The sequence below is a fragment of the Bos taurus genome, chromosome 11 (assembly GCF_002263795.3).
Source record: "Bos taurus isolate L1 Dominette 01449 registration number 42190680 breed Hereford chromosome 11, ARS-UCD2.0, whole genome shotgun sequence".
NCBI classification, from domain to species: domain Eukaryota; kingdom Metazoa; phylum Chordata; class Mammalia; order Artiodactyla; family Bovidae; genus Bos; species Bos taurus.
Window position 1 is genome coordinate 194,209 of NC_037338.1, and position 114,697 is coordinate 308,905.

The 114,697-nt window shown below is 45.6% G+C and overlaps 2 protein-coding genes and 1 long non-coding RNA gene across 4 annotated transcripts; 2 read left to right on the top strand and 1 right to left on the bottom strand.

Moving 5' to 3' along the window:
- Positions 1–9,277: 9,277 nt before the first annotated feature.
- On the top strand, positions 9,278–36,868 carry ZC3H8 (zinc finger CCCH-type containing 8). Of its 2 annotated transcripts, NM_001075291.3 has the most exons (9): positions 9,278–9,455; positions 13,636–13,732; positions 25,721–25,952; positions 27,165–27,295; positions 29,858–29,980; positions 30,482–30,593; positions 31,802–31,911; positions 32,823–32,872; positions 36,276–36,868. In NM_001075291.3, the coding sequence occupies exons 1-8, from the start codon at positions 9,379–9,381 to the stop codon at positions 32,850–32,852; spliced, it is 912 nt and encodes a 303-aa protein (NP_001068759.1). In that variant the 5' UTR covers positions 9,278–9,378; the 3' UTR covers positions 32,853–32,872; positions 36,276–36,868. The 2 variants fall into 2 exon arrangements, with proteins under 2 accessions (NP_001068759.1, NP_001415276.1); NM_001428347.1 differs by lacking the exon at positions 13,636–13,732 and having other exon boundaries at positions 25,726–25,952.
- Positions 36,869–51,323: 14,455 nt separating this feature from the next.
- FBLN7 (fibulin 7) lies at positions 51,324–108,367 on the bottom strand. The gene is made up of 8 exons (XM_002691125.6): positions 108,020–108,367; positions 84,445–84,604; positions 78,325–78,495; positions 60,787–60,912; positions 57,484–57,621; positions 56,380–56,517; positions 54,554–54,692; positions 51,324–52,360 (listed from the first exon to the last, which is right to left on the bottom strand). The coding sequence occupies exons 1-8, from the start codon at positions 108,092–108,094 to the stop codon at positions 51,988–51,990; spliced, it is 1,320 nt and encodes a 439-aa protein (XP_002691171.2). The 5' UTR covers positions 108,095–108,367; the 3' UTR covers positions 51,324–51,987.
- Positions 57,616–67,063, top strand: LOC132346533 (uncharacterized). Its single transcript, XR_009496346.1, has 3 exons — positions 57,616–57,872; positions 59,368–59,482; positions 66,280–67,063. It is a non-coding gene; the product is annotated as an uncharacterized lncRNA (long non-coding RNA).
- Positions 108,368–114,697: the final 6,330 nt, after the last annotated feature.

Below are 114,697 nucleotides of genomic sequence, written 5' to 3' on the forward strand. Positions count from 1 at the left end.
TCACGTCTTTGTTTTGCCCCAGGGCAGTAAGAACAAGCTCAGTAAACCATATTCCCAATTATGGCAAAATTTTCAGTGGTCTAATGTGACCTGGGCTTCCCAGGTGCTCAGTGGTAAAGAATCTGCCTGCCAATACAGGAGACCTGGGTTTGATCCCTAGGTTTGGAAGAGTCCCTAGAGGAGGAAATGGCAACCCACTCCAGTATTCTTGCCTTGAGAATCCCATGGATAGAGGACCCTGGCAGGCTACAATTCATGGGGTTGCGAAAGATTCAGATATGACTTAGATTCCATAACAAAAATGATGTGACTGAGAGAGACTGGTCAACCTTGGACAAAAACGATCTCCGAGGTGATCATTCTAAGTGGAGGATTTGGGGGCCTTTTCCTCAATCTTCCTGTGAGCTTGTCAAGTTCCTAACTGCTTGTGGGGCTCAAGGTAATGGTGGGGGGGACCCCAATACAATTATGATTTTTGCGTATCTCGCAGAATGGGGACATCAGGTTGGAGTTAATTTGGGGGTGGGGAGATTCCCTATATGGTACACTTTAAGGTTACAAATAAATACCTGTTTTATTCACACTCTTTGGAATTTTCCCAAAACCCCCCCAAGCACCTGGATATCAGCCCTGGCTTTGCAAAAGTGCTTTCAAAATGTTGCTTCCAAATGAGATGAAGATACTGACACGCATGGCAGGCTCCATCTTCTCTAGTTCATGCTCTCTGACAGCCTCAGATGGTAAAGGTTGGGATCGGTCCATAGTACACTTCAGGCGTATGTCTCAAAGGTAGAATTCAGAAGTCACTGAGTCATATTAGAGGAGTTCCCTGGTGGCCCAGTGATTAGGACTCTGTGCTTTCACTGCCAAGAACAAGGGTTCAACCCCTGGTCAGGGGACTGAGATCACCAAGCCCCACAGGGCGCCCCCCCGCCAAAAAAAAGGCATTTCAGAATATCAGATCTGCCTTACACCTGCTTCTTAACTATCTTTGTTTAGTCACTGAGTCATGTGACCCCCATGGCCTGTAGCCCACCAGGCTCTTCTGTCCATGGATTTCCCAGGCAAAAATACTGGAGAGGGTTGCCATTTCCTTCTGCAGGGTATCTTTCTGACCCAGGGATGGAACCCTCGTCCGATGCACTGGCAGGCAGATTCTTTACTACTGAGCCACCAGGGAAGCCTGTTTCTTAAATACCTTCCTCCAAATTCTTCATTATTATTCTGCAAAGATAATGAACTCGGTGGCAGCTCTCAGTAGTTGTGAAAGCATTTTCTGATGCAAAAAAAAACCAAAAATAGTCTTTATTTTAAGATATCACTTACATTCATCTGCAGTAGAAACGTGATGTTTATTTTTCCAGTAGTGAAAGTATGTACTGAGCTCTATCTATCCCACCCCCAGCATCTTAATCTTGGGAGCATTGATTCACTCATTTGTTTATTCAGGAAAGATTTATTGATCGTTATGCTTGACATATCATGCTATCTTCTGAGCAAAGTTACAGATATACTACCTGGGGTGTCTATTCTCATGGAGCTTAGAGTCTAATAATTTGTACTTGTGAAGCCTGCACTTATCAAAATGCTAAGTGGGGTCAAGGATACCTACTCAGTTGAAATTGAACTTGATTGCATGTAATGAAAACTCAGCTATACAGCTTAACTAAAAACAGGTTTTAAGTTTCTTTAATGATGAGATAGCTGTTGGTAGGGGTCCAAGACTAAACACAGGCTCTGGTTAGGTTCTTGCTCTGCGATTCAGTCTGAAGTTTTCATCCTTCACTTCTTGTTCAACTATCGTGTGACCTAGGCCATGGTCTGTATAATATCTATATTTAAAATTTGTTGATGCTTTATGTACATGATTAATTTTTATAAATACTCCATGTGTGCTTAAGAAAATAAAATTCTCTCATTGTTGGATGCAGAACTGTTAATACCTGTCCATTAGGTCTAGCCTATTAACTTCGAAACATTTATTAGCTATATCCTTGCCAATTTTTCTCTGTCCACTTAATAAATCAGTCAAGTAAAGGATGTTAAAAATCCCTCACTATGATGTTGGGGTTACCAGTTCTTCTCCTTCATATATTATAAGGATATTTTATTAGGTACACAGATGTTTAAAGTTGTTTTGTTTTCCTAGTTAATTATTGAGTAACATTCCATCAAGCCATCAAATTTACTTCTTTTTCTGTGGCTACTTTAAAACTTTTCTCTGGTTTTCTGCAGTTTTATTGAGATGTGCCCAGGTGTGAATTTCATTTAGTGATCTTGCTTGGTATTTGTTGAGTGATGTATACACATTTCTTTTTTTTTTTTTTTAACTTTTCTCTTAAATGTTTTAGTATATAGATACATAAGGACATTAATAACTTCTAAGTGTGGCCCAATATTAGCTCATCTTGGTAAACTATATTTATAAAGTATGGCAAAGCCCTATCTTTCCATCTTCCTAGAAAGAACAATTTCTAATTCAAACAACACTTACTGGTCTCTAATAAAGAGATTTTGCTTATATTCATGGAATTAACAAGACAGATCTGAATAAGTATTAAATTTATGTGAAGCTGAATACAGAAAACACATCCTGTGAAATTAGCTAACCATATATGAACAATGGTATACACATTTCTTGATGTGTAGATTGATGTGTTTCATCGGTTCTTAAAAATCCTAGCCTTTTCCCTTGAAATATTTCATCCACCTTTTTCTCTTTCTCTTCTCTTCTTGTGGTTAAAGTTAATTATATTTAGACATTTTGATTTATTATTGTTAAATCTAATAGTCTCTTTCGTAGATTCCTTTATTAAAGGGGGAGTATCTCTGAGTAATTTCTTCTGACTTGTCTTCCGGTTACCCACTTTCCCCTTCAGTCCTGTCTAGTTTTCTATGAAAGGCCATCTTATTAATCAAGTTTCTCTCAGAGAAGCAGAATCACTAGGAGACAGATTTACAGGCAATTGGCCCTATGCAATCGTAGGAACTGTTAAAAATAGTCTGTGTAAAGCTTTTCTCTGAGTCTAGAACTTAAGATCTTCAAGGCAAGGACTCAGGAAGGGGAGTTGGATGTAAAGAGGGAGAGTAGAAATGAGCTAGAATCCCTAGGAGACAAACCAGAACCTATCTTCATCTCTTACCACACCCAACTTTTGTGATGCGGGTGCTCTGAAGGAAAATCTTGTGCCCTTTATCTTGAAGTTAAACATACCTTGCCCAGAATTTGGAGAAGCTAAAGGCAGATCTGTGGGAAGGTGGGTCAGCTAAAGGTCTGGTTGTTGCCCCATAGCAAGAAGGTGAACTAGCAGATAAATGTGCATGTATTGCACCAACATCTGTCACCCCTTCACTGACCTTCTGAACGTAAAAACAATATGACTGCTATTTCACTTCCACCCTCCGAATTTTGTGCAAAATCTCTCTTATGGCCCACTCTAACTGGAAATATGCAAGAATAGGAATCCTGCACAACATAGAGCAGCCCAGCCAAGACGACACACTACAGAATCACCAACACACACTTCAACTAGGCACCCATATGTACCTCTTTCACTGGTACTTAACTTCCATCCAGATTAAAGACAGTAGTGGGGACCTCCTTGGTGGTCCAGTGGTTAAGAATCCACTGCCTCCAGTGCAACGAACGCAGGTTTGATCCCTGGTCGGGGAACTAGGAGCAGGGAATGGCAAGCCGCTCACTCACTGGCAGCCCGAAACATGGACAGAGGAGCCTGGTGGGCTACAGTCCATGGGGTTGAATAAAGTCTGACACAACTGAGCGACTGAACATGAATGGATAGGTGGGAAACTAAGATTCCCCCATGCCATGAGGCAACAAAGCCTGCCTGCCACAACCACTGAGCCCTCACATCACAACTAGAGAGACAGACGCCCAGGCACCACAGCAAAGGCCCAGGATGGCCAAAAAAAGAAAAGACAATAGCAAAATCATAGTTTGGCCTATTATGGTCCTACTACACCATGTTCAGCCAAAAACATGTTAACCCTCTTCCCTAAAAAAGATAAAAAGTCTCTTTTTCATCTTTGGGTTATGTTTATTCTTCTAACTTTTCTTTCACTCACACTCCTCCTTTCATATCAAATAACTTGAGTAAAGAGAAGTAAAGTTAACTACTATTAATACAGTATGTGTTAGTAGGGAAATGAGAGAAGGAAGATTTCATATTTTTTTTTATGTACACATAATTATATTTCACACACATTTATGTGTACATATACACAGTTATCCCTGGAGAAGGAACTAGCAACCACTCCAGTATTGTTGCCTGGAGAATCCCATGGACAGAGGAGCCTGGCAAGCTACATACAGTCCATGGTCACAAAGAGTCCAACACGACTGAGCGACTAACACTATACACATTTATATCAAATCGAGGATGAAATATTCATAACCGTTACAATCATTTTTGCTACTGGTCACACGGTTGTGTTTAATAACTGCCTCCTCCCTTTACTTTTTGTTACATTCCCTTTGCCCTGAGCTGTTCTTGACTCCTTCTTGGTGAATAACTCACATCTTCATCCCTAAAGGGTTTGGGCCATTAATAGTACTGCTTATGGGTTTTTGTTTTCTACTGACTTTAATAATAGGACATAGAATTAATTAGAATACCTCCAAGAATTCTCCTGAGTTTCTTTAACCTCATTGTACAAGCAGGATGACTTGATCATTACAATTAATCACCCCAGCCAGTATAATAAGCTCTTTCTTTATCTGTTGATTCACTGGCCTAAGAAGTTCTAAGTGGCCAAATGGCTGTCTCAACTTTAATTAAGCTATCTTCATGTCCCAAGCGTTCCTGCTTTGGGAATTAATCACTCTAGACCGGTGGTTCTCACTATGGGGATGATTTGCCTTCCAGAGGACATTGGTAATGTCTGGACACATATTTGGTTTCACAAGTGTGGAAGGAGTGCTACTGGCATCTAGTGGGGAGAGGCCAGGGATGTTGCTAAACATCTTATTATGCACAAGACTGTTCCTCACAACAAAGGATTTATTACCCAGTGCAAAATTCCCTATACAGTACATTATAAACCTGTGACTTACCTATTTTTGAACTGAAAGTTTGTACCTCTTAATCTCCTTCCCTTACTTCACTCCCATCTCCTCTGGCAACCACCGATTTGTTCCTTGTATCTATGAGTCTGTTTCTGTTTTGTTATGTTTGTTCATTTCTTTTGTTTTTCTAGATTCCACACATAAGTAAAACCATATGGTATTTGTCTATCTCTGTCTAACACTTCATTTAGTGTGATACTTTTAGGCCCATCTATGTTGCTGCAAATGACATTTCTTCTTTCTTTTTAATGACTGAGTAGTATTCCATTGTATATGTACCCCAACTTCTTTATCCATCCATCTGTCATTGGGCATTTAGGTTGCTTCCATGTCTTGGCTATTGTAAGTAGTGCCACCATGAATATAGGGGTGTGTGTATCTTTTCAAATTACAGCTTTCATCTTTTCCAAATATCTTCCCAGGAGTGGGATTTCTGGATCATAGGGTAACTCTAGTTTTAGTTTTTAAGGGACCTCTATCATGTTTTTCATAGTGTGGCATGCTATTTTCGCTGCACACTATTAGTTAGTCTTAAGTCCAACTCAGATTAAGGAGGATTAAACAGGAAATGAAATACAGTCCATCTCTGGATGGGAGGAGCGGCAAAGTCATATTGTAAAGGATGCAGATATAGGGAAAGGTGGAGAACGGGGGCCACTGGAGGAAATCAACCTACCACAAACATATATAGCCTTTTATAGTCTTTATATGAAAAATCTAGTATCTGATGCCTTTTCAGGTCAGTTTTTCCTGCTTCCTGATTTTGCTAATTTCTTTTTGGCCATGCCCTGAGGCATGTGGGATCTTAGTTCCCCTACCAGGGATCGAACCCACACCCCCTGCAGTGGAAGCTTGGAGTCTTAACCACTGGACTGCCAGAGAAGTCCCTTATATATCATTTTAATTTCCTTTTGCAGCCTGATTATCTTTTGCTATACGATGGACATTTTATGTCAAAAAGTATGCATGGTAATACTTTGAGTTTTGTAGTAACAGCCCTGTCCTCCAGTGAAAGGTTACTACCTTAATTCAATTTTTCCCCTAGTAATGCTTCATGTGTAAAAGCAGGTGACTGCCAACAGCATGAACAACAGGGGAAGGTACAACTTCCCTGGGGAAAATGTCTGGCTTCAGAGAACTTCCCTTGGCTTGTCTGTGAAGTAGACCCTGATTTGGGCCAGGAGTCAAACGGTCCTTCCCCAAAAAAGAAGCAAGTGAGGCTATCATAGGGTGGGCCAATCTACCTTTTGAGACTTCTTTTTCATGATTAACCTTATACTGGCATCATATTAAGCAAAACTAAAAAATTCCCAACTCCCTGTTTTTCAAATGTGTGATTTATTTTCCTGGTGTGATACATTTCTGTCTGCATATGATGCCCATTTACCTCTAACTTCATCTCTTCCAATGGAAATTACCTCAAGACAAAGCTCAAATAATATCCCTTTTCAGGAGTCTTCCCAACCAACGTGCTTTTTTCTCTTCTGTATCCTCTTAGCACTTAATACCCACCCTTTTTTTCCCCTCCAACTAATCCTGAGCATCTTCATTTCACAAAAGTCCCCTATCAACAGTCTTTTTTAAATAGACTTTGTTTTAGAGCAGTTTTAGATGTACACAAAAACTGGGAAGTACAAATTTCCCTTGCCCCCCCAACACGGTTTACCCCATTCTTTACATCTTAGGTTAGTGTGGTACATTTGTTACAACTGATGAACCAAGACCAATACATTAACATCCATAGTTCACATTGGATTCACTCTGTGTTGTATTCGGGACAAATATACAATAGCATGTGTCCCTCATCACTGTGTACAGAATAGTTTCACTACCCTAAAAATCTGCTGTGCTCTACCTAGTCATTCTTCCTTCCCTACCCCACCCCCAGCCCCACCCTTGACAACGGCTAATTCCAAATAATTGACCAAAAATCCTGGAACTAACAAGCAATTAAAGCAAAGTTGAAGCATACTAGTCATACATGACTAGTTCATACATACTAGTCATGAATAATTGAAATTTGAAATAAAAAAGTTACATGAAGACCAAAAAAAAACCCTAGGTATAAATCTAACAAAATATGTACATGAATCTGTATGAGGAAAGCTACAACCTCTGATGAATGAAAATTAAATAAATGGGCATTCTTTCATTTTTTTGAATTTTAAAAGCCAACTTTCCACGTGTTGAGAATCAGTGACCAGCAGAACAGAGGGGAAACCATTCATTCTAGCCTTTGATAGACTTGGGCTGGCTACACAGGACCCACCTTTCAAATCAGAGATTCAGAAACTCCTTCCTTCTCAATGACGGTTAACAAAAAATTCTTCAAAACAAAGGTAGCCCCACAGGTATGCAGTTACAAATGAAAAGCTCAGGGCCCCAACCCCTGTCTGCTGCAGCAAGAAAAGAGGCGCCGAGATAAAATATAAATAAGTGTTTAGTATATGTAAGTCCTAAATATTGCATGGGATGTGCTTGAGTGCGTGCTTAGTCGCTGAGTCGTGTCTGACTGACTCTCTGCGACCCTATTGACTGTAACCCCCCAGGCTCCTCTGTCCATGGGATTCTCCAGGCAAGAATAATGGAATGGGTTGCCATTCCCTTTCCAGAGGATCTTCCTGACCCAAGGATAGAACTCAGGTGGCCTACATTGCAGGGGGATTCTTTACTGTCTGAGCCACCAAGGAAGTCCGCTGTAGAGTCTACCAGTCACAAAATCTGTCCACAGCTCTGTTTACTCAAGTGTGGAAGGTATATTCCTTAGAGGGCTGTTTTGAGGATGAGGTGAGCGAAAATGTGAACTGAGGCTTGGTACAAAGTGAGCGCTCAAGCGATTTTGCCTCTCCTACCATCTTGCTGGGGCTTCTCCTTTGCCCTTGGACGTGGGGTATCTCCTTAAAGTCGCTCCAGCGCCTCACAGCCGCAGCTCCAGCTGGGAATACCAGACCACCTGACCTGCCTCCTGAGAAGTCTGTATGTGGGTCAAGAAGCAACAGTTAGAACTGGACATGGAACAACTGGTTCCTAAGTGGGAAAGGAGTACATCAAGGCTGTATATTGTCACCCTGCTTATTTAACTTATATGCAGAGTACATCATGAGAAACACTGGGCTGGAGGAAGCACAAGCTGGAATCAAGATTGCCAGGAGAAATATCAATAACCTCAGATATGCAGATGATGCCACCCTGCTGGCAGAAAGTGAAGACGAACTAAAGAGCCTTTTGATGAAAGTGAAAGAGGAGAGTGAAAAAATTGGCTTAAAACTCAACATGCAGAAAACTAAGATTATAGCATCTGTTCCCATCGCTTCATGGTAAACAGAACAATGGAAATAGTGACAGACTTTATTTTGGGGGGCTCCAAAATCACTGCAGATGGTGACTGCAGCCATGAAATTAAAAGACGTTTGCTCCTTGGAAGAAAAGTTATGACCAACCTAGATAGTATATTCAAAAGCAGAGACATTACTTTGCCAACAAAGGTCTGTCTAGTCAAAGCTATGGTTTTTCCAGTAGTCATGTACAGATGCGAGAGTTGAATTTTATTAAAGAAAGCCGAGTGCCAAAGAATTGACGCTTTTGAACTGTGGTGTTGGAGAAGACTCCTGAGAATCCCTTGGACTGCAAGGAGATCCAACCAGTCCATCCTAAAGAAACTCAATCCTGAATATTCATTGGAAGGACTGATGCTGAAGCTGAAGCTCCAATACTTTGGCCACCTGACGGGAAGAACTGACAGGTTTGAAAAGACCCTGAGGCTGGGAAAGATTGAAGGCGGGAGGAGAAGGGAACTACGGAGGATGAGATGGTTGGATGGCTTCACCGACTCAATGGACATGAGTTTGAGTAAACTCCGGGAGTTGGTGAGGGACAGGGAGGCCTGGCGCTGCAGTCCATGGAGTCGCAAAGAGTTGGACACAACTGAGCGACTGAACTGAGGAGCGCGCACGCATAATTGGTATCATTCCTTAGAAACACTGTGACTTCGGTCGAACAGTCTACACCAAAGTAGAGTCTCAAGGACTAAGTTTTAAAATTCTACTAACGATTTGGGATAAAGTATTCAAAAACTGTTGGTACATGTAACTGAACAGAATTAGCACAGCGCCTGCGCAGAGCGGCGGGGGCGGGGAGAGCGGCTGGGGCGGGGAGAGCGCCGGCTTGCGCAGCGCAGGGATTGAACAGCGCATGCGCGGTGTGACTTGCCGGCGGCGAGCAGCGTCGCGTGGGACCTCCTCGGGCCGGGCTTGTTTCTTGGTAGCTGCCGGGCGCCGGCGCCGAAGAGAATGATGGATTTTGAGAATCTTTTCTCCAAACCCCCAAACCCGGCTCTTGGCAAGAAGTCCACCACGAATTCTGACCAAAGGTGACCGCTACTCTTCATGCTTTTAACGCAGGGACTGCAGCCGGGTTCCGCCTCAGTTGCTCAGGGAGTCCGCGGGGGCGGCGCCGTGAGGTCCGGCGTCCAGAGGTCGTTCGGGGGCTGGAGTTAGAAGCCGGGGTTGGGTCCGGGTTCGTAGACCGCCGCGGCCAGAGGCCCGGGGAGTGGCGGGGTTCAGGCGGCGAGCGGGGTGGTGGGGGGGGAGGTTCAGTATGCTCCGTTTTCTCCGCGCCCAGGTCCCTCTGGCTGGGAGGGAGCCCGCCTGCAGCCCCCGTAGCATTTGCCTTCCAGACCGTCAGCTCAAGGAGGACAGAGAACATTTGTGGTTCTCACTACACGTGCTGGGCGCTTTTCGGTAGAAAAGATGAGTCGTGAAGGATGAACAGCGAGTAGTCTGCCTTTAGTCTCCCGATGTACATTGAAAAAGCCTAAAGACCATAATAAAGCAGCGAACTACATTGCGGTGCATTATTTCCTTTATGTTTAAAGAGGTACTGAGACTGCCGTGGAGAAAGTGAAAGCTGGATAGTGGGTAAGGGAGGATGGGATGGTAGGGAAGATGTAGATCTTTTAAAGAAGGTAGTTAAGGAACGTTTACTAGTAATATTGACGAGGAATATTTGAGTAGGGGCTCGAAGGAAGCGAGAGAGGTTGATTATCTAGTGGGAAGAATATTCCGCTGTGATGGGAGCAAAGTGGCCAGAAAGACAGCTGCAGTGGAGAGGAAGAATGATGGGACTGGAAGAGAAGAACCTGAGAGGTATTGGAATGGGGGGTGGAAGGGAAGGGGCAGATTGTGTAGGGACTTGCAGTTACCATAATAAGGACTTTGGCTTTTACCTTGAGTGAGGTGAGGGGTAAGTATTGGAGGGTTTTTAGCTGAGACTTAACACATTAGCAGGACCATCTGGTGGTTGAGAGTACTGTAGTGGCCGCTAGTAGTTAGGGTTAGTAGCAAGAAGTGGTCAAGTCTGGGGCTTCTGTGGTGATCCAGTGGTTAGGAGTCTGCCTTGTAATGTCTGGGAAACTGGTTCAATCCCTGGTCAGGGAAGATCCCACATGCCCCAGAGCAACTGTGTGCACCACAGTTACTGAAGCCTTTGTGTCCTGCAGCAAGAGAAGTCACTGCAGTGAGATCCCAGAGCTCCAAAACTGAAGTATATGCTGTAGCAAGGAAGACCCAGCAAAGCCAAAAATAATTAAAAATAAATACAATTTTTTTAAAGAGCGTGTTCAGTCCAACTCTTTGAAACCCCATGGACTGTAGCCCGCCAGGCTGCGCTGTCCATGGAACTTTCCAGGCAAGAATACTGGAGTGGGTTGCCATTTCCTCTTCCAGGATCTTCCTTGACCCAGGGATTGAACCTGGTGTCTCCTGCATTTGTCAGATTAATTCTTTACTACTGAGCAATTGGGGCGAAGCTCAATAAAAAGCACATGGCTAGATTTTTTTTAAAAGGTGATCAGGTAAGGCTGTATTTTGAAAACTGGTTGGGGAATATGAGAGAGGAGTTAAGGTCGACTTCAAGGTTTTTGGTTTGTGTCATTAGGTTAGAGTTGCTGTTTAAGATTGTAGGGTGATTGGATCAAGAGTTCAATTTTGGATATAAGATTTTGTCTAGTTTGGGGCTTTCTTGGTGGCTCACATGGTAAAAAATCTGCCTGCAATGCAGGAGACCTGTGTTCAGTCCCTGGGTCGGGAAGATCCGCTGGAGAAGGGAATGGCTACCCACTCTGGTATTTTTGCCTGGAGAACCCCATAGACAGAGAAGCCTGGCGAGCTACAGTCTCTGGGGTCGCAAAGAGCCGGGCCTGACTGAGTGACTAACACTACTACTGCTAGTAAATATTTTAATTGCCTTTTTTTTTTTTTCTTTCTTTTGGCCAAGTGACATTCGAGATCTTAATTCCTTGGCCAGAGATCTTAATTCCGGGCCAGGGATGGAACCCTTGCCCCCCACAGAGGCAGTGTGAAGTCTTAACCACTGGACTGCCAGCAAAGTCCCTAGTAGGTACTTTGAATAGGAAGTTGGCTCTGCCTGCCTGAACTCAAATCTCAGTTCTGCTCTGCTAGATTTCTGACATGTTTTGTAAACATTCTGTGTTCATTTTCTCATCTGTAAAATGGGCTTTTTAACAATAGCATGTACGTGGAGGGCTGTTGTGGTGTGTCTAATGTGCATGGAGCAGCACCTGGCACAGAGTAGGCGTAAAGCACGTCAGACGCTACTGTTACTGTTGCTGTTGTCATTATTGTTCTGCCTAAGGAGAGTGTGCTTCCTATATAAGACAGTTCATGACTGGAAACTAGACCAGTGCTAGTCCACAGTATTTGGTTTATTGGCTCTTGTAACAGTGGCCTTGGTCCCTCTTCTGATGGATGTGACGGAAGCTCTGACGCAGGACAGATGAGTGTAGTAACTGTTGGGTTGGATGAAACTAACGTCCCAGCTCCTGCCGTAACTCTGAAAGAAGTGCAGAATCACTGTTCACAGTCCTGTGCTGGCGGCACTTTCCACGTGCAGCATGTTCTGAAATTGTCTAGTCCTTGCCCTTGTCTGGCGTGTAACTCAGATCTTAAGCTTTTATCACGTAATCACTACCTGTCTTCAGCCCCCTGTGTCTGTCTGTGTGTGTGAGTCGCTGAGTCGTGTCTGATTCCTTGCAACCACTAGTCTCCTCTGTCCATGGAGTTCTCCAGGCAAGAATACTGGAATGGGTTGCCATTCCCTTCTCCACCCTGTGTCTACAGCATCTACCATTATTTAGGTTTAGCTGTATATTTTACTGGCCTCTTTGTTTCTTATAGTTCCCATTTTCATCTTTCTTAGGTTTGTTTTTAGTTTTGTTGGAATATCCTCTAGTAGTCATCTGAGACAGTCTCTGCTTGTTCAGCTTCTCAGTTCTAGTGACCTTGAGAACAACTTTTCTTTCTTTTTTTAAAAAATATATTCTTAGCCGCGCCATGCAGCATATGGGATCATAGTTCCCCAGCCAGGGATCGAACTGCATTGAAAGCAGAGTCTTAACCACCAGACCGCTGGGGAAGTCCCAACAACATTCCTTTTTGATCTTCCCACTTGAATGTAAGTTTGGCTCTCTTCTGACCTCAGAAGGCACCCTGAATTCTACCTGAAATATTTTTCTCCCTGACATTCCTCTTTGTTTTCAATTCTTACCTATCTTTTAGGTTCAGAAAACCTTTGGTCCCCATATCTTAGGTTTAAAATGTTCCTCATATATACACCAGTTCTTATCACCCCATACCGAAATTTCTTTCTTTCTTTCTCCCAAGTAGATAGAAAAGTTCTCAGAAAGTGCAAACAAGGTCTTTTTCATTGTTGTATCCCAGGATTTAAGACCCAGAGCCTGGTATATGGTGGATTCTCAGTATTTGTTGAATGAATAGATGATTTATATAGCTTCTAATAGTTGACTATTAAGGTTATGTAGAGACATTACTTTGCCAACAAAGGTCCATCTAGTCAAGGCTATGGTTTTTCCACTGGTCATGTATGGATGTGAGAGTTGGACTGTGAAGAAGGCTGAGCGCCGAAGAATTGATGCTTTTAAACTGTGGTGTTGGAGAAGACTCTTTTGAGAGTCCCTTGGACTGCAAGGAGATCCAACCAGTCCATTCTGAAGGAGATCAGCCCTGGGATTTCTTTGGAAGGAATGATGCTAAAGCTGAAACTCCAGTACTTTGGCCACCTCATGCGAAGAGTTGACATTGGAAAAGACTCTGATGCTGGGAGGGATTGGGGGCAGGAGGAGAAGGGGACGACAGAGGATGAGATGGCTGGACGGCATCACTGACTCAATGGACGTGAGTCTGAGTGAACTCCGGGAGTTGGTGCTGGACAGGGAGGCCTGGCGTGCTGGGATTCATGGGGTCGCAAAGAGTCGGACACGACTGAGCGACTGAACTGAACTGAAGGTTATGTAATTTAAAGTTTCAGCTTTGCAGTTTACTCATAAATGTATGTTGACATTTACTGCTTATCATAATTCTGTACATTTCCCTGAAATATTTGGAGTAGAATCTGATTTTGGAATTTCTTTGAGGGCAAGTTGAAGGTAAACCAAAGCAGTGGATATTAATGCTATGGTATGAACCCTTTTCAGGTTGAAAACCCTTTTGTGTTATTTGATATTTTTGCTACAGAATCGGTGGTGAAATAGATGATACAGAAGTTGAAGAAACACAAGAAGAGAAAATAAAATGGAAAGTAAAACTGGAATGTGAGCAAATGCCCAAAAAAGTAAGATTAAGTTGGTGTATTGAAAAAAACAGTCAGGAAAGGGTGTGAGAAATTAATTAGAGATTCTGTTTGTCTCACTTTAGGCAGCATTTGAGACCAGGTTACTTATATCAAAGGAAACCTGTTTATGCCTTTTAAAAAATTAATTAAGAAGTTTGTTGTCATTTAACATGAACTGATTATGAAGTGGTTGTAAACAATTTAAAAACTTCTTTCTTTTCAAATTAAAGTTTTGATTTGCTACCTTAGCTAGACTTAGTGACTAACAGCTTAAAGACTGTACTAGTTTGCTAGGACTGCCATCACAAAGTACCACATACTGAGTGGTGAATTAAACAACAGAAATTTATTGTCTTGTGGTTCTTGAGGCTGGAAGTCCAAGAGCAAGCTGTTAGGAGGGTTGGTTCCTTCATAAGGCTGTGAGGAAGAGTCGGTTCCATGCCTCTCCCCTAGCTTCTGGTTGGCTTGCTGGTGGTCTTTGATCCCCCTTGGCTTGGCTTCCAGAAGCATCATCTTGATTTTTACCTTCATGCTCCAAAAGGCATTCTCCCTGTGTGAATAGGTCTGTGTCTAAGTTCCCCCTTTTATAAAGACACTAGACATACTGGATTAAAGCCTATCCTAATGACCTCATCTTAACTGTGGTATGATCTTAAATGTGATATGTAATTATACATATAATGACCCCATTTCCAAATGTGGTCATGTTCTAAGGTACTGGGGGGTTATGCTAAGTCACTTCAGTCGTGTCTGACTCTGTGTGACCCCATAGACGGCAGCCCACCAGGCTCCCCCGTCCCTGGGATTCTCCAGGCAAGAACACTGGAGTGGGTTTGCCATTTCCTTCTCCAATGCATGAAAGTGAAAAGTGAAAGTGAAGTCGCTCAGTCATGTCTGACTCTTAGCGACCCCCTGGACTGCAGCTTGCCAGGATCCTCTGTCCATGGGATTTTCCAGGCAAGAGTACTGGAGTGGGGTGCCATTGCCTTCTCCGACTTGGGGGTTAGGACTTCAATTTGGGGAGGACACAGCCAACCCACAGCAAAGCCAATATCTGCTTCTGTCTTGCTTTTTCTCTTTTGGAACCTTTGTTATTGTGAACTTTAACACACTACAAAAGAATGAGTTCAAATTGGCAGTGAGATCTGCAAGACACACATGGCCTTTAATATGATACTGTTATACTCAGCTTTATAAAAGGATACAGGGCAGAAAGTACAGCATCTTCATCTCAGAAGGCCTCTCAGCTACCCAAGTACATAACTTCTTTTGCCCTTTGGGGCATATATGGCTGCTGTAGACGAGAGCCCTAGTTAAAACTGAGAAATGATAGCTTGAATTTCCCAGACATTTTTAATACTTAAAAAAATTTTTTAACTTCCTTGGTGGTGCTGTGGATAAGAATGCACCCACCAAGGCAGAGGATACAGGTTCGATCCCTCCTCAAGGAAGATTCCATATGCTGCAGAGCACCTAAGGTTGTGCTCCACAACTGTTGAGCCTGTGCTGTAGAGCCTGGGCGCTGCAGCTGCTGAGCCCATGGGCCACAACTGCCGGGGCCTCTGCTCCACAACAGAAGCCACTGCACTGAGAAGCCTGAAACTAGAGAAAGGCCCGTGCAGCAGCAAAGACACAGCACAGCAAAACAAACAGACACTAACTTGTGCACCACTGCTACTGCACCCACGCTCAGAGCCCACAAGCCGCTGCGTCTAGCACCTGTGCTCTGACAAGGGGAGCCCCTGAGGTGAGACGCGCGTGCGCTGCAGATAACCCCCCCTCGCTGCTAGGGAAAGCCTGAGCACAGTGGTGAAGACCCAGCACAGCCAAAATAAGTAAATAATATTACTTTAAAAAATTGTAATATTAATCGCATAAGCCCCAGTCCTTTGTGCCCACTTAAAGTTCCCCAGTACATATATAACCCCATACAGGATACAGGCAGATACAACCTTCTGTGGTTATCTTAAGGAGGTTCTCAGAAACAACACTGTGAGAATGTAGACACCTAGGTTACTTGTCAGTAGGCTTACTTCAGGCCAGGCTCTTTCCTTACAAGTGGATAAAACATAAGTGTATCACAGCTAATTAAAAAGTGAACTCAAGTAGACACTGTGCAGCTCTCCTTTTCTCAGTCGTGTTCCTTTTTCTCCTTCCAGAGGTGACTACTATCCCAACTTGTGCACGAATCACTTGCTTGTTCTTTGCAGTTTTCCTACTAATGCTGTCCTCCTTAGAGTGCCGTTTTCTCGTGGCTGTTTTTGCACTTGATAGAATAGTGTTGTATGTGTCCTTTTGTTTCCTTTCTCTTAACGTTATATTTTTAAGACTCATAGTATGCATAATGTATACTTATAGAATATGCATAGTGCACACAAGTGGTGTATTCTTATTTGTTCATTTTCTCAAACCGCATAGCATTCCATTATTTGAGTATACTAGGTGCTGGCATTGGTAGACATTTGGCCTCACTTCCAGCTTTGAAGGTTGTGATTAGTGCTGCTGCATCTCAGTTGTATCCTGCCGCACATCTCCTCTGCAGTTACCTTGGAGTAGAACCACCGGGTCTTAGCGGATAAGCATCTTTCCCTTTACCATGATGCCAAGCTGTATTCCAGAGTCATTCTACTGATTTTTATTCCCAAAGGCGGTGTAATGAGACTGTATTTCTACACAGGTATCTCCACACTTTCTTAAATTTTGCCATCTGGTGAGATACCTTCATTGTCATTTAGTTTGCATTTTATTGATTACTTTTAAGATGGAGCATCTTTTCATATTTGTCCAATTTAGATTTCCCTTTTTTGTGTGCCAGTTTTAAGTCTTTTTACCTTTTTTTTCTTTTTTCTTTATTCTGGATATAGGGGATTTTTTTCCCCCGTGTGGATTTATGTCTTGCAGGTATCAGCTCATTTTGTAGCTTTTTTCCCAATAGCAATTTTTGATAAAAGGTTAATGATTTTAATGTATTCAAGTTTATTAATATTTTTTTCATAGTTAATGCTTTATGTGGCACATAAAGAGTTAAGGACTATTATGCTGCTGGACGGAGAAGACGATGGCACCCAACTCCAGTACTCTTGCCTGGAAAACCCCATGGACAGAGGAGCCTGGAAGGCTGCAGTTCATGGGGTCTCCAAGAGTCGGACACGACTGAGTGATTTCACTTTCACTTTTCACTTTCATGCATTGGAGAAGGAAATGGCAACCCACTCCAGTATTCTTGCCTGGAGAATCCCAGGGACGGGGGAGCCTGGTGGGCTGCCATCTATGGGGTCACACAGAGTTGGACACAACTGAAGCGACTTAGCAGCAGCAGAGGGGACAAATTTTGGGTTACTTTTTTTTCGTTATCCTACCCAGTTGTTCCAACACCATTCATTGGGGGAAAAGGCTGTTGTTTTCCCCCATAAATCTTCAGTGTCACTATTGTCAAAAATCAAGTGTTTGGAAAAAAAGTGTTTGTGTTCTGATGGATCTGTTTCTAGAGTCTCTGTTCTCATCCACTGATTTATGTATCTACCCCTCCCCTCAAGACCACATTGTATTAATTAGTACAACTTAATTATAATGAGTTTGGATATCAAGCAAGTCAGTCATCTCACATTTTTCTTCTTTAACTGTCTTGGCTATTCTCAGCCCTTCGTATTTCCATATAAATTTTAGAAATAGTTTGTCAAGTTCCACAGAAAACCCTGCTGGGACTTTAACTTGGGAATGCATTGAAACTGTAGATCATTTGGGAGAGAATTGACATCTTTAGAATATTAGATTGTCCAGTCTTTAGGTTCTCTTTTAATTGTCTTAGCAGTGTTTTATAATTTTGTTTGTAGATACCTTACTTACCTTTTGTTAGATTTAATGCTGGGTGTCTGGTGAGGCTTTTGTGAATTACATCTTTTTTTTTTTTAAGCACTATTTGTAACTTATTTTCATTTAGCTGGCATGTTTGTTATATAGGAATGCATGGGATAAAGCTTTTGAGTTCTTGTAAACGTTTCTGAAAATACTGACTTTATCCTCACAGCTGATAGGTATTTTGGCTGAAGTAGACTTCAGCCTGAGGTTATTTGCCCCATTGTCTGCTGCTGTCCGTGTCGCTAGTGCAAGTCTTGCCAGTCTGGTTCTAGTCGCTTTGCAACCATCCTGTTCTGGGAGCTTTTAGATTCTTCTCTTTATTCTCAGTATTATTAGAGACTATGAATCTTCTCATTCATTGTGCTTAAGTATTTGGTGAGACTATTCATACCCTTCATGCACAAGGAATTTGTTTTATTTTTATTCTTTGTCTTTTATCTTTATATTCTGAGAAACTTACTCTTTCTGTTTATCTTCATTTCATGAGTCATAATTTAATGATTCAAGAGTTCTCTCTTGTTCTGCTGTCTTGTTACAACTTTCTTTTTTTTTTTTTGTTACAACTTTCTAGCATTAAAAAAAAAAACCCATCTTGCTACCTTTGTGTATTTGTTTAAAATTTTTGTGTTCTTTTCTTTTTCTTGATTGTTTTTCTTCTTCTCGGTCAGGTTTTCTCTTTTTCCTGCTTTTTTGTTTTATTCTCTAGATCTTTTTCGCTTTGTTCTCAGGTTTCTCATTGCAGAGGCTTCTGTTGCAGAGCGTGGGTTCTAGAACACAGGCTCAGCAGTTGTGGCTCCGGGCCTAGTTGCTCTGTAGCAGGTAGGATCTTCCCGGATCAGGGATTCATCCTGTGTCTTCTGCATTGTCTTTACCACCGAGCCACCAGCGAAGCCCTGCTTTTGTTTTTCTTTGCTGCTGGGTCACTTCAGTCGTGTCGGCCTCTGTGCGACCCCATAAATGGCAGCCCACCAGGCTCCCCCGTCCCTGGGATTCTCCAGGCAAGAACACTGGAGTGGGTTGCCATTTCCTTCTCCAGTGCCTGAAAGTGAAAAGTGAAAGTGGAATCACTCAGTCGTGTCCAACTCTTGGAGACCCCATGAACTGCAGCCTTCCAGGCTCCTCTGTCCATGGGATTTTCCAAGCAAGAGTACTGGAGTGGGGTGCCATCGCCTTCTCCGTCCAGCAGCATAATAGTTCTTAACTCTTTATGTGCCATGTATCCCCTTTGGCAGTCTGGCAAAGCTCTTGGACCCTTTCTCAGAATAATGTTTTTAAGTGAATAAAATAAAATATGTTGGGTTATAATGGAAGTTGATTATATTGAAACACAGTTATCATAATATTAAGAAATGAGGTAAGAGTAATTTCTTACACAATTATTTAGTGTATCAACAAAGATACACAATTATTTAGTATATCTTTGTTGATACACTAAATAATTAGATCCAACAGTAGGTCTCATTACTATGTTTTAGGTCTAAATATTATGTTGACAAAGTGATGACCATAAAACATAATATACTTTGAGATCTGCAGTAAGTATAATGTGTAAAAGTCCCTGTGATTTCTGTTCGTGACAGTTGCAGCTACTGCTGGTACTACTGTGGTTTGCAGCCAGTGTTCAAAACAGAAGAAAATGCTAAAATGTCAATTTAGAGGTTGATGAAAGTTAACATGTGATTTTTATTCTCATCCAAGTCCATTGAATTCTATCATTCTGTCCATAGACCCTTGGCCAGGGGCAGGCGGGAGGGGGGTGTACATCTCTGGACAGCAGGTTACGAACCCGTGATACAGAATAGAGAATGGAGTGTTTTTCTGATGGAAGTTGTTCCCACATGTCAGAATGTAAAGGATTTCATTCTGGGGTCTTAGTACTCGTACAAGAAGACTTGGCCTTTATCAGACATTTTAATAAATTTCTTTAGAGAATAACCCTCATTTTTGCATGGGGTAAATTTTTGTTTGATTATATTCTGGGTTGAGAGGGGGTGATCAGAGATAATTTGTTACAATGGCTTTGTTTTTGGTTTTTTTATATAGCATTTTAATTCATTCTCGTTTATAGCCCTGTTTCTCACACTGCAACCTAAGCCCAACCTCCAAATTATAGCTTGCTTTATGTTTGTCAAAAATTTGCCAGGAATCTGTTGAACCCTTCTTAATTCCTTCCTGACAAATTGTACTTCATTTCCCCCGCTCCTTATGCACACACTCTTTTGAGACTATTAATTTCTACATTTCTGTACTTTTATTTCTGTGGAATTTCAGGAGGCCATACTAGTTCTGTAAAGCATTCTGAATCAAGCACAAGAAAATCTTTCACTTAAAAGAGGAGATAAATACTTCAGACTTTCTTATGAAAGGGGGATAAGTTGTAATATTGTATTCTTATAGTTTCTAAGTTATATAGAGAACAACAGACATCAGAGCAATGAGTTTATAGCAGCTGCATGAGGACATATTTAAGCAATCATTGTGTTAATATCTTGTATATCTCAGTGCCCTCTGAAAAGAATGTCAATTAGAAATGCTTCTCTAACGTATGGGCTTCCCTGGTGGTTCGGATGGTAGAGAACCTGCCTGTGAATGCCAGAGATATATAAGAAATGTTGGTTCAATCCCTGGGTCAAGAAGACCCCCGAAGGAGGGCTTGGCAACCCACTCCAGTGTTCTTGCCTGGAGAATCCCACGGTCAGAGGAGCACATTGGGCTACAGTCCAGGGGGTGGCAAAGTCGAACACGACTGAGCGACAACACTTTCACTCTCTCTAATGTCTAATAAAGCATCATAGCTGATGATCATCCTGGTTTTATAATGTTACCAAGTCATCTCATCTCTTCATTTAATACAAGTAAGTCACTTTTGTTACTGCTTGTAGTGAAAAGGGTCAGCTTCAGGATTGCAGGCCTGTGGGTCGTGTGGGGTGGGGGTGAGGTGGGGGGACATGTGATATCACTCATCTGGATCCTTGTAATGTTTTGATTCAGGTGCACTGAATAGAATCCCATGGTTGTGCTTAAACTTCATGTGCACTGTTGCACTTAAATGATTTTTTTGGTTCTCCCTATGCCTGCTAAATAATGTGAAAGGCTGAAACGAACGTAAACGTAGTTATCCTCACAGCCCCACCCATCAACAGAAATTTGGATTAAAGATGTACTGAGCATGGCCCTGCCCATCAGAACAAGACCCAGATTCCCCCCCAGTCAGTCTCTCCCATCAGGAAGCTCCCACAAGCCTCTTGTCCTCCATCAGAGGGCAGACAGAAATGAAAACCACAGTCACAGAAAACTAACCAAACAGATCACATGGACCACATCCTTGTCTAACTCAGTGAAACTATAAGCCATGCCGTGTGGGGCCACCCAAGATGGACGGGTCACAGTGGAGAGTTCTGACAAAACATGGTCCACTGGAGAAGGGACTGGCATGCCACTTCAGTATTCTTGCCTTGAGAACCCCATGAACAGTATGAAAAGGCAAAAACACTGAAAGAGGAACTCCCCAAGTCGGTAGGTGCCCAATATGCTACTGGAGATGAGTGGAGAAATAACTCCAGAAAGAATGAAGAGACGGAGCCAAAGCAAAAACAATGTCCAGTTGTGGATGTACTGGTGAGAGAAGTAAAGTCTGATGCTTTAAAGAACAATATTGCATAGGAACCTGGAATGTTAGGTCCATGAATCAAAGTAAATTGGAAGTGGTCACATAGGAAATGGCAAGAGTGAATATCAACATTTTAGGAATTGGTGAATTTATTTCAGATGATCATTATAACTAGTACTGTGGGCAAGAATCCCTTAGAAGAAATGGAGTAGCCCTCATAGTCGACAGAAGAGTCCAAAATGCAGTTCAGTACGGTGGCTTAGTCATGTCTGACTCTGTGTGATCCCGTGGGCTGCAGCACACCAGGCTGCCCTGTCCATCACCAGCTCCTGGACTTTACTCAAATTCATGCCCCTTGAGTTGGTGATGCCATCCAACCATCTCATCCTCTGTCATCCCCTTCTCCTGCCTTCAATCTTTCCCAGTATCAGGGTCTTTTCAAATGAGTCAGCCCTTCCCATAAGGTGGCCAAAGTATTGGAGTTTCAGCTTCAACCTCAGTCCTTCCAATGAATTTTCAGGATTGATTTCCTTTAGGATGGACTAGTTGGATCTCCTTGCAGTCTCTAAAGAGTCTTCTCCAACTCCACAGTTCAAAAGTGTTAATTTTTCAGCACTCAGCTTTTTTTCTAGTCCAACTCTCACATCCATACATGACTACTGGAAAAACCATAGCTTTGACTAGATGGACCTTCATTGGCAGAGTAATGTCTCTGCTTTTTAATATGCTGTCTAGGTTTATCGTAACTTTTCTTCCAAGGAGTAAGTGTCTTTTAATTTCATGGCTGCAGTCACCATCTGCAGTGATTTTGAAGCCCCCCAAAATAAAGTCAGTCACTGTTTCCACTCTTTCCCCATCTGTTTGCTATGAAGTGATGGGACTGGATGCCGTGATCTTAGTTTTCTGAATGCTGAGTTTTAAACCAACTTTTTCACTCTCCTCTTTGACTTTCATCAAGAGATTCTTTAGTTCTTCTTCACTTTCTGCCATAAAGGTGGTGTCTGCATATCTGAGGTTGTTGATATTTCTCCTGGCAATCTTGATTCCAGCTTGTGCTTCCTCCAGCCCAGCGTTTCTCATGATGTACTCTGCATATAAGTTAAATAAGCAGGGTGACAGTATACAGCCTTGATGTACTCCTTTTCCTATTTGGAACCAGTCTGTTCCATGTCTAGTTCTAACTGTTGCTTCCTGACCTGCATACATATTTCTCAAGAGGCAGGTCAGGTGGTCTGATATTCCCATCTCTTTCAGAATTTTCCACAGTTTACTGTGATAAACTTAAAATCTCAAAAACAACAGAATGATATCTGTTAGTTTCCAAGGCAAACCATTCAGTATCACAGTAATCCAAGTCTATGTCCCAACCACTAATGCCAAAGAAGCTGAAGTTGAATGGCTCTGTGAAGACCTACAAGACCTTCTAGAACTAACACCCAAAAAGATGGCCTTTCATCACAGGGGACTGGAATGCAAAAGTAGAAGTCAAGACATACCTGGAGTAACAGGCAGGTTTGGCCTTGGAGTACAAAATGAAGCAGGGCAGAGGCTAACAGAGACTTGCTAAGACAATGCACTGGTCATGGCAAAAACCCTCTTCCAACAACACAAGAGACAACTCTACATATGGATATCACCACATGGTCAATACTGAAATCAGATTGATTATATTCTTTGCAGCCAAAGATGGAGACGCTCTATACAGTCAGCAAAAACAAAACCGGGAGCTGACTGTGGCTCAGATCATGAACTCCTTGCCAAATTCAGACTTTAATTGAAGAAAGTAAGGAAAACCACTAGACCATTCAGGTATGACCTAAATCAAACCCGTTATGATTACACAGTGGAAGTGAGGAATAGATTAAAGGGACTAGATCTGATAGAGTGCCTGATGAACTATGGATGGAGGTTTGTGACAAGTATAGGAGGCTGTGATCAAGACCATCTCCAAGTAGAAGAAATGCAAAAGGAAAATGGTTGCCTGAGACCTTAAAAATAGCTGAGAAAAAAAGAAAAGTAAAAGGCAAAGCAGAAAAGGAGAGATACACCCATCTGAATGCAGAGTTCCAAAGAATAGCAAAGAGAGATAAGAGCCTTCATCAATGATCAGTGCAAAGAGATAGAGGAAATCAATAGAATGGGAAAGACTAGAGATCTCTTCAAGAAAATTAGAGATATCAAGGGAACATTTCATGTAAAGATGGGCACAATAAAGGACAGAAATGGTATGGACCTAACAGAAGCAGAAGATATTAAGAAGAGGTGGCAAGAATACACAGAGAAACTATACAAAAAAGATCTTCATGACCCGGATAATCACGATGGTGTGATCACTCACCTAGAACCAGGCATCCTGGAATGTGAAGTCAAGTGGGCCTTAGGAAGCATCACTATGAACAAAGCTAGTGGAGGTGATGGAATTCCAGTTGAGCTATTTCAAATCCTAAAAGATAATGCTGTGAAAGTGTTGCCCTCAATATGCCAGCAAATTTGGAAAACTCAGCAGTGGCCACAGGACTGGAAAAGGTAAATTTTCTTTCCAATCCCAAAGAAAGGCAATGCCAAAGAATATTCAAACTACCAAGCAATTGTACTCATCTCACACTCTAGCAAAGTAATGCTCAAAATTCTCCAAGCCAGGCTTCAACAGTACGTGAACTGTGAATTTCCAGATGTTCAAGCTGGCTTGAGAAAAGGCAGGGGAATCAGAGATCAAATTGCCAACATCCATTGGAGCATAGAAAATGCAGGAGAATTTCAGAAAAAACATCTATTTCTGCTTTATTTACTATGCCACAGCCTTTGACTGTGTGGATCACAATAAACTGTGGAAAATTCTTAAAGAGATGGGAATACCAGAGCACTTGACCCATCTCCTGAGAAAAGTGTGTGCAGGTCAAGAAGCAACAGAACCGGACATGAAACAATGGACTGGTTCCAAATCGGGAAATGAGTATGTCAAGGCTGTATATCGTCACCCTGCTTGTTTAACTTATATGCAGACTAGTATGTCATTCGAAATGCTGGACCGGGTGAAACACAAGCTGGAATCAAGTTTCCTGGGAGAAATACCAATAACCTCAGATATGCAGATGACACCACCCTTATGGCAGAAAGAGAAGAGGAACTAAAGAAGCCTCCTGGTGAAAGTGAAAAAACTGGCTTAAAACTCAGCATTCAGAAAACAAAGATCATGGCATCCAGTCCCATCACTTCATGGCAAATAAACGGGGAAACAATGGAAACAGTGAGAGACTTTATTTTCTTGGGCTCTAAAATCAGTGCAGATGTTGACTGCAGCCATGAAATTAAGACACCTGCTCCTTTTAAGAAAAGTTACGACAAACCTAGACAGCATATTAAAAAGCAGAGTCATTACTTTGCCAACAAAGTTCCGTTTAGTCAAAGCTATGGGCTTTCCAATAATCATGTATGGATGTGAGTGTTAGACCATAAAGAAAGCTGAACGCTGAAGAATTGACGCTTTTATACTGTGGTGTTGGAGAAGACTTGAGAGTCCCTTGTGCTGCAAGATCCAAGCAGTCCATCCTACAGGAAATCAGTCCTGAATATTCATTGGAAGGACTGATCCTGAAGGTGAAAGTCCAGTACTCTGGCCACTTGATGCAGAGCTGACTCATTGAAAAACATGGTGATGCTGGGCAGGATTGAAGACAGAAGGAGAAGGGGACCACAGAGGATGAGATGCTTGGATGACATCGCCGATTCGACGGACATGAGTTTAAGCAAGCTCCCGGAGTTGGTGATGGACAGGAAAGCCTGGCGTGCTGCAGTCGTTGGTGTTGCAAAGAGTCAGACACGACTGAGCGACTGAACTAGACAAGTGGGCCTTTTACACATAAACCATTTAATTGAAATGTATCGTCTGTACCAGTTGTAATAATAAATCTTGATTAACCCTGGTGTCTCCAAGTATAGACACCCATAACCCATACTTGGGAATGTTTCTGCACCAAGTGCTGGAAGGTGTCTGCTGCTTGGACTGCTTGGCAGTTTCTTGTCATCATTGCTGCTACATCCCCCACCAACAATGCTTCGAGTTAAAGGGAGGAAGTAGACTTTGGTAGCTGGTGAGGTGGATTTCCAGTTGGGCCATTTTAGTTTACTTGCTCTCGATGACAAGTTAGTGAATTAAACCATGTGAAAGGATGATCCATGCAAAGGGAGAAATAAAATGTGGACTATATTACTGTAGTTCTTTTATAGCAAATAATTCAGTTGTGGGGCTTTAGTCTTTCAATCTAGTAAAGTACACACAGTGAACAGATTGAGTCTTCCCTCAAAGCATCTTTTAAGTATGGATGCATGTGTTTTTGTTTTTTAATTCCAGAAAATTTCATATACATACAAGTGGAAAGAACAGCATATGAAACCCTTGTGTTCTCATCAGTCAACTTCCAACAATGATCAGTTCACAGCCAGTCTTTATTTCTCCTTCATGACCAGATTGTTTCAAATCATGCTAGGTTTTTAAATTTGAAAATTTAATTTTTACTTAGTTTAGGCACTCTAGAAGCTCTACATCTCCGAAGAATTTGCAACATAGGAAATCAAGAAGTAAGGACTATGATGCATATACTGATGATGACATCTGCAATCAGGAGCCAGAGGATAATTTCGCTAAGGAGCTTCAGCAGTACATACAAGCTAAAGAGATGGCAAGTGTTACTCAGTCCTTACTGTGTCCTGAAGAATCTGTGAAGAAAGAGACAGCAAAGGGGACCAAGAAAGGTAAGAGTCAAGTTGTTAGATCATTTAAAGTTACCTGGAGGAGTAGTCACCATTGTCCATGGATGGAGTTGGGGGTGGGGTCTGCATTTTATCTCATGATAAGATCAGATTTTCTTGGATCTTGACATCAAATGTGAGCTGGCCACTTGGTGTACAAATGCTCAGTTTGCAGGAGGAGTGGAGCGTGCAGCAGAGTTTTCAAAGGATGGCTACTTTGGGACTCCCCTGGTGGTCCAGTAGCTAAGACTCTGAACTCCCAATACAGGGTGCCCAGGTTCGATCCCTGGTCAGGGAACTAGATCCTATACGCGGCATCTAAAACTCCTGTGTACACAGCTAAGGCCTAGTAAGGCCATATAAATAAATAAATAAATAAATTTAAAGGACATGACAACTTTGCAAGGGAGAATGCTAAATCCCTGGCTTCAGCGTATGTGAAGGACAGGAAATACCTTTTCTGGTTGCTTTCCTTTGAAGAAGAATAGACTGGGATAACAGTGTATGAGACTGAACTCAGGAATATATTCCTTTTTATAAATATTTGTTTGGCTGCATCAAGTGTCAGTTGCTTCGTGGCATGTGGGGTCTTAGTTCCATGACCAAGGGTCAAACCCGTGTTCCCCACATTGCAAGGCAGGCTGTTAACCATTGGATCACCAGGGGAGTCCCCCAGGAATATGTTCTTTTAGATTACTAAGATTAAGCCATAGATATGACAAGAAGGGCCAATTGTAAGTACAATTCTTAATCCTCTCATTTTTTTCCCTGTTGAAACGTTTTTCTATTTAAAATGGACCTGTAGATCAACTTAATCTATATAAAATGTTTTCAGTGAATAATCTGACAGCCATATTTGAGATCCTTTGAAGCTTTTACTATTGCAGGGCTATAGCAATTCCTAATGAGATCCATCGTACTTTGAACACTTAAAAAGAATCTGGGCTGGTGTCTTGCAAGAATGATTTCGTTAATTATCTTGCTTTTTTCCTGGCAGTGCCTTATATATTTTCACAAGGAATGAATTTGGGATCCAGAGTATGTTAATCCCAGAGCTGCTGGAAAGACAGGTCCACATCATCCCAGTTTTTGCTTTTTGAATAGTGGAGAACTTTTCTTACATTATTAAAGAATATCCCTCTTAAGAGTAAACTGCTGTTATTGTTTTATATTGTCTTTAAGTCAAATTTTTGTTGTTGTTGTTGTTGTTTTTAGCTATTAAGCAAAAAAATATAAACCTTAAAGCTGTTCACAAGAATGGTAAAAAGAAGAAAATGAAGCGAAAGTGTCCTGGCCCAGGAGACAAAGGAAATGCTTCCCTGAGGAGCAGTGGCTCACAGGACCAGGTATGAGAATCCACATGTGTCGGAAGGCACTGCATCTCACACTTCAGTGGGGCCTCCTTTACCCTCAGCGGGCTCCCCACATGCTTCCTTCTCACCGTTAGGCTCCCTTCCTCACGCTCAAACCTTAGTGTCGTACCTGCTGCCCCTGAATACATACGCACAAGCCCCCTGATTTCTGAGTGCTGTGCTGTCGATGACTGTGGAAAAACAGATGTGGGAAGCAAGGAAAAGAGAAGACAGCCATACGTGCATGTGTGCTCAGTCACGTCCAGCTCTTTGCAACCCCATGGACTGTAGCCCGCCAGGCTCCTCTGTCCATGGGATTTCCCAGGCAGAAATACTGGAGTGGGTGCCATTTCCTCCTCCAGGGGATCTTCCCGACCCAGGGATTGAACCCACATCTCTGTGTCTCCTACACTGACAGGTGGATTCTTTACCACCACGCCACTTGGGAAGCCCAAGCCACTGGACTGCCAGGAAAGTCCCTAGATAGCTGTGAGGGCATGCCAGCGGCCATTGGTCTATTGGTTTTTGACTCCCTCTGAAAATTAAAAATCAATATTTTTGAGACACCCCCTTCCAGACACCAGACCCCCCACCCCCTCTGGTATTTTGATTTTGCTTTCTAGAAGTTCTTCTTCTTCCTTGGTCTGCAGATGTAATCACAGTAGAGCAGTAAGTGACTCTTTTGGACTCTACTTTTCTGAGGGCTTCTGAGCTGGATGGCAGCCATTTGTTAGGCTTGGTTTAGGAGACAAGAATTAGGGCTTGGTAAAATATTAGAAACACCAAATATTATAGACTGAAATGTATTTACATAAAATTTATTTTACAAAAGACGAATATGAAGCCATAGGGTTTAGGTAACTGTCTATAGTCACCCAGGGCCAGGCAGGGCTGCACTCAGGCAGTGTTCCCTTTCCTTTGGTTTAGATTGACTCAAGTGATTATTCCACCATAACTGACAGCTCTTCTACATGAGAAACAAATTGTAAACATATTTGTCAGAATTCAATTACATGATCAAATAAAACCGGGAGTTAAAACTGGCATACTTGTTAGGCACATAATTTTGATAGTGCTGAGTGGAGTTTTGACATTATTACAGAGCAGGTCACATAAGTGTGCAGTCAGCTCCCTTCTTTGTACCTGTGGAATTCCTAAGACCGTATGTGGGAATACCATATGTAGATGCTGTAAGTTGTACCACAAGTTAACACGCTGAAAGTGATTTATGTTTCTAAAGACCTGTAATAAAATTCCCCTTTCATTTTTGTATGAAAGTCCCCTTTTGTTTTCATACCTTTATCACCATCTTTAAGGGTCTGTTTCTAATTATGTTCATTAATTTGAGCTCATCAGTATACTCAGCTCACACCTAGTGGGCCTTTCGTTGAAATGAAAGGTTACACTGCTTTTGGTTGCTTTACCTTTTTTTTTTTTTTTGATGGTTTTATAATTCATATTTACAGTAATTTATTATGCTTTTAAGTAGCATGACCTTTAATTGTTTTTTGTTTGTTTGTTTTTTTACTTTACAATATTGTATTGGTTTTGCCATACATCAACATGCATCTGCCACGAGTGTACACGTGTTCCCCATCCTGAGCCCCCCTCCCACCTCCTTCCCCATCCCATCCCTCTGGGTCATCCCAGTGCACCAACCCCAAGCTTCCTGTATCTAACCTGGACTGGAGATTGATTTCTTATATGATATTATACATGTTTTAGTGCCGTTCTCCCAAATCATCCCCCCCTCCCTCTCCCACAGAGTCCAAAAGACTGTCCTATACATCTGTGTCTCTTTTGCTGTCTCACATACAGGGTTGTCATTACCATCTTTCTAAATTCCATATATATGCATTAGTATACTGTATTGGTGTTTTTCTTTCTGGCTTACTTCACTCTGTATAATAGGCTCCAGTTTCATCCACCTCATTAGAACTGATTCAAATGTATTCTTTTTAATGGCTGAGTAATACTCCATTGTGTCCCTAGTGTTCTAAAGAGCCTGGTTCTTAGACTTCACTGTTTATCACAATGAGTGGAACTTACCTTTTAAAAATTTTTTAATTTTTTAAGTGAGGTCAAGTACAATAAAATCTCAGATGGTGCAATAAGAAAGAATTGGTAGGTAAAGAATCCACCTACCAATTCAGGAGCTGCAGGAAACTCAGGTTCGATCCCTGGGGTTGGGAAGATCCCCTGGAGGAAGAAATGGCAGCCCACTCCAGGATTCTTGCCTGAAGAATTCCATGGACAGAGAAGCCTGACGGGCTTCAGTCTATGGGGTCGCAAAGAGCCAGACAGTTAGCATACAGTGAAGATACAATAAAAATTCAGATTGAACAAACACTAATGTTCAGTGATGGAATGATACTGAAACTGACAGTCATTCATTTGTTTCAAATGATATACAAAAATCCAAGTCTTACCTGAAGGGCAATTCAGAAGAGTTACTTTTTAATGTTTTAAAAGGTAGTTTAAGATAACTTTGTACAATGGAATCAAATGTTTAATCTCTTATTTTTCACATTGAGTTTTTTGATTTTGTTTTCATAGAATGGGAAATCTAAAGAGCAGCAGCAGCCTGTGAGAATGAGTCAGGGGTTCATCAACCAACATACGGTGCAACGCCAGGGAAAGCAAATTTGTAAATACTTTCTTGAAAGGAAGTGTATTAAGGTATAGTGTAAGCAAAAATACATTAAGATGTAAGGTATAGCAAAAATGTTCTAAAACCAGTTTCTGTTAGACACTCCAAAAGCATACCTGTATAATTTTAGAACTGTTTTCTTTCTGGAAAGGTTTCAAGTAGAAAATTTTACTGAAATATTGTTTTGTATTTAAGAAAGTAGTAATGTAATTCCACAGTGATAAGAGAACAGACTCTGTATGATTTTAATACCATTAGACCATGAAATTCGTGTACCTTGTTTTATGTCTCTGAAAATAGATAATTTTTTTTAAATGCTTTGTGTTAAAAATGTTAAGGACTTGACAAATTGCAAGCCAATATGTGTAATACAATGCAGTTATAATAGCTCTTTAAAAATCAGACTATACTGCTTCTACCTAAGACTTTGTTTTCTTCTGGAATCATTTGCTTATCCAGAATTAAGTAGGAATTGTAATGGCTTAACTGTGAGAAATAATGGCTTTTCCTTGTTTCTTCCTTTGGCCCAGGGAGACCAATGTAAATTTGATCATGATGCAGAGATAGAGAAGAAAAAGGAAATGTGTAAGTTTTATGTACAAGGATATTGTACCAGAGGGGAAAACTGCCTATATTTGCATAATATCCTTTATCACAAGATACAGTAACTTTACTTTTCATAAATGTTTACATGAATGTAAAATTTTGAATGAAACCAGTGTTTTAACCATGACAAAATTATATATCTAAGCTCAACTCGGTATTGAAGTGATTATATTGTTCACAGATTCCCTCCCCCACCCCCTTGCCCCAAGAAAGAATCTTTAGAAATTCCCTCAAATGTACATCCTGTCTAACTGGGTAGTGAAACAGGGTCATGAGACCTTTCATTTTAGGTCCCAGGAAAACATTCTCAGAATTTCTGCTGTGACATCCATGAATTAAATCTGTATTCATGAAATCTACTTCGTAAAAGAGGCAGGAATTGCATAGTTTGGGAGTAATTCTTTTCTGTTATACTCTGTGCTGTATAGAGATTAATTGTCCCTTAATTGAAGAGTAACCTTAACTCTTGAGTATAAATGGTCTAGACACGCTATGAAAACATGGAACATAACATTTTAGGATAACTGCACATTTGATCACCACAAAAGTTGTTTTCCTTTAAGTCATTCAATATAAGGAATCTCAAACCCTAACTTGAGAAATTTTTCCTGGAAAGTAATATCAGAGTTGTATATATGGATCCCATTTTAAACAAGTCTAATATATGAAGGATCCAGATTTGCAAGACACATAATTTTATTGACTTTAATTCCCTCACCCCAAAAGAATGCTTTAAAAATAGTCAAATTTCTCAAAGTATTTAAAATGCACATCTCTTTTGTCTTATCAGTGAAACATACCTGTAGTTGAAGAATGATTATGAGGGAGAAATTTGTCCTGTGATAGCCAATAAACTTCATGTATATAATCATCCTAAAGTTAATTTTCTTGTAACCCAGTTAATAATTTATTGTCTTGTACTTAATTTTATTAAGAATGGATCTTTTTGTTTTTAATTCATTAATTTATTTGGCTGTCCTGGATCTTAGTTGCAGCACGTGGGATCTTTAGCATGTGGGCTTTAGTTCCCTGACCAGGGATTGAACCTGGGACCCCTGCATCGGGCGTGCTGAGTCTCGGCCACTGGACCACCAGGGAAGTCCTGTCGTCTCATATTTTACATAGAGAATTTAATGTTTCTACTAGTAGAAAAGAACTTCATATAGGAAAAATAAAGTTATTAGATTAATAATAAGTTATTTTAGCAGGATTAAAAATTTTTTCTTCCTTAACACTTGAGTTACATGAATATCCTTGCAAGTTTTACCATACAGGAGCAAAATGTTATCAGGGAGAACATTGCAAGTTTTCACATGCTCCACTGACTGATGAAACACAAGAACTGTTGGCTAAAGTAAGTACAATTTTAATTTTTGTTTTTCTTTTTTAAAGAATACGTTTGAACCTAAGGGTAGGAATTTAAAAAGACACTTATTTAAGCAGAGTGCTTCATGGGTTAGCATATGGGTTATATTAGGACTGATAATTTAACAACTTACTTCAGTATAGAAAATAATTATTCATTTGTATGTTTTTCCTTGTAGCTTAAAGGAAAATTTATACTTGTTGCTGGTATAAATTGGAATGTTCTTTAAAACTTTAGTGTATTTAGCGACCTCAGTAGCTAAGTCAGCCAATGGAAAACAAAGCAGATAGGAGAAATAGTACTCCTGATATACTCTTAGAAGGAAAGTTAAGGATCATTGGTTGATAAATATTTTAGAGTTACATCAAAGCATACTCAAGTGATTATTTCAAAGTTTTCTTCAAAAGCTCTTTCAGATTGTAAGAAAAGATAGTTGAAAAATAATAGTCGTTTATGTCCTTTCGTTTCCATGTATGAGTTGGAGCTAATCTCTTCAAAATTAAATTGAAATGTGAGCGAAAAGAAAAGATTCTTTTGAAACCAAACTGTTTAATCTTGTGGCAAAAACTCCCTTGAGCATATGCAAATATTGGAAAGTCAAAGGTCCTTATTTCTGGATGCTTTTAGTTTTGAAATAGGAAGAGTTATCCTGTAATTAGAAATTATACCAAATATTTGGTTGTTTATTACCATGAAGCATATATGGAAAAAATGATGTATGTAGAATTCTATTTCCAATTCCCCTTCTAGTAAATATTATTAGGTGATTACTAGGATTAATGGTTTAGGAGTCTTTAGAAAATTACAAGAAGAAAAAAAAGAAATTACAAGAGTATGATGATGTACCTGAATTAGATAGTACATGAAAATGATTGTGAATTTTTTTCCCTCTATATTAGATTTTGGATCCTGAAAGGAAGTCATCATGAAAATAAAATAGATGAAAAAGGTAAAATTAAAATTTAACACTTTTTTCCCCCCTCTGAAATGTCTCTAGAAATTGGCATGGGAATATATATTTTCTCAAATAGAAATCTTTTTCTCGCTCCTACCCCACTTAAAAATTATACAATATTTGATACATATAAATAGATATATATGTGGGTCTCTGTGGATCTACTTCCCAGTCTGGATTTGTCACTATCTTTTTGTATTTTTATTCTCTTGTTTTATTCTTTGTAGATTTACCAAATATGTAAGGTTAACTGAATATTATGCTTGGGTTTGGATATTATTTTAAACAGTATCATAGTCGATATTTATTGGTGACTTGCTATTCTTAGTCATCATTATGCTTCTAAATTCATTCATGTATATGTGTGCAGCTGTCATTCATTTGTACTCTTGTATAGAATTTTTTTCTATGAGTATATTACAATTTATTTAGACATTCTACTGCTGATGGACATTGAGGTTATTTTTAATTTTTAAAATACAAACTCTTATTATAAATAAGTGTTTTACCTGTCTTTTGAGGGAAATGTGTGTGAGTTGTCCTGAGTATGAATCAGGAAATAGAATTGTTCTATCATCTTAAAACTTAAGATAATGTGTATACTTATGCCTGATTTACTTTGTGGTACAGCAGAAACCAATAGAACATTATAAAGCAATTTTTTTCCAGTTAAAAAAAAAAACTTAGGATAATGCCAGTCTTTTCTAAAGTAGTTCTTACAGTTTTTATTCCCACCAACTGTGTAAAAGAAATTCCGTAGCTCCACCTTCAGAAATGGTATGGACCTAACAGAAGCAGAAGATATTAAGAAGAGATGGCGAGAATACACAGAAGAACTGTACGAAAAAGATCTTCACGACCCAGATAATCACTATGGTGTGATCACTCACCTAGAGCCAGACATCCTGGAATGTGAAGTCAAGTGGGCCTTAGGAAGCATCACTACAAACGAAGCTAGTGGAGGTAATAGAATTCCAGTTGAACTATTTCAAATCCTAAAAGATGATGCTGAGGAAGTGCTGCCCTCAATATGCCAGCAAATTTGGAAAACTCAGCAGTGGCCACAGGACTGGAAAGGTCAGTTTTCATTCCAATCCCAAAGAAAGGCAATGCCTAAGAATGTTCAAACTACCGCACAATTGCATTCATCTCACACTCTAGCAGAGTAATGCTCAAAATTCTCCAAGCCAGGCTTCAGCAATAGGTGAACCGTGAACTTCCAGATGTTCAAGCTGGTTTTAGAAAGCAGAAGAACCAGAGGTCAAATTGCCAACATCCGCTTGATCATCAAAAAAGCAAGAGTGTTCCAGAAAAACATCTATTTCTGCTTTATTGACTATGCCAAAACCTTTGACTGTGTGGATCACAATAAACTGGAAAATTCTGAAAGAGATGGGAATACTAGACCACCTGACCTGCCTCTTGAGAAATCTGTATGCAGGTCAGGAAGCAACAGTTAGAACTGGACTTGGAACAACAGACTGGGTCCAAATAGGAAAAGTAGTATGTCAAGGCTGTATATTGTCACTGTGCTAATTTAACTTCTATGCAGAGTACACCCTGAGAAACACTGGGCTGGAGGAAGCACAAGCTGGAATCAAGATTGCTGGGAGAAATATCAATAACCTCAGATATGCAGATGACACCACCCTTATGGCAGAAAGTAAAGAAGAACTAAAGAGCCTCTTGATGAAAGTGAAAGAGGAGAGTTAAAAAGTTGGCTTAAACCTCAACATTCAGAAAACTAAGATCATGGCATCTGGTCCCATCACTTCATAGCAAATAGATGGGAAACAGTGGCAGACTTTGTCTTTTGGAGCTCCAAAATCCCTTCAGATGGTGATTGCAACCGTGAAATTAAAAGACACTTACTCCTTGGAAGGAAAGTTATGACCAACCTAGACAGCATATTAAAAAGCAGAGACATTACTTTGCCAACAAAGGTCCATCTAGTCAAGGTTATGGTTTTTCCAGTAGTCGTGTATGGATGTGAGAGTTGGACTATAAAGAAAGCTGAGCGCCGAAGAATTGATGCTTTTGAACTGTGGTGCTGGAAGAGACTCTTGAGAGTCCCTTGGACTGCAAGGAGATCCAACCAGTCCATCCTAAAGGAGATCGGTCCTAGGTGTTCACTGGAAGGACTGATGCTGAAGCTGAAACTCCAGTACTTTGGCCACCTGATGCAGAGAGCTGACTAATTTGAAAAGACCCTGATGCTGGGAAAGATTGAGAGCAGGAGGAGACGGGGACGACAGAGGATGAGATGGTTGAATGGCATCACTGACTCAGTGGACATGAGTTTGGATGGTCGCCGGGAGTTGTTGATGGACAGGGAGGCCTGGCGTGCTGCAGTTCATGGGGTCACAAAGAGTCAGACATGACTGAGCGACTGAACTGAACTGACCTTCAGCAATGCTTTGATTGTCAGGATTTTAAATTTTTGACCAGTTTATTGGATGTAGAAATGGTATCACATAGCTTTATTTTCATAAAGTTGTACATCTTTGTTTATGCTTACTAGCTTTTGAGCTTCAGCTTTAGTGAAATGCTGTTAATCTCTTGCCTGTATTTGTATATTGGACTGATTTCAGGAAAAAGAGAGTGGCTATGGGTGTAGGGAAAATGGAAGAATTAAGACTAATTGATTTTTTTTTAACAGGGTGTGCGATAAAGACTTGATTTTCTTTTTTTTTCCCCATATGGAAAACGAGTCTCCCAGACCATTCAACTGAAAAGACTGCTTTCCCCACTGATGTGTAATAGCCCCTGTTGTATATTGGGTTTCTTCAAATGGAGGTGTATTTCTGGGATCTCTGTCTGCTCCTTTTGTCTGTTTCTCTGATACTCTACTGCTTTAATTACTGGAGCTTTACTGGATTTTGATATAGTTTGATAGAGAATCTGCTGTCAATGCAGGAGACGCGAGACGTGGGCTTGATCGCTGGTTGGGAGGATGCCCTGGAGTAGGAAATGGCAACCTGCTCCAGTATTCTTGCCTGGAAAATTCCATTTACAGAGAAGTCTGGTGGGCTACAGTCCATGGAGTCGCAATGAGTCCAACATGATTGAGCAGCACACCACACAGTTTGATAATTTTTCTAATGTTGTTCTTCAGGAGCATCTTGACTATTTTGGAGTCTTTTACTTTGTTAGTTTAGTTTAGCTTTTTTTTTTTTTTCCAGTAGTTTTAGAGGTGGGGTGTGTGGCTAAGCTGATAATTTTTACCAACTGATATTTTTTTTTTCTTGGTCTTTTTGGCCACACTGCATGGCATGTGGGATCTTAGTTCCCCAACCAGGGATCAAACCTTTGCCCCCTGCATTGGAAGCACAGGGTCTTAACCACTGGACCACGAGGGAAATCCCCAGCTAATGTGTTTTTGTTTTTTCTTCTGTAGCTTTGTATGGATGAAGAGTGCTTGTGTCTGTGCCTGTTGGAGACTAATTCAAGACTTGATTTGGAGTGGTTTACAAGATTCCTGATGTAGAGCGCCCCCTTGTGTCATTACAGTGAAGTGCAACTCTTCCGTGGACAGTGCAGAGGGACAGAACGTGGTGTCTAATTAGTGAAGGGTTGGTCTCCACCAAGATGGTTCCAGCCACTGAAACAGGAGGAGTGTATATGACAGAGATGCCAGCTGGTGGGCAGATGTTATGGTAGTAGGTTGCAGAGGTCTTTTCTGAGTGATTGCATGTTCTCAATAAAATAGGAAGCAAGGTTAGACTGAGTAAGGAGGGATGAAGAGGTATAGGAGTTTGAAGAGAGAAAACCATCAGGTTTCTCATAGAAGACATCCGGAGAGTAGACAGTAAATACACAGTTAACTCTTTTCATGTCATTAAATACATTCACAACATGTTGTTAATGGTTGCTCATAGCTTTGTTTTAAATTATGGTTTGATGTTTTAAAACCCATTTCCTGTTTTTGGACAAAAAAGTTGTTTCCATTTTCCTACCGTTATAAATAAAATGGAACAGTGTCTCTTGCTATACCGTTCTTTTTTTTTTTTTAATAGAAATTCCAGTGATGACATTTCGTTCCCTGGCTGCCTCACAGCCTCTCGCGCTCTGCTGCCCTGGCGCAAGGGCGGGACGGAGCTTGGCGGGCCGGGGGTGCGCGCCGACACCGTTCCCCAGCCAGCGACCGGCCGGGCGAGAGCAGAGCGGGCAGGGAGCACGCCACGGAGCGACGGCCGGGGCTTCTGCTATGCCATTCTTAAGCCTGGAGTTCCTAAATCTTTTGTCGATAAGATAGTAGAATGGTTATCTTTCTCATTAGTTCATAAACTGCAGTAGAATGTAAAGTTTAGGAGTGTGGTGATATCTTAATATAATATTCAAATACAGAATTTTCCAAGCACAAATAATAAGCTTCTAAGCATGTACTTTTGTTTAGTAGTACTGATTATTATTAGAAAAATACAGTGAAACTGAAACGATCATCATTATATGTAATAGGATCGCTAACGTGCTGTGTACAGTAGAGGCCAGCGTTAGTGACGCTTGTTAGCAAAGCCCTGTTTGAAAATATGAGTCAGAATTATTTTGGTTGTAACCTAATCCCATAAAAGCCAGAAAGGAAATTGAATATACTCAAGCAGAGGTGTATCAGACAAGACCTGAGAAAGGAGGAAACAAGGATGGGTCCTGGGCACTTAGCATGGGGAGTCTGTGAGCTGAGAGCAGGTCATCTCTCAGCTCCCACTGCTGTCTGCCAGGCTCACTCCATGGCTGTGATGGGGAGGAGGGAAAGAGAAAGCACTAGAATCACCCATAGGAAGCCACATGGGAGAAACGCTGAGTCGATGCTTTAACAAGGTTCGTTATAAGAACCTTCTGTAACTTAATGACATTGTTCAATAGAGTGGTTATGTTACCTGTAGAATTGACATTTTATATCTTCTTTAAAGCTCACACACAGTTGAATTCAAGATCTTGGCTTGGGCAGTGGTAGAAGCGACGTTTGGCCAACCTGTATGTAAGCTCACACTGGCTATTGTACAGTAAGCGAACATGAGCACATACTTAGCATGTGCAGGCGCTGGGCTATTTTATTCAGTACTGTTTGACTTTTTATAATTTAAGCCTCAAAACCTTTTGAGGTGGATAATGGGATCCATTGCTTAGAAAAGAAAGAAAAATATTTAGCTTATACTTTCTCTCTTTTCATGAGCCTTGAAAATACTTGTATTTAATCTTCTATGACAGTTTTTAACAATTTTTTCTTTATGTATTGTCTAGTTTAAATACACATATAAAGTTTATGTATAAGAAAAAAGTATTTGTTTTCAAAGAGGCAGTGCCCACCTCACCTCTGAACTTAGAAGCCCAAGCGGAGGTTGGAGGGACTGAGAGTCACAGGAATTTAAATAGCTACAACTATTATTATTATTTTGAAGAGGCAAGCATCTCTGTGTCAGGGGAATCTTAACTTGTGGCGTCAAGTCAACCTGAAGGAGAGACGTATTCGCAGATGTGCCCTGTGCACCTAGACCAGCCTCAGGCAGTGGGTCGCTTGCATGGGGGTTCCTAGAGCCATTTTCAGCTGGTCTCCAGCCTCCAGTTTCCACTTGCTTCTCTTTTCCCCAGTTAGAGCAGGTTTTCCAAGGCACTGCCGCAGTCAGGCCTCTGCTCTGTTGTACCTTGAATCAGGGTCTGTTTGCCCGGTTTTAAGCACTCTGAAGCCTGGGCATCAGCAGGCTGAAGTGCCCACAGCCACTGCTGCTCCGCTTGGCTTCCTCCTGTAAATTACTGATGAATCTCACTGACCCTTGAAGCACTTACAAGCAAGTACATGTATAATAAAACCATAGCTGTAGATCTTCATGACTCAGGTATCGAACCCAGGTCTGCTGCGTTGCAGGCAGATTCTTTACCATCTGAGCCACTAGGAAGGCTCATAAAAAAACCATAATTAAAAAATCAACCAGGGGAAATAATAAACAAAAAAGTTGTAATGGCGGAAACTGTACATGGATTAACACATCGTTTGGTCTGCATGGTTACAGCTGTGTTAAATGTATCTCTGATTTTTTTTTTTTTTTTTTTGGCCATGTTGCACAGCATGCAGAATTTTAGTTCCCTGAGCAGGAATCGAACTGGTGCCCCCTGCAGTAGGGGCATGAAATCTTACCCATTAGACCACCAGGACAACCCTATCACTGATCTTTTTTTAGAGCCCAAACAAAAACGATGAAGTGATTATCTGTTTACCTCTTATTTTCAGGAAGGAGAAAAGGTATAAAATCTAACTGTTTAATAATAGTTTCATAAAAAATTCTCACATAGGTCTTCATTATGGAAATTGCTGAGTGGAACGTGAACAGATTTCTCATTTCTAAGATCCTTTGTGATATTTCATAGAACTTTTTTGCAATCAGTTACTAAAAGACACACGACAGCAAAACTCAGGGTTTGTCAGTTGGTGAGACAATATAAGTAAAGTGTGTAGTCTTCCAGCCATGAAATTAAAAGACCCTTGCTCCTTGGAAGAAAAGCTATGACAAACCTAGACAGCATATTAAAAAGCAGCGACATCCCTTTGCTGATCAAGGTCTGTATAGTCCAAGCTGTGGTTTTTCCTGTAATCATGTACGTATGTGAGAGTTGAACCATAAAGAAGGCTAAGCGCCGAAGAACTGATGCTTTCGAACTGTGGTGCTGGCAAAGACTCTTAAGAGTCCCTTGGACAGCAAGGAGATCAAACCAGTCAGTTCTAAAGGAAATCAACCTGAATATTCATTGGAAGGGCTGATACTGAAGCTGAAGCTTCAATACTCTGGCCACCTGATGCGAAGAGCCGACTCATTGGAAAAGACCCTGATGCTGGGAAAGATTGAAGGCAGGAAGAGAAGGGGACGACAGAGGATGAGATGGTTGGATGGCATCACAGACTCCATGGACATGAGTTTCAACAAACTCAGGGAGATAGTAAAGGACAGGGAAACCTGACGTGCTGCAGTCTGCTGGGTCGCAAGAGTTGGACGTGGCTTAGTAACTGAATGACAGCGTAGTCTTCCAATGTGTTGACCCAATTGTAGAACTTCAGTAATTTCAGGGGCAAGAGTGTTGGATTACCTGTGCCCGGTCTTAATAGGATTCCTGACGTCCAGCACCGTTACCTCGGTTCACTGATAAACACGACCATTCAGGGGTTAAAAAAATACTGATGCGTGGGGCCCACTCCAGGCAGAAATTGTGATTTTGGAGTTTTGGAGGGAAGCCTGGGATGTGTGAACCTGAGGTTTTTTCAGTAGCTCTCAGATGACTCAACAGCACAACCAAGGTTGAATACTACTGGTGTCAACAACTAATGGAAAAGTCGTTCTTGCCATTAGTTGAATTAAGCTTGAAATACAAAGTCAGGTCCTCTGCTGCACTCCTGGAAAAGCTACCATTTCTTGAGATACTTGGTAAGGAACTAGATGTTGCCGTGTCGAAACAGACACCCAGAACAGATACAGCTGTCTTAGGATCTCAAGGGGAGCCAGCTAGCCAGTGGAAGATGACAGAGAAGAGAGTTGGGAGGAACCTGGGTCCTTGAGAACAACTGAGCCATGGAATTCACGACCCTTAAAAGCGGAGACAGCCAACATTGAGATTTCATGTCATGCCATGTGAAATCATATATTCTCTTTACTGTTTAGACCATTTTGATTTAGGCTTTATGTTACCTACAGTCAAAGACAAGCTAATCCACGTGACCCAAAAATAAACTATTTGTTGATCCAGAGGCCACGAGTCCTCACCCACCACTGTCCTCACCTAGACTGTTCACCACGTCAGCTCCTGTAGGCAGCACAGTGAGAAACAGTAAGAAACAAGCGTGCTTTCTTTCACAGCCAGCATCTCTGAAATCGGGATGTACTTTACAGCTGATGGAATATCACATTTTCATTGACTATTAGTTTTTCTTACTGGTACATTAAAAATGGTGGCTTTTATTAAGTTACCAACATTTCAGTTTGAAAATGGGGGAGGCGGTATTCTAAGGTGGCTCCCAAAATTTTTGACCCCAGTGTAAACACCCTGCATAACCCTCCATTAAGATCTCCGATCAGTTGGTTCTGAGTTCATCGAAAGGAAGATGATTCCAGGTGGGCTGTAACTAATGAGATGAATCCTTAAAACAGACTAGGACATTCCCAGGTGGCCCTAGTGGTAAAAGAACCCACCTGCTAATACAGGAGACATAAGAGGCGTGGGTTCAATCCCTGGGTCAGGAAGATCCCCTGGAGGAGGGCATGACAGCCCACTCCAGTATTCTTGCCTGGAGGATCCCATGGACACAGGAGTCTGGCGGGCTGCGGTCCATGGGTTCAAGAGCGGAATGTGACAGCATGCATCACCATCTCTGCCTGGTCTTGAGACTGCATACTGGATTTCAGTTGTTATTTTGGGAGCTCTCGATCTTCAAGGCTGCTGGGGAGAGAAGAGTGAGATTAGGGCGAGTCATTGCCACAAGACATTTTACCCAGATTCAGCTATTTTTTCTTTTTTTGGCTGTGCCACATGGCATGTGGGATCTTGGTTCCCCAACCAGCGATTGAACCTATATCCCCTGCATTGGAAGCACGGAGTCTCAACCACTGGACTCCAGGGAAGTCCTTTCAGCTGTTTTTCTCAAGTAAGATTCTCTTTGAATTGTGTAAGCCTTTAATTTCCAGAATTCTGAAAAAAAATTTAATTTTCACTGTTTTGGTCATTGTCCTCTCATACTTTTTATTAAGCAGTAGATTGCAGAGATCCTTTGTCTGTCCTTTCAGGAGTGATGACAACAGTTCACTATTAAGTATTGTTTGACATCTTTTTTCCCCCATGTCTGCACTTTAGAAATGCTTATCTTTGCCTGGTATGAAGACTGCAGGTGTCCCATCTTCTAGTCTTTTATTTCAGAATCGCCCTTTCCTGCCTGGCGGTCCAGGAACTCACCTTTCCAGCCTGATGTTCCTTATTTCTGAGTGGGTAAGGCCTTCACTCCTGCTCCAGATATTTAAACTGCCTTTTTCAGGGGTTCCACAGAAGTGGCCTTATTTACCATTCACACAAGTCTTAAGTAAATACAAGTTTTGAATCCCAGCTGTATCCTGCACAAAAATATTTTAAATTTATTTGCCTGGATGTGTTGCTTGGCAGGTAAGCTTGTTACATAATAATATAAACTGGACTTAATCTTGGACTTCCTGAACAAATTCGTGATTCAGCCCGTATCTGCTGACACACCAGCCTTTCTGTGTACCCAAGGACCGTAAGCCAATTTCAACTTCCTCATGTCGCGGAGCACAGTTTGGTGAATCCAGATTCAACAGAAATGCTCCTTTTTCAGCCAAAGACATATAAAACGGTCACTTCGGTGTGAAAAGAAGGAAAACCTAGTCCCAGTGAATTCCTGATTGTCTCGGGGGCTGAATGGCTGTCCTTGTGTGGCCGTGAAGGGTTCTATGTTCTCCCCAAGCTGCGGAGGTGATGTGAGCTGCCCCTCAGGAAACAGAAAGCTGCCCGGCCTCCTGCAAGACTGCCATCAGCTCTGCCGGGCTGAATTCTTGGGGATGCACCCTCCAGCTAAATCTGCACCAAAAAAAAAAAAAAGGTAGAAGTGACCTTGACTTTTGAATGGGATATGCAGGCCCCTCCAGGTGGGGGACTAGAGGGCAAGATGGGGAAGGGAGCACCCTGGAACAGATGGGGAGGTGGCTGCTCCCCATGGCCTTGGTTCTGGCAGATCTCAGCAAGAGGGCTTCCCTGGTGGCTCAGTGGTAAGGACTCTGCTTGCCAGTGCAGGAGACGTGGGTTCAATCCCTGATCCAGGAAGATCCCACATGCGCTGGAACAACGAAGCCCGTTCACCACCGCTACTGAGCCTGGGAACCACAACTACTGAAGCCCAAGTGCCCTACAGCCTGTGCTCTGCAACTAGAGAAGCCACCACGGTGAAAAATCTGCATGCCACAACTAGAGCGTGGCCCCCGCTCACTGCGTCTAGAGAAAAACTCGTGCAGCAGTGGAGACTGAGCACAGCCAAAAATGAATAAATTAAAAAAAAAAAATCTCACAAGGTACCGTGGCTGTAACAAGATTGAGCTGCACGAAGGACCCTCTCTTCTGAGGCCTCACCCAAATTTTCTCTGGTTTCAGGGGTGCCCTCCCTGATATTCTGAAATTGGCACATACTGACTTAGCTGCCCCAAGGCATGTGGGATCCTCCCAGACCAGGGATTGAACCTGTGTCCCCCATACTTGCAGGTGGATTCTTAACCACTGGAGCATCAGGGAAGCCCAACAAGAGTTTTTGAGTCAGTCCTGGGGTGGGGCAGATTTTGTCAAGCACAGAGTTGCTGGACAAACTGGTGGTCTGGTCTCTGGGAGTGAGCAGGTGTTGGAAGTTTATGCTTAGGCAGTTTGTGATGCTCACATCTGAATGGGTGCAGTTTCTGGGTGGTGTAAGTCCCGGAGCAGCATGTTTGGAAAAGCCACAGAAGCTCTTGCTTCTGTTTGCGTTCTTGGTTTCCCCGCGAGGCTGGCTGACAGCCAAGCAGTTTTTCCCTCTTAACCAAGGAGAAACTGTGGCAAATGAGAGGTGGAGCAATCCTAGGAAGTGACCTGTCTGCCTGTCAAGTAGCCAGTAGGTGCTGTGTACAGTGATGTCCGTGGGCTTGGCAAGGTTGTTTCTCAGATTCCAGGAAGGCCCTGACTTCCCAGGAACCCTCTGAAGAATTCCCGTCCATTTGTCTTTTGATTCACACACACACATATATATTGGCCATGCCCCACTTTATGGGGGATCTTAATTCTCCAACTAGGGCTCAAACCTGTCTCCCCCACACTGGAAGCATGGAGCTGCCGAGTCTTAACCACTGGCCCACTAGGGAAGTCCCTCTCACTTTGGTCAAGATTATGAATTGTGTTCCCCTTCTGTGTGTACCCGAGGAAAAGGAAATGCAGGCCTTGCAGTCGTTTTTAGGGCAGAACCCGACTTTATCTGGTCCTTCACTTGCCCCTGATGTGAGTGACAGCGGTTTCATTCACGAAGACCACAGAGAAGGGACTTCTGAGGCCTCACTGTAAGGGGAAGGGCTTCTTCGCCTTCTGCTGTAGGAATCTTTATATATATATATATATATATGATTTTATTTACTTAAAGCTGTGCCGGGTCTTCGTTGCTGCACAGGCTTTTCACTAGTTGTGGTGCACGGGCTTCTCTTGTTGAACATGAGCTCTAGGGCATGTGGGCTTCAGCAGCTGCAGCTCCTGGTCTCTAGAGCCCAGGCTCCGCAATTGTGGCCCCCAGGCTTAGTTGCTCTGCGACTTCGGATCTCCCCAGATCAAGGACTGAACCCATGTCTCCTGCATTGGCAGGCAGATTCTTTACCACTGAGCCACCAGAGAGGTCCTTCTGTAGGAATCTTGCTGGAGAGATGGTGGGGGCGGGGGGGGGCCAGGTAGGGACTGTGGGGAAGCGGGGGATGAGGGTTCAGAGAGGAAGTTTTTGGTCCTGCAGACCCTGAGGGGAGAATGGTTTTGATTCCGTGTCCAGTCTTCTAGCCTAGTAATTCAGGGTTGGGATTAAGAGTCCAAATTCCTTCCATATCCCTGGAGTCAATGAATTTATGAAATATTTATGAAATATGCTGATTGAGCTGCTTGTTTCAGCTCCGACTGCTGAAATAAGTAGAATTATGTCACTGCTAGTTATAAAATCAACCAACTTCTCTTTTGTAAAAAGAAAAAAGGCCACAGTGTTTGAAATTAGCCTCCTGAATGTCCCCAGCGTGACTCTGCATTCACTGCAAAATGGTTTTCTCTCAGTTTAGCAGGAATTTCATGAAGGAGGTGATTGTTTTTATCACTTTTTTTAAAAAATGGAATTTCATCTCGGTACATTGGACTCCAGACACCTGAGGGCTTTCTCTTTTTTTTAAGATTTTAAAATTTATTTTATTTTTGACTGTGGTGGGTCTTCACTGCTGCATGCAGGCTTTCTCTAATTGCAGCAATCAGGAGGCTACTATCTGTTATGGTGTGCAGACTTTCATTGCAGTTTCTTCCATGTTGCCAGGAAACCTACCCGAGACTTTGAGACCTACCATTGTAGCCCAGTTTTGCAATGTAAGATATCACTTGTGCGTGTGGTTTTTCTGTTTGGTATAAAGCAGGTATAAGGAGTTGAGTGCATGCCATCCTTCAACCCGTAGCATGATCTCATTGTTAGTGATGGAGGGATTCCTCCTTATTTTTTTCTCGCTCTGCGTTGTCAGGATAGTTATGCTGGAGTAACAACTCTAAAATCTCTGTGGGACTTCCCTGGGGGTACAATGGATAGGAATCCGCCGGCCAGTGCAGGGGACACGGGTTTGGTTCCGGGTCTGGGAAGACCCCACATGCAGTGGAGCAACTACTGAGCTCGCATGCCTAGAGCCTGTGATTGGCAGCAAGTGAAGCCACCGCTCGCCGCAACTAGAGAAAACTGGCATACAGCAACGAAGACCCAATGCGACCAAAAATAAATACATAAAATTTAAAATAAACTCTCTGTGGCTTGGGACCATATTTTGCTCATGCCGCGCACATTGTGTGCCAGCAGTTCACCTGCGCTGTCAGGGGGGCCTCCACCTGAGTGGAGATGCCAGCTTGGAGGGGAGAGAACTCTGTGATACTGCGACCCAGCCACAAGGGGGCAGAAGTGCACAGAGGTGGGAGAACAGGCGCCTGCCTGTGCCTGTTGCGTGTTCGCTCAGTCATGTCCGACTCTTTGCGACCCCAGGGACTGTGGGGCTCCTTTGTTCATGGGATTCTCCAGGCAAGAATACTGAGTGGGTTGCCATTTCCTTCTCCAGAGGATCTTCCCGACCCAGGGATCGAATCCGTGTCTCCTGCGTTGGCAGGTGGATTCTTTACCACTGTGCCACCAGGGAAACCGGCCCTAGAGATAAAAAGGCAAAAACGCACAGAGACAAGCGGGTATTGCTGCAGTGTTTAAATAGCAACAGACTAGACAGAAGCCAAATGTCAGTCAAGGGTGACTGGTTGAATAAATACGTCTTCATAAAGCAGCATTTTATAGAACATTCTATCTGGTTCTATGGATTCATATTCAATATATCATTAAGGGGGAAAAAACCAAGATCAGGGCAAGTGTTAAGTGAATTAGTATGCTATCATTTATCGTGTGTTTATATGTTTTTAAATGGAAGGGTAAAGTGGAAAAAACTTGATTATGATAGAAGGAGGACATAGGGGGAAGGGGACAATGTTAGGATATAGACAGCTTTGATTACAGCTCATTTTGTGGATTTGACTTTATAATCATGTAAATAGTTTACACAACTTTTAAAAATGAAAATGAAAAAAATCTAAAAATGGAAGCAAAAGCAAAGTGAATAACCCTAACCCTGATTCATGCTTGGGCCAAACCACAGAGAGAGGAGCTATTCCAAGTTATTTGATTGTTCATCCTCAATATCATAAACCCTAAGGACAAAAAAAAAACTGCAAAAGAAAAATCTTACCTTTTTCAGTAATTTTTTCGTGATAATTTTGGCATTGTTATCCTGAGGGTTTAAAAAGTCCCTGATGCTGGGAAAGACTAAGGGTAGAAGAAGAAGGGTGTGTCTGAGGATGAGATGGCTGGATGGCACCACCAATGCAATGGACATAAACCTGGGCAGACTCTGGGAGATGGTGAGGGACTGGGAAGCCTGCGGGCTGCAGTCCGTGAGTTGCAAAAAGTCGGACAGGACTGAGTGACTGAACAACAACGTAATTATTTTGGTCATTTTTGAGAAGGTCTTCCGAATGACAGAAAGAAGAGCAGATGTAAGATCAATGAAGTTACATTAAAAACCCTGTAGTCTTGAGTTGAATTGGGAGTATCAGTATAAACTAACGTAGAGTTTCTTTAAAAAAATGGATAGTACCTGTTTCCCAGCTGTACTCACTAAAACCAAGAAGCAATGACTAAACCACTACCAACGAGCTCTCCTTACGCTCAGATTTGGATCTAATGACCATGCTCCACTGGAAGAACATGGACGCATCCCGGGGTGGGATGGGGGGGTGGGGGGGGGAGGGGAGATGAATGACTTCAGGCTGGAGCATAAAACAAATGAGACAAGTGTGGAACATCTTGTCCTGCAAGATAACTACAAAATTACCAAAGACCAGTGTGTGTTAGTCCCTCAGTCGTGTCCGACTCTTTGACCCCACGGACTGTAGCCCACCAGGCTCCTCTGTCCATGGGATTCTCCAGGCAAGAATACTGGAGTGGATTAGACCAGTTGAGTCATGTCAAAAAGAATTAGTCAACTTGAAGTAGTTCCCAAAGGCCAAATGGGACAATTTGAGTGACAGTAAAGATAATAACATCTATGCTGCTGCTGCTGCTGCTGCTAAGTCGCTTCAGTCGTGTCTGACTCTGCGACCCCATAGACGGCAGCCCACCAGGCTCCGCCATCCCTGGGATTCTCCAGGCAAGAACACTGGAGTGAGTTGCCATTTCCTTCTCCAATGCATGAAAGTGAAAAGTGAAAGTGAAGTCGCTTAGTCATGTCCGACTCTTCGCGACCCCATGGACTGCAGCCTACCAGGCTCCTCCGACCATGGGATTTTCCAGGGAAGAGTACTGGAGTGGGGTGCCATTGCCTTCTCCAATAACGTCTATAGATTGAAGCATATGTCAAATATGTCTAAGCCACGAGTTCATAATATATCCAAGAAGAAAACAACACTCACTGGAAAGCTTAGAAAGATGCTAGGGAACCACTTTGGAAACTGACAAGGGGGAAAAAGTAAAAAATTCATCGTCTTGGGCTTCCCAATGGTCTACTGTTTAAGACTTTGCTTTCCAGTGTTTAAGACTCTGCTTCCACTGCAGGGGATGCAGGTTCGATTCCTGATTGGGGAAGTTCTGCATGCCTTGAAATGCAGCCAAATAAAAAAGGAAGAAAAAGAATAGGGGGGAAAAAAAACATTAAGAAAATCCTATCCAATCTTTCCTATACAAACCAAGCCGCAGGGTAGCCAAATAACCAAAGAAAGGAAATTTCTCCTTAGAAGATATGCCACTAATGAACAATAGCACTAGAATATTATTTGCAATATTATTTGCACTAAGGAAGTAGTGGATCTGTGCAATAATTATCAGGAGCTGCTGACATCAGGAAAAAGAGGCAACCAGGGATAATACGGCTCCCACTGGAAATACCTGTCAGCGCCAATAGAGCAGTCCTGTGAGAATTAACCTAACTGCACTCTAATTGAATTTCTAGCTATAACTACTGACATATAAAAATAGAGAGGACAGAAAAGTGAAAGTGTAAGTCACTCAGTCACGTCTAACCTTTTGCAACCCCATAGACTGTAGCCCGCCAGGCTCGTCTGTCCATGGAATTCTCCAGGCAAGAGTACTGGAGTCAGTAGCCATTCCCTTCTCCAGGGGATCTTCCCAACTCAGGGATTGAACCCAGGTCTCCTACATTGCAGGCAGATGCTTTACCACTGAGCCACCAGGGAAGAGAGGACAGAGGGCCATGTTAAAAGAAGCTACAGAGATGCACTCAAGAAAACCTAGACCCTGAGGAGTACTCAGGACAAAGGACCCAGTACTCGGGGTTTGTTTGGTTTTACTTAATAAAATGGATTTTTTTAGAGTTTTTGTTTATTTTTGGCGGTGCCGTGTCTCCGCTGCTGCACTGGCTTTTCTCTAGTTGCCGTGAGTGGGAGCTACTCTTCGTTGCAGTGTACGGGCTTCTCACCACAAGTGGCCCCTTGTGTGCAGCACGGGCTCGGGGTGAGCGGGCCTCAGTAGCTGTGGTTCCCGGGCTCTGGAGCACAGGCTCAGTAGTTGTGACTCATGGACTTACTTGGTCTGAGGCACATGGCATCTTCCTGGACCAGGGATCAAATCTGTGTCTTCTACACTGGCAGGTGGATTCTTTGCCACTGAGCCACCAGGGAAGCCCCAGTGCTCTCTTAACAAGCCTCCAAGTTATTCCAGTATATGCTAAAGTTTGAGAACCACTGCTATGGATTAGAGATTTAAGAAGTGAACCAGCAAATTATAGAGAATGGACCTAATTCAAACAAACAAACAAACAAAAAAGGATGAGCCACTCAGAAACATGAACAATGACTAAATATTTAAAGGTGTTATGGAATTATTGCTGATTTTTTAGATTGGATTGTTATCCAGGTCATAGTTTTTTTTTTTTTTAAGTTCTTATGGTTATACATAAGAACATTTAGATATACATGCTAAAATATTTACTGATGAAATGTGAAGTCCGGGATCTGCTTCAAAATTGTCATGGCATGGGATTAGAACAGAGATGAAACAAGATTGTCTGTGAGACTATTGCTGAAGCTGCTGATTTGCGCATGGAGTTCATTCTATTATCTGTACTTTTGTCTATGTTTGCAACGATGTCTAGTAAAAAGTTTTAGAAGCCCCCTGCCAAATAATATGAAACTATATTACGTGAAAAGGGCTGCAAATTAATATCTGTTGTTAGGTTAATCACTCAGTCATGTCCAACTCTTTGTGACCCCATGGACTGTAGCCCACCACACTCCTCTGTCCATAGAATTTCCCAGGCAAGAATACTGGAGTGGATTGCCATTTCCTTCTCCAGGGGGACCATCCCCACCCAGGGATCGAACCCAGGTCTCCTACATTGCAGGCAGATTCTTTGCCATCTGAGCCACCAGGGAAGCCTCCTAGCTATTCTGACCTAGCACAGATTGGAGCAATGAATGGGCAATAGAGAAATTGGTTTCCATAGGGGAAAGTTGAGAGAGGCGAAGAACAGGACGTCATCCAGAGAGGAAGGTCCAGGCATAATCCACAAGACAGTGGGTTCAGGCAGGCATTAATAGGTAGGCACTGGGGCTCAGCATGGCATTTCATAAATGGGAAATAGGTTTGATGATGGTGGATTGTGATGATGGAAATGTTGGGTTTTGATTTGGCCTATGTCGTCATCCTACACAAATTAGGGGGCATCTGCTCTGTAGCCCCCCAAATCACTCCTTACCTGCTGGGAGGTAAGGAGCTTGTCCTCTGGCACCACTCGCCCTCCCCCAGCAAGAAGGAAGGTCCACACACCTGTCACATTGCGCTTTCAGGAGCATGGCCACACCTTGGTCCCTCCCACCTGGCGTTCTCCTAGGGATCGGGTGACAGGTAGGCTTCTGACCTATTAAGCACTATTTGGAGACACAAGGCCATGGATGATAGTTTTCTTCTTTTTTTTTAATCTTTTTATTTTTTGGCCACATGGCACATGGAATCTTAGTTCCCCAACCAGAGATTGAACCTGTACCCCTCCCTTGGAAGCGTGGAGCCTTAACCACTGGACGACCAGAGAAGAACTCTTGTTTTTTTTCCTGGAATGATAGGGGTTTTTTTTCCTTCTGAACTTTTTATTTTGTATTGGGGTATAGCCAATTAACAATGTTGTGATAGTTTCAGATGAACAGCGAAGGCACTCAGCCATACGGATAACATGTATTCATTCTCCCACTAAGCCCTAAGCCCCCTCCCACCTGGATGACAGTTGTAACAATGACCTGTAACAACACGAGGAAGCAGATTTGCAGGCCCTAAGTTCTGTTGCTGGAGAAGTCACAGCTGATCCCAGAAGAATCAGAAGGAACTCTTGACTGTGTTTCACTCTTTGACGTAATACAAAGAGAGGTGTCCTAGGAACCACCTTGGTGTAGGGCTCGATCACTAAACTGGCAACACTCTCCCTCAGGCGCCACTTCACACCAAGGGCAATACAAAGAACTGTTCAACAGGACATCTGGGATGAAATCTCACCTGGATGAACGTGATTTCCCGATGACTCAGCTAGCATCTAAGTTGTCTTTTGAACCGTCACCCACCCCACCCCCAACTCCCAGCCCCAGAGAGAGTGTTCGAAACTCCGTCACTGGAGGGTGTCAGCACTGGGCTCCTCCATCAGGAGTGGAGGGCCCTGGAATCAATGGTTTGCAATGCATGCGTGCTCCGTTTTGTCCAGCTCTGTGACCCCATGGACTGTAGCCCACCAGTCTCCTCTGTCCATGAGATTGTCCAGGAGAGAATACTCTGGGCGGGGGGCGGGGGAGTGCCATTTCCTTCTCCAGGGGATCTTCCCAACCCAGGGATGGAACCCGTGTCTCTTTTGTCTCCTGCACTGGCCGGCAGATTTTTTCCCAGCTGGGCAACTGGGGAAGCCGGGACCCAATGGTGACGCAAGCGTTTTCGTAAACTCTCCGTGGGCAGATGTTGCCTTACCAGGCTCCCACACAGCCAAGCCAAGTTCCTATTGACAGAGCAATCCTACATCACCTCTGTGTTCCCTTTCTCATTTGTTTATCTCAGTTTATTCCAGCCTAGACGGGAGAGGACTGGGTACCCCCTCCTGGGAAGAACTGGGCTAGCTCACGGTCAGGGAGAAGCCAGATGGACAGGGACGAGCAACAGACTTTATTTTTTCAGTTATAATACCAGGTTATGTTTTGAGATATGGTTTCTCAAAAGGGAATTCATTCAGGCAGAATCTGCACATAAATTCTGGCTCCTTGGTCCGGAAGAATCTGCGTGGGGGTCCAGCCCTGCCGTGGCTCTCTGGTGAGAAGGCCAGCCGCGTGATACAAAGGGGAGTGCAGACAGAAGAACGGGCCAAGTCGTGGCAGGAACCTGCCCCCCACGCCACAAGCACGGGGCATGATTCACCCTCAGTGTGCCCGGAACCTCTGCAATAACAATACAGACGCTGGGCCACCATCTCAGACACAGGCCACAAGCTCCTCCCTCCCCAGCTGGTTCAAACTCGTAATGCTACTCGTGCAGCATTTTGACAAGCTGCCCGTTCCCCTGTTAAAAAGAAACAAAGATCTGAGAAAGTGCATCATCTAATGGGAGGCCGTAAAGCAGAAGAACATACGACGGCAATAGTTTGGGCTGTGGGTTTGCACTTCAGCACCATGGGATGGCGTGCGGCACTGTCCTGAGAGCCACAGGGACAGGTAGGCGGAGACAGATGTCTGCTGCGGCCCACGCCCACAGCTACGTCTCTGCGGAAGAGAAACGAGCCCAGGCTGCTGCACCCCGTGACCCCAGAACCCCCTCAGAAATCATAAGGGGACACAAAGATGGTGACCTTGGACACGTGGCTGGCCTGGAAAGACCGGTCCAGGTATTCAGACATGTCGACGTCTACCTCCAGCGTCTGAGGCCCCTCCAAGGTCTGGACCAGAATCAGCTCCCCAGTCTGGCGGTCTGAGCGCTGCATCACGAAGTGGCCACGGCTGTTCCCACCCACGATCCCGAAGCGCAGGCTGTTGGGCCCCGGCCGACCAGGGGCTGAGGCTGTGGCCATGCGGAAGAGTGTGATGGGCGTCTTCAGGTTGGAAGGCAGAGACAGGTAGTGGAAGGAGATTGTCTTGGGCATGTGGCGGCAGGGCCTGCTGTCCATGGGGCAGGGGTTCCGCTCACACTGGCTGGAACAGAGAGGCAAAACGTAGGGGACGCTCAGCCTTGGGGAAAGTCAGCAGGGGCTGCTCTGACCAGGCTGGTCTGTCCCACCTGCCTTCCTAAAGAGGCTCTGGAGTGACTCCTCCAGCCATGTGTTCTTTGACACGGGCACTCCAGAACCACAGGCCAGGGAGTGTGGCTGGTGTCAGGCCAGGAAAAGGTGCTTCCCTGACCCATCTGTCCATGTACATCTGGGTGTGCGTGTATGTTTATATATGCTATTACTACCATTTACATACTATGCTATTACTACTATAATATGCTATTACTACTGTTTCGGACTCTCTGCAACCCTCTGCACTATAGCCCACCAGGCTCCTCTGTCCATGGAATTCTCCAGGCCAGAACTGGAGTGGGTTGTCATTCCCTTCTCCAGGGGATCTTCCCAACCCAGGGATCAAACCCAGATCTCCTGCATTGCAGGTGGATTCTTTACCATCTGAGCCACCAGGGAAGCCCTTTTTCTTTCACTGTTTCTGTAGAAAAATAAAGCCTGGAAAGATTCAATAATGATGGTGCTAGCATTCAAACCAGGTGCCCCTTCTAGCGTACTGAGACCCCAGCAGTTAGCTGCTGACATCCTAAATTGTGGTTCTGCACATGTGGTGAGCTTACTAAACACCCAGTGTTCGTTCTTTCTTTTTGACAGTGTCTCATGGCTTAAGGTGGAGAAGGCAATGGCACCCCACTCCAGTACTCTTGCCTGGAAAATCCCATGGACGGAGGAGCCCGGTGGGCTGCAGTCCAAGGGGTCGCTAAGAGTCGGATACGACTGAGCGACTTCCACTTTCACTTTTCACTTTCATGCATTAGAGAAGGAAATGGCAACCCACTTCAGTGTTCTTGCCTGGACAATCCCAGGGACGGGGGAGCCTGGTGGGCTGCTGTCTGTGGGGTCGCACAGAGTCGGATACGACTGAAGTGACTTAGCAGCAGCAGCAGCATGGCTTAAGGGATCTTAGCTCTCCAACCAGGGCCTGAACCCGGGCCACAGCGGGGAAAGCATTGAGTCCACACTGCTGGGCCTACAGGGAATCCCCCAGTGTTCATTCATCCCCCAGTCTGCCTTCCTTAGGTATGTGGAGTCAACCTCCTGTGAAAGTGCTTTGATAGTTTTTTATTTTTTTCTTCACCTCATTCAACACAAGCGTGAGTGCTAAGTTGATTCAGTTGTGTCTGACTCTTTGCGACCCCAGGGACTGTGGCCTGCTGGGCTCCTCTGTCCATGGAATTCTCCAGGCAAGAATACTGGAGTGGGTTGCCATGCCCTGCTCCAGGGGATCTTCCTGACCCAGGGATCAAACCCACGTCTCTGAAGTCTCCTGCACTGGCAGGCGGGTTCTTTACCACTAGCGCCATCCAACACAAGAGACAGAGGCAATTTAGCGATTCTGGTGACTCAGATCATCCCCGTTACGGAGGTCAAGCAGACTTCTGGCTGTTCATCAGGGAGGCCTGCCGAGGCCTGACATACCGGCCCCTCCGTCCCTTCAAGGTGTGACACTGCAGGAAGACCCTGGTGTCTTCACTCTCAGTGAATAACTGCCACCAGCTTTCTGGCTGCTTCTAACCTGCTGTGGCCCCCACAGCCATTCAAGGGGCTGCTTCACTGGGTCAGTGCATTCTAAAGACAATGCCAAGGCTCTTGTGATCTCTATCTCTCAGAGGAAATATGTGTTGTTTGTGATAGTTGTAGTTATTCTCCTTAAAAGCCTGTCTTCACCTTTTGAAGAAAAAAAAAAGTCTGTGAGGGGCTGAGGTTACTAGAAATCAAAACTCCTAGTAGCAGCAGAAAAGAAGAGCGATATAATGCAAAGTGTACAGGTACCCTGTGAACACAGGAAGTGATCCTCTTCCGAATCTGTCCCGTACATACCTCCTGGCAGCCTCACCACTGCCCTCTTCCCCCCAGTGGCCTCCCTGTCCTCAGGGGAGCGCTCAGGAACATCATTCCTACTACCCAGGGCAGCAGCACATTCAATGCAAACCCTAAAAGGAAAGAGACGGAAACTCCAAGAAGCCAGACACAGCGCTGTGCGTTTCAACAGAAATACTTGTACCTTCTCCCGAGAACATCTAGGAAGAATGCAGCCCACCCCTGGGGAGGCCTGGGTGAAGGGTGAACGCGCTCAGCTGACGGTGGCCCTAGTCATACTCACAACGGAGATGTCTTCACATAGCTCACGTTGCTGCTGCCCTCAGGGCACTCGGGGCTGACGCACTGGAAGCCTCCGCCCGTGTTGATGCACACGGTCCCCCGGGGGCACACAGGCTGTGCGCTCACACATTCATCAACATCTGAAATACCAGGTGAGGGCAGGGTGCCAGTAAATGGAACTTGGGATGAACAAATGCACAATACTCTATATACAACAGACAACTAGTAAGAGCCTACTGTGCAGCACAGGGAGCTCTACTCAATACTTGGTCATGATCCATATGGGAAAAGAATCTAAAAAGAGCTTCTCTTCCATCACCAAGTCGTGTCTCTTTGTGACCCAAAGGACTGCAGCATGCCAGGCTTCCCTGTTCTTCACTATCTCCCTGAGTTTGCTCAAAGTCATGTCCATTGAGTTGGTGATGCCATCCAACCATCTCATCCTCTGTCACCCCCTTCTCCTCCTGCCCTCAGTCTTTCCCAGCTTCACGGTCTTTTCCAACAAGTCAGTTCTTCGCATCAGGTGCCCAAAGTATTGGAGCTCCAGCTTCAGCATCAGTCCTTCCAATGAATATTCAGGGTTGGTTTCCTTTAGGATGGACTGATTTGATCTCCTTGCAGTCCAAGGGACTCTCAAGTGTCTTCTCTAACACCACAGTTGGAAAACGTCAATTCTTTGGCACTCAGCCTTCTTTATGGTCCTACTCTCACATCTGTACATGACAACTGGAAAAACCATAGCTTTGACTACCTGAACCTTTGTCTGCAAAGTGATGTCTCTGTTTTTTAATATAGTGTCTAGGTTTGTCATAGCTTTTCTTCCAAGAAGCAAGCATCTTTTAATTTCATGGCTGTGGTCACCATCCGCAGTGATTTTGGAGCCCTAGAAAATAAATCTGCTATTGTTTCCCCTTTTTCTCCTTCTATTTGCCATGAAGTGATGCAACAGGAGGCTGTGATCCTAGTTTTTTGGATGTTGAGTTTATACGTGTATGTATAACTAAATCACTTTGCTGTACAGTAGACACTAACACAACATTGTAAAGCAACTAAACTCCAATAAAAGTTAAAATAAAATCCATGGAGGTAAAAAAAAGAAGAAATAGTGGGCACCCAATGAGGAAGAAGATCTCCTGCCACCCGTCCATCACTGATGGGCCCACATGAAGGGCACCAGCAGGCACTGCAAAAGGTGCTGCACACGCAGTGAACTTTGCAAAATGCCCAACGCTGATTCTGATAACTGGAAGCCCTGTCGCTCCTAACAGAAATCCAGGTCTGATGGCAGTCCTGGGGAGCTCCCCTCCCCAGGACCCCGTCCTCCCCCTCCGGACGTGACAGGTTACAGAGGTGCTGGAGGGCACGAACGAGTGCCACTGGTCACAACGCTTCTCTCGACCTGCCTCCCCCTCAGTCGGCGAGACCCGGGGTCTGCCCTCCGTGGCTAATATCATGCCCTTTATATGCCCTCTGTTCTTTGCATATTCTATGAGCTCCTGGCCTGGAGGCCAGGCTTCTTTTCAAACCCCACACAATCCTACACGGGCCTTTGTGAATCCTCGTAGGATAGAAGGAAAGGTGGATGGATGATGGATAGATGGACGGATGATGGGAGGATGATGGCTATCTGGATGCCTTCTTTCTCTAGTCCCAGGTTACCCACTCCTCTAAGCCCAGCCATGGGGCCCCACTAGGACGTCACTGGGCAGCTCCCTGTTCGCTTGGATTCCATGTCAGTTGGTAGAGGAGCCCTCCGCCCTCCTCTCCTCCCCCAGTAGTTCAGAGCCACAGTCTGGGACCACCTTCCTTTGCCGCAGCCTCACTCACCCTCACAACTCTTCCCGTCAGCCAGAGTCCGGTATCCACTGGGGCAGACACAGCGGTAGGAGCCGGGGGTGTTCACGCAGGCGTGCATGCAGAGCTGGGGGCGCCCCTCCTGTCCATAGAGCTCGCATTCGTTCACATCTGGGGACAGAAGTGCCCAGTATGACTCCAGGAGCCACCAGTGGGCGGCCACCAGCCGTGACCCAGGATGGCTGCTGCGTCACCATCGGTGGCAGCTGTGGCTAACGGGCCGGGTCGCAGTGGCTGCCAAGGCCGATCCCCTGCAGAGGACTCAGAAGAGAAGCAGGAGTACTCCCAAGCCAAGGACCTGGAGGCCCGAAGGGAGGAGGTGAGGGAGCTGATACGGGCGGGGACCCTGGGCCTCTCCTCTAAGGCTGATGACTACCTGGGCAGACCTTGCGAGGCTGCCAAGTCCAACCTGGCAAGTACCTTGCTCCCTAGGGAGCAAAGCGTGGGGCGGCGGACCCAGACTTCCGCCTTGGTTCCCCGCCCCGCCTTAATCCTTCTCATCTTTGGGAACGGGTGTAAGATGGTTTCTGTGGCTGTAAAATGAGGCCGTTAGCAACAACTATGCAATTCTTAGGTTGGAACCGCTGGTTTGAGTCGTTTTCAGATGGAAGTCTGATAATCCAGGAGGAGGTTTGCAAAAGTGGGCCAGTCAGTAAGACTAAGCAGAGAGGGGCCCAGAGAATGAGCCCAAGCCCCTGCACAGCTCTGCGGACAGGGATGGGGTATGGTGAGGGGCTGTCATTCTAGCTCCGCCCTGCCACCTGCCCTGCAATCCTAGCCGGGAGGGAGGGGCACTTCTACACAAGTGCGCATGACTAAGGGTAGACCCGGGACCCCCGGATGTTTTCTTAGAACCGCTCCCGACGTCTCCGCGCTAGCTGTGTCCTAGCAACCATCAGATCCACACCTACTTACCTAAGCAGCAAGGTGCGGGGCTTTCTGAGACCACGCGCAGGAAGCCACCCGCCCACTGGCACCTACACCTGGGCGCGGGCGCACCCCCCGGGAGGGCTGCAGGTAGGAGCCCCTCTCCCCACGACCTCCGCGTCCCCTCCCCCCGATGGAGCCCGCGCCTACCCTGGCAGACGCTATCGGCGGCGGCGCCGCTCAGGTGGAATCCGGCTTCGCAGCTGCAGTGCTGCGTCCGCTCCACCTGCGCGCATCGCGGCGCCCGGCTGAAGGCGGCGTCCCCTGCCTCGCTGCCCTCGGGGGCGGCTGCGGGGAGAAGACATCCTCAGGGCCGGGCCTGGCGCACCTGGGCCTGACCTTGGGGGAGTCCCGAGATCGGGGCGCGGCCCCTTCTCAGAGCTTACTCTGGAGTAGGGAGAGGAAAGACACGGAATTAACCGAAACTCAGCCGGTGATCCAGCGCCCACCCCAAACGGGCGGAAGACAAGGGGACGCGCCCGAAAAGAACGATGCGCGAAAAGCAGGCGACACAACTGCACCCAGAGGACCACAGTAAGGTGAGATCCGCGTTTCACTTTCAAAGGCTCAAAGCACCAGGACCCTAGCAGTGATCACTGGAGTTTAAAACTATGGAGTTTATCGAAATAAGGCAGCCACATGGATGGACCTAGAGATTGTCTTTCTGAGTGAAATCAAAGACAGATATCATATGATATCACTTATTTGTGGTATCTAAAACCAATGGTACAAATGAACCTATTTACAAAACAGAAATAGAGTCACAGCTGTAGAAAACAAACTTATGCTTACCAAGGGGAAAGGACGGGAGGGATAAGTTGGGAGATTGGGATTGACTATACACCCCACACTACTATATATAGTAGTGTATATGTGTGCATATATACATATATATGTTTCCCTGGTGGCTCAGTGGTAAAGAATCCACCTGCCAATGCAAGAGATGTGGGTTCAATCCCAGGGTCAGGAAAATCCCCTGGAGAAGGAAATGGTAACCCACTCCAGTATTCTCACCTGGAGAATTCCATAGACAGAGGAGCCTGGCGGGCTACAGTCCATGGGGTCACAGAGTCAGACACCACTGAGCAAACATGTCAATCCATATAATATATATATTTTAGAAAAGAATCTAAAAAAAGAGTGGATATATGTATAGGTATAACTGATTCACTTTGCTGTATAGCAGAAACTAAATCAACTATACCCCCAATGAAAATTAATTTTAAAATACTTTAAAAAAAAATCTATGGAGAGACTTCCCTGACAGTCCAGTGGTTAAGACTCTGTACTTCCCATGCAGAGGGTGCAGGTTCGAAACCACACTGCATGGCATGGCTAAAAAGTAAAAATTAAAAAAAAAAAATCTACATAGCTTAAAACACTACATTTTTTTCTGGGTTCTTTTTTTGTATTTTTAAAATATTTTCCTAAAGTATCGAAGGTTTTTGTTTGTTTCAACCAAGAATATAAATCAATGTTCTAATCAGTAAATTTTTTAAAAAGTGTTAATTTTTGAAAGCTTTCAAAGGATTTCGGACTCTCCATGGTTAGAGGGATTGGTGGTAAATGTTATCTGATGCACAAGAGGACACTTAGTCATCCCACTGGAGTCATCAAATTCATCCAGACAGAGAACAGAATGATTGCTGGGGAGATGGGAAGAAGTTGTTTCATGGGCACAGAGTTTCAATTTTGCAAGGTGAAAAAAGTTCTAGAGGTGTTGGTGATTGGTAGTTAATGCCTCTGAACCACACACTTAAAACGGTAAATCTTGTTATGTATATTTTACAATGTGAACAAAAATGGTGAATGTGTTTTGTTTTGTTTTTTTAAAGTAATCAAAGAGAGGCTCCCCTTGGGAGCCAGAAAGACAGGGGCAGAGCTGATGAGAAGGAAAGCTGTAGGCTGGGGGACCAGGTGACCAAAAAGCCAGGGGTGTGCCGGGCTGTTGTTCACATTGTTCATGGGGATCCTATAAGGCCATAAACTAGCTTCAGATGCGCCTGCTCATTCCCTCCTTCCACTTCCTTGCAGAGATTCCTGTCATGGGGATAATTTCTACATTAACTGTGCCCCGGACCTGAGGATCCAGGAGCCTGAGGATCTGTGCCCTGGAGCCTGAAGTTTCCAATAGTGGACGCCTAGACAGGTGGGGCTTAGATCCAGTGTCCAGGATCAACACAGTTGGGTAGCTATTTCTTTTTCTTTCCTGGTACTAAGTAGGAGGAGGAGTGGGGCTGTTTCCACGCAGGGCAACTCCAGGGGACACGCACTGTCGGGGGACCTCAGGTTCTCCCTGAGAAAGTACCCAGAAGACTGACTCAGCTGAACGGAATCAAGACACATTAAACAGCAAATCTCTGGGGACAAAACTTAAACTGGACCTTGAGCTGGCTCCAATGGATAGATATCAAGTACTGACAAAGCTTGGTCTCTGCTAACCACCAATTCCTTCCCCTATACTGAGATTCCACTCAGAAGGCAACCGCACAGACACCCCAGGCTTTTCTGGCAAAGGAACAGGACATCTTTAGGGTTTGACTTTCTTATATGAGAAATGTTGGCTCAGGGAAGCCCCTGGTGGTCCAGTGGTTAGGACTCAGCTTTCACTGCCGAGGGCATGGGTTCAATTCAATCTTTGGTCGGGGAAGTAAGATCCTACAAGCTACACATGGGGGAACCCAAAAACAAAAAGATGGTTGCAGCATAGCATGGCACCCCCAGCCCCCATCTCCCATAGACTCCTTGTCATCGGATTTTCTTGGCACCTGCAAAACCAGCCACCATGTGGCACCTAGACCTCTGGCTGAAGAAATGCTGGGGCTCAAATGTGGATCCTAACCTCATCACCAGTTGAACATCTAGCTTACCCAGCTCTGAAAATACTATATCAGTAACTATGAATTTTGCATGGCACATTTGCAGAAGAAGCTGTTCTACTCATGTGCAGAGGAAAGTCAGCCACATGAAGGTGGCAGCAAGGAAGCTTCTCAGGCCAAGTTCCAAATCTGCAGGGTTTTAGGGTGGGACTCAGTCCTTCCACTTGCATCTTTCCGTGTGTGTGTGTGTGTGTGTGTGCTCAGTCATGTCTGAGTCTTTGCAACACCATGGACTGTGGCCCACCAGGCTCTTCTGTCCATGGAATTCTCCAGGCGAAAACACTGGAGTGGGTTGTCATTTCCTACTCCAGGGGCTCTTCCCAACGCAGGGATTGAACCCACTTCTCCTGCATTGGCGGGTAGATTCTTTACCACTGAGCCACCTGGGAAGGACCAAAACTCTGGTTCCACAAGAGCACTAAGCGCCATCCCAAATACCCATCTCAGGGAACCAGAGGGATCTATGATGTAAACCAGAGAGAACATCCCACTGGTCTGCCTTTGGTGACCCGTGGCTAGGGTCCTCCCTTCTCGATAACAGGCTGTCCTCCCCGGCCCCATAGCTGCTACATACCAGTCTGGGCCTGATGCTGACAGCGGCTCCCAGTCCTTCCAGGAGGACAAATGCATTTGTACTGGTTGACACCTTCCACACATGTGCCACCATTCTGACAAGGCTGACTGGAGCATTCACTGATATCTAGGAAAACAAATAAATTTCAAATATAGGCATGAGTTCTCATTCCAAAACAAAACACAAAGGTGGGGTCACTTTCTTTTCATGACAGGATGACTCCAGCTTGTGACCACTCCCCACCCCACTCTGTCCTTGCCTCGCCCCCTTCCAGCAACAGCCAGAGCTGGGAGGGAGCCAGTGGGCTGAGATGTAGCCCACCATGCATGCAACAAGCCACTGACCCTGGCACACACTGTGCCCACCTGGAGCTCTGCCTGCAAGAGTTGCCCATCTTTCAGCCCAGTTCCACCCAGAGGTGCCATTTTCTAATTTGCAGTGTAGACACTGCAGCTGGGCAGAAGGAACCAACGTTGTCCTGGGCCCACACTGCCTTCAAGTAGTTTACTGCCTCAACTCCGCCCCTATCAGCCAGTGCCCAGGTAGAACCCTCTTTGAACAGGAACTCAATTCAAGGGGTTATAAGAGGGAGAGACGGCCCATAAGAGTGGTCAGAGATGGAGAACAATAACTCTTTCCAAATTCCCACCCTGTGTAGGGAGGAGTTAACCATGACCCTTAATTTTTCCTTTTCCTGAAAAGGAAAACGTTCCTTGTTTATACACAAAACAGTCCTGTGAAAAATGTATGAAAGTGAAAGTGAAACTCACTCGGTCATGTCCAGCTCTTTGCTATCCCAAGGACTATATAGTCCATGGCATTCTCCAGGCCAGAACACTGGCGTGGGTAACTTCCCTTCTCCAGGGGATCTTCCCAACCCAGGGATCAAACCCAGGTCTCCTGCATTGCAGGTGGGTGGATTCTTTACCAGCTGAGCCACAAGAGAAGCCCAAGAATATTGGAGTGGGTAGCCTATCCCTTCTCCAGCAGATCTTCCCGACCCAGGAAAAGAACTGGGGTCTCCCACCTTGCAGGCGGATTCTTTACCAACTGAGCTATTGGACAGATATATTAAACATGTTCAACGATTTAATAGGTTTAGTGAATTCCCTGGCAGTCCAGTGGTTAAGATTCTATGCTTTCACTGCTGAGGGTCCAGGTTCAATTCCTGATTAGGAAACTAAGATCCTGCAAGCCACATGGAGCAGTCATGAAATAAAATAAATATGTAATAGGTTTAATTGGCTTTAATAGATTTTTCTCTGTGTGGTAGATTATGGGTAATTTTTCTTTGTTTACTGACAATTATTTTATTTGTTGTTGTTCAGTCGATAAGTCATGTCCGACTCTTTGAGACCCCATAGACTGCAGAATGCCAAGCTTCCCTGTCGTTCACTATCTCCCAGAGTTTGCTCAGACTCATGTCCTTTGAGTCAGTGATGCCATCCAACCATCTCATTCTCTGTCACCCCCTTCTCCTCCTTTCCCAGCATCAGGGTCTTTTCCAATGAGTCAGCTCTTCCCACCAGGTTGCCAAAGCTTTGGAGCTCCAGCATCAGTCCTTCCAATGAATATTCAGGGTTGATTTCCTTAGGATTGACTGGTTTGAGCTCCTTGCTGTCCAAGGGACTCTCAAGAGTCTTCTCAAGAGTCTTTTGAACCACAGTTCAAAAGCACTTTTTTAACAATCTTCCATTTTTCCACAGTGAACATTTCTAAATTTTCTAATGAGGAGACAATGATTTTAAACCCTCAGGCCACATCTGCTTGCTATGAGTTCCTTAAGCCCAGATTCAGGGCACAGGCCATTTCCACCAAGAGGAGCGATTTGTCAGTTCACTGACCTGACCACAGCATCTTGGGAAAGAAATTGGAAGCACTTCCTTGTTGGCCTCAGAGCATCCTTTCCTGCTGTGTCTATCAGGAGGCAGAAAAAGGTGCTTTGCTCCTGATGAGAACAGCAGCCTTCCTGTGGGTGGGTTGGCAGGGACTCTGGCTTCCCTCAGCCTCCTTGTAATTGGGAAGTTATGCAGACAATTACATGGATTCTGTTCATTGCGAAAGGACCCAGACCATCTGAAATGCTGCTTCTCCCTGGGGAAGGAGCCATTCCAATTTCTCCGTAAACTTGGCCTGGGGAGGGAACCTCAGGTTCCTGCCCCCCGCCCACTCCCCGCCAACCCCTCCGACATGGTCTCTCTGCCAATGACGGGTTTTCAGGAATGTGTCTGAAACAACACAAATGCACCAGAGCATGGAATTCCTGTTCCTGCCATCTTGCTCCCCAGCATAGTCTGAAAGTCGGCCGGCTGGTCACTAGGCTGAGAGCCAAAGAGTATGAACCTGAGAATCTTTCAGTCTGGCTCTGCAGCGGGGTGGGGACCAGCATCAGTGTGGGTCCCCCGCAGGGCACTGAGCCTGGCTGTCCTTGGCTGGTGTGGGTGAGGATAGGGTAGGGTGGGATGGAGTTGTTGACGTGATAGAGAAATGAAGAGATGCCACATGACCCTGTGTGCTAGCACCTGTCTGGATCTTGTTACCCAGGATTTTCACTTCTTAGACGGGCTCCATTCAGACTCTCATTTCTTATCTTGATACACTGTCAGGCATTCCATGGCCCAGTGCTGGCACACTCTCTGTGCCCTGATTTAAGTACAGCTGTCATCACATTCAAGTCTGTCCAAGCTGTGGCATTTAGTTGAGTGCATGGCGACTTCAGAACTGTAAAGAGGACCGACCTAAGTAGACATTTCTCTGAAGAAGACACAGGTGGCCTACAGGAAAGTGAAAAGACGCTTGACATCACTAGTTATTAGAGAAACGCAAATTAAAACTACAGTGAGATACCACCTCACACAGGTCAGAATGGCTGTCATCAAGAAGTCTACAAACAGCCAGTGCTGGAGAGGGTGTGGAGAAAAGGGAACCCTCCTACACTGCTGGTAGGAATGTAAGCTGGTACAGCCACTATGGAGACCAGTACGGAGGCTCTTCAAAAAACTAAAAATAGAACTACCATATGATCCAACAAACCCACTCCTGAGCATATATCTAGAAAAGATGGAAACTCTAAATCAAAAAGATCCATACACTCCAGTGTTCATAGTGGCACTACAGCCTCCATCAACAGACGAATGGATAAAGAAGATGTGGAGCATGCATACAGTGGAATATTATTCAACTATAAAGAAGGATGAAATGGGGCCAATTGCAGCAACGTGGATGGACCCAGAGATCATCATGCTAAATGGAGTCAGACAGAGAAAAACACCATATGGTGTCACTTACATGTGGAACCTAACAAAATAATACAGATCAGCTCATTTACAAAACAGACACGGGCTCACAGACATAGAAAACAAAATTATGGTTACTAAAGGGGAAAGGAGGGATAAATTAGGAGCATGGGATTAACAGACATTAGTTAGTATATAGGGCTTCCCTGGTGGCTCAGACGGTAAAGAATCAGCCTGCAGTGCAGGAGACCTGGGTTCAATCCCTGGGTCAGGAAGATTCCCTGGAGAATGAAATGGCAACCCACTCCAGGATTCTTGCCTGGAGAATCCCATGGACAGAGGAGCCTGGAGGGCTGCAGTCCAGTTAGTGCATATAAAATAGATAAACAACAAGGTCCTATGGTATAGCACAGGGAACGCTACTCAGTATCTTATTATAACATAGAAAAGAATCTGAAAACTTTCAGATTCCAAAGTACTTTGCTGCACACCTGAAAGTAAAACAATATTATAAACCAACTACCCTTAATTTATAAAAGGAGGACACTAACAGAGGCTGTGGAGAGGCTGGCAAGCCAAAAGCATGGATTATGATTCTCTTTTAATCTGTTTACTGAGCACTTGCTATTTTCCCAGAACTGAGCTAAGTGTTCCACATGCATGATCTGATTTTTTCTTTTTTCTTTTTGTCTCCTGTGTTTTGTCATCTTGCTTCAAATTTTCCATTTCTTTAATCACCTAATTTCTAAGGCTTTCTGATTTTTACTTATGTTGTCCTTTCATCGTTTTTATATTTTTAAAACTTCTTTCCACTTGTCCGGAAGTACTAGGTCATGGTTTTCATCTTTTGTATGGGCATGTCTTTCTGGGATTTCTTCATTGACTGTAGAGAGTTTACTTTGTTTTCTTATAATAATTTGGACAGGATTTGGCAAGAGTCCTTTTCTGTCACTCGTATTTAGGGGAAATAAGTTTGCCCATATAGCTTTTCTAACTTTCTGACTATTCATTGGAAGGACTGATGCTGAAGCTGAAGCTCCAATATTTTGGCCACCTGATGCGAAGAACCAACTTATTGGGAAAGACTCTGATGCTGGAAAAACATTGAAGGCAGGAAAAGAAGGGGAAGACAGAGGATGAGATGGTTGGATGGCATCACTGACTCAATGGACATGAGTTTGAGCAAACTCAGGGAGATAGTAAAGGACAAGGAAGCCTGGTGTGCTGCAGTCCATGGGGTTGCAGAGCTGGATATGACTTAGCAACTGAACAACAAGAACTTCCTGACAGCCTCTCCCTTTAGTTGTTTTTTAAGGCAGCTCATGCCTTCTCTGCTCCACTCTGTCCTCTCCTCTCTCACTTTTATCTGGACTATCTCTTTCATTTGCACCAACTTTCCTTGTTGGACTTAATTGGATTCTCCATCCATTAGAGAATGGACCTTTAAAGGTCTTGAGAAGTTTGAGAGATCCTTGGGGCCAGACTTTTCGAGCCACTGAAACTTCCTGTTGCAAAGATAAAGCCCACATCCGAGACAACCAATCCAGAAATGCCGGTACTGATCCATGTCCCTGTACAATTATTGGATTTTCATGAAAAAGAAAAAACATTCTTTGGTCAGCCTTATGATAGCAATAACAGTTAAAACAGGAGATGTGAAAGAATATATTTAAGATATTCAAGAAAAGAAAATCTGAGACAGGTGTTTTATGTCCAACTGAACAGTCATTGTTGGTAATGCTGTGTAAGTTTTGAAAGTGTAAGAACTCAGGAACTGCCCTGTGAGTTCCTCTTGAGAAGTCTTCTGGACAGAGGTCAGGGTGAGGAGGGCGGTGATGCTCACCAAGGCTCAGCATCACAAAAGGAGAGATGGACCACAGGGGCTTCCTGGCAGAAGTGTGTACTTCCATGCTGCGCAAACGATAGAAACATCTCATCGGAATCCAGTCAAGCCTCTGGAGTAAGCTACCAGTTTATAAGAAATACATAGACCAAAAACTTATAAACTTCCAGTCATAAGTACTAGGCATGTAATGTACAATATGAAGATTATGGTTAACACTGCTATGTAGTATATTTGAAAGCTGTTAAGGGACTAAATCCCAAGAAAAAAAAAAACCTATTTTTTTTTAATATTTGTATGAGATGATGGACATTAACTGAACTTACTGTGGTCATCTTTTCACAGTATGTGAAAATCAAGTCATTATGCTGTACACCTTAAACTTACACAGTGCTATATGTCATTTTATTTCAGTGAAATTGGACCCCAAAAAAGAGAAATGCAGATCATGTTAAATAACCCCACAGGGATGCAGTGAGCAAAATCAAGGTTGTGGGAGGCTTCCCTGGTGGTCCAGTGGTTAAGAATCCACCCATCAACGCAGGGCACACGGGATTGATCCTAGTCCAGGAAGATCCTACATGCCACAAGGCAGCTAAGCCTGTGCACCTAGAGCCCACGCTCTACAACAGGAGAGGCCACCACAATGAGAAGCCTGCTCGCTGCAACTAGAGGAAAGTCTGAGTGCACCCACGAAGACCCAGTACAACTAAAAAATAAATAAATAATTTAAAAAAATTCAAGGTAGTGGGAAACAAGCCGTCTTCTTCAACAGATAAACGTCAAAGGAATGGCAGACAGAGAGGAGAAGCAGTCTTCTTCAAGACGACTATGGATTAAAAGGTGTAGGAGACACAGCAACCAACCGTAATATGCACAACTTATTTGCACCCTGGCTCAAAGTGTTAAAAATACAAGAGACAAGTGCAGAAACGTTTACCCTGACTAGAAATTTTAAGATATTAAAGGATTTGCTGTGTTGATAATTACTGGACTATGAGTACATGACGATCATTAAACTATTCTTTCTACTTCTGTGTATTTGAATTTTTCCATAATGGAAAAAGCATTAAGATTGCTTGTCTTAATGAATGGATAAAGAAGATATGGTATATGGTATGTATATATGCTGTACTGTGCTAAGCCACTCCAAATTGTGTCCGACTCTTTGTGACCCTATGGACTGTAGCCCACCAGGCTCCTCTGTCCATGGCATTCTCCAGGGAAGAATACTGGAATGGGTTGCCATGCCCTCCTCCAGGGGATCTTCCCGACCCAGGGATCGAACCTGAGTTTCCTGCATCTCCTGCATTGGCAACTGGGTTCTTTACCACTACCGCCACCTGGGAAGCCCATATATATATATGATATATGTATACACACATATACAGTGGAATACTGAAAGTAAGTGAAAAGTGTGTATCTGTATATATACAATGGAATATTGTGTGTGTGTGTTCAGTTCAGTTCAGTTCAGTCGCTCAGTCGTGTCTGACTCTTTGCAACCCATGAACTGCAGTATACCAGACCTCCCTGTCCATTACCAACTCCTAGAGTTTACTCAAACCCATGTCCATTGAGTCAGTGATGCCATCCAACCATCTCATCCTCTGTCGTCCCCTTCTCCTCCTGCCCTCAATCTTTCCCAGCATCAGGGTCTTTTCAAATGAGTCAGCTCTTCGCATCAGGTGGCCAAAGTATTGGAGTTTCAGCTTCAGAATCAGTCCTTCCAATGAACACCCAACACTGATCTCCTTTAGGATGGACTGGTTGGATCTCCTTTCAATCCAAGGGACTCTCAAGAGTCTTCTCCAACACCACAGTTCAAAAGCATCAATTCTGCAGTGCTCAGCTTTCTTTATAGTCCAACTCTTACATCCATACATGACTACTGGAAAAACCATAGCCTTGACTAGATGGACCTTTGTTGGCAAAGTAATGGCTCTGCTTTTGAATATGCTGTCTAGGTTGGTCAAAACTTTCCTTCCAAGGAGTCTTTTAATTTCACAGCTGCAGTCACCATCTGCAGTGATTTTGGAGCCCCAAAAAATAAAGTCAGCCACTGTTTCCGCTGTTTCCCCATCTATTTGCCATGAACTGATGGGACTGGATGCCATGATCTTAGTTTTCTGAATATTGAGCTTTAAGCCAACTTTTTCACTCTCCTCTTTCACTTTCATCAAGAGGCTCTTTAGTTCTTCCTCACTTTCTGCCATCTGTGGTGGTGTCATCTGCATATCTGAAGTTATTGATATTTCTTCCGGCAATCTTTATTTCAGCTTGTGCTTCCTCCAGCCCAGCGTTTCTCAGGATGTACTCTGCATAGAAGTTAAATAAGCAGGGTGACAATATACAGCCTTGACGTACTCCTTTTCTGATTTGGAACCGGTCTGTTGTTCCAAGTCCAGTTCTAACTATTGGTTCCTGATCTGCATACAGGTTTCTAAAGAGGCAGGTCAGGTGGTCTGGTATTTCCATCTCCTTCAGAATTTTCCACAGTTTATTGTGATCCACACAGTCAAAGGCTTTGGCATAGTCAATAAAGCAGAAATAGATGTTTTTCTGGAACTCTCTTGCTTTTTCGATGATCCACAGTCAAAGGCTTTGGCATAGTCAATAAAGCAGAAACAGATGTTTTTCTGGAACTCTCTTGCTTTTTTGATGATCCAGAAGATGTTGGCAACTTGATCTCTGGTTCCTCTGCCTTTTCTAAAACCAGCTTGAACATCTGGAAGTTCACGGTTCACATATTGCTGAAGCCTGGCTTGGAGAATTTTGAGCATTACTTTATTAGCATGTGAGATGAGTGCAATTGTGTGGTAGTTTGAGCATTCTTTGCCTTTCTTAGGGATTGGAATGAAAACTGACCTTTTCCAGTCCTGTGGCCACTGCTGAGTTTTCCAGATTTGAGTGTATGTGTGTATGTGTATATATATATATATATATATATTCTATTCAGATAAAAGTCAGAAGGAAATTGTTTTAAAATATAATCCCCCATTCATTCATTCAATCATTCAAACATTTGATAAATCAGCCAGCCAGTTGGTTTCACAGTAACCAAATATCAAGGGGCTACTCTATCAAAGGCAGCTCTTTCAGATGTTGTTTAAAGGTCTCTGAGGAAAGCCTCATGATCGAAAAGTAAGACAACCAAAGCTTTGCTCTATTCTGACTTCAAGATAACCTTCCAGATACCAAATCTGGTGCAACACCGCGATTTCTGCAGTCTCCCTGTGGTCTGCCTCTGCAGGCTCTGCCTGCCTCCTCCACCCTCCTTTGTCTGATTCTGAGCTACGTCTTTTCTCTCTCTGCCCTCTCCTCTGGGTGCTGTGATCACTGTCCTGGATTTAAGCACCACGCGGCAGTGCTCAATGGCTAAGTCATGTCTGATTGTTGTGTGACCCCTCAGGACTGTAATCCACCAGGCTCCAAGTCGATGGGATTTCCCAGGCAAGAATATGGGGGCTGGTTGCCATTTCCTTCTCCAGTGGATCTTCCTGGACCAGGGATCCAACCCACATCTCCTGCATTTGCCCGCGGATTCTTAACCACTGAGCCACCAGGGGAGCCCATTTAAGCACCATCATCACGCTAATATAATTACTCCGAACTGCATCTGTGCGACCCTCCTTTGCCCTTGACTCTAGACTTTACATCCAATTGTTCACTTGGCTCTATTGAGAAAGGCAGTCTCTGGCCCCCCATTGGGCCTGGCGCCTGCCCTCAACCTGAGATGAAGCATTCCTAGGGCCTGTGCTGGGTTTACCACCTCATGTGGCCGTATGTTTCCCTTCTTCCTGCTCCACAAGTGCTGTTCAGTTCTGCTGAGGTCGTATGCTGATGGCTCTCAGGCTCACCTGAAGCTCCAGTGTTTCAGATTCCTTGGTGAAGTGGGGAATCCTTCCATTGCACACGAGCAAGCTGCCCTGGGCAGTCGCTGCTGAGAGGCCTGCCCACCCTGGGGGATGGACGCCCTTGGCTGGAACTGATCTTGCACTGTCCAGAAGCATGAGGACAGTGCGGCTTCATCCAGGGCCCGACCGCCTTGTATCTTCCTGGGTGACTCCAGTATTAAGATGCAGTGGGCAGAGTGCTTAAAGCCTCCCTGGGACTGGTAACCAGGGCACGGTGCTGGGTGTGATGGTCCCTGTGGGTTGAATGAATGGATCTCCACTGCAACATCACACAGACACATTAATGTAACCAAAATGGTATTCTGATCAACGACCTACACACAGGTTTAAAAAAAAAAATCCCCACCATTTACATCCCCACCAACAGGAAAAAGAATGAAATAATGCCATTTGCAGCAACATGGATGCACCTAGAGATGATCATACTGAGTGAAGTCAGTCATACAAAGACAAATATTACATGATAACCCTTAAATGTGGAATCTAACTAAGTATTAATAATACAAGTCAACTCACCTACAAAACAGAAACTGACTCAGACGTCGAAAACAAAATTGTGGTTACAAAGGGGAGAGGTGTGCGGGTGGTGAATGAGTTTGGAATTAGCAGATACATACTACTAAATACGGGCGTCCCCAGTGGCTCAGTGATAAAGAACCACCTGCCAACGCAGGAGACGCAGGTTCAACCCCTGGGTCAAGAAGATCCCCTGGAGAAGGAAATGGCAACCCACTCCAGAATTCTTGTCTGGGAAATCCCATGGACAGAGGAGCCTGGCAGGCTACAGAGTCCATGAGGTCGCAAAGAGTCGGGCACGACTCTAGAGACTAAACAAGAACAACAACTACTATATATATATATATATATATATATATATATATATATATATATAAAATAAACAACAAAAATTTACTGTGTAGCACAGGGAACTCTATTCAGTATCTTGTAATAACCTACAATGGAAAAGAATCTGAAGCTGTACCTCTGAAACTAACATAAATCAACTATAATGAAATAAAAACAAAAACAACCAAAAATAAACCTACATCTGTCACTGGGTCTTCATGGTCTCTGTCCATGGCACCATGCAGCCTGTCACCCAAGATGGAGTCTGGGAACCTTGCCCTCTTTTCCTGCTCACATCCCTAGTGGGATAAGTTCCATGATGCTGTCTCCCTGTTCACTTTCAATCTTCCCTGTCCCCTGTTCAGTCTGGCCCCTGGACCTGCTAAGAGCCACCTAAGTGGTTTCCCAGCGTCCATCTCTTCCAGTCATCTCCAGTTCACATCTACACAGCAACAGTGTGCCCATCAAATTAGTACAGCCCTCTTCTGAAACCTGGCTTATTTTCTCAGAACTACAACCTCCACCACCCACCCGGTCCTCAGGACTATAAGAGCTGGCTCAGGAATCTCTCTACCCAACTTCACTCCTTCTCAGCTCACACGCTGCTCCAGCAACAAGGTTCTATGTTTTACCTTGTCATTTCCTCAAACATGCCAAATTCTTCCTTTCCTAAGCCTTTGCACATGTTCCTCCCTCTTTCTAGGAGGGCATCCTTCCCATGCCACCCACTAATAACCATCTTCACCTGGTTGGATCCTGCTCATCCTTTCAATCCCAGCATCACTGTCACTGCCTCAGAGAGGCCCTCAACTGTCCTCACCCCATGGGAGGTTTTATTCCCAGTCCCTTGTTGTTGTCGCGAAGTTGTGTCTCTTTGGCTCTTTGTAACCCCATGACCTGCAGCATGCCAGGCCTCCCTGTTCATCACTGACTCCCGGAGTCCACCCAAACCCAAACCCATGTCCATTGAGTCGGTGATGCCATCCAACCATCTCATCCTCTGTCATCCCCTTCTGCTCCTGCCTTCAGTCTTTCCCAGCATCAGGGTCTTTTCCAATGAGTCGGCTCTCTGCATCAGGTGGTATAGGAGCTTCGGCTTCAGCATCAGTCCCTCCAGTGAATATTCAGGGCTGATGTCAGTCCTTTCAAAGCACTGACCACAAATGCTGATTTGCTTACTTTTGTGCTCAGTGACCTGTCTTGCCTCCATCTTGGAGTGTGAGCCCTACTCACACTCCAAGTTGGGCAGCATCTGTTAGATTCAGCATTGAATCCCTAACATGATGCTTGGTGCACAGCCGGTACCCAGTGAAAACTGGTTGAATGAATGAAGGGTTTAAAAAGAGGAGGATGGGGATGAAAAAAGTAAACTTCTTTTCCCCACCATGGTGGACAAGGGTGTTTATTCCTCTCGTGCTGTTTTTTGGTTACCCATGTTGTCCAAGGGACAAGGTCTGTGGTTGTGATTTCCTCAGTTCAGGAAGCTTCAAATCTTAAAAATATGCTCTTCTGACTAAGAAGGGAAACAGGGAACTAATCCAGGAAGCTAAATGGCTGCTTTCCATTCTGGAGTTCCGGAGCCTACCTCTGCATTTTTAATGTGTAATTATGTGTCATCTGCTCTCATGCCAAGTTGGGTTCATCACCTTCCTTCAAGCGGTTGACTGGATGGGAGGCGGGGCAATTATTAAAGCACTCCCAAATTTTTCAGCGACACGGTTTGGCATCTTGAGTTCCCTGTAAACAAGAAGAGGATCTCCCCACTGTGGTCACACACAGAGTGACTACAAGACTCCTGAGAAGATAAATGAAGTGTATGAGCAGTGGCCACTCGTGGGATTCTAGGGCCACTCTGAGGTGGGGAGAAGGGGCCGTTGGATTGTTGAACTCCAGCCCGTGTCCTGTCCCCCCATCAACGCTGTCCCACCAAACAGCAGGTAGAAGCACTGTTTCTCCTTTTTGACAGGTTTGAGTGGCACCCTTTTGAGGCTTTTACTGGAAATAGCATCCTTTAGACAAACTCCTGCTGAGAACAGAAGTGTTGATCAGGCACCATCCACTCTCTTGGGAAAGGGTCCCGTCCAGCAGCTGATGGGGCACCTTGGTTGTGACACCAGTGTTTCTGTTCCATCACCACCCAAGGACTGGACTGGACTCCGTGTCCAGTTTACACTTAAACCATAAGGTGAAAGTGTTAGTTGCTCAGTTGTGTCCGACTTGTTGTGACCCCATGGATTGTAGCCCACCAGGCTCCTCTGTGTGTGGAATTCTCCAGGCAAGAATACTGAAGTGGGTAGCCATTCCTTTCTCCAAGGGATCTTCTTGACCCAGGGATTGAACCCAGGTCTCCTCCATTGCAGGTGGACTCTTTACCATCTAAACCACCAGGGAAGCACCTAAGATGAAAAACATCCCTCTAAAATCTCAGCATGGACTAGCTGCCACCTCATTCCCTGAGCCAGTTCTTCTCAGGCTTTTAGATAATAAAGGTAGCCCTCATAGAAGTCCAGGATGGGCTGCTGCAAGCCGTCCTCAGGCATGGAGGTCAGGGAAGAAGGACTGATGGTTGGGGAGGAGGCTGGGAGGACAGGAGAGACCAAGAACACACGGCGAGTCTGGAATGAGCTGGGACGTTCAAGGTGGAGAATGAGAAGCACCGTGTTGGACAATGGGAAAGGCCAGTAGACTTGCTGGCCATGCTGGGCAGTGGTCCTCCAAGGAGGATGAGCTCCACATCTCAGGAGAGGGGCCTTCTTGGTGGGACTGGGTGCCCTGATGTTTGTCAGGGCTGGCTCAGCCTTCCCAAAACATCAGTGCAGGTGGAGGTGAGCATGACTAGTATGTCCCACCTGGTCATACCCTACTGCTGGCTTACAGCTTGCAGTCCTGATTGGTGAGGGTTCAATTGCATCAGTGCCTCAAAATGTTCAATATCCTTCCCACTTCTGGCAGTGGCAAAAACCAGCGTTTTAGTGTTTCTTAAAATTCAGTTAACATCACAATCATATGAAAAATGCAGATTTCCCAAGGCCTATCCAACGATCTCACCCAACTCGGTAAACTTGTTGGGGCATCAGAACTTATGTTTTATAAGCTTTCTGGGTGATCCTGGAGCGCCTGAAAGTTTGGGATCCACAGAACACAGTAAGACTCCATTTTCCACTAAGAGGGTTGGTCCTGCTACAGGGAGGTGAGGTGCTATTATATAATTAATAGGTGTAAGCTCAGGAGGGCAGCTGGCACACATACCCAGGATCCTCTGAGAAGGCACTATTTACAACAGCCAGGCCATAGAAGCAACCTAGATGCCCATCGACAAATGAATGGATATTACTCAGGCATAAAAAATAATTTGAGTCAGTTCTAGTGAGGTGGATGAATCTAGAGCCTGTTATACAGATTGAAGTAAATCAGAAAACAAATTTCATGTATTAACGCATATATACATTAATATATATGCATAACACATGACACATATTTATGCTATGACATTGGGCTCCTATGGGTCCCAACTTTGTCAAGCAACAATGGACTCCTTTGCTCAAGCTACTTACGACTACGTTCCTGAGCCTCCAGTGTTTCTTATTTATCTGCCTAAATATGCATTTTTTCAGCTCTCTTCTCTTATGAACCCATCTTTTCATTCAAACCAGATGATGCTCACTGTAAATGTGTATCACAACTGAGGGCCAAATATGGATAAGACCTGAGCAAGAAAGAAAAATTCGCACAAGGGTAAAATGTGCTTCTGTCCACAGCATTACTGGGAGAACGGGAGCTGGTCTTGTTCTTGTGAAGAACAACACGACAGCACTTGGTCCAAAGGAAGTGAGCATACAACCAACTGCCCCCCAACTCCAGCCCAGAGACAAAGACGTGTGGAAAAGAAGACTTCATCAGCACTGTTGGTGGTGATGGGGAGGGGACTGTCTCCCAGGTGTCCACGACAAAGGAACCAAGAGGTGAGATGCCCACACACCCCATGGAAGATGGAATCGCCATCAGAGACACCCAGTGCTCAGAGAAAGAAACCAACTGAGGTCTGTAACTCAATGCTAGTCTGACTCTTTGTGACCCCATGGACTATACAGTCCAAAGAATTCTCTAGGCCAGAATACTGGAGTGGGTAGCTATTCCCTTCTCCAGGGGATCTTCCCAACCCAGGGATCAAACCCAGGTGTCCTGCATTGCAGGCAGATTCTTTACCAGCTGAGCCAGCAGGGAAGCCCTAAGTTAGAAGTTCAGTTCAGTTGTTCAGTCGTGTCCGACTCTTTGCAACCCCATGAACCACAGCACACCAGGCCTCCCTGTCTATCACCAACTCCCAGAGTCCACCCAAACTCATGTCCATCGAGTTGGTGATGCCATCCAACCATCTACCCTCCGTTGTCCCCTTCTCCTCCTGCCTTCAATCTTTCCCAGCATCAGAGTCTTTTCTAATAAGTCAGCTCTTCACATCAGGTGGCCAAAGTATTGGAGTTTCAGCTTCAACATCAGTCCTTCCAATGAACATCCAGGACTGATCTCCTTTAGGATGGACTGATTGGATCTCCTTGCAGTCCAAGGGACTCTCAAGAGTCTTCTCCAACACCACAGTCCAAAAGCATCAATTCTTCAGCGCTCAGCTTTCTTTATAGTCCAACTCTCACAACCACACATGACTACTGGAAAAACCATAGCCTTGACTAGACGGACCTTTGTTGGCAAAGTAATGTCTCTACTTTTTAATATGCTATCTACTTTCCTTCCAAGGAGTACGCGTCTTTTAATTTCATGGCAGCAATCACCATCTGCAGTGATTTTGGAGCCCAAAAAGATAAAGTCAGCCACTGTTTCCACTGTTTCCTCATCTATTTCCCATGAAGTGATGGGACTGGATGCCATGGTCTTAGTTTTCTGAATGTTGAATTTTAAGCCAACTTTTTCACTCTCCTCTTTCACTTTCATCAAGAGTTTAGTTCTTAAAAAAACATAAAAAAATTTAAAAAAGAGTTTAGTTCTTCTTCACTTTCTGCCATAAGGGTGATGTCATCTGCATATCTGAGGTTATTGATATTTCTCCCGGCAATCTTGATTCCAGCTTGTGCTTCCTCCAGCCCAGCATTTCTCAGGATGTACTCTGCATAGAAGTTAAATAAGCAGGGTGACAATATACAGCCTTGACGTACTCCTTTTCTGATTTGGAACCAGTCTGTTGTTCCAAGTCCAGTTCTAACTGTTGCTTCCTGATCTGCATACAGGTTTCTAAAAAGGCAGGTCAGGTGGTCTGGTATTTCCATCTCCTTCAGAATTTTCCACAGTTTATTGTGAACCACACAGTCAAAGGCTTTGGCATAGTCAATAAAGCAGAAACAGATGTTTTTCTGAAACTCTCTTTCTTTTTTGATGATCCAGCAGATGTTGGCAATTTGATCTCTGGTTCCTCTGCCTTTTCTAAAACCAGCTGAACATCTGAAATTTCACGGTTCATGTATTGCTGAGGCCTGGCTTGGAGAATTAGAAGTTAGAAGTACAGACACCGAAAGCAATGACAATGAAATGCTGCTGTAGTCTCACATCTGCTGCCACAGTTTAGTACACATAAGGTCCTGGATGGAGAGCTTTCAAGGTCAAGGCTAAGTCCAGATACTGGCATTTTCAGTGTGTGCAGGTCACATGGCTTGATTTCCTGGGTGGTTCCCAGACAACTTTGAGAGCTGGTACCTATCATCAACCTTCGAACCATGGTTCTTTCCAGGAGACGGGAAATGAAAGTCTAGGTCCATGAATGTGGTTCCAGTTGCCCAGGGCCTGTCATATCCAATCGCTTTTGTCTTTAGAGATGGCCTGTTTTCCTGATGTTCCTTTATATTTTCAAGTTATTCATGCACTAGAAGTCCTCTCCAAGCTACTCCTCACAATAAACTTACTGATATTTATGTAACATTTGCATTTTCCCCTTCAAAGCTTGGGCAAATCATGGACATTCTGCCCCAGCAGAAGTCCCATGAATCTTGTTCTGAAAATGACTGGTATCCATGATATTTTGACCATATACTTTTTTTCTTTGACCATGCCAGTTGACATGCAGGATCTTAGTTCCTCATCCCGGGATCAAACCTGTGCCCTCTGCGGTGCAATCATGGAGTCTCAATCACTGGATGGCCAGGGAAGTCCTTGACCATATACTTTTGAAAAGCCAACAAATTATGTGTGCCATGGCTGATTTTCCTCTACCTCAAATAGTACTGTTTTCCATGAAAAGATGCTAAACATCATTCATTATTAGAGAAATTCAAATCAAAACTGCCATGAAGTATCACCTCACACCTTCAGAAAGGCCATCATCAAAAAATCTACAAGCAATAAATGCTGGAGAGGGTGTGAAGAAAAGGGCACCCTCTTGCACTGGTGGTGAGAATGTAAATTGATACAGCCACTAGGAGAACAGTATGGAAATTATTTTCAAAAACTAGGAATAAAACTACATTATGACCCAGCAACCCTGCTACTGGACATATAGGCTGAGAAAGCCATAACTGAAAAAGACACATGTACCCCAATGTTCACAGGAGCGCTATTTACAATACCTAGGACATGGAAGCAGCCTTGATGTCCATCAGCGGACGAATGGATAAAGAAGGTGCGGTGCATATACACAGTGGAATGTTACTCAGCCACTAAAAGGAATGCATTTGAGTCAGTTCCAATGAGATGGATGGCTTGTTATACAGAGTGAAGTAAGTCAGAGAGAAACACAATTCATATATTAAAGCATATATATGAATCTAGAAAATTGGTACTGATGAACCTATTTGCAGGACAGGAGTAAAAATGAAGATTTACAGAACAGACTTTGGACACAGTGGGGGAAGGAGAGGGTGGGATGCACTGAGAGAGGAGCACTGACACATATACACTACATGTCAAACAGAGAGCCGGTGGGGAGCTGCTGTGCAGCACAGGAGCTCAGCCTGGGGCTCTGTGACAACCGTGAGGGGTGGGAAGCCATGAGCGGGGGTGGGAAGCCATGAGGGGGGGTGGGAAGCCATGAGGGGGAGCGGGAGGTTCAGGAGGGGAGGGACATATGCGTACTTGTGGCTGATTCATGTTGTTGTATGGAAGAAGCCAACACAATATTGTAAAGCAATTATCCTCCAATTAAAAAAAAAAAGTACTGTTTTCAAGGTTAGCACAGAGAAAAAAGAAGCCTTTTCATGCCGCCTTCTCAGCTGAATGGTTTCTCCTGCAGCCTGTCTACACCAAGCCCCAGCGCAGCCATGAGGGACACCTGAGAAATTTCCTCAGCATTATAGATCACCCGGAACCTTGCCATCAACTGCAGCCCCAGAGCAAGGCAGTCCAGGTCAAGAACATCTCTCCCAGTATCTCCCCGGCCCCTCCCAACCCACAGAAGGCTTCTTGCCCCAGCTCTGGGATAAGAGTGCATATGTCAATCAGTTCAGCCTGTTCTTTAGCTGTGTAACCTTGGGCAAATTCCTTCACCTCTCTATGCATCCATTTCCCTATAGGTAAAACATGACTAAATCGTTGAGAGGGTCTGGCAAGGGATTCTGGAGATAGAGGCCAGCCCAGGTCAGGCATGGAGTGAGTCATCAGACAGGCTGGCTGGGCTCTGCGTTGAAAAATCAGGGAGAAAGTGTCCCCTGGAATGACCCCTCCCATCCAGCAGGCCCCTGGGAAGGAGGGACCGTACCTTTACAGCGGGGCTGCTCCCCCGTCCAGGTGCCGTTGGGAAGACACACCACACTGCTGGGCCCAACCAGCCGGAAGCCGGGATTGCACATAAAATGGACTTCATGATCCACTAAGTACTTGCTTCCAAACTTTCTGCCATCCAGAGGGGCATTCAGAGCGGGGCAGGAAACTGTAAGGAAGAAAGGAAGGCCCACAAGCATTTAGACATCATTCTGGATTACAATCCATACGGAAGGCTGAGTGCAGAACTGATGCTTTGGAACTGTGGTGCTAGAAAAGACTCTTGAGAGCCCCTTGGACAGCAAGGAGATCAAACCAGTCAGTCCTAAAGGAAATCAACCCTGAATACTCATGATGCTGAAGCTGAAGCTCCAGGTCTTTGGCCATTTGAGCCGACTCACTGTAAAAGGCCCTGATGCTGGGGAAGATTGAGGGCAGGAGGACAAGGGGGCAACAGAGGATGAGATGGCTGGATGGCATCACTGACTCAATGGACATGAATTTGAGCAACCTTCGGCAGATAGTGAAGGACAGGGAAGCCTGGCATGCTGCAGTCCATGGGGTCACAAAAAGCCGGAAAAGACTGAGCGACTGAAGAGCAACAACTGGATTACAGTGGGCTTCCCCAGTGGTTCAGCAGAAAGAATCTGCCTGCCAACGCAGGAGATGCGGATTTGATCCTGGGTTGGGAAGATCCCCTGAAGAAGGAATTGGCAACACACTCTAGTATTCTTGCCTGGGAAATCCCACAGACAGAGGAGCCTGGAGGGCTACAGACATGGGGTCACAAAAGAATCAGACACGACTTAGTGACTAAACAACAACAAACTGGATCACAAAGCTTCTCACCCTCAGCACCCTCAGGCTGAGCGCCTGCTGCAAGCTGTGCACTGGGCTCCACTTCTTATTTTTTATTACAGTTTTTGGCTGTACCACAAAGCTTGCAGGGTCTTAGTTCCCCGATAAATGATCTAACTCAAGCCCTTGGCAGTGACAGCTCGGAGGCCTAGCCACTGGACTGGCAGGGAAGTCCTTGGACTGCACATTCAAAATACTACATGTCACTGAATACTCAGAGCACTCTCGGGCACAGGTAATGCATGCCTGCTTGGTGACAGATGAGGAGATGGTGGCTCAGACACACTCTCGTGTGCAGGGCCTGGCAATGTGGGAGGGTGGGAGCTAGGACCCCTGCAGGACCCACCGGCTCGTTCTGCCCTCTCAGAGCCCCAGCTCCCCAGGGTCTCCTTGGTTCTCCCAGACAGGCCATTTACAGCCCCATCTCCAGGCCCTGGTTTTTGCCCTTTTCCCTGCCTAGAATGTTCTCTCCCCCAGGACTGCCCATCTCTGGCGGCTTCTCACTATCTAGGTCTTGACTTGAAAGCCCACCGCCTTCCAGGGTGTTCTCTGACCATCACGTTCCACCAAGATTCCTCCCCTGCCCATGACCTCATTTGGCTTTCTTATAATGTTTGTAACTGTTGGCATTTCTTATCGACGTGTTTGTTTGTACATTTGATGTCAGTCTACCCCTCAGAAGTTCCAGGGGGGCAGAGACCTCACCTGACCTCCTGTCCCGTCTGTATCCCCGTCACCAGCCTGTAGTGAAAACCTGGTAAATAATTCTTGACCAAATGAATGAATGAAAAATTGTTTATTGTATTCTTACTGTCTTCCAGGCACCCTGTTAGGAGTTTGAGACAATTAGTGAACAAACAGATGAAACTCAGCTCTCGGGAAGCCTCCTTCCATCAGGGAAGACACTCGACAAGCAAGATCCACAAGCAAATGGCAGAGTGTGACAAGAGGTGACAAGTGCCATGCAGAAAATAAAGTAGGGAATGGCACAGGGGAAGCCAGGGAAGGGGTGTATTTTGGGTATAGTGGTCAGGGGAGGGCTCCTTGGGACAAAGAGCTGAAGAAGCTAAAGGCATGACCATGCAGGTATCCAAGGAGGATAGAGGGATCAAGTCGGTGCAAAGGCCGTGAGGTAGGCATGTGCCTGGCAAGTCTGAGGAATGTCCGGGAGACCACCATGACTGCAGTGGGATGAACAAGCTGGACAGCACTGGGCATGAAGACAGAGGCAGTAGGGAGTGAGAGACAGCAGTGTCACGTGGCATCCCAGAGGAGACAAAAGGCCGCGTAACTTGCTCTTGGTGTGCAACGGGGCTGGAGAGGGGAGGCGGTCCCTGTTCCTCCCCAACCTGCAGCCAAGCCCCACTCGTGGTCCACGCTGGTCTAAAGGAAGGCTGCCCCAAGTTAGGACAGCTGGAGTTTGGATTTGTTTGAGCTGGAAATTCAGAGTCACTTCTAACTCGTTTTTAAGGTAAGATCCAAATGTCATTTGTAAAAATACTTTCAGGGTTTTAGACAGATGAAACCAAAGCTGTTGCTTCAGCTGTGTAGGCTGTAGTTTGTGATGGAGAACGGCTCAGCATCTACTAGGAGGACAGCATCTGCCCACACATCGCTCCAGGGGCGGGGAGCAGCCACTTGCATCTCTGCCCCACATCCCCACCCCCGTGTCCTGGGAGAAGAGTGGGAGCCGGTTCACTCCCTGAGGACTCTCGGTGCCCTTTGGGTTCTGGGGAACGTTTGACAATTGACACATGACCTTCTGTTAGTGAACTTCCAAGTGAGCACCCACGGTAATGATCTTGTGAGCAGAAAGCCAGGCGAACCGACATCCCAACACTTGGGCACCCCCAGCTTGCTGCTTCAGTCCCTGCAAGTACACGACTTTATATTTCCCTTTGAAAAATCTCCTACTCTATTGTGTTGAAGAGGATTTAAAATGCTTTGGGGGAAAGGAGTAGGGTCTCTCTGGGGAAGAGACATCTTTAAAACCCTCAAAGAAAACTTAGCCGCTGGAGCAACTCACAGGCAAATGGTATCAGAATGGATGGAATCATATCTCCACATGGCTCCATAATGCAAGGATCAAACCTGAGTCTCCTGCATTGCAGGCAGATTCTTTACCATTTGAGCTACCTGAGCAGGCCCCCAGTACATGTCAGCAGACTTAGTGAATGGATGTGCGTGTGTGCATGCGAAGTTGCTGCAGTCGTGTCCAGCTCTTTGTGACCCCATGGACCGTAGCACGGCAGGCTCCTCTGTCCATGGGAATCTTTCGGCAAGAATACTGCAGTGGGTTGCTGTACCCTCCTCCAGGGGATCTTCCCAATCCTGGGATCGAATCCATGTCTCTTGTGCCTCCTGCATTGGCAGGTGGGTTCTTTACCAAGAGCACCACCTGGGAAGTCCCAATGAATGGATACAGATTCAATAAAAATCAATTTTCAAGCATTTCCCAAATGGTAGCCAAAGGATTCGCTGGGTGGGAAGACACGCCCCTTGGCTGGTTCATTTCATCATGATTGTCTCTTGGTGAGCCTACAGGGCCTCCACCATCCCGGAGGATGTGACGTGTAAGAAAGAGCTCAGCAGGAAATCAATCCTGGCGATCTAGGGACGTTATTGGAATGAGGCTGCGGAGATAAGTCCTAAAGCTGATGGACTGTAAAGTTTTCAGGAAAGAAAGGCTGGGAAAATAGGAGGGAGCTACTCAGAAATAAACCGGAAAGAAGGCCAAGAATTCTCCGGGACTGGAAATTATTCTTCCTGACTCCCAAGCAAATGCCCTTTTAAAAAAAAGAAAAGGTAATTGTCCTTCTACCTGCAGTGTGATCTGCGGCAAGCCTCTGGCTTCCCCTGGGCACCTGTCAGCACCCTTTACCCTGCAAGGCGGTGCTGACAGCTGCCCGCCCCCATGTCCAAAGCAAGAGGGAGACAGAATGCACGGCAGCAATTCTTTAAAAAGAGAATTGGCCACTTTTTTGTTTAAGGTGTGTCCTGTGGGATCCTGGTCCCCTGATCCCGAACCCATGACCTTAGTGCAGAGTCTTAACCACTAGACCACCAGGAATGTCCCAAGAATTGGCCACTTTAAAAAGGTCTCACATAGCTCAGGAAAGAAAGACCTTGAACCCAGCAGCAAGAGGATTAGTAATGTAACCATAGCTGTGTTTCTTTTTAAACATATATATATACATATTGGAGAAGGAAATGGCAACCCACTCCAGTATCCTTGTCTGGAAAATCTCATGGGCAGTGGAGCCTGGTGGGCTGCAGTCCACGGGGTCGCTAAGAGTCGGCCATGACTGAGCGACTAACACAACTAACACTATATACATATATATGCATTTCTTTGGCTGTGCTGGGTCTTAGTTGCAGTACACAGGATCTTCAGTCTTGGCTACGGCATGAAGGATCTTTTTTTTCGGTTATGGGATCCAGTTCCCTGACCAGGGATCGATCCCTGGTCCCCTGCATTGGGAACACAGTCTTAGTCACTGGACTACCAGGGAAAACCCTTACCTTTTTTTTTCTGTATTCATGGACAGGGACCTCAAAGATGGGCAGGGCAGTTGTAGAAATTCCCTTCTGCAGGTTTTTCTTGGAAACTCCCAGAAACCCGCAGGCACTCTGATCCCAAGAAAACAGGAAGGACCAGTGCGGTTGAGCCTCAGTAGTGAACAAAATCCCCAGAACAGAACCCACTATCACTAACTCACGTTTCTTGGCCTCAGTTTCCACATCTACAGCCGAAAGGAGGGATGCCACGCTGTGACAAGCCTCAGCGAAGGCCGTGGCCTCTCGGCACCTTGGAAAGTGTGAGGTGTTTGGCCACCAGGTCCAGCTCTGCACCCATGCAGCCAAAGAAAACAGGAATTGACTCAGGACTGTGGAGACTCTAGATTTGCTACCAGAGTCTGCAAAGGTAGAAAATCCAACCCAGGAAATTCATCTCACACCACCAAGGAGACCCTTGAGAAAAGCATCTTAAGTGAGTGAAGACATCAGATATTCCTCAGCCTGATGACTTAAACAAATATACGGCAACCCACTGCCCCACCCGACCCCCATAACCCTGTGTGCATGTGAGCAAAAGTGTTAGTCCATCAATCATGTCTGACTTTTGCAACCCCATGTATTGCAGCCCAACAGGCTCCTCTGTCAATGGGATTCTCAAGGCAAGAATACTGGAGTGGGGTGGCACACCCTCCTCCAGGGGATCTTCCCAACCCAGGGATCAAACCAGGTCTCCCAAATTGCAGGCAGATCCTTTACTGCCTGAGCCACCAGGGAAGGCAAGAATACTGGAGTAGGTAGCCATTCCCTTTTCCAAGGGAATCTTCCCAACCCAGGGATTGTACCCAGGTCTCCCATATTGCAGGCAGATTCTTTACTGCATGAGCCACCAGAGTCGTCATGACTTAAACAAACATACAACAGGCTCCCTGACCCCTGTCACCCTGAGGAGAGGCCAGAAGAAATGCAGCCTCCCATGCCAGGCCTTGACAACATGCAATCCATTACTGGGACAACCAGGAAAGGCCCAGTGTCTGTCAGAGTCCTACCCCAGGGGAAGGGGTCTGGGGGCAGGGGGGAGGGCAGCAGAGACAAATGCAAATTGCCCTGAGCAGCCCCTCCAGCCCAACCCACTGCACTAACAGGGGGCTCGTGGAAAACGAATAATTTTCACGCCTGGAAAACAGAACCCAGTGTTGGTTTGTGGGCTGTACCCGGCAGGCCACAGGAGTGCGAGATATTAATGGTGGGGAAGCCATGAGTGTTCGGGGAGAGTGTATGTGGGACCCCTCTTTGCTTTTCATTCAGTTTGCCGTGAAATGACAACGGCTCTAAAAAAATAGTCTATTAAATGACAAAACAAGAAAAATGAACCAACTAGGGTCTCTCCTGATGGGGATGCAGGCTCTGAAAGTTGTGCCTTTCGACCATTCTCTGGAGAAGCTATGCGTGGGGTTCTCCAGTCAAGAACACTGGAGTGGGTTGCCATTTCCTCCTCCAGGGGATCTTTCCCACCCAGAGATCGAACCCGAGTCTCTTAGATCTCCTGCACTGGCAGGCAGGCTCTTCACTACTAGTGTCCCCTGGGAAGCCCCGATGACAGGGGGGGAAGTGGGAAATGCCTTCCTAGCACCCAGCCCCAGACAGAAGGCGAGGCCGGGAAGGCCTGGGAGTCAATCCAGCCACGGGAGATAGGAGCAGGGCGAGGACCCCCTGGGCTCGGGGCGCTGACCTGGGGACCCACCTGGGGGCGTATCCGGGCCCGCCTTGCTCACAGAGCTCTGCAGCGCCGCCAGCCGGCTCTTCATGTGACGAACGCCCTCGGCGAAGCGCGTCTCCTGGCCTTTCAGCAACTGCTGCAGGTGGCGGATAGCCGTGAGGAACTGCTGTTTGTTGAGACAGTTCTGGGGAGAGGAAAAAATATCCATCAGCACCACTAGCATGGGGGCCAGCGGTCACCGGGACCCTGGGCTCTAACACCCTGGGGATCCGCTGAGCACAATGCAGAAGCGGCCCCGCCGGTGTCCCCACAATGTATCCGGTGAGGTCCCCAAAGAGCATCCCCAGTTCATCCCTCAACAAAAATAAAGAGCCGATTTTCAGAGTGCAGGGCCGAAGTGATGACTCTAAGTGATTGGGTGGTAGAAGAATTATCTGAACGCAATGTGCCTTATATGAGTGATCTTACTTCAAAGACCGCCCTCCGCCCCCATCCCGCTAATTCTTCACTCCAAGTTAATGCTCGGAAATCTGGGCCTTAAGGAACTTTTTCTTTCTTTATCCTTTGGCTTTTTTATTCTACCTTGGACATTTTTAAGCAGATGGATGATATAACATAAAACAGGCAAATCAGGGAAGCCCAGTGGTTCCCATTGTTTTAAAAATGTAACAGGGCACAGGACTTCCCTGGTGGTCCAGTGGTTAAGAATCTACCTTGCAGTTCAGGGGATGCAGGTTCGATCCCTGGTTGGACAACTAAGATCCCACATGCCTTGATGCCACTAAGCCCTGGAGCAACAACAGAAGACCCCACGTGACTCAAGGAAATCCCATATGCCACAAGTAAACACCCGACACAGCCAAATAAATAATTAAGTATTTAAAAAAATATAACAGGGCAAGTTCAGTTCAGTTTAGTCACTCAGTTGTGTCCAACTCTGTGACTCATGAACTTCAGCATGCCAGGCTTCCCTGTCCATTACCAACTCCCCAAACTTGCTCAAACTCATGTCCATCAAGTTGGTGATGACATCCAACCATCTCATCCTCTGTCATCCCCTTCTCCTCCTGCCTTCAATCTTTCCCAGCATTGGAAAATGCTGGAGAAGGAAATGGCACACCACTTCAGTATTCTTGCCTTGAGAACCCCATGAACAGTATGAAAAGGCAACAGGGCAAGTAAGAAGAATTAAAGGAGTATTCAGTTAAAGTTAATGCTGAGTTCTAACACTTTTTGAAAAGCTCAAAAAACAGAAGAAGGAGGCATGTGCTTATCACGATAGAAACTAACTTTAAGCAACACTTGGTATCATGCCTACTGATAAAAATCTCAAGGTTTCTGATCCTAATGGGGGCTTCCCAAGTGGCGCTAAGTGGTAAAGAACCCACCGGCCAATGCAGGAGATATAAGAGATGGGGGTTTGATCCCAGGGTTGGGAAGATCCCCCGGAGGAATGCATGGCAACCCACTCCAGTATTCTTGCCTGGGAAATCCCATGGACAGAGGAGCCTGGCGGGCTACAGTCTGTGGGGTTGCAGAGAGTCGGACACGACTGAGCAACTGAGTGTGCACTGATCCTAATTGCCCTTAAGAGCCAGGACGTGAACAGGAGGAAGGGAGAGGTGAGGACTTCCCTGGTGGTCCCGTGATTAAGACTGTGCTTCCAGCACAGAGGGCACAGGTTCAATCGTTGATCCAGGAACTAACGTCCCCCATGCCAAGGTGTGGAGGGTGCAAAAAAAGTAATAAACACATAAGGACATTGCCTCACTGGGAACAAAAAGGAAGAAAGAAAGGAGAGGTGAGTACAGTGGGCAGAGATGGGACGGGCCCTGGTTCACATGTTGCACATTACCTCAGCACGCCTAGTCCAACCTGACTCACATGACCTGCAGGGAACAAAGGAGAGTGGGATGATGGCAACCTCTGGGGATAGGCTTGTGAATCCGCTTTTATATTTTTATACTTAATTTTTTTTCCTACAGTGATTATTAGCTTTATAATTAGAAAAAAAGGTTTCAAAGGTGGCCAGCAGCCGGCAGCTGGGAGGCACGTGGCCTCTGCAGCCTGGGTGGCTTCCAGCATCACCAGCGGAGTGCTGCCACTGTGGCGGAGACGGAGCCGCAGCCGCTCTCCCGGGGCGGGTGCCAGGCCGCCGCACCTCGGAGATCTCACCAAACACATGGCTCACCGCTCCGGGTCAATGGATGCTTTTGACAAAGCTGAATCCCCAGTTGCCCCTGGAGCTCGTTAATCCATGGGGGCTCCCTGGCCTCCACCCTAAAACCAGGGCCTGACTGGGCCTGGCCCCAAACACAACCGTTGGGAAGTGAACTTTTGTTTGCTTTCCTTCTCCCTCCCTCCTTGTGGTCCTTCCCACGCAGGCCCTGGGCACCAGGGCAGTGACCTCCTGCAGTCCCTGACCTGCCCAGCATGGTGCAGCCATCCACCCAGATCGGACTTTGCACACCCACCTCCCTTCCCTCTAAAAAAACATAATAATAATAAGGAGCTGCTTCCAGAGATGCTGCTCCATATCATGTGTGACTCACATTTGTGAAGTTCCTCATAGTGTACCAAGCTATATGCTACTCCTAAGAGGACAGAGGAGCCTGGTGGGCTACAGTCCATAGGGTCGAAAGGAATTTGACGAGACTGAAGTGACTGAGCACACTAAAGGACTACTGGCTGGCAGCAGCCCTGTGAGGAAAGCCTGGGACTGTCTCTGTTTTACAGTCAAGATACAGAGGCTGGAAGTCAAGCAACTTGTCCTGAACCATGTGGCCTGTGAGCGGCAGCGCCAGGCTGGGGACCTGCTGACTCCAGTCCATCACGCCCACCAACAAGTCGTCCCCCACGGCTGACTTACGCCTTAGTGCGCTCAGTCGCTCAGTCGTGTCTGATTCTGCAACCCCATGGGCTGTAGCCCACCAGGCTCCTCTATCCATGGGATTCTCCAGGCCAGAACCCTGGAGTGGGCTGCAATTTCCTCTTCCAGGGGATCTTCCCGACCCAGGGATCGAGCTCAAGCCTCCCGCATTGCAGGCAGATTCTTTACCACTGTTTCACAAACGCCTCTGTGTGGTGAATGTTCTTGATTAGTCTGCACGAGGGATTGATCACTCTGTGACGCAAGCTAAATATCCCACAAGAGTGGATTTCTAACTCCTGTGTGGATTCCAGGTTGCGAGCATGGGCAGTGGAGACAGGAAGTGGGGTGGGTGGAGTGGAAGAGACAGCTTCACACACTGAGCCAGGCCAGCAGCTGCCTCCAGGGCGTGACAGCTGGGAGAGGGCAGTCCCAGGGGACAGGGAAGGGCTAAGTTTCAAAGTAGGAGATGTTAGATCATGCCAAGGCTTCTGCCAGGAACCTGGCATGGAGGACATGGGACTCTAGTCGGTACAGAAGGAAAGACAGCGGGAGTGGAAATAAAGGGGCCTCTGGGAAGCCAAGTGAGTTGAAACTCAGTGCTCCCAGGTCCAGACACACTGCTCTGCTTGTGGTGGCACTGCCCTGGAACCCTGCCTACCTATGCACCATGAGCAGCAGGCACCACTGGCTTTGCCTCGAGGTGCTCATTACAGGTGAGGTGTGCTCACCTCTAGGCTTCCCGGGTGGCACTAGTGGTAAAGAACACTCCTATCGATGCAGGAGATGTAAGAGACACGGGTTCGATGTTTTGATCCCTGGGTTGGGAAGATCCCCTGGGGGAGAGTCCCATGGACAGAAGAGCCTCTGCGCTACAGCCCATGGGTCACAGAGTCGGGCACGGCTGACGTGACTTAGCAAGCACATGCTCATCTCTCCAGTCACGATGGGAAAACCTCCCAGATCAAGTACACTAAGGGCATGCAAAGGTGGAGACGGAGGAGGAAGGTGGTGGGCAGGTTGATGAGGGAAAGTCAGGAAACCTTAGCCATCCCTGCCTCCAGCCTCACTAGGGTGATGCTAACAGAATTAAGTGTTAAAGATCCTGTGGTCAATTAACGTACGACCAAGGAGCCAAGAACATATAATGGCAAAAGCAGTCTCTTCAATAAATGGTGCTAGTGAGGAATGGAGGAGTATTTCCTGCCATGTCAAACAAGGACGTCAGTCATCAGTGACGGCAGGCCTCCGATGCGACCCTGCGAGCCCTAAGGGCACTCAGGAAGAAGAACACGCGAGATCTAGCAGCATGAGACTACAGCCACTCCCTACGGTGAGCCCCAAGGAAGCTTAGGAAGTATAAAACCCAGATAGCTGAGGTACATGAAAGGAACGATTTCAGTGAGCCCAGACTCTTGCATCTTCCCATACACAGAAAGCACTAAATTCCTTAACTTGGGATATCTGGTTTTCTTTAACGATAATCTTTTGATGTTTAGACGACCAGATATTTGTTGCAAAACTTCTATATAGCCTGGTTCATCCCCTCGCCTCCTCAGAGTCGTTCTCTCCGGGTTGCTTGAGATACTGCCTCCCAGGCTTGAAGTCCTAAGAATTCCCACCAAATAAAACATAACTCTCACCTTTTAGGTTATGAATATTTTTTAAGTTGACACTGGGAAAAACTGGACAGTAACATGCAAAAGGATGAAACTAGACCACTGTCTCACATCCTCCACAAAATTCACTCAAGTTATACTGAAAATGTAAACATAAGACCTGAAACCATAAAACTCCTAGAAGAAAACACAGGCAGTAAGCTCTTTTACGTCAGTCTTGACTGTTTTTTGGATTTGACACCAAAAGTAAAGGCAATGAAAGCACTCATAAACAAGTGAAGCCAAATCCAACCGGGAAGCTTCTACACATCAAAGGAAACCAGAGGCAAAATGAAAAGGCAATCTGCAGAACGGGAGGGAATACTTCCAAGTCATCTGCAAAATTTCTGACAAGGGGTTAATATCCAAAATACGCAAAGAACTCATATAATGCAAGAGCAAAAAACAAGAAAAAAACAAAATACTTTGGCTACCTGATGTGAAGAACCGACTCCTTAGAAAAGACCCTGATGCTGGAAAAGATTGAAGGAAGGAGGAGAAGAGGGTGACAGAGAATGAGATGGTTGGATGGCATCACCGACTCAACAGACATGAGTTTGAGCAAGCTCCAACTCAAGTTGGTGAAGGACAGGGAAGCCTGGCATGCTGCAGTCCATGGGGTCTCAAGGAGTTGGACACAACTGAGTGACTGAACTGAACTGAAACAAAAACCTGATTTTAACATGGGCAGAGGTTCTGAATAGTTTTTCCAAAGAAGACATTCCAAAGATGGCCAACAGGTAAATAATAAGATGCTCAACATGACTAATCATCAGAGAAATGCAAATCAAAACCGCAATAAGTATCACCGCATTCCTGTTGAATGGCTATTATAGAAGAAACAAGAAATAACAAGTATTGGTGAAGATGTGGAGAAATGTGAACCCTCATTCCCTGTTTGTGGGAAAGTAAATTGGTGCAGCCACAATGGAAAACAGATTGGAGTTTACTTAAAAAATTAAAAATAGAACTACCATATGATCTAGCAAGGAAATCCAACCAGTCCACCCTAAAGGAAACCAGCCTTGAATATTCATTGGAAGCACTGATGCTGAAGCTGAAACTCCAATACTTTGGCCACCTGATGCAAAGAGCTGACTCATTTGAAAAGACCCTGATGCTGGGAAAGATTGAAGGTAGGAGGAGAAGGGGACGACGGAGGATGAGATGGTTGGATGGCATCACAGACTCCATGGACATGAGTTTGGGTAAACTGAAGGAGTTGGTGATGGACAGGGAGGCCTGGCGTGCTACAGCCCATGGGGTCGCAAAGAGTCGGACACAACTGAGCGACTGAACTGAATTGATGATCTAGGAATTCCAAAGGAAACAAAGTTATATCTTGAAAAGGTAATACACACCCCCATGCCCACTGCAGTGTTATTTTCAATAGCTAAGACATGCGAACAACTTTAATGTCCACTAGCCGTGAAGACTCAGCACAGCCAAAGGTAAATAAATTAATGAATTTTTTAAAAGTTGATGAGAGTAGATTTTTTTTTGGCCACGCAGCCTGTGGGACCTGCATTGGAAGTACAGAGTCTTAACCACCAGACTACCAGGAAAGTCTCTTAAAAGAACAGATCTCAAAAGCTCCCATCATGAGAAAAAAACTGCAACTATGTGAGGTGATGGGTGTTAATTAAATTTACTGTGGTGATCATTTCACAATATATATGTATATCAAATCATTGTTTTGTATATACCTTGGACCGTGTGGTGTGCATGTGTGCTTATTCGTGTCTGACTCTTTGCGACCCCAAGGACTGTAACCAGCCCAGTTCTTCTGTTCATGGCATTTTCCAGACAAGAACACTGGAATGGGTTGCCATTTCGTCCTCCAGGAGATCTTCCTGACCTAGGGATCAAGCCCATATCTCTTGCATCTCTTACACTGGCAGGCGGATTCTTTACCACTAGAGTCACTGGGGACGCCCCATATCTTGGACTAATACAATGCTATCACACATTTATATTATATTATGTAATTTTATCTCAATAAAACTGGAAGAGGGAGGAAAAATGAAGTTCACAAGGGGAAAAGAAGGGAGATCCTTGTCCTCTTGGCAAGCTAGCTTGGCAGGGGCAGAACCAGGGTGCCAGAGCAGTGGAAAGAATGATTGCTTGAGGTTTAATGGGTTTATGCAGCCGCTGCTACTAACAGGCCAGCTCCTTGATCCCAAATTGCTAGAAATGGAGCCCATGGGCACCACGCTCAGAATCTGTCGCCTGTAGGGACCTCAGCAATGGCATAACTGAATTCATCTGCAGAGCAGGGGATAGGCTAGAAACCTTCAGATCGAGTCAAGGGCTCAAGAGGTCTGCATTATATGGACATACGGGGACAAGTGAAGTCACGAGGTGGGGGCTGAGAACCTAAGCATCCTTCCTTGTCAAACTGAGAAAACTTTGTCTATTTGCTTGGTCAGAAAAATAAAGCATACTTTCTGCAAAACCACTCAAAATCCAGAAGAACACATCAGAACGAAGGACAAGTCCCATGACCACAGACAACCACTGTTCACGTTTAGTGTGGTTTTAACATTTGGATCAGATATACACTCACACACGCAAAGGTGTCACCTGACAGTTGCTGGACCATGGATGCAGGCCCCGCATTAGTTCTTTATTCTTGGCTCCAAGTTGTTGGTTTCCACACCAACGAACAGAGCAAAAGTCAGACCCTGCACCTCAGTCTGCTTCGGTTCCTCTGTGTTCTTTTCGGTCCACTTCCGTTTGTCTGCCCACTTCCCCTCCCATGCCCATCATCAGTATGTGCTTTCGGCCGAGAGAAGCCACACAGGGAACAGACCATTTCCTTCTCTGTAAACGTAGGCAAGGGGGCTTTGAGGGGCTTCAAGGGCCTGCAAGGCTGCGGGACAAGAAACAGGCTGGACCATCTGGTGTCACCCACCTGCATTTCAGCCTGGCCCCGCCATGGCGACTGCTGGCTTCCCATCTCAGGGTGCCAGACCCTAACTGTGAAAAAGAACCTCCCACTCAGGTGGGAAGGCTCACCAAGGCTGTGACTGGGTGAAGGTCAAGTCTGGATGGGGCCGACAAGAGAGGGGTCCACACCAGGGAAGGAAGGCCTATCTTAGGGCCCCCACTTTCCCAGGTCTCTTCCAGGACCCCACTTTTTAAAATTTTTACTGTTTGGCCACACCATGCACATATGGGATCTTAGTTCCCCAACTAGGGATCAAACACGCACCCCCTGCACTGGAAGCCCAGTCTTAACCACTGGACCACCAGGGAAGTCCCTAGGACCCTCACTTTTAATATTCTTCTCAAAGAGCTCCTCAAATGGCCTAAATTTGCATCCTTTCAATACTGGTCTCCATCCATGCTTGGCATAGGCTGTTGACAATAAATAATGAAAATTAGTTCTCATTTCTGTGAATTAATAAATTATTTATAATGGGACCAAGAAAAGACATTCAGTGAAACTCTCCCATCCTCGAGGAGAAGAAGATCAAGATTTCCCATTTCTGATATCAAAGTCTCCTTCAGAGCACTGGGCCTTCCAGTGAATTTAAACACTGAGAGTGATGTTTGCAGAGAAGACCAGAAGCAGAGAGAGGAGTAGCAACAGCAGTCATTCCACCCGCTCTTTCCGAGCTGGGGTGGAGGTGGCAGAGATGGTTCCAGAACACACCAGCCAATGTTGACAGCCAGGTGGGAGGGGGCTGGGTCTAAGGCTTCTGGAAGCAAGGAGGTCAAAGAACTGTACTCCATCCACCCCACGCCACATCCAGGGAAAGTCTTGCCTATCTTCTTTCCAACTCATCCTCTTACAACATTCATTCTGATGGATCTGGTGGGGATACTTCAGAGGTTAAACACTCCTGTTCCTGGGAGACTAAGCAGCTCAGAGACCCCACCTGTTGGCCCAGGGTTGGACACAGACAAAGACAGTTTGTGTGCCCAGCTCATTGCAGCCCCATGCCAGAACTCGGTGGGTGGACCCTCCCACCCCATCCAGGCCTCCTTGCCGCCTGGGCTCAGTTTACAAGTGAAGCCCAGTTCTCAAAGCACTGAAGTGCCAGGGCATGCCAGATTGGTGGGTGGAGGTGTCCTTGAGGCTCTGTTCTCACGTGACCTGGCTTGATGGCCATCCTCACATCAGTCTTGGCAAGGAGACTATTTCTAAAAGCCACCTCAGTGACAACAGAACCCCAGGCCCCTTCAGGCGGCTGCAGATGACCCCTTGGACCTCGGATGGGCTGTCTTGCATTGGTTTCCTCTAAGCCACAGCTATGCGTCACGTCAGCATGTTGTTAATGGGAACACAGATGTTTTGATGACTTTAGGTCTATGAAAGGATAGAGCACACTTGCCAAGCGTGTGCCTGCTAGCCAAGGCTTGAGGCCCTCTGCATGTGAGTCATGTAGAATTCACACATGTTTTTTTTCTCTGAAAGATTTTTTTTTTAACTTTAGACCAAATCAGAAGCAGGTTATAACTCCCTGACTTTTCTCATCCCTGTGACCTTGACCCAGCAACCACACTGAAGAGGAAAGAAAGGACACTTCTGGGGGAAGTGGGGGAATTTTAGGGGGCAGTTGCCCAAGGCCATTATCTTAGGGTTCTCCAGGAAAAACAGAATCAAGGAGAACCAGTTGTATTGGGTTGGCCCCAAAGTTCATTCAGATTTTTCCATAACATCTTACGGAAAAACCCTAATGAATTTTTTGAGCCAACTCAATATATGCACATCTCCTGTAGTGAGAGAGTGAGAAAGAGAGAGATTTAAGGAATTGGCTCCTGCAGTGTTGGGGGCTGGAGACCTGGGAAGAGCTGGTGTTGCATATCCAAAGGCTGTCTGAAGGCAGAACGCCCTCCTTCTCCCAGGACCTCAGTCTTTGGGATGAAGCCCACCCTCCTTATGGAAGGTAACCTGCTTTACTCAAAGTCTACAATTAACACTCATCACATCTAAAAAATAGCTTCATCAGGACTGGTGTTTCACCAAATATTTGGGCACCATGGCCTAGCCATTTCACAGCTTAGAGAAACTGAGGCTCAGGGTATCTGGCTGATGGATGGTGGGGCTACCTTCCCTGCCACACCGCGTCCAGTCCACCCTCTGAAGAGCACACTGTGCCCATTTCTTCAGCCCGAAAGAACCAGGATGAAGGGCTCAGAGGAGGCCCCAGTTTGCCAGAGGACCCTCTCAGTGCCCCAGCAGCCCTCTCCCAACACACATGGAACGTCGGCCCAGGCGTGTGCACATTTACACATGACCCCAGATTTCTGAGACCTGTGAAAGTGAATAATCTGGATCTGACCTGGTCTCCTGGGGCTGATGCAAAGAGGTGGAGGGGGACGGGGGCCTGGTCTTGGCCGCCAGCACAGGTGGAAGGTAAGGGAAGGATGGGCTGGCCGCGGTGGGCGTGGCCACGCGTGAGAGGAGGAGCTTCAGAAGTCCCGCCCTTAGAGAAATTCATCTGCACGGTTGTGAAGGGCTGAATAACAGATGTGGTGTATATTCAGATCTTTCTACCCTCCCTAATGAAAAATCCCAAGCATTGCTGGGTGAGCAGGTAGACGTGAGATGAAAACCATCCTGTCCTGGACCTGTGTCCCACCTGCTCCTCCCGGGCCCTCCTGCAATCTAAGCTTCCCGAAGACAGAGGTCAGAGGCCACACTGCATCACTTCCTTGTTTCCACCCGCCAGTGGCTCCCCACCCATGAAAATAAAGGCAGACTCCTCTCCACGTCACTGACAGGGTGGATTCTTTTCCTGTTGCTGCTCTAACAAATCAACATAAATCCGGCCACTTAAAACAACACATTTATTATCTTACAGTCTGGTAGGTCAGAACTCCAACATGGGTCTTGCTGGGCTAAAATCAGGGTAAGATTCTTAGATTCCCTGGATAAGAACATAGATATCTTGGAGGGGGGAGCATTATTCTGCTTCCAACGTTGTGTGATCAAGCCCTGCCACCTCCAACAGTGCCCAGATCGGACACCTTCTGGGTTCCAATATTCAGACCTCTGTGTTTCTCCACACACCTTGTGCTGCATGTGAAGTCGCTTTAGTCTTGTCCAACTCCTTGCTACCCTATGGACTGTGGCCCCCCAGGCTCCTCTGTCCACGGAATTCTCCAGGCAAGAATACTGGAGTGGGTTGCCATTTCCTTCTCCAGGGGATCTTCTCCATTGACCCAGGGATCGAACCCAGGTCTCTTATGTTTCCGACACTGGCGGGCAGGTTCTTCACCGCTACCGCCACCTGGGGAGCCCTTAGCTTCCACAAACCTTAGCAAGTTCATTTCGACCGCAGGGCCTGTGCACTGGCCCTTTGCTCTGTCCAGAGTCTGGCCCTGGTCCTTGAAAGTCAGTCTTCCCACTTTCACTAGAAGCGCCCTTCTCGAAGAGCCCTTACCTGCCTACTGAGTGTGGGGCAGCCTCCTGGCCACCCTCCAGGACACACCCCATTTCCACTGTCTGCCGCTGGATATTTCCAGGTCTGTCTGGTTTTTCTCTGCATGCTTGGCGAGGCACGTACTGGGATCTGTTCTTTGAGTGTCATTCACGTTGTCCTTCCTATAGCCCCATGAGACAGGGATCTCAGAGGACAGCGCTGACTCACAGGAGGCAGGAACTTGCCCCAGGTCACTCAGCCAGAAGGAGTGGGAGCCGGAACACAGACAGGCTGCCTCCGCAGACCCAGGACATCACCTGGCAGGACAGGCTCTCCAGACATACTTGTTGAATGAGCACATTATCTTACTAGTTAGATTCCTGCTGGGAAGGTAAAACCTCTAATTACGCAGTCAGAGAAAGAGCTCCAAGCTGATACTGACAAGTCTGTATGTTTTCACATTACAGTGTAAATGACTGAAGGTGTCTGATGTTTTTCTGAAAGTAGTTTTGTGTTTTGTCTTTTTTTGCCTGCAGGTACTCGTGTGTTACAGGCTTCCCTAGTGACTCAGACGGTAAAGAATCCACCGGCAGTGCAGGAGACCCTGATCCCTGGGTCGGAAAGATCCCCTGGAGAAGGAAATGGCAACCCACTCCAGTATTCTTGCCTGGAAAATTCCACAGACAGAGGAGCTTGGGGGGCCACAGTCCACGGGGTCGCAAAGAGTCAGACATGACTGGGCAACTAAATGACAATTTTCTTTTAAATGAAAAAGTCTGTGATGTCCTTATTTTAAGTTTCAGGCAGTCCCAAAGAAGCAGGAAAAACTGGGTGGAGTCTTTGAAAGGACAAAGAAGGTCCTATCCACCCAGGGAGTCTGCCCTGTGGCCCCAGGGCTGCATAAGCCTGGGGAAAGTCTGTAGAAACCTGGCAGTCCCGCCATTGTCCCTGCTGATGAGGGGCATCATCCAGTCTCCGGTGCCACTCAGCAGACAGACAGTCCTCCTGGGGCAGCTGACAAGGAGGCAGGTCAGGGTGGCCGTTTGTAAGGGGACTGGTGCCCCAGTGGCAGGGCGAGCGCTCCACAGGCACTGGCTGGTTCTGCCAAGAATCAAGGCAGGTGTCAAACAGGACCCGCCAGGGTGAGCAGGCCTAGGAGGGCATCAGTTCCTACCTGGAAGACTCCAGCCCAGCCCAAGGACCCAGTGCACTGTCTCCTTCCCCAGCTGGTCACCTCCAGTCCACACCTCAGCCTGCACTGACCAATGCCCCTGAGGGCTAGAAACTGCCCCAGCGGAGCAAAGGGATCTCCGCTCTTCACTGCGATCAGGGCAGTCCTTGACAGGACTGGGAAAGAGTCACACTCCTGAAGGTGCCGAGGAAAGATGGAGGCTGCTGGAGAAAGGGGAAATGCCAGGATGGCCTTCCGGTCACCCATCCTCACCCTGAGCCCACCCATTTGTCTAAACCCTGTGCCTGTGGGGAGTGAATCCCTGGATCAGTACTCATGAAGGTCTGCAGAATGGCAATCTCGCCCTCCCTGCAAGAGGCTCTTCTGGTCTTCCCGTCCAGGGGGTCGTCATCTGTCTTCCCTTCTCCGGATACGGGCAGGTCTTGTGACTTGCTTTGGCCAGCAGAACACACTGGAAGCGATATACCAGTTCCAAGACTGGCTCTGGATTAACCTTATTGTCTAGTTTCTGAATCTGATGTTTTGACATCTGGGGCTGTGTGACTTGGCACAGACTGTTCCTCAGCAGGGGGGTGGGGGGGCGGCGTGGCTAGCAAATTCCTAGAGGCAGCAAACAACACAACACCCTCCTTGCCCGTGCCCAGCACACCTTAGGTGGCAAACCAACCAAAGCTGAGCCCATCCCCCTGATTATCTGGTCTGACACCTGTGAGACACTAACACCCCACCCTAGCCACGCCCCCCCAACAACCCCAGGGTCCATCAACTAGGAACAGCCCTATACTGCCATCTCGCTCACATTATTCCAACTAGCCAGTCCTAACTCTAGTGTCCTTACCCTGTCTCAAGACCCCCAGTACAGGCTTTCCCAAAGTTTCCATCCCTGTCTCTGCCTGATGTTTTCTCTGGGACCCTCTTCTCTCGAGAACTCTAAGTGTTAATAACATGCTATCTTTTCCCCGGCACTGTCTCCTGATCTGTTGGCCCCACCCCGCCTGACTGAAACCGAAATGTTAGCTCCATGGCAGACCAGCGTCTCAAGAAGTCTGGTGCATCCTGCTGGCCTTAGCCCTCAGCCGCTTTCCAAAGTGCAGAAAGCCCAGGCCAGCCTGCTGGAGGATGGGGGACTCCATGGAGCAGAGGCACCCTGGACCACCCAGCCCTGGCTAACCCAGCAGCTGTCCACAGACCAAGAGGAGCCCAGGCCTAGAGAGTGGAGCCTGGAGCCCGTGAGCAGAACAGCTGAGCTGAGTCCTGCTCAAACTGGTGACTTGAGCAGCCAGTTCCAGACCCAGAGCAGCCGGATCAGAACCAAATGCAGGATCTTTGTCTGTTTAGTTCTTGGTGAATGGGCCGTGAAAGTGAAAGTGTCAATCACCTAGTCGTGTCTGACTCTTTGCAACTCCACAGACTGTAGCCCACCATGCTCCTCCGTCCATGGGATTTCCCAGGTGAGAATATTGGAGTGAGCAGCCATGCCCTTCTTCAGTTGGATCTTTCTGACCCAGGAATCGAACCCGGGTCTCCCACATATCAATCACATGATTTTTTACCATGCGAGCCACCAGGGAAGCCCATGGACCGTGGCAGGCATCAAATATGTGTTTTATGAAATAACTCATTTTCGATTTGAATGATTCACACATCCCAGTAGCTGTGGTTCATCTCCACGTATCCTTCTAAAACAGATCAGTCGCTCAGTTGTGTCTGACTCTTTGTGACCCCATGGACTGTAGCCCGCCAGGCTCCTCTGTCCATGGGATTCTCCAGGCATGAATACTGGAGTGGGTTGCCATTTCCTCCTCCAGGGGATCTTCCAGACCCAGGGATCGAACCCAAGTCTCTTGCCTCTCCTGCATTTGTCACTCAGATTCTTTACCACTAGCACCACCGGGGAAGCCCTCTAATACAAGGACTGGTTATAAAACTGTGCAGCAGGGTTGGCAAATACTCCTGGTGCTACAGGCATGGCAGATACCTCTCTAATCAAGCATGGTGTTCTTTCACAGTGAGCTCCGAAATGAACAACAATCCATCCCGACCAAGGCTCCAGGCCGCCCCAGGTTATCTGTCTAAATAGGCAACAGAATTGAAATTGATAAACTGACCACAACTGAGACAGACTGGGACCTGGGACCCTGCAGCGCTGGAAACAACTCTCCTTGAGTAGGGAAATACAAAGAAGCTGTATGAGACTAAAAATAACTGCGTGCATGCACAGCTGGGGCAAATTCTGGGTACAGAGACCAAAAGGCCCGACTGCCACTTTTGAGGAGCCTGGAGCAAAAGCAGGGTACTGTGCATGCCGTCTGCACTCCACACCACCAGAGGGGTGGGCAGAGCACCTAAGCCACCGTCCCACCTGACCCCTGGCCACACTCCTACCTACACCCCCGTATAAGGAACAAGCTTCCCCATTCCCCTGGGGAGCGAGTGAGCAAGGGAACTTGTCACTTGTTCTTGATCCCACCTGCTGCAGCAGGGCCCCACAAAGCCTTGTCTGGCCTTGTCTGGTCTCTAGTCAATTTCTGTTGATTGGGGAAGGCCAAGAACGCTGCTTGATAACAACACTACACCAGGATGGAACATGTTCAAATTCCCATGTTTCCACCCTTCTGCATCTAATTTGGGGAGTAGGCACGGAACCCGCGCCGCCTTCTTTCCCTCTGCCTCCGTCAGTGGGGTTCGGTGGGTGGGGGCATCTTTCCTCCCTCTCGCTGCTCCCTCAGGCTCTGATCCTAATACAAGGATTCAGTTGCTACTGTCTCAGGTGCATCAGGCTCCCTGTCTACAGCATGAGGATAATGGTGCTACCATTGTCTGCTTTAAAGTTTCAAAGAAGGACAAGCATAACGTCTACAGTACGAAAGTGACTTGGGAAGACAAGGAGAGTGAATTAAATCATCATTTTCCTGACAATGTGTTCAAAAAAACAAGGGAAGAAGCCAAGAAAGAGGAAGGCATATGATCCAGAAAACGTAAACTCCAGTCCAGGCCAAAGTCCCTGGGTAGCCGCAGGGCTATGAGCCCAGAGAAGGTTCAGCAAAACTGGAATCCAGGGGCAAGGAGCCCGGCAGAATAGGGACCAGGCAAGAGGTTTTTGGAAACTACTGTGCTCATGTAGAGGACGGATGGGGCAAAGGAGAAAAACTTTGAGGAAAACCAAAAAGTTACACAAGAAAGAAAATTAATCATGGTAGGTTACTTGGCTCTGTAGCAAACAATGGAACAAAGTACTCATCTGTCATCACAGGAGATCAATTACTTAGAAATGTGGAATAATTTCCAGGGCATTTGAAAAACAGTTGCCTCAAGAGAAAGAGAGAGAGGACTATGGGACCATTTCTTGAAAGCCACAAACTACCAAAAATCCCCTCCCAAGAAAAAAAAAAGCTACCTGAAGGAGTTTTGTACCTGTCAAAGAAACTGAATCCATAGTTAAGAATCTTCCAGAAAAGAAATCTCCAAGCCCACATGGTTTCATTGGTCAATTCTATCAAACACTGCAAGAGGAACTGACACCACCTCTACATAGTCTCTTCCGGAAAACAGAAAGAAGGGGACAACTCACAGTTCATTTTAGGAAGCCAGTGTTATGGTAACGCACCCAGGCAAAGACAGGAAAAGAAATACACAGACGAGGGGTCAGCAAATTGTCTGTAGAAACACGGCCAGAGAGTCAAATTTTCCAACTTTGCAGCCCATAGTCTCTGTTGCAACTACTCACCTGTACAGTTGTAGTACAAAAAGCAGTGATGCTGACGTGTAAGGGAATCAGCATGGCCAGATTTGAGCCCCAGTGGGCTGGATATGTTTCATGGGCTATAGTTTGCTGACCCCTGCTATATATCATATCCCTCATCAACAAGATACAAGAATTCTCACAAAACATTAGCGAGCAGAATCCAGAAATATATACGGTGTATAAGATGACATGATTCAATTAGGGTTTATCTGGGAGTGCAAGGCTGGTTTCAAAATTAGAAAATCACATGACATTGTAAATCAATTATACTACAATTAAAGTTTTTAATTCAATTTAAAAAAGTCAATCAATGTTATCCACTTTAATAACAGACTGAAGAATAACCACAAGATCATATCAGTTGAGGGAGACAAAGCATGTGATAAGATTTAGCATCCATTTATAATAAAACATGCTGTGATGATGCTATAATATCACAATAATAAAAGATGATGCTGTGAAAGTGCTGCACTCAATATGCCAGCAAATTTGGAAAACTCAGCACTGGCCACAGGACTGGAAAAGGTCAGTTTTCATTCCAATCCCAAAGAAAGGCAATGCCAAAGAATGCTCAAACTACTGCACAATTGCACTCATCTCATATGCTAGCAAAAACAATACGTGAACCATGGACTTCCAGATGATCAAGCTGGATTTAGAAAAGGCAGAGGAGCCAAAGATCAAATTGCCAACATCCATTCGATTATCAAAAAAGCAAAAGAGTTCCAGAAAAATATCTACTTCTGCTTTATTGACTATGCCAAAGCCTTTGACTGTGTGGATCACAACAAACTGGAAATTCTTAAAAGAGATGGGAATACCAGACCACCTGACCTGCCTCCTGAGAAATCTGTGTGCAGGTCAAGAAGCAACAGTTAGAACTGGACATGGAACAACAGACTGGTTCCAAATCAGAAAAGGAGTACATCAAGGCTGTATATTGTCACCCTGCTTATTTAATTTTATGCAGAGTACATCATGCAAAATGCTGGGCTGGGTAAAGCACAAGCTGGAATAAAGATTACCGGGAGCAATATCAATAACCTCAGATATGCAGATGACACCATCCTTATGGCAGAAAGCGATGAACTAAAGAGCCTCTTGATGAAATTGAAAGAGGAGAGTGAAAAAGTTGGCTTAAAGCTCAATGTTCAGAAAGATCATGGCATCCGGTTCCATCGCTTCATGGTAAATAGACGGGGAAACAATGGAAACAGTGTCAGACTTTTATTTTTTTGGGCTCCAAAATCACTGCAGATGGTGACCGCAGCCATAAAATTAAAAGACACTTGCTCCTTGGAAGAAAAGCTATGACCAACCTAGACAGCATATTAAAAAGCAGACACATTACTTTGCCAACAAAAGTCTGTCTAGTCAAAGCTATGGTTTTTTCAGTAGTCATGTACAGATGGACCACAAAGAAAGCTGAGCACTGAAGAATTGATGCTTTTGAACTGTGGTGTTGGAGAAGACTCTTGAGAGTCTCTTGGACTGCAAGGAGTTCTAATCAGTCTATCTTAAAGGAAATCAGTCCTGAATATTCATTGGAAGGACTGATGCTGAAGCTGAATCTCCAATACTTTGGCCACCTGATGTGAAGAACTGACTCATTTGAAAAGACCCTGATGCTGGGAAAGATTGAAGGCAGGAGGAAAAGGGGACATGAGATGGTTAGATGGCATCACCAACTCAATGGACATGAGTTTGAGTAAGCTCTGGGAGTTGGTGATGAACAGGGAAGCCTGGTGTGCTGCAGTCCATGGGGTTGCAAGGAATCGGACATGACTGAGCTACTGAACTGAAGTGAACTATAATAAAAACTCTATTAAGCTATGGCTAGAAAACCTTAACCTGACAAATGGCTTCTACAAAGACCTACAGCCTAGCATCCCACTTAACATTAAAAAACTAAATGCAGGACATTCCTGGCGGTCCAGTGGCTAAGACATTCCACTCCAAAGGTAGGGGGCCTGGGTTCCATCCCTTATCAGGAAACTAGAGCCCACGTGTTGCAACTGAGACCCAGTGCAGCCAAATAAACAAATAAAATAAATATTTTAAAAACAGACAAAAAAGCTGAACGCATCCTTCCCACAGCAAGGATGTCCGCTGTTACTCAACACAGTATTAGAAGTTTAATAAGTGTAATCAGGCTAAACAAATAAATAAATGGCACATGTATAAAAAAGGGAGAAATAAAATTGCCCCTGTTGGACTGGGAAGAAGGCTGAGCACCGAAGAATTGATGCTTTTGAACTGTGGTGTTGGAGAAGACTCTTGAGAGTCCCTTGGACTGCAAGGAGATCCACCCAGTCCATTCTGAAGGAGATCAGCCCTGGGATTTCTTTGGAAGGAATGATGCTGAAGCTGAAACTCCAGTACTTTGGCCACCTCATGCGAAGAGTTGACTCATTGGAAAAGACTCTGATGCTGGGAGGGATTGGGGGCAGGAGGAGAAGGGGACGACAGAGGATGAGATGGCTGGATGGCATCACTGACTCGATGGCCGTGAGTCTGAGTGAACTCCGGGAGTTGGTGATGGACAGCGAGGCCTGGCGTGCTGCGATTCATGGGGTCGCAAAGAGTCGGACCCGACTGAGCGCCTGAACAGACTGACTGACTGACAGATAACCTGATTGTTTATGTAAAAAATCTGAGGGAATCTACAAAAAGAAATCCCTATAGCTAATAAGTGAGTTCCACAAAGTCATAGGATACCGTGTCAACATAGAAAAGCCCACTGAATTTCCGTAGTCTAGGAATACAGCATTGGAAATGAAAAAATCTTAAAACTAATACTACTTAAAATAGCTCCAAAGATGAAATACTTAGATTTTAAATCTCACAAAGCATATTCACATTGAAAATTTTAAAATACTGATGAAAAAAATCAAGGAAGATCCAAATAAATGGAAAGACATGTAATTTTCATGTCATTGGAAAACCAGTATTAAAATGCCACATATGTACATGTGTATGTTCTTAGTCATATCCAACTCTTTGAGACCCCAGGGACGGTAGCCCACCAGGCTCCATTGGATGCTCCAGGCAAGAATACTGGAGTGGGTTGCCATGCCCTCCTCCAGGGGATCTTCCAGACCCAGGGATCGAACCCACACGTCTTACATCTCCTGCATTCACAGGCAGGTTCTTTACCTCCTGGGAAGCCCCTTCAATTGAGAATTGCCTTTAAAAACATGTATCTTAACATAAACTTCACACTTTATATAAAAATTAACTCAAAACAGATCACAGATCAAAATGTAAAGAAGCAAAACTATAAAAATTTTAGAAAAAAAAAACATATGAGAAAACTTTAATGATCCAAAGTCAGAGAGTTCTTAGACTTAAAACCAAAAGCAAAATCTATAAAAATAAAAAATTAATCAGTTGGACTTCATTAACATTAAAAACCTTTCCTCTGGAAAAGACACTGTTGAGACAAGATGCAGTGAATGAAATAATGCCATTTGTAGCAACATGGATGGATCTAGAGATTTTCATCCTAAATGAAGTCAGAGAAATACCATATGATATTACTTACATGTACAATCTAAAAATAATAATGATACAAATGAATTTATTTACAAAACAGAAACAAACTCAAAGACTTAGAAAACAAATGTATGGTTACTAAAGGGGAAAGTGAGGGGAGAGGGATAAAGCAGAAGCTTGGGATTAACATACACATACTATTCCATATAAAATAGATAGCCAACAAGGACCTACTGTAGAGCATGGAGAACTACACTCAATACTCTGTTATAATCCATATGGGAAAAGAATCTGAAAAAGAACAGATAGAGGAACATGTATAATTAAATCACTTTGCTGTGTACCTGAGACTAACACAGCATTGTAAATCAACTATACTCTGATATAAAATTAAAAAATAAAAAAATAATTAATAAAAATTTTAAAAGACAGGCTGCAGAAAATATTAGCAACTCACACACCTGAAAAAAGGATTTCTAATTAAAATATATAAAATATTAGAATACTTAAAACTTAACCATAAGAAAACAAACCACCCGTTTGGAAAACGGGCAGAGGGCCTGGAGAGACACTTCACCCAGTAGACTATCCAAATGTTAAATCAGCACATGAAGAGATGCCAATATTACCAATCATTAGCGAAATGGGCATTTAAACCAAAACAAGACATCATTCCATACCCATTAGAGTGACTTGGAGACAAATAAACAAACCTAATAATATTAAGTGCTGGTGAAGATGCAGGGTAACTAGACTTTCTATGCATTGCTGGTAGGAATGTAAAATGATAAAGTGAAGTATCTCAGTCGTGTCCGACTCTTTGGGACCCCATGGACTGTAGCCTACCAGGTTCCACCATCCATAGGATTTTCCGGGCAAGAATACTGGAGTGGGTTGCCGTTTCCTTCTCCAGGAGATCACCCAGGGATTGAACCCGGGTCTCCCACATGGTAGGCATTGTAGGCAGACGCTTTACTGTCTGAGCCACCAGGGAAGATCCTGAAAATGATAAAACTGAATGGAATATAGCCTAGCTGCTTCTTACAAAGTTAAAGATACCAAATGACCCAGCAATCCCACTCTTAGATATTTACCCGAGAGAAATGAGTGTTTACATTCCACAAAAAGCTGTATGGGGAATATTTATAGCAGCTCTAGTCATAGTCACCGAAAACTGGAATTGACAGCATGGGAGTCATTAAGTTCAATGGCTGAGCTGACTGTGATATGTCCACACAGTGGAGCACCACCCAGCAATAGGAAGGAACTGTGCATTCCCAGAATGACATGGATACATTGCGCTAAGTTAAAGAAGTCAGAATCAAAGTCTATGTACTTTTTACTTCCATTTATATGACATTATGAAGATGAAAAACTATAATGATGAAGAACAGATCAGTGATGCCAGGGGCTGCAGTGGGCAGACATGTGCCTACATAGGGGCATCATGATGTTATTCTGGATTGGTGGAACCGTTCTGGCTCCTGACTGTGGTGGAGATGGCCAAGCATAGAGCATAGCTCTACAGTTAAAATCATGGAAATGTACACTAGAGACATTTTTTCCCCAATAAACTCCAAAAAGCAATGTATCCAATGGGAGTAGACAGTCAAAAGAATGAATCTCTAACAGTGCATTTTGGAACCCTGTGACAATTGATCACAAGGAGAGGTTTGGGAGAGGGGGAAATATTCTGAAATACTACAGCACCCGCATCCCACTGAGGAGGTTGAGGGCCACCATGGGGGAGAAGGGTGAGGCATGGGGCTTTGTTAAGTGCCCTTCCTTTCCTGTCTCCCCTGCAAGGCTGTCTCTCTTTCTAGGGTGAGACCACAGAGTGGGCAGCAGTGTTGGAAAAGGGCCTGCATTTATGGGATCCCCGCACTGCTCAACCTCCACTCCTTTCCCAGGACCACCGGTTCTCCAACAGCAGATCTCAAAAGTCTTTCAAAGTGACTCAGGACAGATGTGATGAAAAGCCAGACAGGGACTGGGGGTGAGATTCCCCAACCTACACAGGACTTTGGGCAAAGGACAGTTTCACTAGATTTTTTAAACTAACTTCCATGGAGAATCCCTTCTGCTCCCTTTCCCTCTCACCAAGCCCAGTGAGGCAGGTGCTTTTGCAGGTAAAGAAATCAAGGTTTAGAGGATAAGGAATTTGAGGAAGCCTGGACATGGCAGGGAAGGGATGGGACCCAGATCTTCCCCCAAGAACACAGCCTGAAAGAGCTTACTTCCCTATTTGAACAGCAGCTGCAAACATCTGAGAACTGCCCAGGGTCTCACTTTGTCCAGGTAACCTTGAGAGAGCAAGTAACAGCAGGACAGAGCCCCCCCAGCATCCTGTCTACCCTGCCCCCTCTGCTGGCCCGGGGTGGGGGCCCAACTAAGAGATGCACCTCCGTGTGCTCCTGGCTTCGCACTCTGGGCCTGAGGCTCTGTTTTGTAATCTGCAATGGGCAACCCTATTGTTCTGCTTGGTGGGTTCCTTGTGGGGACCTTCTGCGGCCTGGCACCTCACCCCCTTCCACACTAAGATGGACCAAGTTTGGTCTGAACTAAATTCTCCCTTCCTGCATCCCAAGGGCTTCTAAGTGGCCACCGATATGCCTGCTTGGTTCAGATATTCAGTTCATGGGTGAGAGTCTGTGGAGAAGGGCAAAGGCTTAGAGCCCAAAAACAGAGGTGAGGCTGTGTGACCCTGAGTAAGTCACAATCTCCCTGGGCCTCAGCTCCCTCGTCTGCAAAATGGGGGTGGTGACAGTTCCCAACTCACAAGGCTGCTCTGAGAATAAAGAGCATGGGAGATGCTTAGCAAAGAAACAGGCGTTCATCCGTCAGTCAGCAAGCTTTCCTTCCGAACGGGCAACCCACTCCAGGATTCTTGCCTGGGAAATCCCACTGATAGAGAAGCCTGGCAGGCTACAGTCCATGGGGTCGCAAAGAGTCACACAGGACTGAGCGACTGAACACACACGCGCACTGCCATTACTGTTATTGCTGTGGATGGTATTGTCAGGGTAGCTGCCCCACAACTCATAGAACACGTGGTCACAGATGGAGGGGGTCTCAGGTTTTCAGAACCAGTCTGGTGATAGCTGGCTTGGAATTCAGCAGTCGAGTCTTACCTTTGAAAGAGCACTTTTAACTGAATTCTTTTTTCTTTTTCTACAGCACTGCTGCAGCATGTGGGACCTTAGCTCCCTGACCAGGGATCCAAATGGCTCCCCCTGCTTTGGACGTGAGGCGTCTCAACCACTGGACCATCAAGGAACTCCCTTTAATCTGCATTTTTATCTTAATTTTTACTATCAATCCTTGCTGCTTGATGTAAAAGTGAATCTGTTCAAGTACATAAATCCATCAGGATTCCAATAGCCACAAGTCAGGGAGAGAAAACCTAAGGGAAAGCTGCCTATAAGTTTGGGAAAGAAACTTAGTCCCAAATCTAAGGTCCCCCAGGCTCAGAGTGAAGCTGCTTCAGACACCTCCCCATCCACCCCTGCCTGGGAAGTGCTGTGGACTGCCAAGAAAGTTGGTGGTGGGAGCCACACGCTTAAATTGGCTATTATGATGTTAGTTGCTCAGTCCTGTCAGACTCTTTGCGATCCCATGGATTGTAGCCCACCAGGCTCCTCTGTCCATGGGATACTCCAGGCAAGAATACTGGAGCGGAGGGTTGCCATGCCCTCCTCCAGGGGATCTTCCCCACCCAGGGATAGAGCCTGGGGCTCCCACATAGAAGAAGGCAGATTCTTCACCATCTGAGCCACCAGGGCTATATCACCAGTACAAAATGTTTTTGGTGTTAAAAGAAAAAAAAAAAAAAAAGTTTTGTTTTGTTTTGTTTTTTAAAGTTGGTGGGAAGAAGGATATTTCGGTTAGAAATTTAAGTGTTGGAAGTTGGAGGCAGGGGACATCCTCTACTCTAATCCGGTGAGCGGGGAGCTCTTCTGGAGACCCGAGGAGGACCAACGTCTCATGAGATCTTCTCAGGCAGAGCCTTCTCTCTGTCTGTTTCTGTCTCTCTCTCCCTCAGCGGACCGAGGCTTTCGCACCAACTGCTCAGACCAGCCCGGGTCCTCCCAGACGCCTGGCCCGCGATGCATCCGATGACAGATGCGGGAACGGAACCCCAGTCCCAGCCTGGCTCCAAGCCCCCGGTCCGAGCATTCCGGTGGAATGTGGCGAGCCAAGGTCCTTCGGCCTCGGCGTGGCCTCCCCTGCAAGTAGAATCAGGGAACTGGCGGGAGGGACACTGACCTGGGAAGCCCGCGATTCGGGGCAGGCGAGGAAGAGCAGCAGAAGGAAGAGCGCCCGGGGACACTTGGGCACCATCTTTGCCAACCGGAACCTTTCCGCTTGGGAAGGGGAGATAACTTGGTCTGCTGCCCCCGCCGAGGCTGTCCCAACCGATGCCGCGGCCGCCCCTGCGGGGAACCGGGCTCCGCTCGGTCCGGATCGGCTCGGGTAGGGAGGAAAGCGGGAGCCCGGGAGCGCAGCTCGGCCCGCCGCGCTCGGGAGGCGCAGTCCCGGATCCAGGTGCGCCGCGCGCGGACCTGGAGCTCCCGCGGCCACCAGCGTCCGCTGCCGCCTGCACGAGACAGTCCCGGCGAGGCGGGGAGGCGCCGGCCCCTTGGCCAAAGCCGAGGAGGAGGGGCTGCCCGGCCAGGAATGCGCCTGGGAGCGCGCCCAACCCGCGCGGCTCCCGGAGGAGGCCCGGCGCGACGCAGAGGACGAGCGCCGGCATCCCGAGCGCCCTCGCGGGGGAGGCGGCCGAGGCGGCGCACACGTGCGTGCGGAGCCCCGGAGCCCATCCCAGCGCCGGGTCGCTCCTGACCCGCCCCTTTCCAGCCCGGGGACACTGAGGCTGACCTCATCCAGCGGCAAGCGAGATTCAAATCCAGGTCTGTCCAACTTCAGAGAGCGCGCGCGCGCGGACGTTTTCCTCCCCGGCACTCGGAAGTCAGGACTAGTGTGGGCGCGAGATGGACTTAATGAACTCAGACCGAGTTCTCCACCCGAGAACTGCTATCGGAGTACAAGAACACTCAAGCACAGTGACTCAGAATCAGCAGCCCTCCTCATCTGCTGCCCTCCACTCCCCAGTGGAAGGAGAAACAGTTTGAACTGGGAGGCAGGGGAACACTGGATGCTTTGCTGAGGTTGGGTGGGACACGCCGCTGGGAAGCACAGACATTAGCAGTCTGAGTCCCCCTGCATCCAGGGACTGTGGGAGGATCCAGATGGCCTCAGCTCCAAGCTCCTGGAAAACACTGTTTAAGTTCTTACTGGAAGAATGTTTCAGAAGGCAACACTGCAGATGTAATGGTGCACACCAAGTCTGGCCAAACCTCAAATCTATTTTTTCTGTTTCCAAATTTCATTTAGCAGAGCCCATTCAGAGCTCAAAGGCTACGTAGCCTTAGAGCCGAACTGTTTTCTTTTGGAAGGCGGAGGGGGAAATTGGGGAAAACGAGGGGCCTGCTGCAGGCTGGCCACCTGGGCAGACACTACCCAGGAAGTCCGGGCGGGCTGCCCCGCCACCTTCCCGCCGGGGAAGGAGAGCGCGCCCGTGAACTGTTACCTGCGCTCCTGGGGAGGCGGCTTGAAGGACACGGGACAACACCCTGCTCCTCCCTGTCCAGGTGGAGGGGGCCAAGGAGCCCGGGCGGAACCCACAGCCTGTGCAAATCGGGGTATTTCTGCCTCCAGCGCTCATGTTTGCTGTCTTTGCCAAAGCCCAGTGTCCCCATCTTTGTATTCTCCCCTCCTCCACCTCTAGAGAAGAATTTCTTCTGGTCAATGAGGCTGTGTTTATTTTGTATTTTATCCCACCTGATGTTTACATGGCAACTGCCACCCCCAAAACCAAGGCTTCTCGGCCCTGAGCCTGCTTGTGCTGGAGCCATTAGTGCCTGAGAACTTCCTCCTGCCGCGCCCTCTGAATGGATGCACAGACCTGAAGACACTCCTGAGTTCACCAATGAAAAAATGAAAGCTGGGAGTGGCTGAGTGACTGGTCTATGGTTTGCAGACTCAAGGGTCTTCAGAGCAGGGCTATTTCCAGCACAGGCTACCTTCAACCTTCATCCCACGTTTTAAATACTTAAATATTCAGTCATAGGATTTCAGAAATTTTGTTTACAGGAACAGAGTTTTTCCTGGTTTCTGGCTTCCTTCATCCCTTTCTCTCTCTCGCTTTTTCTCCCTTGCTCCCCACTTCTCTTTCTCTTCCTCCACCTCCTTTTCCTCTTCTCATTCCCCTTCTTCTTCTCCTTCTTTTTCTTCCTCTACTTCTTTACTTCTCAAGCATTCCTAAGTTTCAACACAGATTTTTTTTCCTACTTACCAGTTTGTTTCCCTTGTCCTACGGCTGGCTTCTCTCCCATGCTCTAGCGTCCAGTCTGAATGACCCTGCTAAGGTCCAACTGCCCCCTCGGTACCGCCCCTGGTCTGTCTGCAACAGCCCGTGACCTGTGGTCATCGAGACAGGCCCTCCGCAACCCATACCTGCCAAGGCTACCAAGAGCAAACAGCCTGTGAAAATAAGCCACGGGCTACTCCGGGTTCCACAAACTAACCTTTGCCTGAATTGACTCTGATGGTCCTGCAAGGGGACGACATAAGAAGGAACCAACATTTCTTGAGCACCTGCTGTATGCCAGATCCTCTATTAAGCTTTTCATGAATATTCTAGTTTATCCCCTCACAACCCAGCAAAATGGGTCCTATTATTTCCGTTTTGCAGATGGGGAAACTGAGGCTTAGCATGCTTAGTTGCCCAAGATCAAACATCAGGTTAGTAATCGGGAGAAACAGGATTTACGCTTGAATGTGTCTGGTCCCAAGGAGTACGCTTTCTGCTGCAGTTGAAACTAAACACAAGAATTTGCTCATTATTCTTGTTGGCCAGTGTTTGATATTTTCAAAGGCAAGTATATAAAAATTAGCTTTAGGGGTAATTTTTCAGGGAAAGATTACATTTCACTGCAAAGATTACACCTATGCAAGTTAGGCCTATTTACAATAACCTCCAAGGAATTGTTGAAATTAATCACTGGGCCTATTCGTACTTAATATTGTTCAAAACAGGACAGTTCTGCCAGGTGACACTCAATTTGCCCCTCCGGATGCTTTCTGCCCTGGAGGGCAACCTGAAGGGATGGCATCAACACCCCTGCGTGCTCTCTGTCCTCTGGTTGTATTTGGAGGCTGGGAATGCACAGTGGGAGATCAGATGGAGAAGGGTGAGGCCCTGAGGCTGAGTCAAGATGGCTGTGTCCCTTGACAGAAAATCACTGCTCTTTACAAGGCAATCTCTTCTCCATCCCTCTCTTCCCTTGGGATTCCCACAGCCCCTCCCCCTGTCCCGGGCCATCCATCCCTCTCTTCCCTTGGGATTCCCACAGCCCCTCCCCCTGTCCGGGCCAAGGGATACCAACAGCGCCTCCATCAGTGGCCCTGGGATAGGGCAGTCCTCTGGTTGGCATTTGTACTTCCTGTCCACATCCTGTAAATAAATCGTCCACAAATTATCCTCATGTAAGCAAGCCATTTCTTGGCTTTTGGCTGATAGAGTGACCACTGTCAATAAGTTGAAAATATTTTTTCCCTCCCTATTTGTAGCTCTAACAGGAAATGAGGTGAATAGACACACGACGGAGCTTGTGCACACACACACTCGGGGCGAGGCACCAAGAGGACACTCTTAATCTTTTCCCTTGCTAATCAATGCTATCTTGGTCTAGGGCTGCGATATACCCAGGTAAAAATACCCCCAACACCACCTCTTTAGACTCCCTTGGCTGTGTGACCCAGTTTTGACTAATGAGATGTAAGTAAAGCCGAGCAGATGAGGCTCCCAGGAAAGCCACTTTCTTGACAAACAGAAACAGTCTCAAAGATGTGTGTCCTTCTTCCTCTTGCTTGGAGCATGGACCCAGTGCTTGGAATTGCAGCAGCAACTCCATGACCATGAGATTACACTCCGGTGCTTAGGATGGAGGTTTAGAAAGAGAGAAGGCGTATGTTCATAGCAGCACTAATCACAACTCGCAAGTCAGGGAAACAACCTACGTGTCCACTGACAGACGAATGGAAAAAGAAGATGTGGTACATATGTGCAAAGGAGTACGACTCAGTCATAAAAAAGAATGGAACAATGCAGTGCCATGGATGGACCTAGAGGTTATCATACTAAGTGAGATCAGAAAGCAAAAGACAAACACCATGTGATATCACTTACATATGGAATCTAAAATATGATGCAAATGAATTTATCTACAAAACAGACTCACGGACACAAAGAACAGACTTGCAGTTGCCAAGGGGGGAGGGGCATGGGGGAGGGATGGATTGAGGGTTTGGAGTTAGCAGACGCAAGCGTACACAGAGAATGGATAAATGACAGTGTCCTACTGTAGAGCACAGAGAACGATATTCAATATCCTGTGATAATGGAAAAGAATATGAAAAAGAATGCATATATACATTTGTATATATATATGTTATGTATGGAGAAGGAAACGGCAACCCACTCCACTGCTCTTGCCTGGTAAATCCCATGGATGGAGGAGCCTGGTAGGTTACAGTCCATGGGGTCGCAAAGAGTCAGACACGACTGAACGACTTCACTTCACTCCCTTCACTCCCTTCATACTTTATCGCTGGAGAAGGAAATGGCAACCCACTCCGTGTTCTTGCATGGAGAATCCCATGGACAGAGGGGCCTGGTGGGCCATGGTCCATGGGGTCTCAGAGAATCAGACACGACTGAAGTGACTGAGCACATGTATGTGTAACTGAGTCACATTGTTATACAGCAGAAATTAAACACAACATTATAAATCAACTGTACTTCAATAATCTTTTTTAAAAAAAGCAAGCGGAGGGAGCTTGCTTCCTTAATGATTTCTTTGAGACATGACAGTACTGGGCCTCTTACAGCTGTCTTGTTATCTAAGAAACATTAACCCCTGTTGGGTTAAGTCATTGGTAGTTGGGTTTCTGTTTCATGAAGTGGAACCAAATCTATGAGTCCATGGGGGATCCAAATACATAGCTGAATAAAAATAAAGGGAGGAGAAACAACTCTTCTTTATAGAAAAATTACAATCAGTAAATATAGAAAAAAAGTGTGAAAAATAGAAAAGGCACCATTCGAGCACTACAGTAATAACTGTTGCAGGCATGATCCACCAATGAATGCTGAAATCAGTGAGTAAGTATTTAAGCAGAAACAGGAATTTTGCATAGTCTCAAAGTATCTTCCCCCAAGTATCTACATATATTAGAAAGGGAAAATTTTTAATTTACAGTAGATCAATGAGGCAATGTCCTGTACCCTCTGATCTGAGGCACAAACATGTGTGGCTTCTGTGACATTCTTTTGCCAAAAATGTGTAACTTCAATCTAATCATGAGGAAAAAAAATTAGATAAATCCAGGTGGAGATACACACTACAGTGCAAAATTGGCAGGATTTCATTCTTCTTTATGGCTGAGTGATACCCCATTGTACACATGCACCACATCTCTGTCCATTCACCTGTTGGGAGACCCTTAGGTTGCTTCCTCATCTTGGCTATTCTAAATAATGCTGCAATGAACACTGGAGTGCCCGTATCTTTAAAAATTATTGCTTTCCTTTTCTTCCTATATATACCCAGGAGTGGAATAGCTGGATCATATGACAGATTGAAGGCAGGAGGAGAAGGGGACGATGGAGGATGAGATGGTTGGATGGCATCACCAACTCAATGGACATGAGTTTGAGCAAGCTCCAGGAGTTGGTGATGGACAGAGAGGCCTGGTGTGCTGCAGTCCATGAGGTCGCAAGGAGCTGGACACGACTGAGTGACTGAATTGACTGAGTGATGTAACAGTTCTATTTGTAGTTTTTTGAGGAACTGCCATACTATTTTGGAGAAGGCAATGGCACCCCACTCCAGTACTCTTGCCTGGAAAATCCCATGGACGGAGGAGCCTGGTAGGCTGCAGTCCATGGGGTCGCTAAGAGTCGGACACAACTGAGCGGCTTCACTTTCACTTTTCACTTTCATGCATCGGAGAAGGAAATGGCAACTCGCTCCAGTGTTCTTGCCTGGAGAATCCCAGGGACGGTGGAGCCTGGTGGGCTGCGGTCTATGGGGTCGCACAGAGTCGGACACGACTGAAGCGACTCAGCAGCAGCAGCAGCAGCCATACTATTTTCTATGGTGGTTGTACCCATTTACACCCCCGCCAAGTGTGCTAACGCTCGCCAACATTTACTTGTGGTATGCTTGATGATAACCATTCTGACAGGTGTGAGGTGACATCTCATTGTGGTTTTGATTTGTATTTCTCTGATGATCAGCAATGCTGAGCATCTTTTCGTATGCCTCTTGGCCATCTGTGCTTTGGTCTTAGAGTCTGTACGATACAAACACAGTTGAGAGCGAGCCAGTGATTTGGGAAGTTTATACACAGAATGTGGGCTTCCCTGGTGGCTCAGTTGGTAAAGAATCTGCCTGCAATGCAGGAGACCTGGGTATGATCCCTGGGTTGGGAAGATCCCCTGGAGAAGGGCATGGCAACCCATTCCAGTATATTGCCTGGAGAATCCGTGTGGACAGAGGAGCCTGACAGGTTGCAGTCCCTGGGGTCACAAAGAATCAGACACGACTGAGAGACTAAGCACAGCTCAGCACGCACAGAATGTGGTGCTTACTTTCTTTGGTTCTCTCTTTCAATAATCCTTTCCCTTTCTAGCTATTGTGATTCTTCTAATTTCTATCTTCAAATTCAACAAGTAAAATTCAGGTTTTATAACTGGGTTTGATCTCCACGTGACACACACTGTGTCCTGCTCTGAGTGTAAAAGCCGTAAATACGGGAAAGGCATCCAGTGCGATCCCCTGTATCCAACAGTATTTCCAGTATGTCCCTGTTCCTATC

Excerpts from the sequence above, each read along its gene's own strand:
- ZC3H8 (NM_001075291.3), top strand. The coding sequence starts at position 9,379 with ATGGATTTTGAGAATCTTTTCTCCAAACCCCCAAACCCGGCTCTTGGC. Across the intron at positions 9,456-13,635 it reads ACCACGAATTCTGACCAAAG|AATCGGTGGTGAAATAGATG; the intron begins GTGACCGCTACT and ends TTTTTGCTACAG. Across the intron at positions 25,953-27,164 it reads AGCAAAGGGGACCAAGAAAG|CTATTAAGCAAAAAAATATA; the intron begins GTAAGAGTCAAG and ends TGTTGTTTTTAG.
- FBLN7 (XM_002691125.6), bottom strand. The coding sequence starts at position 108,094 with ATGGTGCCCAAGTGTCCCCGGGCGCTCTTCCTTCTGCTGCTCTTCCTC. Across the intron at positions 57,622-60,786 it reads TCAGCATCAGGCCCAGACTG|CCGCCCCCGAGGGCAGCGAG; the intron begins GTATGTAGCAGC and ends TTCTCCCCGCAG. Across the intron at positions 56,518-57,483 it reads CGCCGATAGCGTCTGCCAGG|ATGTGAACGAATGCGAGCTC; the intron begins GTAGGCGCGGGC and ends TTCTGTCCCCAG.